This window comes from Vipera berus (assembly GCF_964194415.1).
Source record: "Vipera berus genome assembly, chromosome: 5".
Lineage (NCBI taxonomy): Eukaryota > Metazoa > Chordata > Lepidosauria > Squamata > Viperidae > Vipera > Vipera berus.
This window is the reverse complement of record NC_138207.1, coordinates 97,432,454-97,572,444: the sequence shown is the minus strand read 5'-3', so window position 1 is coordinate 97,572,444 and position 139,991 is coordinate 97,432,454. Positions and strand designations below refer to the sequence as shown.

The 139,991-nt window shown below is 43.2% G+C and overlaps 3 protein-coding genes across 3 annotated transcripts in view; 1 reads left to right on the top strand and 2 right to left on the bottom strand.

Annotated features, from left to right (window-relative positions):
* The first annotated feature begins 18,392 nt into the window (after positions 1 to 18,392).
* MMRN2 (multimerin 2) lies at positions 18,393 to 49,680 on the top strand. The gene is made up of 7 exons (XM_081329729.1): positions 18,393 to 18,646; positions 36,920 to 37,042; positions 39,172 to 39,278; positions 40,165 to 40,230; positions 41,120 to 41,278; positions 42,121 to 43,950; positions 48,751 to 49,680. The coding sequence occupies exons 1-7, from the start codon at positions 18,414 to 18,416 to the stop codon at positions 49,131 to 49,133; spliced, it is 2,901 nt and encodes a 966-aa protein (XP_081185855.1). The 5' UTR covers positions 18,393 to 18,413; the 3' UTR covers positions 49,134 to 49,680.
* A 2,813-nt stretch (positions 49,681 to 52,493) lies between these two features.
* On the bottom strand, positions 52,494 to 122,078 carry BMPR1A (bone morphogenetic protein receptor type 1A). The gene is made up of 12 exons (XM_081329402.1): positions 121,941 to 122,078; positions 77,973 to 78,178; positions 69,768 to 69,930; positions 68,514 to 68,616; positions 66,880 to 66,976; positions 66,074 to 66,173; positions 64,568 to 64,712; positions 63,750 to 63,942; positions 61,921 to 62,218; positions 59,970 to 60,145; positions 58,905 to 59,035; positions 52,494 to 57,787 (listed from the first exon to the last, which is right to left on the bottom strand). The coding sequence occupies exons 2-12, from the start codon at positions 78,031 to 78,033 to the stop codon at positions 57,662 to 57,664; spliced, it is 1,593 nt and encodes a 530-aa protein (XP_081185528.1). The 5' UTR covers positions 78,034 to 78,178; positions 121,941 to 122,078; the 3' UTR covers positions 52,494 to 57,661.
* A 9,006-nt stretch (positions 122,079 to 131,084) lies between these two features.
* Positions 131,085 to 139,991, bottom strand: part of LOC308669312 (LIM domain-binding protein 3-like) — a gene marked incomplete at its 5' end in the record, with an annotated part of 21,530 nt that continues 12,623 nt past the window's right edge. The window contains 3 exons of the mRNA XM_081329948.1: positions 131,085 to 134,284; positions 135,594 to 135,709; positions 137,748 to 137,868. Of these exons, the coding sequence (XP_081186074.1) occupies positions 134,195 to 134,284; positions 135,594 to 135,709; positions 137,748 to 137,868 (327 nt within the window). The 3' untranslated portion in view covers positions 131,085 to 134,194. The remainder of the gene's footprint in view (positions 134,285 to 135,593; positions 135,710 to 137,747; positions 137,869 to 139,991) is intronic.

Genomic DNA, 139,991 nt, shown 5'->3' with positions numbered 1-139,991 from the left:
AAGGAGAAGAAGAAGAAGAAGAAGAAGAAGAAAAGAAGAAGAAGAAGAAGAAGAAGAAGAAGAAGAAGAAGAAACAAAAATATATAGGGCATATTTTTGCAGATATGTGTTCTATAACAAGCATCTCATTACAATCATCTATTGATAATCTATATTGATAAGTGAGAATTGGGCCTTTATCTCTATCTTTCTAACGCCACACTCTATGAACATTCATAATGTTAGTAGATGGATCGATTTTTGGAAAATAAGTGATTTCCCCTGTATTTATGCAAGCCATACATGGGTGTAGGAAGACAGGAGAGGATGTCACTCATTCAAAACAGAAAATCCAGAAGCAACTCCACCACACCAACTTTGGCGTAGTACTTACCGGATGTGACACTTTGCACCACCCCTTCTTTGGTTTTTGTGCCTGTAAAGAGAGGACGGAGGGAGAAGAGAGAGAAGAGGGAGGGTGGGAGAGAGAAAATAATTGATTAGTTTTGCTTTTTTTTAAAAAAACAAAACCATCCATTAAGATTTGCAGTGCTGGGACAGCTAATCAAGAAAGCGAGTCATCAAGATAAAAGCTCCTGAGTTTCCTGCTCTCAAGATGAACGTAGCACTTCAGACAAGTGGCAGGATTGAGTAGGCATTCAAATACAAAACCCTCAAACAAACCAGGTTTCAGATTTCAGCTCTTTTTTTAAAAAAAAATTTGCTGGAGAAGGAGCAAAAGCTAGCAAGATGGCCAACGTTACACAACAGCTCTCAGTTTGAAGCTGTGTTAGCGGACAATGTTTTTTTTCCCCTCCTGCTTAAAGGGTTATTCTTCCAAATTTGATTTAAAGTAAATAATCCTAAGGCGGGTAAGAGCAACGATCTTGGACCGCCAGCGGACAGGAGCAAGCAAACACATCTCCATCTTCCTCTACTTGTGCCGTTTCACTTCTGCTGAGGTTGAAAACCCCGTTTTCCTAACTCATCCCTGTAAAGCTTTTCTCATGTCGAGTCAGTCTGTGGTGCGTGGCCTGTGAAATATTCACGGTCATCTGACGGAACATATCTAAAGCGGTAGAGGTTCCCAGTGGAGCCAGCGATTCTGCTTCTAGCATCTCTGCCTCCGTTCACATGGTTGTGAAGACAGCACAGTTCCCATTTTGCTTTTTTCACAGTTGTTCGGGAAAGACGCCACCGAGATGAGGAAGGCAAAGGAAGGAGAATGTCAGAACAGCGCCCTTGGAAGCCTGAGCTGCACTGCAGTTAAATTCTTGCCGGTCACGCAAATAAAAATAAAAAAACTGTGAGAGGGATCTCGGAGTCCTAGTAGACAATCACTTCAATATGAGCCAGCAGTGTGCTGCAGCTGCCAAAAAAGCCAACACAGTGCTAGGCTGCATTAACAGAGGGATAGAATCAAGATCAAGTGAAGTACTAATACCACTTTACAATGCTTTGGTAAGGCCACACCTGGAATACTGCATCCAGTTTTGGTCACCACGATGTAAAAAAGATGTCGAGACTCTAGAAAGGGTACAGAGAAGAGCAACCAAGATGATTAGGGGGCTGGAGGCTAAAACATATAGGGAACGGCTGCTGGAATTGGGTATGTGTAGTTTAATGAAGAGAAGGGTGAGGGGTGACATGATAGCAGTGTTCCAATATCTCAGGGGCTGCCCCAAAGAAGAGGCAATCAAGCTATTCTCCAAAGCACCTGAAAGCAGGACAAGAAGCAATGGATGGAAACTACTCAAGGAGAGAAGCAACCTAGAACTAAGGAGAAACTTCCTGACAGTTAGAACAATTAACCAGTGGAACAACCTGCCTCCAGAGGTGGTGAATGCTCCAACACTGGAGGTTTTTAAGAAGAGACTGGACAGCCATTTGCCTGAAATGGTATAGGGTTTCCTGCCTGAGCAGGGGGTTGGACTAGATGACCTCCAAGGTCCCTTCCAACTTTATATTATTATTATTATTATTATAGAATCTGGCTTAGTTTAGTTGGAGAGGTGCTGCACCCGCCCTTGACCTCAGTTTTTGGCTCAGACAACTGCATCATCATCAAGGTGAATCTCTAAAAAGCAAGCAGAAGAGGGCTGCTGATTCCCCCTGGATTGATTGGCGTGCACAAAATCCCTTTTTATTCTGTAGAACTCTTAGGCCTGAGAATGTGGCCAGGACCCTCAATTCTAAATTCCTGTTTCTTGAATCTGTCTCTGGGTTAGTGATTCTTTTAGTTCTAAGAGAAGCAAACAAGGCTGAAGTCCTTGGCGAGCACAATCTGTTTGATCTGGCCTCTGTTCTCTCTCCTTGCAATGACTCGACATTACTGAGGCTTGTTTATAGTCAACAGGGAGGCTGCAGAGGCAGGAGAAAATCTCATAAAGGCAGCAGGCAGATCTCTCCTGCTAATGAACTGCAAAAACACAGTGCCAAATTTGAGACGTGGTGCCAGGCCAAAGACTCGAATTGCTAAATTCTCAATCTGGAAAAAAAGGACTCACAACTAATGTTAATCAGGCTGCAATCACTCTGCCTTTATTTATCCTTTGATAACAGTTTCTGTACAAATTTATTGGGCTCTGAAACCTTATTCCATAGTAATAGCAAAGGAACATGTATTTAATTAAAAAAACAAAAAACTACAGTCCTGATTTCAACCCAGATTTTAAACCGAAATGGATTTGTGTTGCCAGCCAGCGCTGCAATATGGTTAGATAGAACCGTCTAATTATATTTATGCATTGACTCATGTATTTATTATGCAAATATATATATATATCTGCCCCTCCTACTCAAACAACTCTGGGTAAGTAGCACAACAAAAGCACAAAAAACATGCATGTAAAAATTAGAAACGTTTAAATGTGCCAGCTAGAAATAACCAACTTCAACCCGGGGGGGGGGGAAATACACAAATTGGATTCTATTTTCCCTAAATCCTCAGGTTTTTAGGCCTTCTGAATAGCCACAGCTCTTCAGCCCGCCAAATCGTTATCAACTCTCGGCTCAGTAACCTTGAGTTCCCACGGCTTAGTTTCTTGTTGTTATGACTTAACTGGACTCTCATCCAGACATCTCCTCCCAGCATCAATCAGCTCTAAAAGTGGAAGAGAAAAGATGGCTACATTTCCATCTGTTGTCAAAGCAAGAACACCCAATGTTAGCAGCATTGACAGTTCTACTGTCAGTCCTCTGGTTGTGTCTTGGATCGGGGAGGGTTCTGTAAGGTGAGCATTTCACAAGATGGACCTTCATTACATGTCCTACCACATCAGGAGAGAGAGCAGGTGTGTCTCCTCTACTCTTATCTCTTGACCTTGTCAGAAGGTACCTTGCAACCTCTGCACTTACCCAACAGACAGTGTCAGCCTGTGCTCCCAGCAGCTGAGTCTTAGGAATCTGAGGAGGAGGAGGAGGAGGAGGAGGGTTTTGGAGAGCCTTTGGTGTCGGAGGGAGGCTCTGATGCACTGCAGGACTCTCAGCCTGGCCCCTCCAGTCGTGTTCCTCATGAGGCTCAGCTGTGTGAGTATGAGGTGTTGGACTCAGAAGAGTCACAGCTGAATCTGTTCAGAGATGCTAGAAGCAGAAGGCAATCCAGCAGAGCAGAGCAGAGCAGAGAAAATCAGTGAGGCAACTCAGTGAGAGGAGGAGAAGGCATTGAGAAGCCACGCCTTGGGATTGATAATAAAAGAGGAAGGTGTGGGCGGTGCTGGTTGCTGAAGGCAACTGTTCGGAGACATTCAAAGAGAATCCTGGTCTGTTCTTGCTAATCTGTTTGACTCTTGTTTGACTCTTGTTGGATGTTTTGAATCATGTATTTTTGGTTGAAGAAAATATTCTGCTGTTTTTTTGTTTGAAAGACTTTATTATTTGGAATTGTAAATAAACTTGGGTTGGGTTTTTTTCCAGCCTATTGATTGTTAAAAGGAAAAAGGGGTTGTCCCTGACACACAAACAGGGCTGGTCATAGCCTGGAAGTGAACAACGTGGCAGGAGGAACATAGAAGACTCAGAGAAGAAGAACTAAGGTACTGCTCTGCTCTCCTTGGTCAGGGTGCACATGCTGGCCAGACCTACATATATTCCTGGAATAGCGCACAGTTTCTGGATCCAGCCACTACTAAAAAGGTAAAGGTAAAGGTTCCCCCGCACATGCGTGCTAGTCGTTTCCAACTCTAGGGGCCAGTGCTCATCTCCATTTCAAAGCCAAAGAGCCAGCGCTTGTCCGAGGATGTCTCTGTGGTCATGTGGCCGGCATGACTAGACACCAAAGGCGCACGGAACGCTGTTACCTTCCCACCGTAGTGGTCCCTATTTTTCTACTTGCATTTTTACGTGCTTTTAAACTGCTAGGTTGGCAGAAGCTGGAACGAGTAACAGGCGCTCACTCTGCTACGCAGCACTCGGGATTCAACCCACCAAACTGCTGACCTTCTGATCGACAAGCTCAGCATCCTAACCCACTGAGCCACCGCGTCCCTCCAGCCACTACTACACTAAGCCAAATGCAGTCTCTTTGGTTAGGCTTAGTACCATAGGCAGACACAGTGGTTTATCCAACCCACCAGGATTAAGCACACGGAGCCCTAGCACGCCGACACAGCTGTTGAAAGGCTGCCTGATGTTCCGAGAAGATGACACCAGCTTAAATGCAGGAGTCGGGTGTGGTTTCCAAACAAGCAGCAGAACTGGGAAGAAGAATGCTTGTCCTGTGGGTTAGGATTGCTGAATGCACAAGCCCTCACAATGCCTTGGCCCTCCTGAAGCACGTAGCGATGTGAGGGAAGACACTTCTTATATAGGACTGAGATGGGCTGTAAAATAACACCAAAGTCTCCTGGGGTTGGCTCAGATCCTCCTGTCCAACAATATGGAAGTGGTTAACTTTATCCTTTACGACCGAGAAAAAAGATATAAGAACATCATGACATCCTAACACAGGGCTTTTCAACTTTTTCACCCATTGCACCACTTTTAGGATATGGCAACATCCGAGTACCACCAGTCGCCTAGCAAGGTGTCAAAAACTGGGGATGCTGCAACATTCCAGCTGATCGGTGCTTCTTCTGGGCTCAGCAGAAGCGCCAGGATCAGTGCCAAGCTCCAACAGGAGCCTGGCGCTGATCCTGGTGCTTCCACCAAGCTCTGACAGCCCTGAAGAAGCACTGATCCTGGCACTTCCGCTGAGCCCTGACAGACCTGCAGCTCCAGCCATCTCTCGCTCAGGCTTGTGCAGTGCTGCCACCGGTTCAGCTCATTCCCCTCCCCCATTACCACTATTCTAGGATGGTCGCGTACCACCTGCCAGGTGCCAATGTACCACAGGTGGTACCCATACCACTGGTTGAAAAGCCCTGTCTTAACAGGACCAACTCGGTCCAAAAGCTCCATCTGCAAACTTCAGCAAGTAGATACCTACATATCTATGCATACAATAGCACGCACAGCAACAATAGCACTTAGACTTGTAAACCGCTTCACCGGGCTTTACAGCCCTCTCTAAGCGGCTTACAGAGTCAGCCTGTGGCCCCCAACAATCCGGGTCCTCATTTTACCAACCTCGGAAGGCTGAGTCAATCTTGAACCGGTCGGAATCGAACTCCTGGAGTTAACCTGAAGTGCTGCATTCTAATCACTGCACCACCACAGTGTACAATCTACACAGATGTGGCCCAGTAATTCAATATTCCCAGACAGCCTTTGTTTGCCTAAAGAATTTTCTGCCTCCAATATGGCTGACGGCAAAATATCAAACTGCTGTATCAGGAGAGTCCTTTGGAATGTACAGTTATTAACAGTAAGCAATTTAACACCCAGGGACAGTTCAAAACCAATTTTGTTTTTAAAACTTTCCCATCTCCAGCACACTCCAGCCCCGGGGGTGTCCAGCTCTTCTCCCTTTCAAATATTAACTGGTATGGCCCTGCTTTGATTTTTTTTGTCTGTGTGAGATCAGCCAAAATTGGCTACAAAACTAACCGCAAGCCAGGAAACGTTCTACCTGCTAAAAACCCCTTCTTTTCTACTGTAATTTAAAAAAAAATAGAAAACGTACGTCTCTCAGCTGTGATTAACGGAGACAAATTAACCATAATGAAACGTGATTCCAGTGAATTGAAATCAAAGAAAGCCCAATATGGACCAAAGTAAACTCTCCTCCGGGTTGGCCTGAAGATGCCACAGTGGGGACAGGGCCTATCTCCAAGACTCAAAATAGTCTTGGGATGCGGAAGATCACACGTGAAGCTCCAAGGAAGCTGATTTATTACTACTCATGCCTATGGACAGAAATCTGCTCAACTAACGGTTAGCACTATTTTGGCCCTAGATATGGGTCAACGGAATTCAAGAGGGATTGGATTTAGTCCATTTGTGGCTATGTAGCAACTCCAGGCTGATTCCTCTTTTGACTCCACCTTCAGGTTATACCACCCTACACTTTCCTAGCTGGGTTTTACTCAGGATGTCCTAATTTAAGCTATAGGTTCAGATTCTCCCTGTTGAAACAGGAAGTTTGATGCAATCTGCAAAAGCAGAGACGGTGAGCTGAAGAAACTCCTGCTCAATTGACTAGTCCTGTTTTATTCTGCTTTGGATTTTTGATGCTGGTTTTTGTACCGGAATGAAATCTTCCTCCTGTCTATCATGCCGAGCTTCTTTTGACATTTGCTGCAGAGGCTGTGTGGATAGCTTCGGTGGACAATTTGGGAAAGGATTTCAGGAATAGTGGAGGGAGAGAAAGAGAGAGAGAGAGAGAGAGAGAGAGAGAGGAGAGAGAGAGAGCGTGGCATAAAAAGAGAAGGGTGGAGTTGCTTATTTATTTGGAAACCGTGACGTTTGTTTTCAGGCGAAGGGTGATGGGTTGGGATGTAATCATGCTTTAAAAGGGGAAGCAAAGAGATGGCGTTATCCCTAGTTCATACTTTTGTCCTGCTCTCTTTTCTTTGTCTTTTTCAAAAGTTTGTCCATTGCAGGTCAAACTTTCAAAGCCGAGTCTGCAGTCTTGGGAGAAAGTGAATTTCGAGGATTATCTGTACGAACATTCAAGCGTTTCTCCTGATATTTCCCTGCAAGCTCAATTCCCAGGCTAACGTGTGAGTTTTGTAAGATTGGGGAAAAAAAAGCTTATTCGGAATTATACATGCTGGGATGAAATGGGAAGGTCACGAGACAGAGAGGGGAGAAATTTCTGCATTTATGAACGGGGAAACCTTGGTCAAAATATTATACTCGGCACCCCAGGAGATGAAGGAAAAGGGAAGACAAATGCAGGGGGAAAAAAAAGGAGTGAGTTTATCCAGCAATTAAAGAAAAAGACATTTTCATCGGCAGATACAGGATTGCAAATGTTTCTGAGCTTGACATGAATGAAAATTTGCGCATTAGAGAAACAGAGGACTTGAGATTCGAAAGTGATGCTACTCATTATTAATTATTATGATTATTATTATTATTATTATTATTATTATTATTATTATTATTATTATTATTATTATTATTATTATTATTTTCAAATAACTGTTTGATGGATGTTTCCAAGCTAAAGTGATGGCTTTAAATATTTATTTATTAGACGAAGGAACGTTGGTAGTTCCTTCGTAGTGGAATTAAGGCCGAGGAGAGTTTTCTGCCTCCGTGAACTGCGGTTTAATGATTCTGGCACGTTTGCCGGATGCAGGATTTGTTCTGGCTCCCTCTGTGTCAAAAATTTGATCCCTGAATTAATTACTGGAATGACTTGCCTTCCGAAGTTGTGGGTGCTCCATTATTGGAGGTTTTTAAGAATTGACTAGATTGCTATTTGTCTGAAAAGGTAAAGGGGTCCCCTGCTTGAGCACGGGGCTCGACTGGAAGACCTCCAAGGTCCCTTACAAGTCTGTTTTGTATATATATTTTTATTTTTGGTAACCGTTTCTGTTAAGGTCCAGAAATCAAAGGACACTGCAGTGCTAATGGATCACTCAAGCGTACAAGTATGATTAACTTTCATCCTGACCGGCTCAAGGTTGACTCAGCCCTTTCATCTTTCCGAGGTTGGTAAAATGAGGAGCCAGATTGTTGGGGGCAAATATGCTGACTCTGCAAACCGCTTAGAGGGGGCTGTACAGCGCTGTGAAGCGGTCTCTAAGTCTAAGTGCTATTGCTATTTCTATTAGGGACTCTCCCAACGCCAGGGAATTCGGAGCAAAATGACAAGAGGGAAGAATTGCACGGTGAAGTAGTCAGGAAGAAAAGAAGGCTAGGTAAAGAAAAAAAAAGTCATATATATTTTTTTAGATGCAGACAATGGCAAGGATCCAAACAGTTTCTCGTTTTCGTTCCCAGTTGCAGGGAATGAAGAGTAGTGAGCCTTTTGCCTTTGCAGAGCCTGGAGATATATATATGCCTCCCAGGAACTGAATGGCATTATCAGTTAGAAGCTGCACCATATATCAGCTCTTAACTGATAATGCCATTTTGTTCCTGGGAAGCAGCCAAAAGAGATTTTACCTTTCTGAGAATCTGTCTCTGGCCCATTTTTTCTTCCGTGCAGCTGCAAAGAGACTGCACGCAACAAGAAGGGAAGGCCGAGGGATTGTAGAGAGAAATCCTTGGTTTCTTGATTCACCCCTTTGGTGGTTTATTCTCAGAAAAAGTCTTTGGGGAAGGGGAAAGTTATCAGACGTGACCCAGGCCCAAGACACCCCAGCGTTTACCAGCTGCCTACCATAGTCCCATGGTGAGATAGGCAGCAAGTAAATTTAAAAATAATAGATAAATAAGTTGACAGCCAAACTTTTATTTGCCTCCTGCGTTTCTTCCCCAAAACAATTCTCCAACGAAGGCAGAAAAGATTTGTCTCACATAGTCCCTTCCTTCCTCCCTCCCTCCTTCCTTCCTTCTTTCCTCCCTCCCTCCCTCCCTCCCTCCTTCCTTCCTTCCTTCCTCCCTCCCTCCCTCCCTCCCTCCCTCCCTCCCTCCCTCCCTCCCTTCCTTCCTTCCTCCCTCCCTCCTTCCCTCCCTCCCGCCTTCCTTCTTTCCTTCCTCCCTCCCTCCTTTACTCCTTCCTTTCTTCCTCTCTCCCTCTCTCCTTCCTTCTTTCTTTCCTTCCTCCCTTCCTCCCTCCCTCCCTCCTTCCTTCCTTCCTTCCTTCCTCCCTCCCTCCCTCCCTCCCTCCTTTCTTTCTTTCCTTCCTTCCTTCCTTCCTTCCTTCCTTCCTCCTTCCTTCTTTCCTTCCTCCCTCCCTCCTTTGCTCCTTCCTTCCTTCCTCTCTCCCTCCCTCCCTCCTTCCTTCTTTCTTTCCTCCCTCCCCTTCCTCCTTCCTTCCTTCCTTCCTTCCTTCCTTCCTTCCTTCCTTCCTTCCTTCCTTCCTTCCTTCCTTCCTTCCTTCCCCTGCTCTGACCTCAAGAGCCTCGCTCTGCAAGGTCACACAAATACACACACCTGTGTTCAGTGCCAGGGACTGCAGAGCTGTCTGCCTGCTAGGAAGGCAGACCGTCCAACCTACCTACGTACATCACCCCTTCTTTGGTCTTCTCGGCTGCTTCGGTGACTCCCTGCTTGGTCTTCTCGGCGGCGGCCACCACTCCCTCCTTCGCGATGGAGAAGCCCTTTTTAAAGACATCCATGGTGCCCGACGGGCTGGTTGGCCTTGGCGATAAGGGTTGCCGAGGATGGGGATTTTCTGCCTGCTCTGTGCAGCCTCCCCTCCTGCAGACACTCCTGACTCCTTACTTCTCTGCCAGATGCCAGCAGCAGGCTGGGTGACTGGCTCATCCTTCCTGGCTCTTATTGAGGGAACACATCAGAGGGCAGCCAATGCCTGCAAGAGATGCATGCTGAAATATTAATGGCCTGGATTTGCCTGTGAGCTTTTAGAGAGAGAAGCAGCGGCAGAGAAAAGGGGGGGGGGAGTTGGAGGGAAGAGGAGGAGGCGGAGGGTACCAAGGTAAGTGAGAGACTTGGTTTGGAAAAGCTCCAGAAGATGTTCAGATGCCCTTTCGAGAGCTGCTGCAATGCTTGCTCAAGGTCACATACTTCTACAAACCTTTGCAGCGGGAGAGGAAGCTTTTAGCTGCCCAAAGCTTTTCGTTTCTCCCCTTTTTTTAAAGCAAATTTTATTATGGATTTATTTTATTTATTTATGGGATTTGTATGCCGCCCTATCTCCCAAAGGACTCAGGGCGGCTAACAACGATTAAAAACACAGAATACAGACATGAAAAGGTATTAAATCAAATTATCCCATAAATAGTCCAATTAAAAACACAATAAAACAAAATTAAGAAAACCTCCCTTCCATCAATCCAGGTCGGCCCGTTGAAAAAGCCATGTTTTAAGGTCGCGACAAAAGGAACGGAGATCCGGGGCCATCCGGAGCTCCAAGGGGAGTTGATTCCAAAGGGCAGGTGCCCCCACAGAGAAGGCCCTCCCCCTGGGGGTCGCCAGTCGACATTGTCTGGCCGACGGCACCCTGAGGAGGCCCTCCCTGTGTGAGCGGCAAGCGCACAGGGCGATGGGCAGTCGTTCCTGGCAGCAGACGGTCCTGCAAATATCCCGGACCTAAGCCATGTAGGGCTTTATAGGTAAGAACCAGCACCTTAAATCAGCATCTCCTAGGAAGGCCAAAAGGAGAATCAAAGGGGGATGGGGGTAGAGAGAGAAGACTGGAAGCCACCCAACCATCACACCTAACAATGAGGGTTTAATCTAGCCAGCCTTTTGCTGCAAGGTGCCTCTTTGTAAACCTCAAACAAATCAGTTATCAGAAATAACTTTGTGCAAGTGCTTGCGTGTGTATGCACGTACGTACCTACCTACGTATGTACAGTATGTAAAGGTAAAGGTTCCCCCGCACATGTGTGCTAGTTGTTTCCAACTCTAGGGGCCGGTGCTCATCTCTGTTTCAAAGCCAAAGAGCCAGCGCTTGTCCGAGGACGTCTCCGTGGTCATGTGGCCGGCATTACTAGACGCCAAAGGCGCACGGAACGCTGTTACCTTCCCACCGTAGTGGTCCCTATTTTTCTACTTGCATTTTTAGGTGCTTTCGAACTGCTAGGTGGGCAGAAGCTGGGACGAGTAACAGGCGCTCACTCTGTTACGCGGCACTCGGGATTTGACCCGCCAAACTGCCGACCTTCTGATCGACAAGCTCAGCGTCCTAACCCATTGAGCCACCACGTCCCTTGCACGTATGTATGTATGGAGAACAAATTACTATGTAAAGAAAAGGAATATGAAATTGTCTTTTTTTGTTTTGCTTAAAGAAAAAAAACACCCTATATTAAAAATATGCCTTTCTTTACCTTTACAGAGTTACTTATCATTTTGTCTAAAAAAAAAATCAGCTCTCCCATGAAAATTTGAGTGTAGCTTCACTCAAATAAACCTCTTACCTTATTACTGGAGCAGACCATATCTAGGGCAAGTAGCCATCCAGCATGACCGCAAAGCCATTTGGAAACAATCGTCCTGGTCTAGAATTTTGCAGAAAAGATTATTGAGGCAGAGAGAGAGAGACAGACAGAGAGAGAGAGAGAGAGAGAGATGAGAAAGAAAAGGCTTTTGTGTTAAATTCGTTAAGTAAAGGATGGCTTACTGTTTATTTCCATTTTAGATGAAAGATCAAACAATTCAGTACAAACGACAAGGAGGGACAGGTTTTCTGCAAAAAAAACAAACCCCCAGGTGTGATTTTTTATTTTATTTTATTTTAATTCCATTTATATCCCGCCCTTCTCCGAAGACTCAGGGCGGTTTACAAGCTTAGCAGTAGCCTTCATTCTATGTATATGCCTGCTTATTAGGGCTTTCACACACACCCCAAGCGGCATTATTACAAAGTCAGCTTAATTGCCCCCAACAATCTGGGTCCTCATTTTACCTACCTCGGAAGGATGGAAGGCTGAGTCAACCTTGAGCCTGGTGGGACTCGAACCTGCACTAATTGCAGGCAGCTGGTGTTACTTAAGGAGGCATTAGCCCACTGCTCCACCAAGGCTCAGAGAAAGAATTACAATCCTTACGCAAGCAAGTGCCTCCCAGTAAAATTAGGTGATCAATTGATGGATTTTTATGCCATCAAGTCAGGGTTGACTCTTTAGTGATCGGATAGATTTTTTCCAGGAAGATACAGGTAAGGCAAATACTGTGCTAAAACTTGTATACGATTGTACGAAGAGGCCTTTGCATTATTGAGATGGAACTGGAACTGGACTTGCGCCATTAGAGCAGAGAGAAACAATGGAGGAAAAACGGACGCGAGAGAGAAACACTCTTCTGACGATAGAGAAATACAGCCAAACCACTTTTTTTTTTTAAAAAAAAAATGCAGATTGGGAAAAAGAACTGCCTCCCCCCGCCAAAAAAAAAAGCTTACAAGGGGTAAAAATCAGATCAACTATTTCCCTCCTTTCAATTATAACATCTCCTGAAGTCCCTGGAGAAAGAGGAGGGGCTTAGAGGCACCCACTTGAATTCCCACTCATTGTTCATCTTCATGTTTGCCCTTGAAAAGGCAGGTTGTTTGTTGGCAGAAGGAAAAAGGAACGAAGGCAAGAAAAAAGGCAACCCTTTCATCATCATTGAGACCTGGCCAACAGCAATAAATCAATTACTGCAAGGCAGCGTAAGTCAATATTTTATTTAGTCATTGCAGGGATGATCAGTGTGGATTCCCTGCCTGGAATCCAGGGGGGGGGGAGAAACACAATTTAAGAACACGCATCGGGGCTACATTGCAAACTGATCTGTGAAGGGAAATAAATAAAGGTTGCTTAAGGTAGCCTTAGGGACGCGGTGGCTCAGTGGGTTAGGACGCTGAGCTTGTCGATCAGAAGGTCAGTAGTTTGGCGGGTCGAATCCCGAGTGCCGCGTAACAGAGTTGAGCGCCTGTTACTCGTCCCAGCTTCTGCCAACCTAGCAGTTCGAAAGCACGTAAAAAATGCAAGTAGAAAAACAGGGACCACCGCGGTGGGAAGGTAACAGCGTTCTGTGCGCCTTTGGCGTCTAGTCATGCCGGCCACATGACCACGGAGACGTCCTTGGACAAGCGCTGGCTCTTCGGCTTTGAAACGGAGATGAGCACCGGCCCCTAGAGTCGGAAACGACTAGCACGCATGTGCGGGGGAACCTTTACCTTTACCTTTAAGGTAGCCTTCTCCCAACCAGCTTAGACATTGGATGAAGGCGCTGAAGCCCAAGGACCTCTTCGAGCTGAACGTGACTCATGGTTGACTTCAGGGGCGGGATGTTTTTGTAAAAGGCAACTGGATTTCCTTGCTTTTTCTTCTTTCTTTGAGCACGGCCGGTCGAAAGTTGTTTTCTGAAAGCGTTCCCCATGGCTGCCTTGCAGTCTAGCCTTGAGTCCCCACATTAACAAGTATTAAGTGGCTCTATCTCATTAAAAATAATAATAATCTGGGTAAGATTCAGATTATTAGGGAACCCTGTTCTAACATCGTCCTGCTTCCCGAATGGAGGACCTCAAGAAGGAAGTGAAGACCTTTTTGAAGTTCACATCTCAGAGGCTTCTGGAGATGGTTGATCTATTTTGGAGTAAGTCTATGCGCGCATATAAGAAGAGGATGTTTACTTCCTAAAGCAACTTACATTGGATTTTCTATAAAACCTAATTATAGAAATTATATTTTGTTTTCCTTCCACTGGAGGAAAAGAGCTAAGAGTTTGTTGAGCTAAGAAAACAACATTTGAGGATGTGGAAACGCAATGCACCTGACGAAATGCCCGCCTTCCTGAGTTAAAGTCATATCTGAGCACTTAAAGGAAATAAACCTATGCTTTAGCATCTATTTAAAGAGGGATGTGTTAAAAAACACACACACACCCTAATATGCAATAAGATTGTCCGAAATGTTTGCACAATTGTTGTACTGATTGGCCCCTTTTACTGCCACAATGGTCTTATTTTGCAGAAATTACTCTTCACCATTATCTTTTTTTGGGTGTAGTTTATTTGACTTCAGATGTTGCTGAAGCACTTGAACGGAGAATCTCAGTCAATGGAAACGTTGCTTATTGACGGGTTAAAGTATTTTTTTTCTGTATGAACATAATCAACATGGATATCATGTTAGGCGCAGTATTACTGCTACATCAACTAAACATAGAATTTTACCCTTTTGTTATTAACAAGGAAAGCCAAGATTCAAAAAAGGATCTAATATAAAGATCTGTGATATTTTTGACTTATCCTTTCAATGGCCTTTTGCTTCCTTCCTTTTTTCCTTCATCCCTCCCTCCCTCCCTTCCCCTTCCCTTCCCTATTCCTTTTTGCCTATCCCTGTGGTACCTTCAACTATTCCAATACTACTACGAATGTTGTTTTGTTTTCTTTTGTTTTCTGAAAATGCTATGAAAACCTTTGGGGATTCTCAGGATCCATTTTACCTGGAGTGGAAGCTGATGATAAAAGGAAACTTGAGAACATGCTGGATACATTGAGCAGGAGTTGTCTAGTCTACAACAGACTCAAAGCACACTCTTATTAAAAAAAAACCCACAAATATTTAGATCTTGCTGGCTAGGAGAGAGGACCTTTACTGGCCCTGATAACAGGTCTTCTTTAAAATATATTTATCAATACTAAATGAGTGGTGAAGTGGTGAATGCTCCAACACTGGATGTTTTTAAGAGGAGACTGGACAGCCATTTGCCTGAAATGGTATAGGGTTTCCTGCCTGAGCAGGGGGTTGGACTAGATGACCTCCAAGATCCTCCTCCTCCTCCTCCTCCTCCTCCTCCTCCTCCTCCTCCTCCTCTTCTTCTTCTTCTTCTTCTTCTTCTTCTTCTTCTTCTTCTTCTTCTTCTTCTTCTTCTTCTTCTTCTTCTTCTTCTTCTTCTTCTTCTTCTTCTTCTTCTTCTTCTTCTTCTTCTTCTTTCATTATATTTTAAAGTAACATTTAATTGTATTTAGGGTACCCAAAGATGCTCTTTCAAGGAGGCAACTGGACGTCCCTTTTTTTTCTTTGAAGACCTCTTGCTTCTCATCCAAGAAGCTTCTTCAGCTCTGACCGGATGGTGGGGGAATGGAAGGATTTATACTCCTTGCAGACAGCTGGTCATTTGCCTTCTTTTAGAGCAGACATGTCAAACACAAGGCCCGGGGGCCAGATCCGGCCCGCAAAGTGGTTTCATGCGGCCCGCAAAGCCATCCTGGAAACAGTGAGGGAACGGCCCCCTCTGCCTTGGTCCTGGCCCAGAGACCCTCCTTCTGCCAGAGACCCTCAGATCTGTCCCACTCCTGCCCAGGCCCCCATAGGCACCCTTGATGCCAACGATGTAGAGCTGGCCACGCCCACCCAGTACGCCATATGCACTCTAGCCACGCCCACCCAGGCCATACCCACTTGGCCCCCTGAGGGCAACCGCAATGCTGATGCAGCCCTCAATGAAATTGAGTTTGACAGCCCTGTTTTAGAGAGTCATTGAGGCCATTGCAGACCTCAGGAACCATTTGCACTTCAGTTTGAGATTCAGACAACACAGACTCGTCCCCAACAGCCTGTGCCTGTCTTCAACGGCGAAGAGACAAAGGGCAGAAAACATCCTGCAGCCAAGAAGACTCCACACATATTTGCACCGCTCAGATGACCCTGAGGACACAGGTAAACCTCCCAGGGGCCTTTTTTTAAAAAATTGTTCTCAGGGTTTTATTTAATCTTTTTAAATTTGTTTTAACGTTTGTATTGACTCTCTTTTAAATGCCCTGTAAACCGCCCTGAGTCCTTCGGGAAAGGGCGGTATATAAATCTAACTAACTAACTAAATAAATAAATAAATGACTCTCTAAAAGAATGCAAACGGCCAGCTGTCTGCGAGGAGTATAAATCCTTCCGTTCCCCACCATCCAGTCAGAGCTGAAGAAGCTTCTTGGATAGGAAGCGAAACATCTTCAAAGAAAAACAAAGGAAGTCCAGTTGCCTCCTGAGAAAGCACCTTTGGGACAACCATGATTTGGAGGACTGAGAATCTCCATAAAACATGTATTCAGGGTCGCTTTCATTGTATTGAGGATATTACAAACTTGGTGTTGTAATGGCTGATAACTATCGGAAGTCTTTTGTGTATTCAGTGAGACTACCAATGAAACGAACAGAAAAGTACAGATATATGCAGTGCTTTTTTTTGTCATAGAATGCACCGGAATGGAGTTCCGGCACCTTTTTCCGATAGATTTTCCAAGTTTTAAAAGTAACTTTTGAAAATTTGATGTTTGGTCCACGTGGACTTGAATTGTCCGGTCGAGCGTAGCAGGTTGGTGGCAAAATCATTAAAATGATGCACGTGGGCTGCTTGTGTGTCGAGTCCGATGCACCCGTACTTTGTCTGCGCTGGTTGTGATGGCGCTGCTCGGCTTGTGGCACTGCTTGGCTAGTGAACGGGTTGTGTGGTCGCACGCTGAGTGCTTACTGCGGGTGACAACCATTATGTTTGGTTACACAACTGACGTGTGTGGGTGTGTGTACAGGGATTGACTACGTGCGAAAGGTAAATAATTTCTTTATTTTAAAAAATCGTTGGTGAATTGAACATCTTTTTTTTAAATTTTTAGTGTAAAAGTGTGATTCCAAATTTAAAAATGAAAAAAAAAATACTAATTACTTCTCAACCACTGGTCCTGCTAAGAACTGAATATATAATTTTTTTAAAATAAAAGATTTACAAGATGTGAGTTCCGGCACCTTTTTTTCTTACAAGAAAAGCACTGGATACATACACTGAGTAGTATGGTTTCAGAATTAATAATCAGAACTTTAATTATGAAAGAGAAAAAGAGGGGCTTGGATACTGTGTTATAAGCAGAACAACTCTGCCCCCCCCAAATTTGAACTTCTTACTCCTTGCCCCTTGCCAAAAAAAGAAATCTAACTGCAAGTAATCCTCAACTTACAACATTTCATTTAGTGACCATTCAGAGTTACAACGGCACTAAAAAAAAGCGACTTATGGCTATTTTTCACACTTACGACTATTGCAGCATCTCCGTGATCATGTGATTAAAATTCAGACGCTTGAAAACCGACACAGATTTATCACAGGTTTCCCGGGATCACGAGATCCCCTCCTACGACCTTTTGACAAGCAAAATCAAAGTGGAAGCCAGTTTCACTTAACAGCCCTGTGACGAATTGTGCAGCGATTCACTTAACAACTGTGGCAAGGAAGGTGGTAACATGGAGCAACGCTCACTTTACAATGGTCTCGCTTAGCAATGCAAATTTTGGGTAGGCGAGGACCACCTTCGCCTCAAATATTGACCAACAATTTAACAATACACTGGAGTCAATCAAGTGCAGAATCCTCCTCCAGCGTGAAACCCTAGGAAGCAATGCTCTGTAGTTTAGCTCCCTGTTTGTTTATGTATATTATTATTTCCCTTTCTGCTTCTATAACCAGCTTGCAATTAGATAAAACCCAGTCTCCAGCTTTTGTGGTGTGAGGCATCTGACCCCTTGGGTTTAGAATTAAGAGCAACAACAGCAGAGTTGGCCGGGAGGTCTTCTAGTCCAACCCCCTGCTCAGGCAGGAAACCCTATTCCATTGCAGACAAATGGTTGTCCAATCTCTTCTTAAAAACCTCCAGTGTTGGAGCATCCACAACTTCTGGAGGCAGGTTGTTCCACCGGTTCATTGTTCTAACTGTCAGGAAGTTTCTCCTTAGCTCTAGGTTGCTTCTCTCCTTGAGTAGTTTCCATCCGTTGCTTCTTGTCCTGCCTTCAGGCGCTTTGGAGAATAGATTGACTCCCTCTTCTTTGGGGCAGCCCCTGAGATATTGGAAGAGTGCTGTCATGTCAGCCCGTAGCCCTTCTCTTCATTAAACTAGACATACCCAGTTCCAGCAATTGTTCTTCATATGTTTTAGCCTCCAGTCCCCTAATCATCTTTGTTGCTACTCTCTGCAGCCTTTCTAGAGTCTCTCAACCTCTTCACTCATCTTGGAGAGGTAGACTTGCCTTGTAAGTCCCAGTTGCCAAGTGCCAGGATATTTTACGACATTCATCTTGGGAATCTGCTCCAGCCCTCAATATTTACTTTTCCTTGCCCACTAGTTTAAGTTAACATCCTTTTCCTGTATCCCAGCACGAAGGCAGCTGATAAAAAAAAGGCTGTGCTGTTCTGCGTTTGCTGATAAGTTGAAAGAAAAATCAAAAGTAAGATTTGCCCCCTTGAATCAACCGTGGCTCCTTCCCTATAATTCATGTACATACATCGCCCACACGGAGGTCCTCTGTGCTCTTTCACATTGTCATCTGACCTCTGACATTTCCACCAGAGCTGGGAGGACCAACATTATACGTTTCCGCCCTTTGTTAGCAGTACCATTCCTTGTTCCGAGGTTCAGTTAAAGGAAAGAGGCCAGGCACGTTGTAGGAGCAAAGCGATTTGAAGGCCAGTCAGCTTCTCAAGACATTTGAGAGGAACTGAAGATGCTAACTACCATCTTACTGCTTTGTGGGACTGTTGGGCTGCTGAAATCAGACCCACATTCAAGGTATCCTGGTCATCACCATCAGAGGCAAAGGCCAGAGTTTCCTCAGATGCCTGCACCTCCACAACCATCTTCTCCAGCTGAAGAATTCTGGAGAAGAGAGTCCACCCAAGACGAAACTGAGCCAGAGGTGGAGGAGTCTTACCCTGCAAGTCAGGAATCCAGAAATGAGTAAGTATTTTCCAAAAAAAGAATCTGTATTGTACAAATCTGCAGTTATTGCAATAGTAATGGTATAGGCTCTCTGTTTAAGCAGGGGGGTGTCCAAAAGACCTCCAAGGTCCCTTCCAGCTTCTATTCTATTCTATTCTATTCTATTCTATTCTATTCTATTCTATTCTATTCTATTCTATTCTATTCTATTCTATTCTATTCTATTCTATTCTATTCTATTCTATTCTATTCTATTCTATTCCATATTCCATATTCCATATTCCATATTCCATTCTATTCTATTCTATTCTATTCTATTCTATTCTATTCTATTCTATTCTATTCTATTCTATTCTATTCTATTCTATTCTATTCTATTCTATTCTATTCTATTCTATTCTATTCTATTCTATCCAACTCTTCATTCTGGAATTACAAAGAGAATAACAGAGTGGAACGGACCTTGGAGGTTTTCTAGTCCAACCCCCTGCTCAGGCAGGAAACCCTATACCATTCCAGGCAAGTGGCAGTCTAGTCACTTCTGAAAAACCTCCAGCGTTGGAGCACCCACAACTGGGTGGACTTAAATACCTTTTTTTTGGGGGGTGGAAGGGATGCTATTACTTCCAGAATTTTGACTGCATTTCACTTCCATAGAGCAAGTACAAATCTATTGTAGTGTGTCCTTCTTTTCATCTTGTAACCCTACTCAAATCCTCAAACAAGAAGACAGGGACCCGGATCTGATTCTCAGACTTCTTTGTGCTGGATATTCTTAGTGGAGGCACCAAATTACTGAAGAGCATCGCCATCTGTCCCACAACCAAAGCACACACTTTGTTCTTGTTGTAATAGGCCCAGAACACTATGCCTTCCCTGACTTAGTGCCATCTAGGTATGAAAACGATGGCATCCGTCATCCTTGATCAGTGCAGTCAGATAAAGGCATTTAAGTCTACTTAAGTGCGGATATCGTGGAGAAAGCCCATTGCTGCCTTCAAATCAACGAAGCCGAGCTTAGATTTATTGGTTTGTGACAAATCGCTTTTCATTTCATTCAGTTTGTGGACTTGCGTACAAAATACGGGAAGAAATTTTTAAAGAAGGGTTTTGTTGTTGTTTAAGAGCCAATTAAAAAAAATGGAAGAGAGAGTTTTGTTTTTTTTTAAATCCAGGAGTAGATCCAGGAGTAGTGTCAACGCTGCTAACGTCGGATGTTCTTGCTTTGACAACATACGGAGATGCAGTCTTTTTCTTTAACTTGTGTGTTACTCTTAGATTTAGAATTAGATGATAGTGGGGGGGGGGAGGAGGAGGAAGAATGTGCATGGGTATTAGTTAGACATAACAATATCGTAGTAGTGTGTGTTTCAAGGTTGTTTGAAATAAGAGATGATAAGAAATGGCGGGTTGGAGAACAGGAGAGAAAGCCCGCATTTCAAACTAATTGGAGAATGTGATTTATGACTGTAAATTGGAGGATGGAATTGTGCTTTGATACTATGTGTTCAGGGGAGGGGAATTCAGATTTTGGCTTCGACCATGTACGTGCCGATGCTATGCTTCTCGAATAAAGATTCTTTAAGGTAAACAATGCCTCAAAGTTCTTTGAAGAGTTTCATCTGTCGGAACCTTGACAAGTAGATTATTTTTCTTGCTGGATCAGAATTTGGCTTCTGGTCGTAAAGATAGCAAAGCAGAATTTGGCCACTGCCGGAGATTGAATCGATCTGCCAGAGGTAGCTGAATGTAAAAAAAAGATTCATTGTGAGAAATCCACTAAAAAGGGAGGCAATATTCCCATTCCTAATATCCCTGTAGAAGAGGCAGTATAATAAAACATGGTTTAAGGATTCCACTGTGTTCCATCCACAAGGATATAACGTGTTATTATAAGGGTCTCTTTTAACTAGCCTTCCAAGTCAGCAGGAGGCACCGCATGGCAGCAGGACAGGCTGAGCAAACTTCCAAATTTAGAAATCGTTTTATACAGGCAGTCCTTTACTTATGACCACAACTGACCCCAAAATGTATGTTGCTAAGTGAAACAGTTGATAAGTGAGTTTTGCCCCATGTTGCCATCTTCCTTGCCACAGTTCTTAAGCGAATCATTGCAGTTGCTCAGTGAGTTAACTTAACCATGTTAGGTTAACACAGGTGTTGACCTTGCTTGTCAGAACGTCACAAAAGGGGATTACGTGACAGGCCCGGGACGCTGCAACCGTCATAAATGGGAGTCAGTTGCCAAGATTCTCAATTTTGATCACGGGGATGCTCCAATGGTCGTAAGTGTGAAAAAAGTGTCACAAGTCACTTTTTTCACCGCCATTGTAACTTTGAATGGTCACTCAATGTCAGGTAGCTCCTGGCTTCCATGCAGAGGTGAAGTTGCTTAAGAGAAGATCTTTAGGTAAGGATGCTAAACCTAGTTGGCTAATCTACAGTATATCCAAGGTACATTTCATTATCAATTTTTCCTATCTGTTCATTCCATTTTTCATCCATGCAAATCTCATGTTAGCTGCTATTTGCAACATTCAGTGAACATGTGTTCACCTCTTGCCTTGAAATTCAAGGCAGCTCGCAGTGAAAAAGAAATGCAGGAAGAATGACAGGTCCGGCAAATGACAGCAGCGTGCAAAAGGTATATAAAAAAGAATTAACTGAGTTAAAATACGTGGGAAATCTGAAGTCAGAAAAATCAAGGGCTTCTATGTCTCTCTGATTTGGAGATTGAAAGGCATATTGTTTTTTTGTCGATATCGGTGGGATTTCACACTGCTAAATTGTGGGTTTGCAGAGTTGGTGAGCCAAATCGTGATTGTCATGTGTTGCTCAGTCCTTGTCCCAGATGCCTCTGATAGGAATGCAAACAGGTTTCTTAGAATAGAATACCTTTATTGCCATTGCGTAACTCACAACAAAATTAAGTCAGGTTCTTTAGAGTCTTCAAAGAATACATGGGCTTTGTGTACTTTTTCTACACTGGTTGTTTCTACCACTTTACAGTGGAATGGAGAACCTGGGTCTATGCACTGCATTAGCTCTGGCTCCATGTTTGGAGAACTTCAGCCATAATGTTTGTGGTGGCCATCTCTTTTTCCATAGTACCAGTACTTGATACTGCTTGTCCTCTGGGCTGAATCTCCAGAGCAAGACACAGGAAGGGTGTTCTGTTCCAGCCTACGACCGGCCCTGTTTGTGTGTCAGGGACAACCCCTTCTTCCTTTAAACAATCAATAGACTGGAAAAAAACCTACCCAATTTTATTTACAGTTCAAACAAAAAGGCAACACAATATTTCCTTCAATAAATGAATCAAAATATCAAACAAGAGGCAACAAACAAGAGTTAAACAGAAGTATCAAGAACAGACCAGGATTCTCTTAGAATGTCTCCAAACGGTTGCCTTCAGCAAGCAGCCCCGCCCATACCTTCCCCTTTTATTATCAGTCCCAAGGCGTGGCTTCTCACTGCCTTCTCCTCCTCTCACTGAGTTGCCTCACTGATTTGCTCTGCTCTGCTCTGCTGGATTGCCTTCTGCTTCTAGCGTCTCTGAACAGATTCAGCTGTGACTCTTTGGAGTCCGACACCTCGTACTCACACAGCTGAGCCTCATGAGGAACATGACTGGAGGGGCCAGGCTGAGAGTCCTGCAGTGCATCAGAGCCTCCCTCTGACACTGAAGGCTCTCCAAACCCCTCCTCCTCCTCCTCCGATTCATTGGACTTAGCTGCTGGGAGCACAAGCCGACACTGAATCACAACAAAGGATCAGACAAGTCACAGCACTTGCTTCATTCTGATTAACTCCCAACAATTCTTGGTGCACTCTTCTTGGCCAAAAGATTGGGGCAGGTTAGAGAAATGACTAGGAGGCTACAGATCTTGGTGGTAAGCAACAAATCTCCTGGAGAGTGGATCTTAGCAGGCATTTAATGGCTGAAAAAAATGATAGGAGCTATGGAACATCTTCCTCATTTCCTAGGACACTAGGAATCTATAATTCTGCATTTCCAGAACAAAAGGGTAGAGAAGGAAAGTTGTGCAGAGTTATCTTCAAGGCTCCTAAAAATTACACCTTGGAGACGGATTCTGAGCATCCATTGGTTCCTACCTGATGAAACATAAAAAAATCTTGAGGAAAGATGGATGAATGTTTTATAACACATTTCATTATCAGGCTGCTCTTGGGAAACAACCTACTTCTTTGTATTTATGGTCCCTGCTGCTGAAGCTTTCGTGACTTCGCTTTCAGAAGCGTGAAATCTCGTAACCAAATTCTTGATGGATATAATGGGCAAAACCAGGGACAGATTATTTGCTTTTTAATGGTCTTTTTTTAAAAAACAACATCAACAACAACAAACCACTCTTCCTTAAAGTTACAATTTTCCTATGGCAAATTTTCTCAGCCCAATGTTTTGCAGTAGCACTACAAAGCTTGCTATGACCCTGCCACGCCCGTTTCCTGAGTTGCAGGGCTGGTCCATAACCTTTGTAATTGGTTGTAATTCATGGGTTTTGTCATCCTCTATAAAACCCTACATGGGTAGGTCCCAGTTGCTTGAGGGACCATATATTTCCTCTGGTTGCTGCCCAGCCTAAGTGATCCAACAGAGTGATCAACTTTTTGTATTGATATTTCTTTTAAACACCCTGTAAACCGCCCTGAGTCCTTCGGGAAAGGGCGGTATATAAATAAATAAATAAATAAATAAATAAATAAATAAATAAATAAATAAATAAATAAATAAATAAATAAATAAATAAACAAACAAACAAACTGGGTCATCTGATGGGATCCCAAAAGTTTGTCTCTAGAACAGCACCACCGCCCTTCAAGATCCGAATAAGGCCTACTCTGTTCTACTTCAAGAAAGTCTTGTGGGTACTTCTTCCATTCAACGGCTGATATCACTCACCCTTCTCCCTTGGGCAAGGGTGAATGATGTCAGCCTTTCAGTGTCGGCCAGGCCAGGAAATAGACACCACACGTGTCTATATTATACAGGCTACAATAACAGTATCTCAAAAGCTTGACACACTTTCTCCTTTTTTTGTTCTATCCAAGAGAGTCAGGGTGGGGCAATCTCGAGGGGTTTTTCCCCCCTACATGTCTATGGAGATTCTCAGCCATCCAAGTCATGGTTGTCTCAAAGGTGCTTTTCAAAAGGAAACTGGACTTCCTCGGGTTTTTCTTGAAAACATTTCTCTTCTCCTCTAAGAGGTTTCTTCACTTCTGGTTTCTTTCTCACACTTTTTTGTTGTTGTTGTTCTCCTGAATGATGGTTGTGTTGTCCTGACAGTCGCTGCAGGTTTTCTTTGATGTCATCTGTGTACTGTCCCGGGACCACAATGATTCCGTGGGATCGTTTCTTTCTCCTCTTGCAAACCTAACCATTTCCTTTTAGGTATCTGCAAAAATCAAAATTCCTTCCTGATATCTCATTTTGTCTGATCTCTTAAATCAGGGGTGTCAAACTCAATTTCATTGAGGGCTGCATCACCATTGCGGTTGCCCTCAGGGGGCCGGGTGGGTATGGCCAGGGTGGGCGTGGCCTACTGGATGGGCGTGGCTAGAGTGCGTATGGCCAGCTCTATATCATAGGGTGGGCCTGGCCAGCTCTATATCATTGGCATCAAGGGTGCCTATGGGGGCCTGGGCAGGAGTGGGACAGATCTGAGGGTCTCTGGCAGAAGGAGGGTCTCTGGGCCAGGGCCAAGGAGTGGGGGCCGTTCCCTCACTGTTTCCAGGATGGCTTCGCAGGCCGCATGAAACCACTTCGCGGGCCGGATCTGGCCCCCGGGCCTTGTGTTTGACATGTCTGTCTTAAATTATTATTTGGTATAATTGTTCCCCTTGACATTAACCTGTGTGGTTCTTTACAGATTTTTTTTGCAATTTGCAGCATTAAAAAAACAGCTCGAGGTTTTTTTTATTATTATTATTTATTCATTTCTGATGACAAAAGTTGCCTTTCTCTGCACAGTAATCAAAGAAGCTATAATTGATGGTATCAACTGGGTGTGAGGTTCTTTACAAGTTTTCATGATTAAACGGTCCCATGGAGACATTTTATTCATGAAACTTCTTATTCCAAATGCCTGCCGTTCTGCATAAATAAAATCTAAGCAGGCCCTAAACAATCAACACATGAGCAATGACAGTAACATTAGCCATCCATGCCATCTTCTGAAGCATCTTTTCCACAGTCTATCTCCTTCCAAATTATGGTTCTCATCAGCTCCAGCCCACAGGGTTAGCAAGCATGGAAACTGGAATCCAAAGTAACAGGGGTGCCATCTTGAGGAAGACTAATGGAAACTGTCTTGCTTGCATTTAACCATGTGGTCTCTTGTCCCGAAGGTGCTTTTTTCACGGCTTTGGATTTTCTTTCTTTTTTCTCATTGAAGATGCTTTGCTTCTCATCCAAGAAGCTTCTTCAGCTCTGACTGGATGGTGGGGAACCCTTGGATGAAAAGCGAAATGTCTTCAAAAAGAAAAGAAAAGAAAGAAAGACCAGTTGCTTCGTGAAAGAGCACCGTTGGGACAACCATGACCTGGATCAAGGCTTTTCAACCAGTGGTACGGGTACCACCCGTGGTACATTGGCACCTGGCAGGTGGTACGCGACCATCCTAGAAAAGTGGTAGCCGGGGAGGGGAATGAGCTGAACTGGTGGCAGCACCGCACAAGCCTGAGTGAGAGATGACTGGAGCTGCAGGGCTGTCAGGGCTCAGCGGAAGCGCCAGGATAATCACGGCTTTCCAGCTGATTGGCGCTTCTTCAGGGCTGTCAGGGCTCACCGGAAGCGCCAGGATCAGCGCCAGGCTCCAGCTGGAGCTCAGCGCTGGTCCTGGTGCTTCTGAGCCCAGAAGAAGCGCCGATCAGCTGGAATGTTGCAGCATCTCCAGGGTCTTGTGATTTACATTCAGATGCTTGGCAACTGATTCATATTTATGACGGTCACAGTGTCCCAGGGTCATGTGAAGTGACCAAAACGCAGCAGAGGGGGGGAAAAATAAGAACCAAACACTTCCAAACACTTCCCCCCACACACTCCTGCTGCCAATCCTCAACAGAAATGCTCACAACAATGAAAACCTCGGACAGGAGGAAGAGCGCTGCCGGGGGGACAGGCAGGTGTCTTGCTTGGCTGTGGTTTGGGGGGGCACTTTTTTCAGGGCCATTGTAACTTGGAACAGTCACTAAGCGAACTGTTGTAAGTCGAGGACTACCTGTACTTCATCACTTTTTTGGGGGGGAGCATCAAGTTTTTGACTCCTTGCTAGGCGACTGGTGGTCCTCGGATGTTGCCATATCCTAAAAGTGGTACAATGGGTGAAAAGGTTGAAAAGCCCTGACCTGGATGACTGAGAATCTCCCCAGAGATGTGGTCTCTTATTGCTTTAAAGGAATATGCTCAGATCCAGCGAGGTGATGAAAGATAAAAGTAGCCTTCTGATGGATGACTTTGCCCTTTAGGATGTTTCTGTAGGCCAGGCTGGCAAGCAGCTTAGACAGAAATTCGTAATTGCAAATACGTAGGTGCTTGCAATTAATTCTGGGTGAGAGGCAGAAGCTCCAGCCTTTCTGTCTATGGGACTCTTCAAAATCCTTTTTTTTTTTTGATTGGAGTCATCACCTGAGATAAATGCAAAGATCTAAATGTGCCTTTCGTATACGAACATGGTGCCTGGGCTGAAATGGCCTCTCAAGTGTAGGCGTGAGAATGTAATCAGAGGAAACAATTCAATGGCCAGATGGAGCCATCAGCCAGCCGTATATAAATAAATCCAGCTGAAACCCACATTTTCCCATACAAGGTCATATATATAGCATTATCCTCCTGACTGTAATCTCACCACAGGTGGCTGAACGTATATTTGCAGGAGAAGGGATGTCTATTTATTTCTATCCATTTCATCTTGGTTTCACGATCACTGACGGACTATCCGGGTCATGTAAAAAAAAAAAAGCAACTTTGTGATGTGACCGGATATCAGTAAGTTCTATTGCAGCAGGAAATCTTTGAAGCTGCCCCCCACTTCTACCGCCAGAGTCTGCTTTAAACAGAGGTGCAAGAAAGGAATGTTAGACAGTGAGGCTTTCCATCCAAAAAAAAAAGTCTTCTCATTTCACATCGAAAGCAACAGAGCTCCTAGCGGTTCCCACTTCCAGTTATGAAATGTCTGTGGAGATTCTCAATCACCCAGAACACATTTGTCTCAAAGGTGCTTTTCCAAAAAGGCCACTGGATTTTGTCCCCCCCCCCCTCTGAAAACATTCTCTTCGGTTCTGAAGAACTGAACTGAACTGAAGAAGCTTCTTGGATGGGAAGCAAAACGTTTTCAAGGGGGGAAAAAAAACCAAGAAAAATCCAGTTGCCTTCCGGTTATCAAAGTTACCAGAATGCTATGAGAAGCTCAGTGCTTTGAGCTTGTAGCCCTTGGGAAGAGTCAACAATCAGTTGGATTGCCAGATGATTGAAAGAGCTTGGCCAATTGGTCACGGGGATCCAAATGAAACTTGGCCCGGCTTGTGAACTGGAGTGAATGGTAAGAAGGCCAGTCACAAGCCAAGATCAAAAGGCAGTCATAAACTATTGGGGGTGTCAATTTACTCTAAGGGCAGATCTGAATCTGCTCTAGGAACAAGAGACCAATAAATGGTCTTATGACCCACAATCCTTTTTAGGTGGCTCTCATAATAGCTAGCTGATGTTCAATCCATTAAGTAGACCAGACCATGAAATCAACTCCACAGGATGTCTACTACTACTACTTTTACTGGCTACTTTTATTTCTGAGATGCCTTTGAATATTAGTAGCTCAGGTTGGTAGTTGGGCTGTTGGGTTGATCTCCGAGTTTGGCGATTTGGTTGCAAATTTTTCATCTCCATTCAGAGGGACATCTTCAGTGCGCTTTGAATTGTGCTCGTCTGTCAGAGCACTGGCCTTTAAATACCTTTTTATGTCATGTAAATTGGTGTGGATGTAATTAGTCTGGATTTTCTGAGTCATGGTCTGGTTTCAGGCTGTTTGATTGGCTGGTTTTACTTTTACTTCTTGAGATTAGCTACAATAACAAAAATTTCCAAGTCTGATTTTGCTGAACCTCCATCTTATAGTTCAAAAAATTAGGGAGGTGTCTGATTGAACTGCCTCCAAATGTTACCTGGTCATCCTGGGCTTAAAAAAATATTTTAGCCCTTGTTGCTTTGGCAACAGAGTTTGCCTATTTCTGTCAAAGTCATTTTCCTTCCACTCCACACTACAAAATGTGGTAACAGAATTCTGAAATGTTCTCTCTTTCTAAGCAAGGCATGGTCTTCTCCTCAAATATCTACTCCTTTGTGTAAAACTTGACTTTTATCTGTAATGCCATCACTGGTAATAGAAGCAATTTTGCCTGGGAATCTTAAAATGATCCCAGCATAGTCAAATAACTTAAAATGTGAGGCTGAAATGGGCGAGAAGATTTCATTATTTACAAATGGTCACCAACTCCTCTTTCTGGCATGGAGCAAAGAGTTGGACTTGATGGCCCAAACTCTAGCAGTCTATGAGACATTCGATGGGCTGACAGACAGACATCCTGAGCTGGGTTCAACCTTTAATCTTAACAACGTTGGAGCCTACCTCTAGCCCCAAAAGACATTTTGGAACCTGATGGTGGCCTAGCAGCCTTCTTCTAATCAAATCCATTCCGCAGTAATGAATCTTGACTTACCAGCTACAAGTCAACATTCTCCAGCTCTTCAAAAGGAGGGAATAATTCAGCAGCAACAGTTCCAGGTTTCTCATCCTGTGTTGTAGAACAGAACAGAACAGAACAGAACAGAACAGAACAGAATAGGAGCTGGAAGGGACCCTGGAGGTCTTATAGTCCAGCCCCCTCCTCAAGCAGGAGAACCTATACCGTTTCAGACAAGTGACTATCTAGTCTCTTCTTAAAAACCTCCAGTGATGGAGCACCCACAATGTCTTTAGTCAAGCTGTTCCACTGGTTAATTGTCCTCACTGTCAGGAAGTTTCTCCTTAATTCCAGGTTGCTTATCTCTTTGATCAGTTTCCAACCGTTGTTTCCTGTCCTGCCCTCTGGTGCTTTGGAGAATAATTTGACCCCCTCTTCTTTGTGGCAGCCTCTCAAATACTGGAATACTTCTATCATGTCTCCCCTATTTCTTCTTTTCTTTAGACTAGCCAAACCCAAGTCCTGCAGCCGTTCTTCACGTGTTTTGGTCTCCAGGCCTTGGATCATCTTAGTTGCTCTTCTCTGAATTTTTTCCAGACTCTCAACATCTTTTTTTTGTGATATGGTGACCAAAATTGGCTGCAGTATTGCAGGTGTGGTCTTACTAGGGTTTTATAAAGCGGTACTAATACCTCATGTGATCTTGATGCTATGCCTCTGTTTATACAACTCAGGATTGTATTAGTATTTTTGGCTGCTGCTGCACACGGCTGGCTCATATTCAAGTGATCATCCACTAGGTCCAGGATTCCGAGGTCCCTCTCACGGTTGCTGTTTTTGAGTCAGGTCTTACCTAATCTGTACTCGTACCTTTGATTTTTCCAGCCTAAATGTAAGTTTCACTTTTAAATGGTTTTTCTTTCAATCTCAATCACTCCAAAATGTGATCTTCCCGGGAAATTGTTTTGCTAAATGGCATTGTTTTCTATCTACTCCTTTAAATCCGATCCAGGATCTAGGATCGGGTTTAGAACTGTAAGCTATATTCAACCCGAATGGTTCCAGGATTCTTCCCTGTTGGTGTGATAATGTGGATAAAGGAGGAACTAAGGCAAGTTTTAGTAAAGAGAAAATACTGAATTATTCTAGTGTGAGGACAGTCTTGGGCTTCTTGTCAGAAATCAAAATTTTATGTTAAAATTTGTCTTTCCTGGCCAGCTTCCTATTAAAGTTTTGAACTGGCTGATTTTGACTATGGTCTTCCCCCCCCCAAAAAAATCCCTTAATAAATACAGTCCCTGCTCAAGTTGAGCTCTCCTACATGGACAGCAAAATTTCAGATAACCACTAGGTGATAAAAGGTAAAGGTAAAGGTTCCCCCGCACATGCGTGCTAGTCGTTTCTGACTCTAGGGGCCAGTGCTCATCTCTGTTTCAAAGCCGAAGAGCCAGCGCTTGTCCGAGGACGTCTCCGTGGTCATGTGGCCGGCATGACTAGACGCCAAAGGCACACGGAACGCTGTTACCTTCCTACCAGAGTGGTCCCTATTTTTCTAGTTGCATTTTTACGTGCTTTCGAACTGCTAGGTTGGCAGAAGCTGGGACGGGTAACAGGCGCTCACTCTGCTATGCGGCACTCGTGATTCGACCCGCCAAACTGCCGACCTTCTGATCGACAAGCTCAGCGTCCAACTTATGTTCCTGAAGATCTGATAGCCTTTGTGAGAAGCTGCACACTCTGGATATACAGCAGGTATAAGGGAATTGATGATTCCTAGCTAAAAAGATCTGAAATGTTATTTCTGCTCCTCCACTGATCACAGAAACCTGAAGTGGGTTAGTGCATTAATACGATCTTAGGCATTATTGTGATTCTAAGCAAGAACTCTCTTCTTCATAGGGCACCAATCTACGTCTGTAGTTCAGAAAGAGGAGAGAAATTAGCGATTGCAGAGCAATAGCCATCCCTAGTCTATCATTTATTCAATAAAATCCAATGTAGTGAATGATGGCCACTTTGCTTTCTTCCAAGAAGCTGTTGAATGAAAAAAAAATCTTCATCAGGGGCCAGTCCAAGCCGGGAATAAACAAAATGGAGACCGCTTTAGAAAGAAGGTTGTAGTTTATTGAACAGCAGAACCACAAGGCAGGAGGCTCTGGAGCAGCTGACCCCACGTTCGTTGGGAGTGGTTGGTTTTTATACCTTCTTGGGCTTTTGTGTTTGGAGCTCCTGTTCCTGTGGCATGAACTTTGACCTGAGGTTTTGAGTGTGGCCTTTTTGGTATGGGTGGGTTAATCCTATTATGTCCCAAAGGTCATATCCTGCTTCTCTGGGGCTGTGGCTGATGGCTCACTTCCTGTGTTGGATTTCTTGGGCGAGGGGTTGCTGGTCCTAATTCTATCCCTCTGCTATCGTTAGCTGTCAGTTTTGCTGCAAGGGATTTCAAAAGATCCTGTCTCGAACAGGCTTCTGCCTGGTGGTATTTGCTCATGAACAGGGCTGAATGGGATTATCAAATCTGCATTTCTAAAAGTTGGTTTGCGTGAACTTCTACTTTGGGGGGGGCTGCTTCTCTGCCTTTAAGATCCTTTGGGGAAATATAATATTCTGCCTTTTTAATATTCCCCCAAATATTTCTTTCTCGGGGTGGGGGTGGGGGCTGACTTCCCACAAAGCGTAAGCCGCCGTGTGTGGACCTTCAGCCACCTTACCTTCACAACTTCCCTGAGAGACACCTGAAGTTGAAAGAACAAGCACATCCAAAGTCAGGCAAAATGAATGGGAATAGAACCACAGAGTTTGAAGGGACTTTGCTGCTCAAGCAGGAGACCTATCATTTCGGATGCTGAGCTTGTCGATCAGAAGGTCGGCAGTTGGGCGGGTCGAATCCCGAGTGCCGCGTAGCAGAGTGAGCGCCTGTTACTCGTCCCAGCTTTTGCCAACCTAGCAGTTCGAAAGCACGTAAAAATGCAAGTAGAAAAATAGGGACCTCTACGGTGGGAAGGTAACAGCGTTCCCTGCGCCTTTGGCGTCTAGTCATGCCAGCCACATGACCACGGAGACGTCCTCGGACAAGCGCTGGCTCTTCGGCTTTGAAACGGAGATGAGCACCGGCCACTAGAGTCGGAAATGACTAGCACACACGTGCGAGGGAACCTTTACCTTTACTTTACTTTTAGATGAATAAGGTATTACTGATAAGGTCATCTTTATTGTCATTTTTTACTGGGGGCACAACGGCACACATCGAAAATGAGATTTAGTTGCCCGCTCTCAAAGTGAAACACATACATGACACAAACCTAAAACATATTATATACATGTATGTATAGACCCACCTTCTGCCAACCTAGCAGTTCGAAAGCACGTAAAAATGCAAGTAGAAAAATAGGAACCACTACGGTGGGAAGGTAACAGCGTTCCGTGCGCCTTTGGCATCTAGTCATGATGGCCACATGACCACGGAGACGTCCTTGGACAAGCGCTGGCTCTTCGGCTTTGAAACGGAGATGAGCACCGGCCCCTAGAGTCGGAAACGACTAGCACGCATGTGCGGGGGAACCTTTACCTTTACCTTTTACAATTCTTAAACATCTTCAGTGATGGAACAAACCAAGGTGTCCCCAGTTTAGTTCCCCACTCAAAGCCCTAAACCAGGCTCTCCAAACCTGGCAACTTTAAGACTTCTGGACTTCAACTCCCAGAATGCCTCTGCCAGGGGAATTCTGGAGTTGAAGTCCATAAGACTGAAAAGTCGCCACATTTGGAGACCTCCCCCCCTGCCCTTAAATGATGGGTTAATTTGCTTCTCACTTGGCTTGAGAGATGACAGTCTTGGTGTATTTGATCTGGGATTTTTACTTTTGATCTCGGGTAAAGGAAAGCAAGCAAGATGCTGACTCAGATAGTTAAGAGCCGGTTTGGGTTGGGGACAACCAAACAATTACAGGAAGCGAGGGCTGTCTCAAAGGAGTTGTCCTTTCCTGAAAGCCAAGCCTGTGCTTGTAGCTGGCAGGCTTCCCAAAACACGATGCCTGTTTCAGAACAAAATTATGCCAGCCAAGTTGGCAGCGTCTGTGTTTCCATTTGCACCAGAAAGTAGATGAGGGGATCAAACCAGGTGGGGAGAACTTAATGAGCTCGGAAACGTTTTCAAAGCCTGGCAAAGCACACAAGTGCAACTGTGGGGTGTGTGTGTGTGTCTCCCATTTAGATCAGAACTTCTTTTCTAAGAATATTGAATTTCTGATCAAGCCCCAAGTGGTGTCATAAGCCAAGAGTCCTTCCTTTATGCTGGTGTTGAGAGAAAGAGAGGGTGGTTGATAGATACAGGCTGGTGGGGATCAATGGACTTTGCATTTTACTTCAGTTTTAATCAGCATAAGGAACCAGACGGAATTGGCAAGAGGGCACCGCATGAGATTTCAGGCTATAATTGATTTTCAGTCTTAAATTCAGATCCATCTCAAATTTAGATCATTTTGCTTTCACCTTAACAAGATAGATAGATAGATAGATAGATAGAGAGAGAAAGGGAGAAAAAGAGAAAGAGAGAAAGGGAGAAAAAGAGAGAGAGAGAGAGAGAGAGAGAGAGAGAGAGAGAGAGAGGAAGGAAGGAAGGAATGGAGGGAGGGAGGGAAAGGAAAGAGAGAAAAAGAAGGAAGGAAGGAAGGAAGAGAAAGAAAGAAAGAAAGAAAGAAAAATAAATAAATAAATAAATAAATAAATAAAGAAAGAAAGAAAGAAAGAAAGAAAGAAAGAAAGAAAGAAAGAAAGAAAGAAAGAAAGAAAGAGAAAGAAAAGGGGGTTGGACTAGAAGACCTCCAAGGTCCCTTCTGTTAAACTCTGTTATTCTGTTAAAAGAACATTTCTCTTGCATCAAACTGAATTCTGGATGAGTACATGGACACGTCCATGCAATTACTGGGCAACTATGTGCTCGTGAAGTTCTTGGTGCTCTCTGAGCAAGGTTGTTGACCTGCAGACGTTTCATGACCCAACTAGGTAATATCTTCAGTGCTGTCGGGAGTGAGGTTTTCTCTTTGTTTTATATACTACTGGCTTCCTCTGTCGGTGTTGGTGGGAGTTTTTGGTGGTTACTTGACTAGGCTGTTGTTTACTTAGGATCTGAATGGGTTTACCGCCATTTACTGATGTTTACTATTTGGTGCTAATCTCTATTTATAAGGGTGTTGACTGTTGGTCAGGTTACGTTGTGGTCTTTTAGCTTAATCAAGGAACAGCCAAGAACACTCCTACCGACACTGCTTGGGATATATCAACAGAGAGCAAACTCCATTCCCTTCTAGTAGTGAAGATTTTACCTCGTTGGGTCATGCAAGAAACCCACCAAGTTCAGAGAACACCAAGGACCCCACAGTTCAACAATGGCCGACAAATCACCTCTCTTGCTGGTAGATGCACATGTTGTGCCGTTGCCTTGTTCTGCAACAGTTTCTAAACTTCTCAGTCCAGCTAACACCCCTGGTTGACCTTCCATGCCAGGGGTGTCAAACTCAATTTCATTGAGGGCCACATCAGCATTGCGGTTGCCCTCAGGGGGCCGGGTGGGTGTGGCCAGGGTGGGCGTGGCCTACTGGGTGGGCGTGGCCAGCTCTACATCGTTCGCATCAAGGGTGCCTATGGGGGCCTGGGTAGGAGTGGGACAGATCTGAGGGTCTCTGGCGGAAGGAGGGTCTCTGGGCCAGGGCCAAGGCAGTGGGGGCCGTTCCCTCACTGTTTCCAGGATGGCTTCGCAGGCCGCATGAAACCACTTCGCAGGCCGGATCTGGCCCCCGGGCCTTATGTTTGACATGTCTGTTCCATCCAAATATTAACCAAGTTTCAATTTGCTTAGCTTTTTCAGGATCAGTTCCACGGTACCGTATGCCTACGTCTCTCGTGTATATGGATTCAAACATCCAGTATAAATAGAAATTTCAGGGACAGAATTCATGGCAAAAGCCACACAAGCTTATGTCTTGGTTTGGGGTTAGTTTGCTGCCTGTTTACCCCTTTCAGTTGCAAAGCTCCAGTCTCTACACAAATACACCTCTGCCCCGCCTCTGGTGTGATGTCCACTTCCCCTCAGGGGCCTTGCATGCTTCCCGTCGTTTTGTCCACTCCACCTCCAAAGCAGAAGTTTTCCCATGTAAGGAGGTTATCGGTTGTGGAGTTCCTCAACTCCCACACCATGTGAGTAAACTCCACCAGCCATTCTCCACAGGGTGAAGTTCTTTCTATTTTTAGGAGGCCCACACCCAACGTCCATGTGAACCCTCTGATACAGCCATGGCTGAAGGGCTCTTGACCTTTCCAAGTTCCTCTCTGGAGGCTTGTGGAATTGAATGAGGGTTTCTGTTTTCATTCGCTCACCTGCCCTTTTCGGAGGAGAGAGAGAGAGAAAAAAAGAGTATTTATATCAGCACAATGGGAAGAGAACAAAATGCCCCTGCTTTCTTGGCATCTTGGCCACATCAGTTACTGATCCAGGACAATGCTGGGTGGAACTGGCTTCTCATGTGTTCCAAAAACACCAACGCTTTGGGTGAACAGAGGTCCTAACACAATCTCTTTGTAGATTGAGCCACTCCATGTGGGATCAGCTGAGGTGGAGGTGGAGGTAGCACGGAGATCAGAAAGTTGGGAGATAAAAGAGCCAGTTTGAGTAGTGGGGCAGGTACCAGGCTAGAAACGATCCCCAACCTTTTGAGCACCAGGGACCGGTTCCGTGGAGAAGGTTTTTCCACGGACCGGAGAGTGTGTGCTTTTGTGTGCTGCCTGCATCCCACGGATGGGTCTTAGCTTCTTTGTGCAGACTGGTTCCTGGCATACTGTGGCCCGGTACCGGTCCATGGACTGGGGGGTTGTGGACCCCTGGTCTAAGGCATGAAGCCAACTGGTTGACCTTGGGCCAATTACTCTGTTTCATCCCTAGGAAGAAGCAGGCAAGGGCAAACCACTTCTGAAAATCATGCCAAGAAAGCTGCAGATACTACTTTAGGCAGTCACCTGGAGTCACGTTTTACTCAAAAACCCACCATCACCACTACCATCCAAAAATGGTTCAATGCAGAAAGTCTCATTTTTGCATACAAGCTCAGCCTTTGGCATCTCAAGTTAGGCATTGCTTCTCTGAAATTTTGTTTGGTTGTTGACAGAACATCTAAGAGAAAAAAACAAGAGTTGGAAGGGACCTTGGAGGTTTTCTAGTGCAACCACCTGTTTAAGCAGGAGACCCTAGACCAGTGATGGCGAACCTTTTAGAGACCGATTGCCCAAACTGCAACCCCAAACTCACTTATGTATCATCAGGTGCTGGGTGGGCGTGGCCCATTGGGTGGGCGTGGCTGCAGTGGTAATGGCAGACTGGGTGGGACTAAAAAGTTCAATCAATCAATTCCAACTTTGCAAGATCTTTACTTTTCCCGAGAGAAATTGAAATTGATTGATTGATTGAACTATTTTGTTTTTGCCCACGGTGGGAGAGGCCTAAAGCGAAAAGATTTTATAAAACCCAGCTGAAGGCCTAGGACTGGGGCAACGGCACATGTGCCCACAGAGAGGGCTCTGCATGCCACCTTTGGCACCCGTGCCATAGGTTTGCCACCATGGCCCTAGACCACAGGTCTGCAACCCGCGGCTCCGTAGCCTCATGCGGCTCTTTCAGCCATCTCCTGCGGCTCCCAGTCCTCTGCCGTGTGCAGTCCAAAAAAAAAAAAAGTGGGACTAAAAAAGTTCAACCAATCAATTCAAATATGCAGGGTAGGCGCATATCTCGCCTTGGCTCCACTCTTCAGTCAAACCCTGTTCTGCGCATGCGTGCATGTATGCGCATGTGCACACATTTTTTTGCGGCTCCCAGTTTTTCCTTTTGTGAGGGAACCGGTTCCGAGTGGCTCTTTCACTGTTTCAGGTTGCTGACCCCTGCCCTAGACCATTCCAGACAAAGGGTTGCCCAACCTCCTTAAAAATCTCCAGTGATGGAGCATCCACAACTTCTGAAATCTTTTCCCATCTTGAAGGACTTGAGATATTTTGGCTGGTGTACAAAGTCCTACTCTGGTTGACCCAGTGCTTGTAGACCTTGGTTTCTACTGGGTTTGTACCACTGCAGAGAAGAAGGCTCTTGAATGGTCGTGCAAAGCAGAGATACGACAACCCCCCCCCCTTAATGACAGATAATGTCATTAATTCTGTTTCTGGGCTGCCACAAAGGAGGGGTGGTGGTGGTCAACCTATTCTTCAAAGCACCTGAAGGCAGGAGAAGAAGCAACAAATGGAAACTGATCAAAAAGAGAAGCAATCTAGATCTAAGGAGAAATTTCCTGACAGTTAGAACAATTGATCAGTGGAATGACTTGTCTTCAGAAGTTGGGGTGCTCCAACATTGGAAGTTTGTTTTTTTTTAAAGAAGAGATTGGACAGCCATTTGTCTGAAATGGCATAGGGTTTCTTGCTTGAACGTGGGGTTGGACTGGAAGACCCCCAAGGTCCCTTCCAACTCTGTTATTCTGTTAATGTGCTTGGATGAATGACTTGCCTGTTGAGATCTGTCTTAGCAAATTCAATCTGTTCTCTCTTTCCCCTTAGGAACTGGTGCTCCTCTGTTCAATATCGGACCGCCACTTACATTGCGGTTTGCAGGACAGAGAAATACATCGTCAGGTCCCAACAACCATGTCCGAATGGAACTCCAGACTGCCAGAAGATCATGTACGTAGCACCATCCTTTTTTTCTCAAGGGGGACTCAACCCGGCATTTAAAGTAGCCCTGCCTGTTGCCTGTCGAGATCCAGTGTCATCAAGTGTTTGCTTTTGACATGGAGGGGAGCTTCCTTCTTTTCCTCAAAAAAGACTATCCAATGCAGCTGGAAGCTTTCCCAGGAGTGAGGAAATATCTGACCTAGCGTAGAGAAACTTCCCTTCTTTGGGAATCTCACCTCACCGGATTAGCCCGGCTGTAGAACCCAGATCAATCTGAATAGGAATGCATGAGACACAGCCGAGAAAGCCAAATTTGACAGGTTCAGGACTGAAAACTTTTGCCATGCAAATGATCCCAATTCGATCCAGTAGCGTGTAGCCCGAAACAGACGCTCAAGCCACGCTGAGATTGACACGCAGCAGCAGTTCCCATGCTATAAAATGAGATTCATTGGCAAATGAGGACCCAGATTGTTGGGGGCAATAAGCTGACTTTGTAAAAATGCCGCTGGGCCCCCCCGAAAGCCCTAATAAGCAGGCATATACATAGAATGAAGGCTATTGCTAAGCACATTTGATTTGTGCTTTAGATTGTAAGCCACCCTGAGTCTTCGGAGAAGGGCGGGATATAAATGGGATTAAAAAAAAATGTTCAGGGAAGAATTTTAGAGGAGCTGTTTCAAATGGACGAGACCAGATGAAACAGAACTCTTGAGGCTAGAGGTTTTCTCAAAGAACATGCCTGTTGGGTGCAAAGCATCGGCATGATCAAAAGTGAAACCACTTAGGGCATTTGGATCCCCAAAAGTTGTCTAACATGTATCCTAACCTACAGTCTAAATGCTGGAGATGTGGTAGTTTAGATGCCACCTATTTTCATATGTGGTGGACTTGTAGAAATATAAAAGCTTTTTGGATTAAAATTTGGTGGAACATTCAAAAGATTTTTAAGAGAAAGATAAAGTTCTCTCCGCAATTGTTTTTATTGGGTATTGTTGTAGATTGTGATGTTAAAGAAACCAATTTGATGTTGAATATGATAACAGCAGCACGGTTACTGGTGGGACAATATTGGAAGAAGGATAGTTTGCCTACAATAGAAGAATGGGTACTTAAAGTATCGAATCTTGCAGAAATGTCTAAGATTTCTGCTTATTTGAAGGATCATTCACAAGAAAGATATATTTCAGTTTGGAGAAGATGGATAGATTATATTCAGAATAAATATGGGACTAAAAAGTTCCACTTAGCTTATGAGTAGATTGTAGAGGGATATTGTTATTAATTTTAGTATTAGTATTGATTATATTTTTGCTTAAGTTATTATTATTATGTTTTTAATAATTTGAATGTATCTAAGTTAAAGGGGAGTGAAAGCACATTATGAATTTGGTTAATTTTATAATGGATAATTTTAGTTAGAATATGATTATTATATCTATAACCCTGTATTCAGCTCTGGGAAGTGGGGGGGGCAAGGGGTGGTGGTTTGGGGTGGGTGGGTTTTGGGGATATGTATTGTAAAATTTTTTTTAAAACTCTTTAGTAAAAAAAAAAGTGAAACCACTTAGGGCAGGGGTCCCCAAACCCTGGCCCGTGGACCAGTACCGGTCCGTGTCATGCCAGAAGCCGGTCCATGCAAACAAGCAAAGCCTCATTCGCTGGAGGCAGGCAGCAGACAAAACCACATTGCCTCTGGTCCGCGGAAAAACCTTTCTCCACGGAACTGGTCCCTGGTGCCCAAAAGGATGGGGGCCTCTGCTTTAGGGCATATTTAAGCTTCAAGTGGATAACTTTGCAGAGAAAGGAAAAGATGGCGCCCCTACAGGCTGGCAGTCTCAGCCCTCCGAGCAGAGCATGGCCTTCTGCAGAACCAGATCTATGGTTACAAGAAACCTGCATCTTTTAGCAACCAGGCAGGCAGACAAAAAGCAAGTGAAGCCTACGGATGAAGGCTAGATAGCAGCAAAGAGGTAGACGGCCACCTGGATTTCTGCGGATAGATTTTGCCTAACCCCAAACTTCTGACAGGTCCCTAATCGCCATGTTGTCATGGTCCTTTATCAAGACCTTCAAGGGATGAGATGAGGCTTACTTCTAATCTATCGCTCTTTCCTTTCTTCTTCTTCTTCTTCTAGCTACAGAACAGCCTTGAAGCCAGTCTACAAGATCAAAGAGAAAGTTGTCAGCTTTTTAGACTGGAAATGCTGCCCAGGTTATGTAGGCAAGGATTGTGAACAATATGGTAAGAATACCACAAGTATCCGTCTGTAGTTGGGTGCACTCTGCGTGTCAGCTAATCAACCAGATTGGCTGAAGTCAGGTGCAAGTATCTGGGGGGTTGGGAAGCCTAAAGGGACTCTTGACTTTTGAGAAAGTTCTCTGCTGGATCCTAAGTAGCAGAAGAGCAGAGAAGATTGCAAAGCCACAAAGGACCTTTCTTCCCATCTTCTCAGAATCTGAGTTTTTATCTCAGACTCCAAGACTGTCTTGTCTCCTACAATATGAAGATTATTTTGACCTTCCTAATAAGGGACGTGGTGGCTCAGTGGGTTAGGACGCTGAGCTTGTCGATCAGAAGGTCGGCAGTTTGGCGGGTCGAATCCTGAGTGCCGCGTAGCAGAGTGAGCGCCTGTTACTCATCCCAGCTTCTGCCAACCTAGCAGTTCGAAAGCACGTAAAAAATGCAAGTAGAAAAATAGGGACCACTATGGTGGGAAGGTAACAGCGTTCCCTGCACCTTTGGCGTCAAGTCATGCCGGCCACATGACCACGGAGACGTCCTCGGACAAGCGCTGGCTCTTCGGCTTTGAAACGGAGATGAGCACCGGCCCCTAGAGTCGGAAATGACTAGCACACATATGCGGGGGAACCTTTACCTTTACCTTTTTAATAAGTAAGGATGATCAAAAATACAAGAGACCTATTTTGAAGGAAAACCCGTCTGAACTGTAACTAGGTGTTCTCTTAACACTGTTACATCAGTCCATAGGAAACAGGTTGATCTCTGGCATGACACACAAATGAAAAATGTCCTTTAAAATTTTAAATAATTGTGGTTTTTTTCTCTCTCTGATAAACTGGGGGGGGGGGAGAAAGGGAAATAAATGTCTTATGGAATTGATTTTTAGATCCAGCTCGGTTTCCAGTGAGTACCAGTCAGCCTGAACACTGGGAAGAAGCATTCTCAAACCACAGTAGGTTTCAACTCATCCTTTATTTCCACAACTGGAAGGATGTATTTGTGAAACTGCTAGGGATTAAGTCCGTAGTTGTACTTCCCATCCTCATAGTATGCATGATGGATATTTCTGCAGCTTCTTCACTCATACCACTTGCTGTTTTTCAGATGTGTTAGACCAGGGGTAGGCAACTTTGGCTCTTTTAGGACTCGTGGACTTCGACTCCCAGAATTCTGGGAGTTGAAGTCCATGGGTCATAAAAGAACCAAGCTTGCCTATCCTTGTGTTAGACTATAACAGTCTTCTTCTACTACTACATCCTTCTTTCTTTTCTCAGCTGGGGGTTGCTTAAACCAACATTAGCAGTGTCTAAAGAGTCCCTAATTACTCATTAAAACCATGCCTGAAAATTACAGCCCATGTGTCTCTCTTTTAACTGCTCGTCTCTGGGCATTAGCAAAATATGAACAACAGGAGAGAAAGGCAGTAAGAAAAATATAAATAAGATAGAGATGAAAGCGTTCCATGTGCCAGTAATTTTTTTTAAAAAAATAAAATATAAAATAAATGATGTGTTTTGGAATGTATGCTTTTGTTCAAGGGTATTGTACACACAGATGATATAAACAAGGACTTTAAAGTGATCCGCAACCTACATAGACTATACTGCTGATCTGCGTTTCTTAAATGTGTTCCATATTGATTGACAAAAGCTCAGCTCCATTCCTTGCTCTTTTGAAATTCTATTTACTGCACGAAAGACCAGCATGCTTCTTCCCTTCTTCCTATTAGCAACATGACTGCATGGCTTTTATATCTGTAGGCTCGCCTGCCATGCTAAAATATATTTAGATGTGTTTTTGGTCTGGTCTTGCTTCTTTGCAAATAATGTCGTGTTTGCCAGACTCGGGAAATGTTGTAGAAGCCCATCAGAGTCATGAAGCACTGCTAGAAGACCTGCAAAATGACATTCACCAGACAGCAAACAGTTTGGGAATCTTACAGGAAGTCCTTCATCACAACAGCACCAACAGAAACGGAAGGATGGACCCACACCATTCAGGTAAGAGAGGCATTTCTCAACAACGGTATCGAAAAAGGAGAATATTTGTAGTTCAGCATTGAACTGTGGGGTCTTTGATGCTCTCTGGCCTTGATTGTTTACTTGCAGATATTTCGTTACCCAAATTAGGTAACATTATCATTGCTAGCAGGGAGTGGAGTTTGCAGAGAGGAAGGAGGATTGTGGGGTCCTTGGTGCTCTCTGAGCTTGAGTGTTTTCTTGCAGACATTTCATGACCTAAACTAGGTAACAATATCAGTGCTAGTCCTAATGATGTTACCTAGTTTGGGTCATGAAACATCTGGAAGGAAACACCCAAGCTCAGAGAGCACTAAGGACACCACAATCCTCCTCCTCCTCATTTCTCAACAGTCTGAGGCCGTGGTGGTGAACCTATGGCACGGGTGCCACAGGTGGCACACAGAGCCCTCTCTTTGGGCACGTGCGCCGTCGCCCCAGTCCTGAGCCTTCAGCTGGGTTTTATAAAACCTTTTCGCTTTAGGCCTCCGCCGCCCTGTGCAAAAAAAAAGAAAAAAGAAAAAAGGTTCAACCAATCAATCAATTTCAATGTCTCGCGGGGAAAAAAAAAGATCTCGCAAAGTTGGAATTGATCGATTGAACTTTTTAGTCCCACCCAGTCTGCCGTTACCACCGCAGCCATGCCCACCCAATAGACCACGCCCACCCAAATGCCCACCCCCACCCAGTACCCGATGATACATAAGTGGGTTTTGGGTTGCGGTTTGGGCACTCGGTCTCGAAAAGGTTCGCCATCGCTGGAGGCAACCAATCAAATGAAGAAGCAAAGGCTAATGTATTTTTTGGTTTGTGACCTATTTCAGAAGTCCAGCAGATGCTCTTTCTCCACATCAACGGTTTCTTGAAGGAGCATTTTAATCCTGTCTGGGCGAGCTTCAATAAAAGTCTACAGGACCTGTCCATTGCTGTCCAGAACCTTTCGCAGAGTGTTGAAGCTAATCGGAAGAGCATAGAGCAGTTCCAAGAAAGTGCTGTGCCCAGAAAAGATTTCCAAGAACTAGGGACAAAATTTGAATCCAAAGTCCAAGCAAATGTTCTGAGGGCTGACCAGATGAAGCGAGAAATGGATCGTCATAACTACCTCCAGCAAGCGGCCATCAACTACAATCTTACGATGATCAAAGCAGATACGGACCTGAAGCTCAAGAGACACCACAAGCTGCAGCAGTCTTTTCTATTAGCATTAAACAACAGTTTGGCCGACATGAGACAAGAGCAAAATAAGCTTCACGGTGAGCTTGAGGTCCTAAACAGAAATGTTGCAATGTTCCCAAGGAGATTGGGCAATCGGAATGAGATGTTTGCAGATGTTGACATGCAGAGCCTCAATCAGACCTTGGAAAAACATGCTCGGGAGCTAAAGACACTTTATGAGGAGTCTGAAAAAGACTATGAAGAGCTAACCGATTCCATCACAAGGTTAAAAGACAGCGCAAAACATGATTTAGAGGACTTCCGAATACGATTAATAGAAGGGAGTCTCATGGTTGATGAATACAGAGAAGATGTAGAAAGGAGGATTTTCGCTCTTAATAATAGTCTGGCAGATATTCAGGAAAACTACTGGAGTCTACAAAAGTCCATGAAGACATGCTGTTGTGAAGACCAGCCTTCAAGTACTGATGTAGAAGGCTTAAAGAACACCACTCAGATGCATGGAGAACATCTAAAGCATCTGGAGGCACGTTTAAAAGATCTCGCTGCTGCTTTCCCGCTTATCCATCAGTCTCTGGATTTCCAACAAGAACAAAGTTGGAAGCTACAAGATGGCCTCTCTCTCTTAAAAAACCATTCTGACGTTTTGTCTGAGGAGGTTGATATGCTAGAAAAAGCCGATGAGAAGATGCATGATCACATCAAGTATCTGAACAGTTCTTTCAATTCGTTGCTGGGGGATGCATTGAGACATGAGTCGGCCCTTGAGATCCTGCTTGGAGAGGAAATTTTGGAACGCCTGTCTGAAGAAGAGATAATTCTATCCACAGATCAACTTCCCGAGATGAACATCAAATTAATGTCAGACTATCTCAAGAAGCAAAGTAGGTCACTAGAGTCTCTTAAGAAGAGAATAGACTCTTTGGAGGCAGATCATGAGAATAATCCACATGATCACAAATCTTTGAAGGATCCTGATACTGAGAAACAGGTAGACCTCAATCCCCAACATGGTAGAATAGATTACATGGAGCCAAACCATGAAGCTATCATGGAGGATGCCTTAGACAATCCAGCATACCATGATATTATGACCCTCAAAAGAGAGATTGGACATCTTACCAAAGAGATGAAAAAATTTGAATTGCAGTGGGATCATGTTCATTCCTGCTGCAATCAAACTAAGGCCAACCTCGGTGTTTCAGTGAAGGAGGTGAAGGAAGATCTTGTGTCAGCCCAAAAAAACTTTGAGGAACATCTAGCGATCTTTCAGAAACTGTTTGGAAATAGTAAGGAGTTGGCTGCCTCAAATGTAAGCCTGGATGTGGCAAAGCTTCAGTTGATGATGAGCAGAAAAACGAGGAAGCAGCTTAAAGAGCAAGAACAGCAAAACATGAGGGACAAGAAAGAGGTCCATGGCCACAGAGAAGCTCCTTTGAATGGAAGAAACACGATAAATGCAGAGACACCGGAGGAAGGTAAGCTTCTTCCAACTTTTTAGAATTTTCTCATCATGGTTTCTAAAGTTCTTATCCCTTGTTCCCACCGCAATGTCTTCAGCAGACTCGATGTTATTTTATTCTTGCAATTAATAATTGCTCTTACACACACACACACACACACACACACACACACACACACCACAGTTGTGTATCATCCGGACTGTCATATAACATATAAGGAGCCTTGGTGGAGCAGTGGGCTAATGCCTCCTTAAGTAACACCAGCTGCCTGCAATTAGTGCAGGTTCGAGTCCCACCAGGCTCAAGGTTGACTCAGCCTTCCATCCTTCCGAGGTAGGTAAAAGGAGGACCCAGATTGTTGGGGGCAATAAAGCTGACTTTGTAATAATGCCGCTTGGGGGGGCCCAAAAGCCCTAATAAGCAGGCATATACATAGAATGAAGGCTACTGCTAAGCTTGTAAGCCGCCCTGAGTCTTCGGAGAAGGGCGGGATATAAATGGGATTAAATAACAGGTTGGCATCCCAACTAGGTAAAATCATCAGTGCTAGAAGGGAGTGGGGTTTCCAGAGAGGAGGAGAAGGACTTTGGTGGGGTCCTTGGTGCTCTCTGAGCTTGCTTGTTTTCTTGCAGATGTTTCATTATGGAGAGGAGGAGGAGGAGGAGGAGAAAAGGACTATGGGTCCTTGGTGCTCTTTGAGCTTGCTTGTTTTCTTGCAGACGTTTCATTACCCTAACTAGGTAACATCATCAGGGCTAGAAGGGAGAGAGGTTTGTGGAGAGGAGGAGGAGGAGGAGGAGGAGGAGGAGGAGGAGGAGGAGGAGGAGGAGGAGGAGGAGAAAAGGACTGTGGGTCCTTGGTGCTCTCTGAGCTTGCTTGTTTTCTTGCAGATGTTTCATTATGGAGAGGAGGAGGAGGAGGAGAAAAGGACTATGGGTCCTTGGTGCTCTTTGAGCTTGCTTGTTTTCTTGCAGACGTTTCATTACCCTAACTAGGTAACATCATCAGGGCTAGAAGGGAGAGAGGTTTGTGGAGAGGAGGAGGAGGAGGAGGAGGAGGAGGAGGAGGAGGAGGAGGAGGAGGAGGAGGAGGAGGAGGAGGAGAAAAGGACTGTGGGTCCTTGGTGCTCTCTGAGCTTGCTTGTTTTCTTGCAGATGTTTCATTATGGAGAGGAGGAGGAGGAGGAGAAAAGGACTATGGGTCCTTGGTGCTCTTTGAGCTTGCTTGTTTTCTTGCAGATGTTTCATTACCCTGACTAGGTAACATCATCAGGGCTAGAAGGGAGAGAGGTTTGTGGAGAGGAGGAGGAGGAGGAGGAGGAGGAGGAGGAGGAGGAGGAGGAGGAGAAAAGGACTGTGGGTCCTTGGTGCTCTCTGAGCTTGCTTGTTTTCTTGCAGATGTTTCATTACCCTGACTAGGTAACATCATCAGGGCTAGAAGGGAGAGAGGTTTGTGGAGAGGAGGAGGAGGAGGAGGAGGAGGAGGAGGAGGAGGAGGAGGAGGAGAAAAGGACTATGGGTCCTTGGTGCTCTTTGAGCTTGCTTGTTTTCTTGCAGACGTTTCATTACCCTAACTAGGTAACATCATCAGGGCTGGAAGGGAGTGGGGTTTCCACAGAGGAGGAGAAGGACTTTGGTGGGGTCCTTGGTGCTCTCTGAGGTTAGTTGTTTTCTTGCAGACGTTTCATTACTGAACTAGGTAACATCACCAGGGCTAGAAGGGAGAGAGGTTTGTGGAGAGGAGGAGGAGGAGGAGGAGGAGGAGGAGGCGGAGGAGAAGGACTGTGGGGTCCTTGGTGCTTTCTGAGCTTAGTTGTTTTCTTGCAGACGTTTCATTACCCAAACTAGGTAACATCATCAGGGCTAGAAGGGAGAGAGATTTGTGGAGAGGAGGAGGAGGAGGAGGAGAAAAGGACTGTGGGTCCTTGGTGCTTTCTCTGAGCTTAGTTGTTTTCTTGCAGACGTTTCATTACCCAAACTAGGTAATATATCATCTATGCATTCAAAAAGCTAAGTCAGTGGGGGAAACCAGAATCCGGTTAACGATCCGCGATTTATTTAACGACCAGTGTTTTTCTGGGGGGGAAAAAAAAGGTTGCAAAATCAGACAGAGCTCACTTAGTGACTTGCTCAGTGAGGGAAGTTCCAGCCCCAGTTCTGATTGTAAGTTGTGGACTAACTGTAGCGCATCTAAGAAAGGAAATGCCGAGGAAGTGATTCAGTTAAAAAAAAGGGAAATTTTGCGAAGGGCCTGGATCTATTTTCCACTAATACACATTTACACTTTCAGGGGTCAGTTTGGGGAAGCAGAATTAGAACGATGAAGTTACTACGTATAGAATCAAATACAAAGAGAAGATGTTGAGGCTTTGAATCTAATCTACAAATGCCCTTTGCTCGGCTGGGATGGAAAAAAAAAGCCTTACTATATATAAAAGCATGTTGTACCAGAGATTCAGGGTGAAAAATGTACCCTTTGCCTTTCCTTGATTAGCTTTCAGTATCTCTCTGTTAAAGATGGAGAGGTAACGACCCAGTTTTTTTTTTTTAAAAAAAAAGCTTATGAAAATAACCCACCGGCTTTATTGAAAAAGCTGGAGCTTGTCAACCAGAAGAGGCAAAGCGTTTTCAAAGGGACCTTCAGGAAGACGCCGGATTAAAGCTCGAGTCCCAAGTACTTGTCTCTTCTCCTGAAATTATTTTGCTTTGGAGCAGCGACATCTCCTGGCCGTCTCCTTTTCCCAAGCTGAACTGCTTCCCAGATGGCACTGCGGGCAGGGCCTTTTGTTGCAGTGCACAGCAGGTGCCACCTTCTGGTGTCCACCCCTTCACTGAGACAATTTTGCGTGGGAGATTTCCAGGATTCCTCGTGCTTCGCTTTGGTAGTTGAGTTGTGTGTCTCATCCCAGACGTAGACTGTCTTCTTCTTCTTCTTCTTCTTCTTCTTCTTCTTCTTCTTCTTCTTCTTCTTCTTCTTCTTCTTCTTCTTCTTCTTCTTCTTCTTCTTTCTTCTTCTTCTTCTCCTTCTCCTCCTCCTCCTCCTCCTTTTTCTTCTCCTCCTCCTCCTCTTCTCCTTCTCCTCCTCCTCCCTATTATTATTATTATTATTATTATTATTATTATTATTATTATTATTATTATTATTATTATTATTATTATATTTTCCCCCACTCAATAATTGGTGAACAGCGTGTTTTCTGGGTTACATTTATAAAAGAACCATTAACAATTAATTTCTATAACCCACATGCCACATATTAATTTTAGTTGATTTCCTCCTTCCCCAGAATAACCTCTTTTGCAAGCACTGGGTTAATACGATTCTTATTATTTTGATAAATAACAATTAAAATATATGATTCCCCCCCAATATTCCTAAAAATAATAATCACATTAGTATAATGTTTCATTTCTATTCAGCCGTTCTGATTGCCTCATCATAAATCCTGTTACAATCCTTATTTCAGTTTATTTCTCCCACCAAATTCTAGATATTCTGGTCTGTTTCCTAGAGGCCTTTGTTTTTCCACCTTTTGGACAAAGGAAAAAAAAAACCTCTTTGTACATGGTTGATCTTATGGATAACTCCACCTCTACACAGCCAGAGAAAGTGCTGTGAGTTGTGTTTATCCAATACACTGAGCACCCAGGGCTTTTTTTCTCATAGAACGCTCAGAACGGAGTTCCGGCACCTTGTTTGGATGGAACCTTGTAGGGTAGGCAAGGCGGGTTGTATGACATGCGTGAGTTCCGGCACCTTTTTCTTTTACAAAAAAAGCACTGTGAGCACCAATAGTTGTTCTTTGCGTATCGTATTGTCCAGATTCTCAAACCACAGTAGGTTTCAACTCATCCTTTATTTCCACAACTGGAAGGATGTATTTGTGAAACTGCTAGGGATTAAGTCCGTAGTTGTACTTCCCATCCTCATAGTATGCATGATGGATATTTCTGCAGCTTCTTCACTCATACCACTTGCTGTTTTTCAGATGTGTTAGACCAGGGGTAGGCAACTTTGGCTCTTTTAGGACTCGTGGACTTCGACTCCCAGAATTCTGGGAGTTGAAGTCCATGGATCATAGAAGAACCAGGCTTGCCTACCCTTGTGTTAGACTATAACAGTCTTCTTCTACTACTACATCCTTCTTTCTTTTCTCAGCTGGGGGTTGCTTAAACCAACACACTGTGAGCACCAATAGTTGTGCTTTGCGTATCGTATTGTCCAGACAAACTACTTTAACTACAAACTGGCTTGTATTGTTGGAGAGACACATTGTCTAAACTGGAGAGGAGCGTCAGTCTTCGCTCGTATCCATTTCAAGCCACGTTGATAGCTCAAGCCTACAGAGTCCTTATTTCTCATCTCTGTATAGGGGGCTATTTATAGCAAACAGACAAAAGATGGAAGAATGATTGTATTAATCGGGAATGGAAACTGTCCCAAGAGCAGAATCGCCCGAAGAAACTTCAGTTGATGAAGTTGTGGGGCCTACTGATGGTAGGGTTTGATGTTACAACTCCTTGTGACAGTGGAGTTGTTGACATCATCATTAAGTTAAGATACAGAATACATTTGAGGAGGGAGCAAGGATGGGAGATGGAGGCAGTCTTAGATGACTGGGGAAAACTAGGAATCAAATCTGGATCAGAGAAAAACTTGGGGAGTAGGATTGATCTTGAACGTTGGCCTCTGCCACAAGTCTTAATATTCCATTTCCCAGCTGGAAGAATATTCGTCTACGGTTCCTTCAAAAATTGCTAGAGTTATGTGGAATTCTGTTCGCATCCCCTAATGTTTCCTTTATCTTACCTCCAGGCACAGCGGTGGCTTTTTACGTGCAATATGCCGAAGATAAAGAGGAACCCTCCATCTTGAACCGCACCTACCTTAACTACGGAGGAGGTTACTCTCATGAACACGGCTACTTCAAGGCATCTCACAACGGGGTTTATATGGTGGCGGTCAGTGCCGAGTTCCCCCCAGGGCCTGCCTTGGGACAACTAGCGTTCAGCAATGGCCACAGGATGACTCTAATAAACAACAAGAAGAGGAAATCCAGCGGTGGTTATACAACTCTCTTCGCCCTGGTGGAACTGGAGAGGGGAGACTTGATGTGGTTTGAGCTGGTCCAAGGGGCCGCAGTCAGACAAAACACACTTGGATTGAGCATGGCTGGATTCTTGCTATTGAAAACCTGAGAAGGAACACCTTGGTCATGTCAGGAGCCCTCCTGTGAGCAAATGATGTTTGAATGAGCGGCCTTGTTTTGCCTGCAGTAGGACATTATCTCTGCAATGCTTCCTAGAAGGACTTCGGTAGGCTAGGAGACAGGTGCTTGTGACATTTTTTTGTTTTTCCCAGTTGTTGTCCTCAACGTTTTTGTGTGGTCAGCCACCTCAGAGGTGTTGGATACGAGAGGGGCGGCAAATAAACTTTATAAATAAAATTTCAAGTCTGATTCCCCACACCCACATTTGCAGGGCCCGACTGTGAGTCGGAAGAGAGAGAGAGAGCAAAGCTTCTAAGAACCCATCGGTGGAAAAACCCAGCTTTGTGCATCACATTATCCAAACAAACTACTTTGTTTACTGGGGGTGGCTTGCTTCTTCCTGCACCATCTCTAGTCTGACTGGAGAATGAGAAACCACCAAGGCAATTGTCCCATTCTCATGAACGATCTGCAGGTAGTTACTGGCGCTCAACCCAAAGAGCCAGTCTTAAAAAGTGTTGTTTAAGGATGACCATTGTCAGAAATATATCATTTCATTTTACTTCCTTGAGCCAGAATTTTCTTTGCCTCCTGAACTAAACATACCTGGAGCGATTATTCCCCAAATTCATGTGCTGAAAACGGTGGGCTCAAACTCGCCCGATGAATGGAATTTTTCCCCCCAAATAATAATAATAATAATAATTCCTTTTCAGGGCATGCTCTCAAATTTATTTCTAGTAATACTAGCAAGGATGGGTAAAACCAGGGCTTTCGCATATATACGTTAAGCCCTTTGGCGCAATTAATTTGCCTTTGGCCAAGAACAGAAGCCATGCAAAACTGAATCTAGTTGGTGTTTATATCAAGCACCTTCAGATGACACCAAACAATAATTAGGGTGGGCTTTTTTTGAAGGCAGTTGCCAAAAAAACCCCCTACAGATAAGTCCTCAACTTAAAACAGCTTGTTTAGTGACCGTTCAAAGTTAGAACGGCACAGTTTTTCACATTTACAACTGTTGGCAGTATACCTATGGATCACAGGATCAAAATTCAGACACTGGGCAACTGACTCGTATTTATGATGGCTGCAGTGCCATGGATTAATGTGACCCCTTTTTGTGACCTCCGGACAAACAAAATCCGCGGAGAAGCCAGATTCAAAATAACCTTGTTACTAACTTAACAATTGCGGCAATCCACTTAATAGGTGTGGCAAGGTCGCAAAATGGGGCAAAACTCCTTGAACAACTGTCTTGCTTAACAGCAGAAATTTTTGCGCTCAATCGTAGCCTTAAGTCGAGGATTATCTGCACGCAGATAATACACTTCTCTATATACAGTAGTATATAGAATAGTGTATTTGCTATTCTATAAACCTTTGGCCACTACTGTATAAAGGTAAAGGTAAAGGTTCCCCCGCACATGCGTGCTAGTCGTTTCCGACTCTAGGGCTGGTGCTCATCTCCGTTTCAAAGCCGAAGAGCCAGCGCTTGTCCGAGGACGTCTCCGTGGTCATGTGGCTGGCATGACTAGACACCAAAGGCGCACGGAACGCTGTTACCTTCCTACCAGAGTGGTCCCTATTTTTCTACTTGCATTTTTACGTGCTTTCGAACTGCTAGGTTGGCAGAAGCTGGGGCGAGTAACAGGCGCTCACTCTGTTACGCGGCACTCGGGATTCGACCCGCCAAACTGCTGACCTTCTGATCGACAAGCTCAGTGTCCTAACCCACTGAGCCACCGCGTCCCTATATACTACTGTATATAGAATAGCTAATACACTATTCTATATACAGAATAGCATATAGAATAGCAAATACACTAGCTAACCCACCATTGAGAATCACAGCTATTAAACAAATGACATTCTTTGGCTGGAAGCTGTATCGGCAACCCCACAGATGTGTAATACGTTCAGTCACCAGGGGGACACATAAGAACGAGGATAAAATTTTATCCTCGTGTCCCTTTGTAATGTTATTGCACTATTTCTTGATAATGTCCAAAGCTCCCCCCATATTGAGTCATCATAAATGTGATTACTATACCAGCTAAGAATAATCTTTTATTACACATGCCAAATTTCACTGCGTGATGCAGCGCTCAACAACTCCTAGAGGGGAATCTGAATTTAAAAACATGGGCAGCAACTTACCAAATAGTATGAGCAGCTGAGTGTGAATCAGGCACACAATTTTAGCAGGTTCTATGTAAAATACATGACCAGGATCCAACTACTCTCTTACCAATTTCCCTCTGCTGCAATAGATATCTAGCAACTTAAAAACAAAGAAATTCAATGATTTTCACTGCACAAAATTGAGTAAATGACAACTCCAAATTAGCCATGCCCAGTTAATAGCACTCATGTTTAAATCCCATTGAAAGCAAGGACTGGGTCTACGACTCAAGCATTTAAGGATCATACCCAGCCAAAAACGTCATGTTTAATTTTTGTAGTGAGCGCGGTCTATTTAAATCACGTGATTTGGTGTCTGAGGGATCCTCGATGCTCTGAACTTTGTGTTCTTACAGACCTTTCATGATCCAAACTAGGTAGCGTCATCAGTAACTGATGAGGTCATGAAACGCCTGCAAGAAAACATCAAACTTAAAGAGCAACAAGGATTCCTTGTTTCAACCCTGAGTTACAAATATTCTCCATTAATTTAGTGTGTGACCTGTACTTCTTTTTGGCACAAGATACAATTGGAGAATAGCAACAATTGCCGACAGAAAATTTAGCATTTATGGTTCATTATGTAAGATCCCCAACTTTCAAGCTACCGCAACAGCATTAAATTGAAACATCCCAGTAATTATCTTTTGTTATATTCTTACCCACCTTGATGGTGTTAGGTTGTGGCATCGGAACTGTGGCTTTTAAACAAGCTGACATGCTTGACATCGTGTTACAAATGGCGCATCGGAGAGGTTAGCCTCTTTATAGCCTGAGCCTCTGCCAAAAGGATTCAGTGTTACCTGGAAACTCATTCTGCAAAACACGAGATTCTTGTGCTGACCACACACGAGGCTCTTAGAAATTCCAAAGTTTTTATAAGGATCCCAAAAGAAATTGGGAGCAAACATAAAAAGGGTTTTTGGTAAAAGGGGGATAAAGAATAAGACTGAAGGGGGTTAAAAAAAAAAGAGAGAGAAAATGGCCAATTGGGTTGGGGAATGAGCTTCCAATGAAATTGCCAGAGTAAACTCCTACTTGCAGCCTCAACTCTTTTGGTAAATAGATTGTGGGAATACCAACTGTGGCATCTGTCCTGAGATCATCCATCCACCCACTCATCTATTCATCCAAACATCCACCTGCCCATCCATCCACCCACCTATTCACGCAAACATCCACCCACCCACCCACTCATCCAAACATCCATTCATCCAAACATCCGTCTGTCCATTCATCCACCTGCCCGTCCATCCACCCACCCACCTATTCATCAAAACATCCATCCATCCACCCACCCACCCATCCCATCCTCCATGCATCTTCACCATTTTTTTTTAACTTAGCTGAAACAGCTGTGCTATTTTTCTGAGCAGATGTGCTTTCTTGTACTCGAGCACACATTTTTTCCCAGGCTCAGTTTTAAAAGCAAGAGAGATCGCCGTAGATCTGGAATTCTGCAGGTCACCCAAGATTAAAAGTGCTCGGGAACAAATATATTACTAACGTTTACTAAAATAAGGTTATTTACTCAAAAAAAGAAAAAAAAAGAAAAAAAAGAAGATACAGTGACATAAACTTGTGTACAGAACAAAGCAATTCATGGTAAACATAAGGCACCTTTTAAAACGGATGTGATACAAAAAGGAAAAAAAAACATTTCGCCCGGTACATTTGAAAAACATTCTACAATGTCTGGCATCTGTAACAAAAAAGGAATATAATAATCAAGCTGCTATTTTCACCCTTTTCTTCTTTATTTACATGGTCTCTTAAAGTCAGCTACATTATTCTTTCTGTATACAATATAATACATTTTTATATAAGGCAGGAAGAAGCCAGAGCTCGTAAGAGTAAATGAAGTGAACTTGTATACTGCATTTAAGGTCATTTACAGGAGAAGGCAAATCTATGAGATGACTTGAGCTTGGACAAAAAGCATTGTTCGTTCCACATTTATTACACCAGTAAGAGGTCTTTAACTGAAGAACCCACCCGTTAAAAATTTTTTTTTTGAGGCAATAGAGAGTTGCTTTTTAAATAAAACGTCGCAACATCCATTTCAGCTCAGGAAGATGATCTGCCTGCCTCATAAACCAGCACAATGGACTGTGAGAAGACTCACAAGCACTGAAAGTTTGGTAAAAAAATATATAAAAAAATAAGGGTAACTTTAAATTTAACCGCTGTTCCCCAGACCAGAATATGGATCAAATCCGAGACAGCTTTGCCAAAGACCAGTCGATTTTAAATCCTCCCGTGCACCGCCAAGTGGCATTTTGGCACTTTCTCAATTTAGGATCCGTCGACTTTTATCGCAAGTTGATTTTTTGTGTGCGTGCGCTTTCTCTCTTTGACCGCCAGATTCCTAGCCCTTGTGAGAGCTAGAGAGGATTTTTTTTTCTACCCTCTGGGCTTTGGGTAAACAGAACCAACTGGATCCACTGAGGAATGATCTTAGAATAGAAAGAAACCCAAGAAAGCGAGAAGCGTTGAGGAAATAGGAGAAATTACAAGGTCTTACTGAGCCGAGCAAAAGGACTCTGATGAATTCACGAAAGCAGAAGGTTCTTCTTGAAACGTGGAAGGCCGATTGACACCAGCCCTTCAGGACAGGCAGATGTTTGACATGAAGCTTCTGGACTCTTTTAACAGCACCAATAAAATTCGTTCTCTTTGCAAAGGGGATTTTTGTCTCTGAAACTATGGCAACATTTGGCGGTATTACGCTACTGCAGAGATAAACCTTCCACTTACTGCTACGTAATTAATCTATCTCTCGTTTGATGGGAGTGAAAGTAGACAACTTCAAGGAGGAGAAGGGTCAGGGAGCAGACTGCAACAGGAGGAACATTTTAGAGTAAGGAAGGTGAATGTTGCGTGGGGTTATGCAAACGGTTACTCACTGCCAAACCCGCATAACGAAGCGGCACCTGTCTGGTGCTTTTAAGACCGTTCGTTCCCCAACAAGGAGCAAAACACAGGGAAATCTTCCCCTCCAATCAGGGAATTTTTTTTCTTCTTCTTCTGAAGGATTGCATACTAATCTCAAGGCTTCCATTCGCAAATACTTGTGCAGGTGGACGGTTTTCTTGAAATCGCAGTTCAAAGGCATACCCGGTCAGGCACCGATCTGCACAGCACATAGTAGAAGGCGTTACAAAGCATTTTTGAACAACAGGTACACGCTCCCTAATGGCAATTGCGTTGAAAAGGACAGTGTACCACCAACAAAACTCTCCAGCTTGGGGAGGGTGGTAAAAATAAGGCCGTTAGGTTAAGACGTGTCATTAGGTTAAACCAGGGGTCTCCAACCTTGGCAACTTGTAAGATTGGTGGACTTCTTGCTGTAATGAGTATCCCATTTCTTTATTTGCTTGCATTTGCAGCTGAAATGCCTCTAACGCCGCCTTCCCTTACACCGCTGCAAACGTCCCCCATTAAAATCCAATGGCGGCAGAAACAAGCACACAGCAGAATTTTGTGTAGCCCTATCGTGTCCCAAAAAGAGTTTTATCCCACAGGAGATGGGAGACGTGGTGTGTTCAGTCTGTTCTGCACGCCCAAAAGTAAGAGATTCTGTGCTATCCATCCTCTTAGAACAACCATCCAGGTCGCAAGTTCGACCAGTGGCACCTGATCATTATTTTGCTCAGGCCCACCAAGTGACCTGTGATAAACGTGTGCTTCCAAAAAGGCAACATGGGTTGGAAGATGTTATCAATAAACCTGAGGCGCTAGAAGAGACCTGTTGACTGACATACTAAATGACTAACAGGGGAATGAATATTAAGAAGCAGCTGTGCTTCTTTTTCTGTTAAACAATCAAGGCCGCGAGACAGGTTCCAGACAAACGTAGGTTGAAATTTACTGCCATGTACTGTGACTGATTGCGACAACCGAGCAACACAAGCTAGCTAAAGGAGCAAGGTAAGAGTAAGGTAGAGAGTTAATAGCAAAGGGCATCACTTTCTGGAGCAGATCAATCTCAGGAGTTCTGGCTGGGAATTATTCGCCTATCGCTAAATTGCAGAGAGAGGGAAAAATCGGTGCTTTTCACACAGAAGTTAAGTTGCTTTGATTATGCCAAGGTGGGCGATTTTGAAATGAAGGGAACTCACTGTGTTACTCAGCTATAATGTAGCTGTAATCCCTAACCTACTGGAGATCGCCAGACCAGAAAAGCTGATCTATACTAAGGGAAGTTAAGAAAATGTAAAAGATACTTAACAATTCTTAGATATAACAACAAATTAGGCCTACCAGATCCAAAGAGCAATGGATCTGACTCAGTATGACATCAACTAGATGGTTTTTTAATTCTAAAGCTTTTTAAAAAATGCAAATATTAATGGTCAGCACTTAAAACGCTACTAAATGTTACCCATCCTACATGGCACTTAAAATACATTGGCCTAATAAACTGACATACTCCTCACCAACATTTCCAAGATCCGTGATAATTTTTGTTTGTAAACAAATCTTTGCTTAAACGGGGGTTTCCTGTCTGTATTGTCAAGAATGCCGAGATCCCTTCAGAAGATCACTACAAGAAGACCACAGTTGCTCACCGCTTCAGAGGTCGCTCCAAAATTAAAGAGAAAAATCTGAAAGTTGGGTGTGGGGACCTCTAGAATGTCACTGGGTTGTGAGCCACAATGGTGTGGCACCGTGGCGAATGAGCGCTCCTTAATGGACACAGTGGTATGGAAAAAGCTTGGAAAGCACAAACAGCGAAAAACAGCTGGTCTACACGAATAATTTGGTTTATCCCAAGTAATCTTTCAACTGATTGTGCAAAACGAGACATGAGGTAAGTTTCCGAGCCTTACATTACCTTCTTTGCAACGGACAGAAGAATGTGTCTTTCACTAAGGACCAATGGCAAAATGTTGTCCGTCGTTTGCTGCCTTCCCAATAAATTAATCCATAGCTTATGTACCTATTATCCGTTTGGAGGAATATGCACTAATACTTAAAAGGCATTGCTGAATGAGCAAATGACTTACAAGAAATGTTAAATAAAATTTGTACACCAAGTTATAAATTAAACAAATACTGCTATGTATTGCCTGATTCCCAAATCCCTCCACATGCCATTGTCGTTTGAATTCACACTCAAATTGCATTAAAGCAGGGGTATCCGACTGTGGCAACTTTAAGTCCCATGGACTTCAGTTCCCAGAATTCCCCAGCCTTCTGGGAGTCGAAGTCAACGAATCTTAAAAGTTGCTAAGGTTGAACACCCCTGCCTTGAATTTTCTACTGAATGTTACTCAAAGGAAGATTTAAATGCTTCTGTAATATCCGTGCATCTAATTCCAACACACTATTCAACATGTCACATTCAGCAGGTGTGTTTCTAATGGAACCTAATGACTTTTCAAATTATTTTCGGATCTCTGCATGGCACGTTTAAACATATACAAAGAGCAAGAAATGAAAGCACACTGCGAACTGCATAAATAATTTCCCTTTTCAAAAAAAAAAAAAAAAAAAAAACCCAGCTAGGGCATGGTTTACAGTACAAGATTACAGGCACTTAAATTATCAAAGTGATTCTGCGGTTCAATGTGGCGGACTCGGTCTTCAGGAATAGCTTTGGGTATTGATTTTGATCTTTCCCATTAAACTTGAAAGAAGCGGCACAAATTTAGAAGGGCTGTTTGATGTTGGGTCATCCTTGGTGCAGCCCAAAAGGAAGGTAGAAGTAATTCTTCTTCGCCTCTCGAATCCACGTCGTGTTTTAAGACAAAAAGCAGTGCGAAAAAACGAAACGGTAGCTTTGCACAAAATTGAATGGCTTCTTAAGTACTCCAAACGCGGGGGAAAAAGTCCTGGCACAAACATTGTAGAAGACTTAAGGAACTGTCCAATTGCTTAAACTGTCCCAGACACACAGGCTATCCTGCCAAGTCCTGGTTAGGTAACATCAGGTAGGAGACAAAAAGCTTGATTTTGTTTTTCCCCCCAGCATTGGCATTGCGTTCATTTAACTTAAGGCTTTCACAGAAAGCGCGATCGGTCTGAATATTCAATTCAGCGCTAAAGAAACCGATGGGAATTTAAAACCGTGATGAAAATCTTAATGCAGCTCAAAATAATAACAATAATAATAAAAAAAAAAACCACAAGGCCATCCGCGCACGTGTCGTATTGGGTGCGTGGATCCCATGTCCTATTAAAATGTAATATTTATTAGCAGCCTGTAGAATTAACGAGGAAGTGTGGGCTGAAAGTCAGATGTCCCCTCCTGTTCCCATCACACCTGCACTGGGGCTTGAGTCAGGAGCTCTAAGAGTCACGAATTCACTCTTCTGCGACGTTTCTTTGTCAAATTTTAACGTCTTGCGATTCCACCATCTTGCCAAGGGTTTTCTTAATCCTCAAGGCGGTCAGTCTAGAAGCCGGGTTGTGGGCCCAGCATTCGCACATTAATTTCAGTATTGCTCTTAAACACTGCAAAGAGAACAGAAGAGAAAATCTCATAGAAACGGATACGGCTGAAATAATGTTAACCAACGGTGTAACATACGCTAGCCCTGTTATGCCCAATTTAAAACTGGCCCCAGAAAGAAAAATAACAGGTCAAGCACGGAAAAACTCTGAAGTAGATGAATTGACCAGGAGTTCCATAACCATTAATGAGTGGGGGAGGAGTAAAGGATAAATTAAAAAAGAGAGGCAATAATGATACAAAGAGGCAAAATACAAAAAAAAAACTAATTAAAGAAGGTATCTTTTCAAAAGTGAGTCTAGTAATTGGATATGCGTACCTAAACCAAGAAACCAGATTTTAGGAAAACAAAAACATTTTAAATATCTACTCTTAGTATTTTGAGAGAAAACAGTGCTTTTACACGTATGAGTAATCTACTGGCAAAAAACATTAGCAAAGTAAAAGGTAAAGGTTCCCCCACACATGCGTGCTAGTCGTTTCCAACTCTAGGGGCCGGTGCTCATCTCCGTTTCAAAGCCGAAGAGCCAGCGTTTATCCGAGGACTTCTCCGTGGTCATGTGGCCGGCATGACTAGACGCCAAAGGCGCATGGAACGCTGTTACCTTCCCACCGTAGTGGTCCCTATTTTTCTACTTGCATTTTTACGTGCTTTCGAACTGCTAGGTTGGCAGAAGCTGGGACGAGTAACAGGCGCTCACTCTGTTACGCGGCACTCGGGATTCGACCCGCCAAACTGCCGACCTTCTGATCGACATGCTCAGCGTCCTAACCCACTGAGCCACCGCGTCCCTTACATTAGCAAAGTATCCAACTTTAAATGTGTCCTTTGAATATTATTGTGTTCAGAGCTCTTTCAAGTTGCATTAATTGTTCAGCAAAGCAATTTGTCACAATGCATGATGCGACTGAATTCTCCAGCACGGTGGTTAGCATTGTTTCGTTTTGTTCTAAACTGAAAGAAAACCTTTTGTGTGCGTATTCCAATCTCGTAGTCCTGGTGGATTAAGAAGATCCCAGTCGGAAGCCTGCCAGAAGTTATGGATTCTTTTTGTAAGGTAGACAGATAAAATCTGAAATCCCCCCCCCCGCCAGATTTCATTTCTTTGTGGTGCTTACCTCATCGCTATTCCACCGATTTGACACCACCGGGCGCAAGTGCTTCACGCAAACCACCTCTCTCATATCCTCGAACGAAGGATCGTTTGGGACCATATCATAATAGGGCAGTTGGTATTCTTCAACAATACCTGCAAGAAATTCACAGCTGCTATAAACGTCGGAACGAGTTGCACTCTGCAGCCAATAGAAAATGTGTCTTTCATTCAAGCTGCAGTTAAACTCGCACAACGCTCGCGTTTTCCCGGTTTGGGGAATACCGCGAACAAAAGGAGAGCCCTTTGTGGCTTTCTCATTTTCTGGAGCAAAGCCAATCGGTCCCAAAGAACGTCAAGAGACTATGCGAATTATAATTCAAGATACGTGAACAGCGTTAGACAGCCCGCCTGCGGTCTGTTCTATTTGCCTCCTATTTCTGGTGCAGAGGATTTGGCAAAACACAGCTATGGTTAAGAGAGAGAAGCACTACATAAAAGGACTTCAAGAATGAGAAATTCCCCATTATCCCAGGTTGTTCAGATGCCACTTTTAGCATTTAACTGAGTAACAGAGTTGGAAGGGACCTCGGAGGTCTTCCAGTCCAACCCCCTGCTCGGGCAGGAAACCCGATACCATTTCAGACAAATGGCTGTCCAGTCTCTTCTTAAAAATTTCCAGTGTTAGAACATTCACAACTTCTGGAGGCAGGTTGCTCCACTGATTTAACTGTTCTCACTGTCAGGAAATCCCTCCTTAGTTCTAGGTTGCTTCTCTCCTTGATGAGTTTCCATCCGTTGCTTCTTGTCCTGCCTTCGGGCGCTTTGGAGAATAGCTTGACTCCCTCTTCTTTGGGGCAGCCCCTGAGATATTGGAACATTGCTATCATGTCCCCCCCTTGTCCTTCTCTTCATTAAAACTAGCCATACCCAATTCCTGCAACCGTTCTTTGCATGCTTTAAGTCTTCAGACCCTTAATCCTCTTATTTGCTCTATAATTTTAGTGCAAAAGGATTCAGACAAAGCGGAAGACGTAAGACGTTGCAAGAGGGTTTGGGAGGCGATTTTTATTTTTTATTTTTATTTTACCTCCTGTGATGCATCGCCGAGCCATTTCCCAAATGATCAAGCCGAAGCTGTAGATGTCGGCCATGATGTATGGCTGGAAGTGATTCTTATTCAAAGTTTCATCCAGGACTTCAGGGGCCATGTACCGTTTGGTGCCCACCCTCGTATTTATAGGAACATCGACCTCATTCGTATCACTAACAGGCGGCAAAAAGATATGAAACGAGGTCAGACAGGAAAGGGAACGATGCAATTATGGTAATTGCAATACAGAACACTTACGATTCCAAACGCACTAAGATTAAACTAATTTACCAATGAAGAACATTTTCAACCGCCTGCTTCTAAGACCCAAGTTATACTAATAAAAGAGCCTTGGTGGAGCAGTGGGCTAATGCCTCCTTAAGCAACACCAGCTGCCTGCAATTAGTGCAGGTTCGAGTCCCACCAGGCTCAAGGTTGACTCAGCCTTCCATCCTTCCGAGGTAGGTAAAATGAGGACCCAGACTGTTGGGGGCAATTAAGCTGACTTTGTAATAATGCCGCTTGGGGTGTGTGTGAAAGCCCTAATAAGCAGGCATATACATAGAATGAAGGCTATTGCTAAGCACATTGATTTGTGCTTTAGATTGTAAGCCGCCATGAGTCTTTGGAGAAGGGCGGGATATAAATGGAATTAAAAATAATAAAAAATAATAATACGGTTACTCCTCAAGCGTTAATACAAACGATATTACTGAAGCCTGAGCTTTGAAAGGATTTGCTCATTGTAATGGAGATCCCTGAAGCTGCCAAGGAAGACTAGAATCAACACTGAAATATGCCTTTTGATTTGAAGCCAGAGATACTTTTAAGTAGGTGGCGTTTTTTAGAACTTCAGTCTAGAGATGTTTTGACACTAATGTTCCATCTCAGCTATTCCTTTCCGTGTTGGTTTCGCAAAGAAAATACTGAATTCTCTTTCGTTGCTTTCAAATCCTGAGAGTCGGTTCTTCTGATACAAGTCATCCGTGGGAAAACCACCCGTGGTATGAATCGTATCAGCTGCTCTACCAAATGACTCAGGTGGTGGTGGTGATGCTCTCCTTGGCTGGAGATACAGAACATGAGAAGACTCTACTGTATGGATTCCTGCGCTGGTCAAGGTGTTGACCTACATGATCTAACAGTAACAGTATACAGACCCTATACCAGGGGTAGGCAACCTCGGCTCTTTTATGACTCATGGACTTTTATGGCTCAGGAATTCTGGGAGTTGAAGTCCATGAGTCATAAAAGAGCCAAGGTTGCCTACCCCTGCCCTATACCATTCTGGACAAACGGTTGTCCAACCTCCACTGATGGAGCACCCACAACTTCTGAAGGCAAGGTCTTCTACTGATTAGTTGTTCTAAACTGTCAAGAAATTTCTCCTTAGTTCTAGGTTGCTTCTCTCTTTGACAAGCTTCCATCCTTGGCTTCTTGTCCTGCCTTCAGGTGCTTCTGAGAATAGGCTGACCCCACTTCTCTTTGTGGCAGCCCCCCAAATATTGGAAGACTGCTGTCAGGTCACCCCTTAGTCCTTCTCTTCTTTAGATTAGACATACCCACATGTTTTATCCTACAGTCCCCCTAATCATCTTTGCTGCTCTTCTCTGCACTCTTTCTAGACTCTCAACGCATTTTTGTACTGCGGTGACCAGGACTGGATGCAGTATTCCAAGTGTGGCCTCACCAGTGCAGTATAAAGTGGTACTAACACTTCATGTGACCTTGATGCTATCCGTATGTTGGTGCATCTCCAGACTTCCTTGCGTACGAATACTGAATTTTGTTTTTATCAATGCGTCTCCGCCTCAGCAGCTTTCAGCCGCGTGGACTTCCACTCCCAGAGATGCCCAGCCACTTTGCTTGGCTGGGGAATTCTGGGCCTGGAAAGCTGCTGAGGTTGAGAAGCAGCGTTCTCTATGAAAGCAGGACTTGGATCATCTACCTGTTAAATTTGACAGCAAGGCCCAAATCTGCAATGCAGCAGGCCCCGTTCCTCTTGATCAAAATATTTTTGCTCTTCAGGTCTCTGTGTGCAATAGCAGGCTTGCCTTGGGTCCCATAGATTTCGGTGTGCAGATGGCAGAGACCGCAGGCGGCGGAATATGCCAGCTTCAACAAAGCTCTGTTGTCCAGCGTGGTGTACTGCAGGAAATCGTACAGGGACCCCTTTTCGTGGTAATCGGTGATTAGGTAGAGGTGAGTCCAGGAGCCTGTGCCTTTAATATCTGCAGCTATGAACCCTGCAGGATTTGGAAGAGAATGGGGGTTAAGTGCTTTCCATGACTCATCCAGCGAAAAGCAAATTTAGAGATTAATAATGAATACATTAAAAAAAAGCATTTTAGAGACACGAGGCAGGCCTCCTTCACTCAGGTAACTGTCACCCAAATCCAGTTATTCAGCTTTTAGGATTTATTTTTTTAAAAAAAGCGCCAAATGGTGCCTGTAGCAACGATTCATTTTAAGACAGCTCGTCTCCCCCATTTGGAGTTTCTGGTTTATGTTTTTCGTTGCGGTGGTTCAAGATTGGCTCATGCTAACTGGTGAAAAAGCAAAATATGAAGGGTTCCCCCCCACACACACCTTTCCGACCTATCAAAATTTCATTGAAACCCTCTGTAAGGGTAACGCGACTGCCCGCAGGAGGTGTGAAAAATTGACACTGCGACCATTGATTCCACCGAAAATTAACAGATTTTCCACAGATCTTTCTGTGGAAAAAGTTAAGTACACTTTTTGGCTCTAATTCCTGGTCTCATGGCAGAAACAACACCAAGTAAGCATTCCTCCTTACTGTCTACCAATCTCTGAAATTGACTAAGAGGTTTTTTTTCCCCAGCTATGCAACGTTTGAGAGATTTATTTCTTGCATGCACAGCCAGTTTTAAATCACCTCGCAGCATCTTTTTGGGATTTAAACCTGGACTTTGACTTGGCCACTGGATTGATCGATTCCTTCCTTCCTTCCTTCCTTCCTTCCTTCCTTCCTTCCTTCCTTCCTTCCTTCCTTCCTTCCTTCCTTCCTTCCTTCCTTCCCTCCCTCCCTCCCTTCCTTCCCTTTTATTAAAATGTTTAGTGTCCTTCTCTTGTTGCAAGGTCCACTTTCAATTTAGCTTCAATCCTCTTCCAGACGGTCTCCCATTATCCTTAGGCCTCCTGTGATACAATGAGGAATTCACTCATGCTTGCAGCGGATCTGGTGGACCTGATTTTAATTTTAAGTATTTGAGCTAGTGATAAAATGTAGGCGCGTGCTTATTTTTTCCCCACGGGTTAAAATTTGCAGTTACGTTTATGTAAATTACAGAACGGAACGCAAATTGTAAACGCTGCATGACCTTTTGTGAAATTGTGTCCCCTTTATCAGTATGATTGAAATGGAAGACCAAAAATCTGTATGCTGAAACATGTTGAAAAGCTTAAAAAAAATGTAAACGGGATGCATTTGCTTTTCTTTTCTTTTTTTTTAAAAAAGAAACAAGATTGTATAGAAATTACACGCGCTACTACCTGCAAATCCAATGGAATAAATTGGCTCACTCTGGATTTTAGGAATATAAGCAAGGCGATCCAAGTTTCACTTTACTGGAAAAAAAATGTTTCAAGCTAACTTGAAACATTTGCTAACGGTGCAAATGAAATTCAGTAAAAAAAGAAAAACGCCTCAGTGAAAACTCTTTGTCATCTTTTCACATTCTGCTAGAAGTGCTGAATTAGGTATGAAACCCTTTCAAATGACAAAGCAGTCACAGCATGAGCTTCTTTACTTACCGAGTATATTTTCATGGCGCATAAGAACCGTCTGGTATATCTCGGTTTCCCGAAACCAGCTGGCTTCTTCGGGGGTGGAAAACACTTTCACGGCCACCTTTTCCCCTCTCCATTTACCCATCCAAACTTCACCGTATCTCCCTTTCCCAACCTGCTGGATCATCTGAATCTGTTTCGCGATCGTCCGTTGCACCTTGGACAAAAGGGGAAAAAAAAGGAAAAAAAAGAAAAACGACAGGTGAAATGTTTGAACGTCTTTATTTAAAAAAAGAAAGAAAGAAAGAAAGAAAGAAAGAAAGAAAGAAAGAAAGAAAGAAAGAGAATTAAAAAGATCGTGACCTGTTTGAGCATTTCGTAGATCAGGTACTTAAAATGGTTCGTTCAAAAACAGCTCTCTTTTAAAATGAAAGCGTGGGATAGCCGAAAAGTACGGGACTGAATAATCCGGTAGCAACCCAAATTCTTGCACTGAATTAATTTTGCTGGCTTTTCTTCGAGAACGCCTTACCGCTGTAGGAGAAGTAATGGCAAGAGCCCGGGGTTGAAGGGAAAAGAGGCATCAGCCTAGAATCCCTACATAGCCACAAACAAAGCCCAACCCCTTTGAGAGCTGTTGAATCGTACCTAGTTCTAACCAGGTGCTGATTGTTAATGGAGGAGATTCCTGTAGATGGGTTATCAACAACAACAACAACAAAAAAAAAATCAGCTAAGTTGATAAAATCAGTTAAACTGAACCTTCACGGGTGGACCTCATGCTGACAGAAAACTTGTCAGGCCTGCTGTAAATCACAGAACTCTTAAAATCACGGGCTTACCAACAGAGGCAGTCCCGAACCACTGCCAGAGCTGATCGACTGGTCAATGAGATCCTTTAAGGATTCCCCAGCTGGGATAAAGGCCTCATCCTGCTCCAAATCACGATTGTAACGCCGTCTCTTTGCTACCCCTTTGCAGTAATGCCTGGAGGGGAAAAAGCAGATTCAAACTCATGCATCTTGATTTCACTCAAAATTCTAGTTTGCCCAAAAAAGTAATTCCAAAATTATAGGCCGCAGAGTCCCGCCATTTTTACACTAAGCAGCGAACATTTTCGCCGGCACGGTGTCACGCGCTTCCATCGGCCGTCCTCTACGGCAAGTATAAAAAGGTACCATTGATTGAGCGGCTCTGCTCCTGTGGCTCAGGAGAGGTGGAGACTGTTGGGACACATACTCCTTCGATGCACTTTCTATAGAGGTGTTCCCCCAAAAAACATATCCGCCCAACAATTGATGGGTATCCCGGCCGTTCCGACACTGCTCATCTCCAGCGGCTGCTTAAGGATGAACAGACTGTGATTACAATGCAGGTGGCTAGATTCTGCGCAGCCGCACTGGGAATTCGTCGGAAACATGTGCTTAATCCACCATAGCAATTTTACACGACTGATGTAGCAGACTCTTTTGCATTACTTTTGTTTTTGCATTTTAGTGTTCATTGACTATGGGCCCCACAGTTGAAGGACTGATATGTGTTTAGTTAGGCCACGTATAACTGACAGACTGGATGCCAAATTGTGATTTTAATATAGATTTTGCCTATTATTTATTATTTCACTCCAGAATTTTAACTGGATATTCATTGTTTTTATTTGTTCTCGTCCCTGGTCTTTGACTGTAGTAATAAACCTGAACTGAATATTAATAAGTAATGTTCGAATTGTTCATTTTACACGACTGTTACCTACTTGATACAGAAATGAATACCTGAAAAGAGAATCTGTGTCTCACCTTGAATGCGGGGTTTATGTATAAGTGATAAGTGAGCTCAACATTCAGTTACTAATTTTTATCTCTTGACAACAATGTAATATAACATGTCTTTTCTTCGACTTACTACGAAGCTATTTAACTTAAATCAAGCTAAATAATTAAAGCTCAATTAGATGAATATAAATCATACTAGTTTTTTTCTGAAAATATCCTCAGGATCCCACATAAGATTATATGATGTAAAGGAATATATTAACCATAAACATTAAATGTGCAGAAAGGCAAATACAGGTCCCAAATTATTAAAAATATTTTATATCCAGCACATATAAGATCATGAATCCTGAAAGTTTCTTCCACTGCAGACTGTGTAGTGTGCATGTGTGTCAGTGTGTGTGTGTGTGTGTGTGTTCCTGAGCATTATTCCACTTTATACAATTTTCTACACATTTAACAACCAAAAGTGATGCAAATAAAATTGGTTTCCAACTCTAAATTGCTTTTAAAACTTCCAGTCTATCCTGTTTTAATACAACACATTAAAGCTGTAAATATCCAACAAGGGTTTACCTGTAGCAGAAACAGCCAAAGAGGGCAATCATGGCTATTATGCAGACTGCCATGCAAATAAGCACAGCTATCCAACGTATGCTGCCGTCAAACAGGTTATCTAAACAAACAAACAATAAGTGAACATTTAGAGGGTTTCTCAACCTTGGCCAACTTTAAGACGTGTGGGCGTTAACTCCCAGAATTCCTCAGCATAGCTGACTGTGGAATTCTGGGAGTTGAAGTCCACCCATTTTAAACTCTCTCCCGGAAATTATCAAAACAAGGTTTAGACAAATCTTATTGCAATCTACCTTCAGAAATGCAGTTCTGTAATAGTTGTTATGTACAAACTGTATGCGGAATGTTGGCATCTGTGGCTCTATTATTATACAACGGGCATCTTGCTCCCCAGAGATCGCAATTAATAAGGTAAAGTTCTCCAATTTGAAATGGTTTGAAAACAGGGCAATCCGCCTAGCACAGGGGTCTGCAGTCTTGACACCTTGAAGACTTAAGACATAGCTGGCTGAGGAATTCTGGGAGCTGAAATCTACAAGTCTTACAAGTTGTCAAGGTTGCAGACCCTTGGCCTAGCACCTGATTTGATGTCTATGCAATCAATACATTATTCCCCCAGAGTTTTATAATTGCATTTTAAGATGCTCAGGACTAATTGATGTTCACATTGCTAACTAAGTCTTCTGTTGCTTGGATTCAGCTACTGGAGCGATAGACCAAGGTTGAAAAATAGATGGCTAGAATCTCCACGCAAACGCCCACCACCCCCATAGGTCACACCCACTGAATATCAGCGAGCATTGTACCTTTAGGAGCAGGAGATAGAGTGGGCTGCAAATCTTGATTGCAGAAGTCGGTCCGGCAACATTCAATGGTACGCCGTCGTAGAACGACTCGGGAATCCTACAGGAGAAATTGTACACTGAAGCAGTGCAGAAGCACATACATACCGGTATATGCACGCATACACACATTAGTTATTTTTTAGCATATGATGAGGACATGATGGAATTGATATCAACATATATACACAGTCTACGTGGCTTCATAACTGGATGTCCAATTCAGCTTTTCAGGTGATGGCCTTTGGCTTTGCTTCGTGCAGATCTTTTAAGGAACCAGACAAGGCACTTTGTGGGCAGTTCTGCACAATAGTTTGGATCTCAGCACCACAATCGCAACAAGGGGAATCTTTCCACCCCGGCTGATGCAGGACAGAGACCATTCTTCCAGTACCACACCTAATTTTGTGCAATTTTAACCAGACAAATCCAGTAGCTTGGTAGAGGGATCACTAATGGTCTGGCCACAAGAAAGTACCTTGAACTATTAGTTAGCCCTACGTATTTTCACCACGCATAAGACGTTCCAAAATCTACAACAAAGAATCGGAAAACAGGCATTTGTGTATGTTGTTGCTTTCCATACCATGTTTCAAGTAGAGAAAGGAGATCTGCCACAAAAGACTGGGATGTGACGGTCAGGCAGCCATAGCCCCATTCTGTTTTACACTTTTTTTTAAAAAAAAATTTCTATTTATTCCTCCAGCCTTTGGCATTTTCTGCTTAGTGAGCAAACCAAACTCTCTGTGGGACCTCTTGAGAGCCACCCGTTAAGTCCTGCCTGCCCGTTTGCATACACAATAAACTTGTTTCCTTTGAATTAAGCAAAACCGCTGACGACTCCATGCAGCTATCACTAGGGTCTTCTCGGCCACCGCATGGAAGGGGCTTGACATCTCCTTGTTCTAGATTTTTTTCCCCCCAACTTCTCAAGCTAGTCTGCAGCTCTGGTATTCCTTGAGGGTCTCCCATACTCACCGACTGACTGCAATTGGGACCAGCAACCGCTAAGTGACGTGGTCCATAAATGAAACGTCATGTGACCAGGCAGGACTTACAACATCAGCTCTGCTGTGGTCATTAAGTGAACCACCCTGGGTTCTTAAGCGTGACATCACGTGACTGGGCCTTCCACCCAACAGTGACTCAACTTCCAGACAATTCTACCTGCATGACTGAAGACTCTTCATCGGTATTACCGCTCACTTTGGGAAAGAAACTCTTGAGGTTAGTGCAAGGAAGACCCTTTTATTAATATTAAATGTATTAATAAAAAATTTTTTAGGAGCTGGCACATTCCAACGACCGTTTGCGTACTCAAGATTCCCCTAACCTTCTTGCTCAGACTGAAGGAGCTGCTTCGATGGGCAGAGAAACATCTCGAACCAACAAGAAAATAAATCCGGTTGCCACGACTCAACTTCCAGACTATTTCTGATAAAGCGACAACCTGTTTAAGCTTTTTTGGAAAAAAAAACACAATACGCTGCCCTTGGCCTACAGCAAGCAGGTAACCGATAAGCAAGGTTTGGGGAAAGCTAATAGTGATGTTTCCTCCTTATTTCTGAAAAACACGTAGAGAATCAGGCACAGGGTACCTTGCACTGGAAGTCCGAGCCTTCGTATTTCATGCAGCCGGAAGATAAGGTTTTTTCTCCGTTTTCGTCTTCCTCAATGATGGCGAAACAATGTCCGTTAGTTCTAAAAAAAAAAAAAAACAGAGGAATTCGCTTCAGTTCTCCGAAAACTGCATTCAAGCCGGTCTGTTCAATAAACAAAGTTATTTTTCTCCTTCTGACATTACGGGCGCGTGCTACTCTGACGGGAAATGAAACCAGCTGCAAACAGAAATCGCTGAACAGAGCGACAACTAGGAATAAATTTGTTGCTCCGTTTTATTTACACACACACACACACACAAACTGGTCCTACGGGCGCAAAAATAACTAGGCTGGCAGTCAATTACGTGGCATAATAGATTTTTCTTTTTCTTTTCTTTTTTAAAGAACGGTCCGTAGTTACAGAATACAAAACATACATACATACACACACACACACACACACACACATATATATAAAAGGTAAAGGTAAAGGTTCCCCCGCACATGCGTGCTAGTCGTTTCCGACTCTAGGGGCCGGTGCTCATCTCCGTTTCAAAGCCGAAGAGCCAGCGCTTGTCCGAGGACGTCTCCGTGGTCATGTGGCTGGCATGACTAGACGCCAAAGGCGCACGGAACGCTGTTACCTTCCCACCGTAGTGGTCCCTATTTTTCTACTTGCATTTTTTACGTGCTTTCGAACTGCTAGGTGGGCAGAAGCTGGGACGAGTAACAGGCGCTCACTCTGCTACGCGGCACTCGGGATTCGACCCGCCAAACTGCCGACCTTCTGATCGACAAGCTCAGCGTCCTAACCCACTGAGCCACCGCGTCCCTTCCATATATATATATATATATATATATATATATATATATATATATATATATATATATATATATGAGCAAACCACTTTGTATGCCTCCAGAATTACGATGCTGTTTTCCCCATTTGGGATGCCCGTTTAATACCGGAATACCAGCAGAGTTGATATAAATGTGATCACTAGAGGGCGATAAAACACAGCAAGTCTAAAAGGGCCAAATCACATCTTTTTCTTTTTACTTTTATGAACTGCGCTGTTCAAAAGGTCCTAATGTATTAAAATGTTATTATCTTGAAATTTCGGAAATATTCCGAAATAGGAAAGCAATCAATTTAATCAACAACATATAAAGAATTAAGAAACTAGGGAAGGTAAGTGATTTTGAAGCCTCCCATCTCACCAAGGTCTTCCTTGAATCTGCAGTACTTACTTGCATGTGTTATTAACGGCATTTTCTGGGCAGTGACCTGAACAGTAGCACTGTAAAAAAGGCATTATGTCCTCCGGGGCTACAGTCACACCATCTTCCTGTTTCTGCTGGTCAGGATCTGTCTTTATTCCTGCCGCGTGGATCATGCTGTCTCGGCTCCAGCCTGTAGGATGCATAAAGGGAATTCGTCTATTTTGCTGCAAGTCCGTATGAAGTCAAGGTTTAAACATTTAGATCACATTACAGCCACTAGATCCTTTCGGCTTATCGTTTCCAAAAACCCCAATCTGAGAAATATACACTCTAACCCCTGTAAGCAGGCAACGCTGAATCACAACGGAGCTGAATTCCAAGCGTATTTTGAGGATAGTCAGAACAACAGATTGAACATCAATGTAACAGAAAAACAAAGAGTTGGAAGGCACCTTGGAGGTCCTAGTCCAACCCCCTGCTCAAGCAGGAGTCGCTATACCTGTGGTGGCGAACCTACGGCACGCTTGCCACAGGTGGCACGCAGAGCCCTCTCTGTGGGCACGCGCGCCGTCGCCCCAGTCCTAGGCCTTCAGCTGGGTTTTATAAAACCTTTTCGCCTTAGGCCTCGGCCGCCATGTGCAAAAAAAAAAAGTTCAATCAATCAATTTCAACTTCTCGCGGGAAAAAAAAAAAGATCTCGCAAAGTTGGAATTGAGTGAACTTTTTTAGTCCCACCCAGTCTGCCGTTACCACCACAGCCACGCCCACCCAATGGGCCACACCCACCCAATGGGCCACACCCACCCAATGGGCCACGCCCACCCGGCACCCGATGATACCTAAGTGGGTTCTGGGTTGCGGTTTGGGCACTCGGTCTCCCAAAGGTTCGCCAACACTGCCCTACACCATTCTCTACAAATGGTTGTCCAGTCTCTTCTTAAAAACCTCCAGTGATGGAGCACCCAGAACTTCTGGTAGCAAGCCGTTCCGCTGGTTAATTGTTCTAACTGTCAGGAAACTTCTCCCTTATGTCTTAGGTTGCTTCTCTTGATTAGAGAAATTATAGAAATTAAATTAAATTAAATTGATTAATTAATTAATTAATTTTCATCCATTGCTTTTTGTCTTGCCTTCTGGTGCTTTGGAAAATAGGTTGACCCCTCCCTTTCTTTGTGGCAGCCCCTCAACTATCGAAACACCTCTATCACGTCAGCACTAATCCTTCTTTTCATTAAACCAGACATAATTCCTGTGACTCTTCATATGTTTTAGCCTTCAGTCCCCTAAACATCTTTGTTACTCTTCTCTGCGCTCTTTCCAGAGTCTCAACATCTTTTTTTTTTTATATTGTGGTATTCCAAGTGTGGTCTCACTGAGGCTTTATATAGAGCGGTACTAATACTTCACGTGATCTTGACTCTTCTACCCCTCTGTTAATGCAACTGAGGATTTCAATAGATCTCTATCCAATCTATGGAAATGATCTCAAGCAAAAAGGAAAAAAAAAGATGCTGAACACTTTTATTATTTATTTTATTTTATTTTATTTTATTATTTTATTATTTTATTTTATTTTATTTTATTAGATTTATATACCGCCCTTTCCCGAAGGACTCAGGGCGGTTTACAGGGTATTTAAAACAAGAAATACAAAAGTTAAAAACAATTTAAAAAAAATTACATCAATCCCTGAAAAAAAGGTAAAAACCCCAATTAAAATTAAAATTAAAATTCTCAGCCTGGGCCATCAGCTGTGTCGTAGATGGGCTTTGCATAGTACTCGGTGCTAATGATAGATTATGATCAGGGACGTACGTCTAAGTAATACACGTGTGACTTGGATATTCCTTGAGACGAACTAGTAACCATGGGCAGTGCAGAATGAGAAGCACCTGCAATCTGTTCTGTAGCTAATTTTATAAGGTACGGAACAAGACTATTTTGAAAAACGTACGGCGCGAGCAAAGGACTCTTTTGTCCAGTAATTTCATTTCTCTTTCCTAAAAACGTCTCAAGCTGCATCCCAAGAGCAAGAAGCCCAGAACACACACACACAAAAAAAATCTCAATGTCTGTACAAATATTAAATAGGCAAAGTCTAGTTTCGTAGCCAAAGTTCAATCAAAGGACACTTTCTCCATAGGTCAGACAAACAAGCGCATGTTGAGTTTCCCATATAAAACGAAGTAAAGATAAACGCCTTCGCTGTTTTTCAGCGCTTGGAATAAAACAAGGGTTTCTCAACCTGGGCAACTTCAAGACGGGGTGGACTTCAACTCCCAGAATCCCCCAGCCAGAATGCTGGGAGTTGAAGTCTGACCGTTTTGAAGTTGCCCAAGTTGAGAAACACTGGAATAAAGCACATTTTAAAGAAACTGGAGTTCTTCGCTCTAAATTATTAGAAGTGTAGCCACTATTTCTATAAACTGATAAACCTATGGTATAAAACATGTCCTCCTCTCCTTTATAGCACTATAAAGGTTTTCCTTTTGAGTCAAAGCAGGCATTCAATGACTTTGTCACTCTAAAAGGACCTACAGCTAGTCCTTGACATACAACAGTTCATTCAGGGACTGTTCAAAGTTACAATGGCACGGATAGAAGTGACTTATGACCGTTTTTCACACTTATGACCGCTGCAGCATCCCCAAGGTCACGTAGTCAAAATTCAGACGCTTGGCACTTGACTCATATTTACGACGGTTGCAGTGTCCCGGGGTCAAGGGATCCCCTTTTATGAATTTCTGACAAGCAAAATCAATGGGGGAGTCGGATTCATTTAACAATTGTGTGACTCACTTAACAACTGTGGCAAGAAAGGTCGTAAAACAAGGCAAAAGTCTCTTTAAGTTTTAGTGGTGGTTGCAAGTCGAATAAAATTCCAAGAAGTACCTATCCAAAATTTGCCTAGAAGTCTACTCTTAAAAGATTAAGGAGAAAGACAAAAAGACATTTTCCATTTTAGCTTTAGCAGGGCAGCGGAGGTTTACAACTTACGCGCATTTTCATTTTCCTCTTTCAAGAAAATCAGCTGCAATAATTTAGTACTTCAAATGGATTTGGAATCAATAGGGCTGATAGCTTCTAAACACTGTTCTTTATTTCCCAATAACTGCAGCGACTGAAAACCAGGGAAATCATTAAATCCCATCGACTGAAAACAAAATAACGGGAACTGCGAAAGAGCCACTTAAAACGGACTGACACAAACCCGTAAAACGTCACACAGGCAGACATGCGCGCACCTGTGAGAAACGGCCAGGAATGGAATTAGAAATTAATATTTCGCAAATAAATTTGGTACGCCTGTTTACAAAAAGTCGCCCAAACTGCGTTAGAAACCAAACGAAGATAAGTGCTTTATTTAAGTAGGTAGGGCAGCTCCAATCAATCTGGAAATCTACTACAAGACAGCTGTGTGAGAATTGACGAGAAGGAGCTTCGAAGAGAGATCAGCTATGCGATTAAGAACATCCACGGCATCAGGCATGTATTTTTTACGCTCTCCTAGCTTCTTCTCAGCATACCTCTAAGAATTCACAAGGCCAGAAGACTTCAGAGGTATGGTAGGTTGGTCCAAACATCTGCCCAGACCATTGATTTTGAAATAGTTGGGTAGGTTCTGCTATTACTTATGTTCTTTCTCCTGAGAAAAAGTCTCCTCTCTGTGTTGGGAAGATTAAGTTGTCTCAAAAAGGACAAGGAGGTGGGGAAGTTAGGACCAAGTAGAGTTTTAAGGTTGCTTTTCTGAATAGTGGCCAGAGCTGACCTTCACAATCCATTAGTGATGGTGTATGTATGAAGGATAGGGACGCGGTGGCTCAGTGGGTTAGGATGCTGAGCTTGTCGATCAGAAGGTCGGCAGTTTGGAGGGTCGAATCCCGAGTGCCGTGTAGCAGAGTGAGCGCCTGTTACTCGTCCCAGCTTCTGCCAACCTAGCAGTTCAAAAGCACGTAAAAATGCAAGTAGAAAAATAGGGACCACTACGGTGGGAAGGGAACAGCGCTCCGTGCGCCTTTGGTGTCCAGTCATGCCGGCCACATGACCACGGAGACGTCCTCGGACAAGCGCTGGCTCTTCGGCTTGGAAACGGAGATGAGCACCGGCCCCTAGAGTTGGAAACGACTAGCACACATGTGCGGGGGAACCTTTACCTTTACCTTTAAATATTGACAAATGAGAAGATCCCAGACTGCAGTTTTGCAAAACACCGCACGCCTTCTGGGATGGAGTGAACTGTCTGAAGAAGTAACATGGGCTTCGGAAGTGCTCCTTAATGCTGTTTACTCGCTTTATTTGGCTACTGAGCAAGTGATCTCGCCTGGACCTAGAGGGATCTTCAATTTTGCTACCTCCAGACAAAAACCCAGTCCATAAAGCATGTTTGGAACCTTCAACTATGCCAGAATTTCATTCCTTACAGTTTTAACTAATCCGAACTGACTCATCTTTCCTAAAAGTCCGAGGAACGTGTTTCAGGACTCGGGCAAGTCTAAATATTTAAGAAAAAGAAGAACTGGGAGTGACACGATAAGGAGTCACAGTATCTACATCACTTCCAACATCTAACGGGGCTGTTGCAAAGAAGAGGGGGGGGGGCTTGACCTATTCTCCAAACAAAGCGCCCGAAGGCGGGACAAGAAGCAACGGATGGAAACTAATCAAGGAGAGAAGCAACCTGGAACTCAGGAGAAATTTGCTGACATCAGCAGCATGGTTTGTCTTCAGAAGTTGTGGGTGCTCCATCACTGGAGGCTTCTAAGAAGAGATTGGACAACCGTTTGCCTGAAATGGTACAGGGTCTCCCGCTTGAGCAGAGGGTTGGACTAGAAGACCTCCAAGGTCCCTTCCAACTCTAAGTTATTCTGTTATCGTCTACCCATATGCTGGTATTTATGATTTATTTCCCCACTATACATGCCGACGCTTACAGTTAAGGCCTTAAAAATGCTTCTCTATAGTATTCTCTAGGGACGCGGTGGCTCAGTGGGTTAGGACACTGAGCTTGTCGATCAGAAGGTCGGCAGTTTGGCGGGTCGAATCCCGAGTGCCGCGTAGAAGAGTGAGCGCCTGTTACTCGTCCCAGCTTCTGCCAACCTAGCAGTTCGAAAGCACGTAAAAATGCAAGTAGAAAAATAGGGACCACTGCGGTGGGAAGGTAACAGCGTTCCGTGCGCCTTTGGCGTCTAGTCACGCCGGCCACATGACCACGGAGACGTCCTCGGACAAGCGCTGGCTCTTCGGCTTGGAAACGGAGATGAGCACCGGCCCCTAGAGTCGGAAACGACTAGCACGCATGTGCGGGGGAACCTTTACCTTTACCTTTAAATATTGATAAATGAGAAGATCCCAGACTGCAGTTTTGCAAAACACAGCACACCTTCTGGGATGGAGTGAACCGTCTGAAGAAGTAACATGGGATTCGGAAGTGCTCCTTAATGCTGTTTACTCGCTTTATTTGGCTACTGAGCAAGTGATCTCGCCTGGACCTAGAGGGATCTTCAATTTTGCTACCTCCAGACCAAAACCCAGTCCATAAAGCATGTTTGGAACCTTCAACTATGCCAGAATTTCATTCCTTACAGTTTTAACTAATCCAAACTGACTCATCTTTCCTAAAAGTCCGAGGAACGGGTTTCAGGACTCGGGCATGTCTAAATATTTAAGAAAAAGAAGAACTAGGAGTGACACGATAGGAGTCGCAGTATCTACAAGAGTTCCAACATCTAACGGGGCTGCTGCAAAGAAGAAGGGGGGGGGGGGTTTCGACCTATTCTCCAAACAGAAGCGCCCGAAGGCGGGACAAGAAGCAACAGATGGAAACTAATCAAGGAGAGAAGCAACCTGGAACTCAGGAGAAATTTGCTAACTGTGAGAAAAATTAATCAGCGGCATGGTTTGTCTTCAGAAGTTGTGGGTGCTCCATCACTGGAGGCTTCTAAGAAGAGATTGGACAACCGTTTGCCTGAAATGGTACAGGGCCTCCCGCTTGAGTAGAGGGTTGGACTGGAAGACCTCCAAGGTCCCTTCAGTTATTCTGTTATCGTCTACCCATATGCAGGTATTTATGATTTATTTCCCCACTATACATGCCGACGCTTACAGTTAAGGCCTTAAAAATGCTTCTCTATACTATTCTCTAGGGACGCGGTGGCTCAGTGGGTTAGGACACTGAGCTTGTCGATCAGAAGGTCGGCAGTTTGGCGGGTCGAATCCCGAGTGCCGCGTAGAAGAGTGAGCGCCTGTTACTCGTCCCAGCTTCTGCCAACCTAGCAGTTCGAAAGCACGTAAAAATGCAAGTAGAAGAATAGGGACCACTACGGTGGGAAGGTAACAGCGTTCTGTGCGCCTTTGGCGTCTAGTCATGCCGGCCACATGACCACAGAGACGTCCTCGGACAAGCGCTGGCTCTTCGGCTTTGAAACGGAGATGAGCACCAGCCCCTAAGAGTCGGAAACGACTAGCACGCATGTGCGGAGGAACCTTTACCTTTACCTTTATAGTATTCTCTAACCCGTGAAGCCCCTTTCTCACAGATTCATAGGGAATGGACCCTCCTAGTGCTAGGATGGCAATGAAAATTTAATTTGACCGAGAGTGTGTGTGACAAGCCTCACACAGCTGGGCAGGATCAGAGCAGAAAGAACCAGATGGACCTCCGTAAGGGATCTTTCACGCCACTCCTGAAGTAAGGTAAATACAACTTACGTGGCCCTCAACGTACGACCACAACAGAGCCCAAAATTTAATGTCGCTAAGGAAGACATTTGTTGAGTGGATTTTGCTCCATCTGATGGCCTTCCTTGCCACAGTTATAATGCGAATCACTTCCCCCTCCCCATTGCAAAAGGTGATCACGTGATCCCGGGACACGGAACTGTCATAAATATGAATAGTTGCCAAGCGCCTCAGTTTTGATCCCGTGACCGTGGGGATGCCGTACTGGTTGTAAGCGTAGGAAAATGGTCATAACTCACCTTTTCCCGTGCCGTTGTAACTTTGAACGGCCACTAAACTGTTGTACATTGAGGGCTACCTGAGCAGAATCTTGGAAACGGCAGTGGCAACAGTCAACCCCCATTTATAGTGACTTCGACGTAATATGAAGGGTTTTCCCCCCAGATTTCTGGGGGAACCGCTATTTATCAAATGTACTGAACCGCTATTTATCAAATGAATTTGTCAGTAGCCTTCCTTGCTAGCTCTTGAATGCCTCGGTTTAGCCTCCCAGTCTTTTCTCAGACTCTTCACAACTTCCCAAAAGTTAGATCTTATCACTGGGAGACACTTGTGCTTATGTAATTTTGGTAATTTAAGATAGGATGATGGAAGTATTTATTTATTTTTATTTTAATCCCATTTATATCCCGCCCTTCTCCGAAGACTCAGGGCGGCTTACAAGCTTAGCAGTAGCCTTCATTCTATGTATATGCCTGCTTATTAGGGCTTTCACACACACCCCCAAGCGGCATTATTACAAAGTCAGCTTAATTGCCCCCAACAATCTGGGTCCTCATTTTACCTACCTCAGAAGGATGGAAGGCTGAGTCAACCTTGAGCCTGGTGGGACTCGAACCTGCACTAATTGCAGGCAGCTGGTGTTACTTAGGGAGGCATTAGCCCACTGCTCCACCAAGGCTCAATTCTGTGCTTTATTCTAAATTTCATACTCTACATTGCCAGAAGTTCATTGGGAGCCTGGATGTAACTTTTTATTTGCACACGTATTTAAAAGCAAGACAAACAAATTACTATTTTGAAAAAAAAAATTCTCCATAAATGTGAAGAAAATCCGGCAGTAATTATGTTTTAAATAACAAAAAAAAATTCCTCACTTCTGTTTTCTTATTCAGTTAATCACCCATTTTCACAAATTCTACTTCATTTCTCCTGTATTTATGGCAACCAAAATTCCTAATTTTATATTCAATTAAAGAAGCACATGCCAATTGAAGTAATTTTTATCTCAAATCTCCACCTAAACAATGTAAAAGCATTCATAAAAATATTTTTTTAACCACAGACCAGCAGTTAGTAACCCTCATGCCAGATTCCTTGTATTATTTAATAGCTTTTAGTTTTCAAAAGACATTAAAAGTTTGGAAGCTTGCAGGAGCTTATCACTGAATTTCAAACTGCAAACCAAACATAATAGTGTCTCTATTGTGCATAAACATTTTTGGGCATCAAGACCATTTCTTAAAATCTGACATTTTAAAAGCGCGACTTTACCTTGAAAAATGAGGAACGCGCAGAACCACAGCAATCTGATGAAAATTTTTGAACAGATCATGGCTCGCAATTAAAGGCTTTCTGGTCACTGTTAGATTTGGCAAGTTGTTCTGCTCTTGACAAACTTTTTAAGCTGGACTCTTCAGAGAAATCTGAGCAGTTTGGCAGTCAGCTGAATCAAAACTTTAATTCTTCCAGTTTTTCTTCTGAAAAAGAAATGAAGAGAGATTTTTGAGTAGATAATAAAACTCCTTCAACTAGAACAAATCTGGAAAGGAAAAAAAAAGTTTCACACAGTTAATGCATAACAAGGTCTTAAAATAAGTATATGTAGACAAGGCAAAATAAAATAGCCCTTGTATTTTATGACTACTTATTTACTGATTGAATTTATACCAGCTGCAATGGCCAGAAATGAATTTACTAGCTTCTATGTCAGACATGTCAAACTTGTGACGTCACGTGACGTCGCGCAACATATTGGGACGGTTTTGCCATTGCTGGCAATGGGGTAGGCGCAGCTTCCGGGTGATGCGTCCGGCCTGCGAGCCGGCAGTTTGACACCCCTGTTCTATGTACACAATCAATTCACCTCAAACAGGTAAGTATTTCTCTACCTGAGTAAAAAGAAGGATTTTCAGTGGTCCATTACCATCTTATTCTAAGATGTTGAGATCTTAGAAAAAGTTCAGAGAAGAGCAACTATGATGATACAAGGCCTGGAGACTAAAACATATGAAGAATGGCTGCAGAAGATGGGTTTGGCTAGTCTAACGAAAAGAAGAAATAGAAGTGACATGATAGCAGTAGTCCAGTATTTGAGGGGCTGCCACAAAGAAGATCGGCAGTTTGGCGGGTCAAATCCCGAGTGCCGCGTAACAGAGTGAGCACCTGTTACTCGTCCCAGCTTCTGCCAACCTAGCAGTTCGAAAGCACGTAAAAAATGCAAGTAGAAAAATAGGGACCACTACAGTGGGAAGGTAACAGCGTTCCGTGCGCCTTTGGCATCTAGTCATGCCGGCCACATGACCACGGAGACATCCTCGGACAAGCGCTGGCTCTTCGGCTTTGAAACGGAGATGAGCACCGGCCCCTAGAGTCGGAAACGACTAGCACGCATGTGCGGGGGAACCTTTACCTTTACACAAATAAGAGGGGGTCAAATTATTCTCCAAAGCACCAGAGGGCAAGACAAGAAACAACAGTTGGAAATTGACCAAAGAGAGAAGCAACCTGGAATTAAGGAGAAACTTCCTAACAGTGAGGACAGTTAACCAGTGGAACAGAAGTTGCCTCCAGAAATCTTGGGCACTCCATCGCTGGAGATTTTTAAAAAGCAGCTAGACAGTCACTTGTCGGAGATGTTATAGGTTCTCCTGCTTGAGTGTGGGGCTGGACTAGAAGACCTCCAAGGTCCCTTCCAGCTCTATTCTATTCTAAGAGGCTAACGAACTGTATTACTCAAAACTGAATGAAGAATAATTTCATTAAAGAAACGTCTTTTGCAAAAACGACTGAAAATAAGCCGTTTTATGTTATCTCATGCTAACCCATGTTCAAAATAAAAATGCATGGATTAAAAAATGTTTTTAAAACTATGATTAGGTGGGGGGGAGAAATTAAGTCGCTCTTCTGCTTCAAATTGTCCTATTGGACTAAATAAGGCAAAAACGTTCCTATTAAAAAGCTGCAGCTGATCCGTACGAGTTCCTTCAATGATTTTAACAGGGACAAACGCGGGACACAAACAAGGAATAAACGGCAACTTGAATACCTAAAGAATGAATGCAGTCAATACAAATTCTCTGTTCAGATGAACTGAATATGGATTTTGCCTATTTTTTTTTTCGCCTCTTGTCTTGAGTGAGTCTGACCCCCCTGACCCCTGTCAGCCTGGCCCTACTCTTGAAACAAAAATCGGTACTTGTGCAAGGATGTGCTGTAATTACTATTGATAGTTGCTTCTGCCATAAATAATTCAATCTCTTATTTGGCAGGATACAAGGACTTTGGCGTTTAATGACTGCTTCGTAGCCATTTAACATGGCAGCCATTTAACATGGCAGCAAACTGCCGGGAATGCTCAGCGGCGTCTGCACGCCTAATTTGCACATGCAAGGGGCACATGGCCTTCAACCTATGGCCTACTTTTCACACATCCCTGACTTTAGTAATCGAGAAACAAAATACCTTCCTGACACAAGGAATAAGCCAATTTATCTGATGATTGCTGGATCCAACTTAGCAACCAATGCCCAAATCTGTGCCTCTTCAGTGCTAGCTAAGGCACAAAAACTCAAGTGTCGAACTTGAACGTAAAAAGCCTGAACAACTTGTACAATTAAGATCACATTTAGAACATAGAAATAATAAAGAGTTGGAAATGACCTTGGAGGTCTTCTGTTCCAACCCCTTGCTTGAGCAACCGAGATCCTATACCAGGGGCAGGCAACCTTGGCTCTTTTAGGACGTGTGGACTTCAACTCCCAGAATTCCTGAGCCAGCCATGCTGAGGGGAAAGGGAGAGGTTTCCAAGCTGAGCCATGGTGGCTCAGGAATTCTGGGAGTTGAAGTCCACCAGTCATAAAGCGGCCTAGGCCTAGGCCAGGGGTAGGCAACCTTGGCTCTTTTGTGACTCGTGGACTTCAACTCCCAGGATTCCTGAGCCTGCCATGCTGAGGGGAAAGGGAGAGGTTTCCAAGCTGAGCCATGGTGGCTCAGGAATTCTGGGAGTTGAAGCCCACCAGTCATAAAGCGGCCTAGGCCTAGGCCAGGGGTAGGCAACCTTGGCTCTTTTATGACGCGTGGACTTCAACTCCCAGAATTCCTGAGCCAGTCATGCTGAGGGCAAATGGGAGAGGTTTCTATACTGAGCTATGCTGGCTCAGGAATTCTGGGAGTTGGAGTCCACGAGTCATAAAAGAGCCAAGGGTTGCCTACCCCCTGCCCTATGCCATTTCAGACAAATGGTTGTCCAGTCTCTTTTTGAAAGCCTCCAGTGATGGAGCACCCAGGTCAAGCTGATCCACTGGTTGATTGCTCCCACTGTTTTCTCAGTTCTAGGCTGCTTCTCCCCTTGGTTGATTTCCATCCATTGTTTCTCGTCTTGCCTTCTGGTGTTTGGAAAATAGTTTGATCCCCTCCTCTTTGTAGGAGCCCCTCAAATATTGGAACGCTGCCATCATGTCCCCCTTAGCCCTTCTTTTCATTAGGCTAAAAGGTAAAGGTAAAGGTTCCCCCCGCACATGCGTGCTAGTCGTTTCCGACTCTAGGGGCCAGTGCTCATCTCCGTTTTAAAGCCGAAGAGCCAGCGCTTGTCCGAGGACGTCTCCGTGGTCATGTGGCCGGCATGACTAGACGCCAAAGGCGCACGGAACGCTGTTACCTTCCCACCGGAGTGGTCCCTATTTTTCTACTTGCGTTTTTACGTGCTTTCGAACTGCTAGGTTGGTAGAAGCTGGGACGAGTAACAGGCGCTCACTCTTGTTACGCGGCACTCGGGATTCGACCCGCCAAACTGCCGACCTTCTGTTCGACAAGCTCAGCGTCCTAACCCACTGAGCCACCGCGTCCCTTATTAGACTAGATATACCCAATTCCTGTAACTGTTCTTTGAATGTTTTGGCCTCCAGCCCCCCCAACCCAATCATTCAAGTTGCTCTTCACTGCACTCTTTCCAGAGTCTCAACATCAGTTCATATCTGAACCATGGTTCCATTGTCATTCTAACAGTGCTTCTTCAAGGGTGTTCTCTCCAGATAACACAAATGCTGATGTTTATTAGATTTAGATGCATATTCACATTCGTACATGTAACTATTTGCCAGGATTTGGTGTCTGGGCACATATTTTCCTGTTTTGCTTTCCAGGTTTTGTTTGTCCAATAAAAAAAAGCAAAAGACAAATTAAAAAGAAACTTTAAGTCCCACCCCACTATTTGGAAAACAACTGCAAAAATATTCAGTAGCAAAGTATTGTACTTTTACTCCAAAACTAAGAGATATAAGCCATTTTTGTACAAAAACTGTTATATTTGAAAAAAAACATGCCTAGCAGCGTTTGTGTGTATTCCAATTGATAAGCAGCCAAAGTTTAGCATATACAAAAAAGGATATTGGAACATACCAACCCTTATCGGAAGGTTAAAAAAAAATATTGAAAATTAGGAATAAAGCCCCCAAAATAAAAATAAAAACTGAGCTGATTAAATGCAAACAGTTCCATAAGTGTTTATTTTTATTCGTTTTAGCAAAGAGCGATTTAATAAGCATGCTTTCAATATTTTTGCTTCTTCTTTTGAACAGCCAACCATTCCTACACTACAAAATCATGGCTTTCATGACCTGGGCATGATGGATGATTATGGATGATAACTAGCATGTGTCACACAAAATGAGGACCCAGATTGTTGGGGGCAATTAAGCTGACTTTGTAATAATGCTGCTTGGGGTGTGTGTGAAAGCCCTAATAAGCAGGCATATACATAGAATGAAGGCTACTGCTAAGCTTGTAAGCCGCCCTGAGTCTTCGGAGAAGGGCGGGATATAAATGGAATTAAAATAAATAAATAAATAAAATCTGTACACTGCTTACTTCTGTAAGCATCTGGGATTTAGCTAATTGACCTTATCTTTCCAGATTGGTGGGCTGTGCTCACTTATTTTCCCTGTATGTTGAGTGCTAACATACTTGATTTATAACCCTTGCTTATCTCCTGGCCATTAAAGGCTTGGCCTAATACAAAAGTTTTACATCACCTTCGAAAGATGGTGAAAAACGGCTGCTATACTATACAACTCGGGAGAAAAAGAAAAAGAAAAAGAAATGTTTGCAAAACCCAGAAAAATATTTCTCTATGTACTGTTAAGCACTGCCTCATTTCAGGAGATGATTTTGTATTTTGAGATCCCAGCGGACAAAGAAACAAGATATTCAGAACTTCAGCAAGGAGACGCATTTGAACTTTTTTATGCCTTTCCATCTTCTAACTTCTGCAGTTTAAAAAAAATCTTCTATCTTCCCTTCGATGCTGAGCACACACAGTTCCCTTAAAAGGATGTGTTTAACCTCTATAAAACGGAACACCACACCAACACCATTTGTGATTTTCAGCGGTAAAACCACCGATGGATGGTGGAAGTGTTAGCACCCAAAAATTATGGTTTGAGCATTTAGCCAAGCGTATCAAAAGTTCTGTAATATATATATATATTTTGAAGCTCCCTGGAATCCAATGGAGATCCTGACAAATAGCATACTGGGTATGTCTAGTTTAATGGAAAGAAGAAATGGGAGTGACAGGATAGCAGTCTTCCAATATCTCAGGGGCTGCCCCAAAGAAGAGGGAGTCAAGCTATTCTCCAAAGCGCCCAAAGGCAGGACGAGAAGCAACGGATGGAAACTCGTCAAGGAGAGAAGCAACCTAGAACTAAGGAGGGATTTCCTGAGAGTTAGAACTATTAATCAGTGGAAGGGCTCGCCTTCAGAAGTTGTGGGTCCTCCATTGGTGGAGATTTTAAAGAAGAGTCTGGACAGCCATTTGTCCAGAGTGGTATAGCGCTCTCCTGCTTGTCTAGGGGGTTGGATTAGAAGACCTCCAAGGTCCCTCCCAACTCTGTTACTACCTCGTTTTGCTGGTAGTATTTGAGAGGACCGGGAAAAAAGATGAAAGCTGCTATGTACGCAGACCTATTCTCCTGGTGTAAGGGGAGACTTGCTTCACGACTTGAGGAGCTGAAGAAACAGCAGAGTCTAAGTGGGACACCCTCAGTGGTGACCACTGTTTTAAGCCAACTTTTCAAGGTTGGACTTAGGATGGACTTATCCATTCCTGGGGGAAGAATGAAGTTCTATGCGGCAACTCGTCGACCATCGTCTCCAACACGTGGGCACCTGGTCCTCTGAAGTCATAGGAGACAATCCTTTCTTTCCCTCTAGGAAAATGGTGCTCAGCTAAGGAGGTGCCTGAGGTGATGGGAGGAAGGTTAGGAAGCCTGGCTCGGTGGCGGCTCCAATCCCAGGGGGAGCAGCCCCAATTGCTGAGGATTTTTGTTGTTGTTGTTGTTGTTAATTTGCAGAAATCCTGCAAATAACGGCCGGGGTGTTAATTAGTATCAGCAATCCATTAGCAGCAGACTTAATTAGTGACACACTTATCACAGATGGTGAGACAAAAGAACTGAGTGAGTGGTTCTCTAATTTGCGGATTTCAGAAGATCCATTTTTGGGGGGGGGGGTGTCGGTCTGCTACAATCAGAAGAAACCAACTAAAAAAAAACTTCAGTTATAGCAGGAAAGTGAAGCGTTTTATTAACTCTGTCAAACTTTGTATTCCACTATAGGGTGGAATTTATCTTATTCATAAAGAGGAACACAAGAGAATCCTTGACTTTTCCATATTTAGGGTAAAAAAACCTCCCACCCATCTGTCAGCTGGCGCAGTTTGTATCTGCAATGCATTTTCCCAAAATACCACATTGACTTTTGTATTAGCTCTTAGAATTAATATTTTTTTGCTCTTATTAGCAGAAAACATACTGCTACTTTTTGCTAATTAAACGTGTTAAGAATTTCAGTAATGGATTTTGCATAAGAAGAGGCTAAAAGTCTCCTCAAATGAATGAACAGATATGAAATATGCATATTTCACTTGCCAGTAGGGGACTTTGAACATCACCATCTAATACCCATTTGGAGATAAAAAACACTTTATTTGCATGCTGCTTTTTTTTAAGAGTTAAACTTCAGGGAATGTAGAAAAACTGAGCAAGAGAAAAAACTCAGTAATTAAATATCTTTCTGCGCATTTCAAGATTCAAGCACCAACAGATTTCTACTGATATGGAAATGATGGCTTAAAAATACGGTTACTCATTCGAAGAATATGAATACTCAGCTTCTTCCGCAGTTAATAAAAAGTCTGACAATTTACTTTATGGAGGACTGACATCACATATCACCGTTTTTATTTGATACAAATGAACATCTAAATGAACATCAAGCAAAATCCAGCAACTGCCAAGAAATCTTGTCTACATCAGGCAATGTTATAAAATTAGCAACTCTTTTATGTTAGCAAACAGTGAAAAAAAGCGTAGCTATTTTCTAAAACAATTTAGCTTATTGTCAGCGGAGCAACTGAATTCACGCTTGGAGATATAATCTTGTATAGAATAAAATAACTTCTGCGGTGGTCGTTAGTTGACTTGTGCCCCGCGTTTTATTTCAATTCACTGATAAGATTCGCACAGGACACAGCCTCCTCTGCATCCAAGATTGATGGCTTGTGCCAGTAAAAATCAAAGAGGGAAGCCTTGGTGGTTGTTGGTTTTTTTAAAAAAAAAATCATGTCCTTCCATTTTCTTTCCTTGCAATATTAACACTTCTACCAACTCTGACAGGGCATGCTAGCAAACCTTATTCCCTTCAAGCACTGATGCTGTTACCTAGTTGGGTCATGAAACGCCTGCAAGGAAACAACCAAGCATCAAGGACTCCACGTTAATGTTTTTGTTCTCGCTGGCTGCATCTCTAAGTTGGGTGCACTGATTGGATGAGCCACCGGAGAAATAAAGAGGCTTTAGCTCCTATTAAAAAAATCTGTTGTCACAGATTTTATTCTTCCTTTTCCTCTCTTTAATTCACCTGTCATTCCTAAACACATCTGCGGATTAACAACTATATCTAGTGGGCAACCTCGCTTGCATTTAAGTTCTACTTCAACAGCGGCCACAGAAGGGACCCAAAGGAGAATTAAGACTCCTGGAATTAAGGGGAAAAAAAATTCCCAAGTGTGAGAGCAATTAACCAGTGGAACGGCTTTTGCCTCTAGAAGTTGCGGGCGCTCCGCCATTGGGAGGCTTTCCAGAAGAGATTGGACAGCCATTTCTACAGAATGGTACGGGGTCTCCTGCTTGAGCTGGGGGTGGGACTAGATGATCTCCAAGGTCCCCTTCCAACTCTGTTGTTTTGTTATCCACACAAAGCATTTCTCTTCCCCTTCTCTTTTCCCAGTTTTTGCCAAAAAAAAAAAAATGAAATTTCTACTCCTGGCAACTTTTGTAAAAAAAAAAAAAAAGAAAGAAAGAAAGAGAGAGCGCAAAATATTAATGCCACTGAAATGGAACAACTTCTGACCACATAATTTTTTTCCCCCTTGGAAAAGACCTCCCGTAGCGTCCAGTGGCCCACCCCCCCCAAAAAAATAGTTCACCAATCTTCTCCCCCCCCTTAAGACTGCTCCCTGAAGCCATCGCTTAAAATGATCTGGATGCTGGTTCTTATTTGAGGCCTGCTTATGATATTCAGCAATAATTTTTTATTTTATTTATTTTAATTCCATTTATATCCCGCCCTTCTCCGAAGACTCAGGGCGGCTTACAAGCTTAGCAGTAGCCTTCATTCTATGTATATGCCTGCTTATTAGGGCTTTCACACACACCCCAAGCGGCATTATTACAAAGTCAGCTTAATTGCCCCCAACAATCTGGGTCCTCATTTTACCTACCTCGGAAGGACGGAAGGCTGAGTCAACCTTGAGCCTGGTGGGACTCGAACCTGCACTAATTGCAGGCAGCTGGTGTTACTTAAGGAGGCATTAGCCCACTGCTCCACCAAGGCTCCACCAAGGCCAAGTTACTCAGAGGCTAGGCTACCGAGAGGAACAATCCTCTTGGCTTTCAAATCCGATTTACGTGAGTCGTCTGGCTTTTGAATAAAATGCCTAATTCCTTTTGCGAGAAGCGCGCCCTCTGCGTGCAATGCTAGCGTTCTCAAAAACACGAATCACCAGCTAATCAGCCGAAGTAGCGGAAGGTAACCTTCACTGCTCCAGCAATAGGGAACTCTTAAAACACACACACACACACACACACACAAACACACCCGGTTGATGGGACACATCTGGATGACATTCCTTAAACGGACTGCAACCAGTCCGTTGCTCCTGCGCATGGGGTGTTTCGCTTAGATTTCTTGCGTGTTAAGGTGACCGTCTGAAGCCGACTCCAGCGCAAGAGCGATCCTTGGCGTCTCGGAAGACGCGCGAAGTTGGGATCGATGGGCTTTGGGCTCTGATTTAATTTCAGCTCAAGAGTCAAGACAAGTCACGCCAGGAACTGCGAGGAGGAGGAGGAGGAGGAGGAGGAGGAGGAGGAGGAGGGGAATGTGGCTCCCTTCTCCGGTCCCCCATTTGATGGTTCCTGGGCTCTGGTTCTCCTCCAGTTCCATAAAATAACTTGGAGGGAGTGCTCCCCCCCCTGCTCCTCTAGGGACCCCTCCCCTTCACCAGCCTTTGGCGCCCTGCCTCTTGTGCTTTCCAAGGCGGGCTAGACTCTGCAGCAGACTTTCTGGCTCCAGTTCCATTGTGTGCAAGGGCTGCATTGCTGCTTATCCAGGGCCCAGATTAGCATAAGAATACTTGTCTTCTCTCTCCGAGCAGGCTCCCAGTGCCTTCCTTCAGGGTCCCTTCCTCCACGGGCAAACCTTGAATAGCTTTACAGAGAGAAGCTTGGAAGTTGTTCAAGGACCCCGGGTTTCGTAAAATATTAATTCCAAAGAAATCGGGTGGAGAAATCCCGGCGTTAGCATTTTGAGGGTTAGGGTATTGTATGGCAAGGGAGGCTGCAGACAAGCAGGAATCAAAGACTTCCATAATGGAAACTCAATTAGCTGGAGCTGGGGAAGGGGGAGGGGGAGGGGAAGGGGAGGGAGGAGGAGGAGGAGAGAGACTGAACAGAGGGAAGAAGGGGAGAGAAGGTGGGGAGCAGAGAAATCAACAGGCCACCATGCCAACCCAACTTTTAAGAGCGGCTAAGGTTAGATGATGCAAGGTGTGAGATCATCTGATTTAGAGTAGTGTTGTTGTTTTTTTTAAAAAAAAATAAAAAATAAAAATAAACTAGCCTCTTAAAAAGCGTTTCAGGAAGGGGACGCAGGAGTTGTACAGACTCAATTTTAAAAAAGCCTTTTCCAGCTTTGTCCATCGGTCAAGATGCTCGGAAAAACAAACGCACCGTGTGAGTTACGAAACCAGGATGACAAAAGCGTTTGCTTTATTCAAGAGACTTGGCCTGGCTGCGCAGGTTTTTTTTTTTAAAAAAAGGCGCTGCGTAACACGTGTGTGTGTGTGTGTGTGTGTGTGTGTGTGTGAGTCAAAGTCTTTTTGAATGGTTAAAAACCAGTCCTGGCACTTTCAGGTACTGCTCCCAGCTGTCACTCAAAGCACATGGCACAGAGTGGTCAGAATCAGTACTAGAAACAGCCACCTGAGCCTCACAAATTGCTCAGCATCTTGGATGGCCGCCCCCCCCCCTCACCCCCCCAAAAAACTCCAGGAGTTTTGTAAGCTTATTTTAATGATTCTATGCAGTTCTAATATTTACTCTCAGGGTACAGTGGGGAAAAAAAATCCGCTCATTTATCAAAGATAAGCTAACAGAAAAAGTCAAATTAACATAATGAGGCTGCATTTCTCTCTTATGCCTTGTTTCAAGAGCCAACAGTTAAGTAATTGCCGAGAATTTCTGGGGGGGGGGGAAGGAGAGAGGGGGAGAAACCTGGGCTTTAACGCATTTCATCTTTACTCTTTACGCTTTTTCACCTTGCTTGATGTTGGTAAGTTTAGAAATGCACCCACATTTTATGGAGTACGGTAAGAGTGAAGTAGTATACGCTGAAGTTAAACTCTTTCTAGTATCGCCTTCTTCTGAGAGTATGTCTAGGTAAAAAAAAAAGATGGAATAAAAGGTTTGTCTTTAACACACCTTCTGCATACAAAGGAATATCTCTGGCCTACCGATTATCAACACTGATTCTGGTTGAATCTTGCTGGTGTGACCCAGGGTAGATGTTTTATTGGAAATTCCTAGATTGGATGGACAGGATTCGGATAGAGTAGAAGTGTGTGGGGGGGTTAATTTCAGAACAGGAAATCCACAACCGATCAGTGCCTGAGCTTAAATCATCTAGCAATGAAATATCTACGAGGATAAGGAGCTTGCATGGGTTTCTTGATCATTTTTAGACTCAACGTTGAAGGGGAGTTTGGGACGGAGGACTGTAAATGACCAACACAGAACAGCATCTTATGGCATTGAACACTCTTGTGTGTTTGTTTACAATGATGGTAGGAAGCAGCCACTCTTTGTTCCAATTCAATATTATTGTGATAAGAATAATTTATTTTATTTTATTTTATTTTAATCCCATTTATATCCCGCCCTTCTCCGAAGACTCAGGGTGGCTTACAATCTAAAGCACAATGTGCTTAGCAATAGCCTTCATTCTTTGTATATGCCTGCTTATTAGGGCTTTCGCCCCCCCCCCCAAGCAGCATTATTACAAAGTCATTGCCCCCCAACAATCTGGGTCCTCATTTTACCTACCTCGGAAGGATGGAAGGCTGAGTCAACCTTGAGCCTGGTGTGATGCGAAACTGCACTAATTGCAGGCAGCTGGTGTTACTTAAGGAGGCATTAGCCCACTGCTCCACCAAGGTGAGCAGAAAGAACAGAGCCAATGTTTCCAGCTTCTTTTGAGAGTTTAGGGCAGGGGTGGGCAACCTTGGCTCTTTTATGGCTCGTGGACTTCAACTCCCAGAATTCCTGAGCCAGCACAAGTCCTATTAAGAACCAAGGTTGCCTACCCCTGGGTTAGGGAGCAAGAGGGGGAATCTTGATAGCATGATATTAATTAAGGTGGGAGGGAGACATTGCATGCAGACCCCCCCCCCCCGATCGACCACTTCTGCCCAAAGAAGTTGAGATGCCCATGCGCACTCCGGCCAGCCACTCACACGGCCAATTCCAAATAGCCTGGTGGTTGAAGACCCGTGTTCTAGTCCAACCCCCTGCTCAAGCAGGAGAGCCTATACCATTTCAGACAAAGAATTGTCCAGTCTCTTTTTGAAAGCTTCCAGGGTTGGAGCACCCACAACTTCTAAAGCAAGCTGTTCCGCTGGTGAATTGTTCTAGCTGTCAGGAAATTTCTCCTTAGTTCAAGGTTGCTTCTCTCCTTGGTTAGTTTCCATCCATTGTTTCTCGTCTTACCTTTTGGCGTTTTGGGAAATAGTCTGACCTCCTCGTCTTTGTAGGAGCCCCTGAAATACTGGAACAATGCTATAGGTTTATGATTCTGGCTTCTTCCAAGGGAACAACATTTTAATTAATGGCAGGTAGTTCTTTCTGGACATGACAAGTAGCCCTTAATTAGCCTGCCTCTGCTTCTTCACACAGTGTGAAACAGGGGATGAGAAATCTGCCGCTTGTTTGCCCACTTGGCAATACGAGAACATGTCATCTTTGAAAAAAACAAATGGGTGGTAAGGTGGAGGTAAAGGTGAAGGTAAAAGTTCCCCCGCACCATGTGTGCTAGTCGTTTCCAACTCTAGGGGCCGGTGCTCATCCCCGTTTCAAAGCCGAAGAGCCAGCGCTTGTCTGAGGACAAGTCCGTGGTCACGTGGCCGGCATGCCTAGACGCCAAAGGCGCACGGAACGCTGTTAACTTCCCACCGGAGTGGTCCCTATTTTTCTACTTGCATTTTTACGTGCTTTCGAACTGCTAGGTTGGCAGAAGCTGGGACGAGTAACAGGCGCTCACTCTGTTATGCGGCACTCGGGATTCGACCCGCCCAACTGCCGACCTTCTGATCGACAAGCTCAGCGTCCTAACCCACTGAGCCACCGTGTCCCTTAAGATGGAAGGATTACCTAAATACACAATGGCTGACAAGGCTGGCAGAGCCAGTTGCAAAACACCCACCTGTCAAAAAACTTAAGTGAAACTGATTTATGCCATCCAGTCTAGACTTCCTTATCTCAACTTACCCCAAACCATGGTCAACTCAATGGGACTTTGACCTATTTCAATATAGAGGAAAAGTGAGGTTTTACAATTAGATAAGGAAAACCAAATGGACAAGATGCAGGTGAGGTGAAGCTTGACTCAAAAAAGCCAACCCAGTCCTAGGTTGCATTAACAGAGGGATAGAATCCAGATCACATGGAAGTGTTCGTGCTGCTTTATGAGGCCTTGGGTAAGACCATGGTTAGAATACTGCATCCAGTTTTGCCATCACAATATAAAAATGATGTTGAGACTCTGGGAAGAGTGCAGAGCAGAGCAACAAAGAGGATTAGGGGCCTGGACGCTGAAAGATAGAAAGAACGACTGCAGGAATTGGGTTTGTCTAGTCTAGGGGGAAAAAAGGACGAGGGGGGACAGGATAGCAGTCTTCCAATATCTGAGGGGTTGTCATTAAGAAGAAGGAGTCAACCTATTCTCCAAAGCACCATAAGGCAAGACAAAAAGCAATGGATGGAAACAGAGAAGCAACCTAGAAGTAAGGAGATCTTTCCTGACCGTGAGAACAACCAACCATTGGAACGGCTTGCCTCCAGAAGTTGTGGGTGCTTCATCACTGGAGGGTTTTTTTAAAAAAAAAGACTGGACAGGCACTTGTCTGGAATGGTATAGGGCAGGGGTAGGCAACCTTGGCTCTGTTATGACGCGTGGACTTCAACTCCCAGAATTCCTGAGCCAGCAGGGCTGGCTCAGGAATTCTGGGATTTGAAGTCCAAGCGTCATAAAAGAGCCAAGGTTGCCTACCCCTGGTATAGGGTCTCCTGCTTGAGCAGAGGATCGGACTAGAAGACCTCCAAGGTCCCTTCCAACTCCGTTATTCTGACTTGCAACCATCTGTTCACTGACCAATTTAAAATGGCACTGAAAAAAGTGGCTGATGACCCATTTTTCCCCACACTTGTGACCTTTACAGAATTCCTCTGGTCACGTCATCAAAGTTCCCGGGGTCGTGCGATCCCCCTTTTGCAACCTCCTGAGTAGCAAAGTCAATGGGGAAGCCAGATCCACTTAACGACCGTGTCACTGACTCAACAGCGGCAGTGATTCACTCAGCAACCGTATCCAGTTAAGGTCATAAAAGGGAGCCAAACTCACTTCACAACTGTCTTGCCTAGTGAGAGACGCGCTGGGCTCAACCGTGGTCGCAAATCAAGGACTACCTGTATGGCTAACACGGGACATGCTGTAGAAACGTCAATGTGGAAAGCGCACGGATGTTTATGATAGTAACGGAGAAGATAAAGGACACGGATGTTCAGTTAATACAGATCGTGCCTTCCCTTCTAAGATGACAGCTAAACTCCGTGAGGTGAAGAAAGGCTGAAACAGGTTTTGCAATTCTGAATCTAGCCAGGAGAAGGACGAATCTGACTTTCTGTGAGTAGCTACACAGCCTTGACTGCTTCTCCAGGCTGTTATTTACCCTAAACACCCACACTGCCACCTCTGTCCCCGTCAGCCGCAAACTGAATATTTGCAATTAAACAGGTATTACACAAACACGGTTAAGCCCCTTACAAGAAAATAACCCCTCTATGATTACGCTTGGGATGGCCTAGTTCTTGTGGGGGGGGGGAAAGGGGCCACAGTATAGTAAGAGCGAGTTCGTAAATAACAAAATTCTGGCAGCAAAATACTTCAAATGTTAACAGCAAGGTTCTCCTCTAGGAATAAAAAGGTAAAGGTAAAGGTTCCCCTGCACATGCGTGCTAGTCGTTTCCGACTCTAGGGGCTGGTGCTCATCTCCGTTTCAAAGCCGAAGAGCCAGCGCTTGTCTGAGTCATGTGGCCGGCATGACTAGACGCCAAAGGCACACGGAACGCTGTTACCTTCCCACCGGAGTGGTCCCTATTTTTCTACTCGCATTTTTACGTGCTTTTGAACTGCTAGGTTGGCAGAAGCTGGGACGAGTAACAGGCGCTCACTCTGTTACGCGGCACTCGAGATTCGACCCGCCAAACTGCCGACCTTCTGATCGACAAGCTCAGTGTCCTAACCCACTGAGCCACCGTATCCTCTAGGAACGGTCAGGCATAAATCAGCTTTCATCCAAACTCAGGTAACCCCAGTGTCTCTGAAAGTCATTCAAGATGAAGACTGGAAAAGCCGACATCTTTCTTTCACGGTAAACACCCTTTCAACTTTTAAGACATTAACGATAAGGCTACTGCCTATGTGTACGATTTTAAGCAGCTGGCAAAAAAATAAAAATAAAATTAAAAACGCTGTTGCTCGGAATCCTAAAGGGACATCTTCCAAGTGATTCCAAAGGGTGCTGACTGAATTAAATCTAGATGTCACGGTTGCGACAAACGCAGTACTTTAAAGAACTTCAAGGCATTGTTTACCTTAAAGAATCTTTTACTATAACTGCATAGCTTCGGCAGGTATGTATTGGAAGCCCGAAATCTGAATTCTCCTCCCCTGAACACATCGTATCAAACACAATTCCCTCCTTTAATTTAAACGTCATAAATCACATTCTCCAATTAGTTTAAAATGCAAAACTGTCCCTCCGGCTTAACAACCTGCCAAATTCTTCTCTTCTCTTATTACAAACAGTCTTGAGATACATTCTCCCTAGTCCCCCCCCCCCCAGCGTCCACTAATTCTAGCTCTAAAAGTAATATACGAGTTAAAGGAAGGCTACATCTCCCTATGTTGTCAAGCAAGAACATCCGATGTTAGCAGCACTGACACTAGAAATAATCAAAAGACACCTAGGTATCAATGTTTGCAAAAAAATAATAATAAAAAAATCCCACTAAAATTCAGTTTTCTGTTCAAAAGGCTAAGGTTAGAACTATATAGTATTCCTTGATTGACAAACATTCATTTAGTGACCGCGCCGAAAAATGTGACTTCTGACCGTTTTTCACACATCCAGACCAATGCAGCGTCCCCGTGGTTACGTGATCCAAATCGACTTATATTTATGACAGTTGCAGGGTCCCAGGGTGACCTTTTACAACCTTGTGACAAGCAAGGACAATGGGTAAGCCAGGTTCACTTAAGAACCGTGTTACTAGCTTCACAACTGTGGTGGTTCACTTAACAAATGTGGCCAAAAAAAAGAGAAAAGGTTGTAAAATGAGGCAAAATTCACTTAGCAGCAGAAATTTTTGGCTCAGTTGTGGCCGTAAGTTAAGGACTACTTGTAAATAATAAAGACTAGAATTCAGGGGTAGGCAACCTTGGCTCTTTTATGACTCGTGGATTTCAACTCCCAGAATTCCTGAGCCAGCATGGGGGAACTATGGCCCCTTAATGACTCGTGGACTTCAACTCCCAGAATTCCTGAGCCAGCATGGGGGAACTATGGCCCCTTAATGACTCGTGGACTTCAACTCCCAGAATTCCTGAGCCAGCATGGGGGAACTATGGCCCCTTAATGACTCGTGGACTTCAACTCCCAGAATTCCTGAGCCAGCATGGGGGAACTATGGCCCCTTAATGACTCGTGGACTTCAACTCCCAGAATTCCTGAGCCAGCATGGGGGAACTATGGCCCCTTAATGACTCGTGGACTTCAACTCCCAGAATTCCTGAGCCAGCATGGGGGAACTATGGCCCCTTAATGACTCGTGGACTTCAACTCCCAGAATTCCTGAGCCAGCATGGGGGAACTATGGCCCCTTCATGACTCGCGGACTTCAACTCCCAGAATTCCTCAGCCAGTGTGGCTCAGCATGGAAACCTCTCCCTTTCCCCTCAGCATGGCTGGCTCAGGAATTCTGGGAGTTGAAGTCCACGCATCATAAAAGAGCCAAGGTTGCCTACCCCTTAGATAAGAGTCAAAATATTTACCTGAATTCAGAAGAATAGAGTACTTAACAACAACAGCTTTTCCCCTTTACTACCATTTCTCCAGAGTTGGAAGTGAGAGATCTTTTTTTCATCTCTCCTGAAAAAAAATATCTCCCAAAGTCTCAAACTGAGGCCTTTTTTGGCTCCTACTGTAACTTTTGTCCCTTTAAAGACCAAGTGATTTAAAACTGCATTAACATATTCAAACAATTCATGTCTGTCTGGGTATCACACATTCCTCTGTTTGTTTGCTATCCTTACGGCAACTTTTCCAACACGAAGCTGTATATTTTCAAGGCAAAATCAGGAGTGTGGTAAATTATGACGGGAGCAAGCTTTTCCTGATTTATCCATTTTTTCCCCCAAGAACAGGAGTTCTTTGCATGGGAAGATAAAACGTGTGCCTGTGTAAAAGTGATAGACCTATCTCTAATGCTGCCTATATTTTTTTTGCCAGATAATACGTATCTCCCTGAGAAAAGTCCTGTTACTTCCTTTCTAACTGTAAATACAGCATTTACTTCACTGTGTACTTGAATCATGAAGGCGATAATATTTGCAGCTGCTTAAAGAACACAATTGCAAGTTGTTATATAGATAGTCCCTGACTTACAACAGTTCAAAGTTACAACAGCGTTGGGAGGAAAAAAAGACTTATGACCACTTTTCACACTTACGACTGTTAAAAATTCAGACACCTGGCACCTGACTCACATTTATGATGGTTGCAGTGTCCCGGGATCACGTGAACACCTTTTGCAACCTTCTGCGAAGCAAAATGAATCTGGAAAGCCAGATTTTACTAAACAACCGTGCTATTAACACACACGGTATTTCTTTCACTTATACAACTGTGGCAAGAAAGGTCACAAAATGGGGCTAAACTCACTGAGCAGTGGTCTCCCTTAGCAACAGAAACTTTGGGCTCAAATGCGGTCATAGGTTGAGGACTACCTAGTTTAATAATAATAATTAGTATAATAGAGTTGGAAGGGACCTTGGAGGTCTTCTAGTCCAACCCCCCCTGCTCAGGCAGGAAACCCTATACCATTTCAGACAAATGGCTGTCCAGTCTCTTCTTAAAAACTTCCAGTGTTGGAGCATTCACCGCTTCTGGAGGCAGGTAGTTCCACTGGTTAACTGTTCTAACTGTCAGGAAATTTCTCCTTAGTTTTAGGTTAGTTTCCATCCGTTGCTTCTTGTCCTGCCTTCAAGTGCTTTGGAGAAAGGTAAAAACCTCACAGCTTCTGGAGGCAGGTTGTTCCACTGGTTAATTGTTCTAGCTGTCAGGAAATTTTCTAGGGAAACTTCTCCTTAGTTTTAGGATCTAGGTTCTACCTGTATCTCCTTCCTAAAAAAAAAAGAAAACAAAAAACAAGGGGGTTGCTTCTAAGTTTTGCTCAAATCAAGAAGGAGAAGGAGAAGGAGAAGGAGAAGGAGGAGGGGGAGGAGGAGGAGGAGAAGGAGGAGGAGGAGGAGGAGAAGAAGAAGAAGAAGAAGAAGAAGAAGAAGAAGAAGAAGAAGAGGAAGAAGAAGAAGTTGTTGTTGTTGTTGTTATTATTATTATTATTATTATTCAGGTGCAAGCGAATCTAAAACTGGGCCGAAGATATAATAAACTGCGCTTCAAATGCCACCGGGGAAGAAGAAGAAGAAGAAGAAGAAGAAGAAGAAGAAGAAGAAGAAGAAGAAGAAGAAGAAGAAGAAGAAGAAGAAGAAGAAGAAGAAGAAGAAGAAGAAGAAGAAGAAGAAGAAGAAGAAGAAGAAGAAGAAGAAGAAGGTGGTTTTCCCTTTGCAAGGCCCCCTTTGGAAAGAAAAAAAAATCTCTTTTCGTCTATCCTGAGTGGGGAACAGGGCTAAAAGAGGATTGGATTGGCAAGTGCTTCTCCTAGCCAGCTTGTCTCCAGGCTTCAAGGGCAGTGGTAGTCTCTGGAATGCAGAATGGGTAACATGATCCTTTTCCCTTCCCTTCGCCTTCACGGCAACATTTGGAAAGTAATTTAAATGGCATCTCGGGGCGCTGGTTCTGAGCTACTCTGCCGAAATCAAGAAAACAAAAAGGCAGTTTTAAACGTATTCCTCCACTCTTCCTTCCTCTCTAAACAAACCTTAGCTTCAGGTCTACATCCGTAAAACGCCTTTCTCTCTTTTGCGTTCTGCGTTCCTGCTTTTAAGGAAGCAAAATGCCTTCCTTTCACAATAAACTGATTTGAAACAGAATTCCCACCTAATGTGCCCAAGATTTGCAGTTTTGATATCCACACAATGTCTCCCTTTTCCCCCTCCGGGGTCAAATACTTTCTTCAGCTAAGAAGGCCAAATAAAACCCAGTGTACAATAGACAAAATATTTCATTCTGGCAACGCACAAAAAAAAGGCCAACGTCCCTAAGGCAGGAAGGATTAAAAATACTAAGGGGAGCTATCCCTATCTTGTTCTTTTCATTTTAAATGTGAATAGCTACGAATGAAGTGCTGAGAATCTGTTCCTTAAAATTCAGGAGAGATTGTTTCTTTGCCCCGTTATGGAAAACATTTAAAGGTGCTTTTGGATCAAATGTGAAATCTAGAACTCAAGAAATGCTACGGTAATAAAGCTACGTTTTTGAAGGTTTTGCTGAACATCCGGCATAAACGCAGAACACTAAACACAGTAAGAAACAGCGTGTCCAAAAATTCCACGACACGCTAGAATTATTTGGCATTCCCAGTAAGACTATTGGTCCGAGCATACTGCGGTATAAAAATAAATCCTGTTTCCATCTCATGCTTAGTTTACCTTTAAGGGAATGCAACATACTTTTAAGTGTTTCCATAAGGTGGCCTTTTTATTAGGGAAAACTGTCTCTAAGCACTCCTTCGGCATCTTTGCAAATAAATTAAGAGAAAACAGATGCATTGGCAGAGATGCATGGAAAACACTCAAACCATGTCAGGGATCCATTCTGCTATAAATACGCCTTGCAAACATAAGGAGCTTCTTCTATTGAGACACGTGTCTTTTCCATAAGAGCAGCAGGCAAGCGTGGATTGAAAACGTTATTAAAAAAAATGCCCCTAGTTACTTCTGGAACAGAGATCTGTGCCAACAAATTTAACTGTTGAAAATTCCCAACTATACAGAATAATCAGTTTTGGAGCAGAGTAATAAAAATCTGTTAGACAGGCCATTTGTTCTTTAATACACCAAGGCACATGAAAACCCAGAGCATAAACTAGCAAATGTTCCATTTCTTTAAGTTCTATCGAATTAAATGAGAATTTGGCCTAGGGCTGCAGCCGGAGATAAAGTCTCATTTAACTGCATTTGCATCCGCATTTATTCCTAAATTGACATGAGTATTGACTAGAGACTTTTGTGAATTCGCTGTTACAATACTTAGATTTGCCTAAAATCTACGTTTGTGGTGCAAATACGTCTTTTCCGGAGGGATTTCAGGCAGATGGGACACATACGGAAATATTTTTTTTCAAAGATAATATATTATACTTTCTCTTGGTGAATAACAACCCACTGCCAGGTTTTCCAAAGATCTAAAACTGAAATAACAACAACAAGAGTTGGAAGGGAACTTGGAGGTCATCTAATCCAACCCCCTGCTCAGGCAGGAAACCCTATACCATTTCAAACAAATGGCTGGCCAGTCGCTTCTTAAAAACATCCAGTGTTGGAACATTCACAACTTCTGGAGGCAGGTTGTTTCACTGGTTAATTGTTCTCACTGTCAGGAAGTTTCTCCTTAGTTCTAGGTTGCTTCTCTCCTTGGCTAGTTTCCATCCGTTGCTTCTTGTCCTGCTTTCAGGCGCTTTGGAAAATAGCTTGACTCCCTCTTCTTTGGGGCAGCCCCTGAGATACTGGAACACTGCTATCATGTCACCCCTCGTCCTTCTCTTCATTAAACTAGACATACCCAATTCCAGCAGCTGTTCCTTATATGTTTTAGCCTCCAGTCCCCTAATCATCTTTGTTGCTCTTCTCTGTACTCTTTCTAGAGTCTCAACATCTTTTTTACATCGTGGTGACCAAAACTGGATGCAGTATTCCACGTGTGGCCTTACCAAAGCATTGTAAAGTGGTATTAACACTTCATGTGATCTTGATTCTATCCCTCTCTTAATGCAGCCTAGCACTGTGTTGGCTTTTTTATGATGCTGCTAATCTACGCTATCTTTCTTTTTAGGAAGGTTTATATCAGTGGCCTTTCTACATTGATAGGGCCAAGATAGTTGACTTCCTCCCCAACCAGGCACTGAAATAGGAGAATAATAAGGTATCTGTGATGCTCAGTAAGAGAGGTCAGTCTGAGAACTTACCTAGAACAAATCAAAGAACCTCTGTCACTAAAATAGGTGCTGATGAGAAATTTAGTAGAGCAATTGTAAGACTTGCTCTATTTAAACATGGCTACTTTAATTTCCTTTTTGTTGGTTATGCAAAGCGTTTCATTACACTGTTGCTTTATTTCTTTATTTTCTGATACAGATGTATATCTTCCAATTGCCCAGGAATGTCAATCTTATACCAATAATAAACTGAATAAGGTTGACCTATAAAAAGGAGATCCAGAATGGTAGAGTTTACGTAAAACTAATGACAATTCTTTTTTATTCCATTCCAGCTTTGTACAGTATGAGTATCCACATTTCTATTAATATCTAAAATTATTTTTTCTTGGAAACTCTTATGCTCATGGAATACATCTCTCTTGGAACAAAAAGCAAAAAAAAAAAGATACATGTCAAACCTCATGAAGTATGGTAACATTTTCTACTACTTCTTGATTCATCTTTTTCTCTGGACAGTGTCAAATATGAAATTGCAAAAGGTACAAAGAAATGTAGCATTCATTGGTTTTTTTTTGTAATTCAAGTCTGAAATGCCAAGTTTATCATTATATTATTAAAAATGAAGCAATAAATCACTGGCTTGGAACAGTAGCACAAAAGACTGATTGTTAGTTTCTTCTGCTATGTTAATTGTCGTCAAGAAAAGATTGATGGGATCCATCACAAGCACAATTTTTCTTTCAAGCAACGCAAAATATGCCTTGCGAGCAGCAGCACGTGAAAAAATATTTTTGGATGCCCACTCTTATCAAAACTGCAAACAGCAACCAATATCTCATTCACCCTTTCCTTGATGATGTATTACGAAATGCATGCATAAAGACTGTCAAGATTTTGAGGGATGAACTCTTCAAAGAACTCTGAGGCATTGTTTACCTTAAAAGTCTTTATTAGAGCAACATAACATCGGCAATGCTTGGTTAAAGCCGAAATCTGGATTCCCCTGCCCCGAGCATGATAATATGAAAGCATAGTTCCCTCCTTTAGTTAACCGTCATAAATCACATTCTCCAATTAGTTTGCAAGGTAAGTTTTCCCTCCTTAGCTTAACCCACCAGTTCTTATGCCTCTTATTACATACAACCTTCAAATTGTTCTGCTGCTATGTTCTTACGCCTAACTAATCCCCCATGCATATTCTTCCTCCCCCCTCCCATCTTCATCTAACTTTTAACTCTAAAAGGGATACACAAGTAGAAATATAAAATAGCTGCTTCTTCATCTTTGGTCAAAGAACATCCGATGTCAGCAGCGTTGACAGACTCCTTATACCCATATGCCTATATAAACAGAAAGAAAGGAAAAAAAATTGCCCCATTGCAATTTGCTCGGGAAACGTTCACATTCCTCCGAGACTGAAATATATAAGCAGATAATAAGAGATAAAACAAGGCTGCAGAGTCTCTGTAGCTTTTCGGATCCTGTGTCCTGCCCACAAAACGGGAATAAACCACATTTATTTATTTATGTATTTAATTGGATTTGTATACCGCCCTTTCCCGAAGGACTCAGGGCGGTTCACAGGGTAATTAAAACAAGAAATACAAAAATTAAAAACAATTAAAAAGATGAAGTGATTGATGGCCCAACTCTGCAAATAAATCTAGGCAAGTAAGCTTGGGGTCATCTTCCAGCAACAGAGCTGGCCAATTCACCAAGTGGAGATACAAGACACACACACACCCGCCCCCACACACAATTATTTCCCACCAACAAAAACATATTCTCAACTCCACTGACTAATACGCATGCAGATATTATACAGGTTGTCCTTGACTTTTAGTGACCCAAGTTAGGCGCTGGGGAAAAAAAATCGACTTATGACTGTTTTTCACACTTGGGACTGTTGCGCCATCCCCATGCTCACGCGATCAAAATTCAAAACGATTGGCAACTGGCTCATTATTTATGACAGCTGCAATGTCCTGGGAGGGTAGGGGTCATGCAATCTCTTTTTATCAACCTTCTGAGAAACAAAGTCAATGGGGATTCATTTAACAACCTGTTGTGACTAACTTAACAACTGCAATGCTTCACTTGATTTAACTGTGGCATGGAAGGTCGTAACACGGAGCAAAAAAACTCACTTAACACAGAAATTTTGGGCTCAGTCGTGGTTGAGGGGGGGGGGATGAGCAGAAGACGTAGTTTTCCCAAAATGATGAGAAGCCAGAAGCTGTTGGGACTTAGAGCATAGAGCACGGAAGGGCTAGAAGGGACCTTGCAGGTCTTCTAGTCCAGAGGTCCCCCAACCTTTTGGGCACCAGCGACCGGTTCCGTGGAGAGAGATATTTTTCTGAGGACCGGGAGAATGGGTGGTTTTGCATACTGCCTGCATCCCGTGGATGGGGCTTTGCTTGTTTGTGTGGACCGGCTGCCGGCATGCTGCGGACCGGTACTGGTTCACAGTGCTGGGGTTAGGGACCTCTGTTCTACTTCGGTGTTTCTCAACCTTGGCGACTTGAGGATGGGTGGACTTCAATTTCTAAAATTCTGGCTGGGGGGATTCTGGGAGTTGAAGTCTACCTGTCTTCAAGTCGCCAAGGTTGAGAAACACTGGTTCTAGTCCAATGCCCTTGGCAACACGGCAAGAAGTGGACGCTCATGGATAAATAGGTTGCGCGAACAAAAAAAAAAGGATGGAAAATGAATAAACGGTGTTCCTGTATACTATATTTTAGAGCGGGGGTCTCTCAGAGTTGAAGCCCCCAAGTCTTGCAAGTTGCCCAGGTTGGTGGCCCCTCTTTTAGAGTTTCTTTCCCCCCCCTCTTTGTTTTTTTTTTTGACTACTTCCTACCCTTTTCCTACGCTCGGCATAATGTTGCTCACTCCAAAAGAGAACAAAACCATGGGCATATTTTCGTTCGTACACTGACCGTGTCTCACATCCTTCTCTCCTCCTGTCTCTTCCTAATGAGCTGGAGGAGGGGGAAAATACCCCAGGCACAACCAACCGCCAACTATCAAAATGCCACTTCCCAGTTGCTCTTTTCAGGGCCAGAAGTCATCAGGGCTGGGACGGTGCTATTTTTTTGAGAGGGAGCATTAAATCTCTCCTGGCTAATAAACCCGCCAAGCCAGCAGAGGAAATAAGGGGAAAAACAGACCCGTGTCTGAAAAGGCTGATACAGTAGAGGCAATGTAGTCAATGGCGCTAAATTCTGCAGGAGATTCCCGAATATGTGATAAGCCACAAGAAGTTAGTCCTCAACTCACAACTTTTTAGCCACCGTTTAAAGTTACAACAGCGCTGAAAAAAAAAGTGACTTATGACCTGTTTTTTTTACACTTATGACAGCTGCGGCATCCCCGTGGTCACAGGATCAAAATTTGGACGGCTTACCAACCGACTCGTGTTTATGACGGCGGCAGGGTCGCGGGGTGGTGGTGGTCACGCGATCCTTTTTTTTTTGCGGCTTTCCCACAAGCAAAGTCAATGGGGAAGTCAGATTCGCTTCGCAGCTGTGTTACTAACTTAACAACTGCAGTGATTCCCTTAACGACGGTGGCAAGGAAGGTCGCAAAACGGAGCAAAACTCACTTTAAAAAGATGTCTCGCTTAGCAACCGAAATTTTGGACTCAATGGTGAGGATCACCCGTATTGCAATGGGCGGGTATGGAACTCTGCACCCGTCTGGTAAAATACTGCAACTCTGCCACAGTGGAAACATGTTTGATTTTCCTTACTCATTTTGTTGCTGGGGTGAGCAGGTATTTTGACTTACAAAGAGAAACACACACACACACACACACGCCGTGCTAACTTCACAATTGCAGTGGCTCACTTAACACGGTGGCAAGACAGGCTGTAAAACCAGGCAAACCTCACTTAGCAACAGAAATTCTGAGCTCAATTTGTGACTGTGAGCCGAGGACCATCTCATCCGTACAATGCTAAAGTGATGATTCAGGATCTCTGTTTTGGGAAGTGAACAACTGCAGGCAGAGCCTCTGAAATTCCCATTAGAGGCCAGAAGGCAAATGGCATGCATCCAGGAGGTAGGAATTAAGATATTAGTTGGGAGGAGAAGGCCGTTTTGCAACCAAAGTCTGGGTAGGGAATGGGGTAAAGCCAAGCCATTTCATTTAGAAAAGAAGAAATTCACAGTGTGGCAAACAGCAGAGCTGTCTAGTTACAGACAGAAATTATTAGCTATTTTATCATATCCTTACACCCGTGTCATAACTACAGAAGGAGAATCAGTAAGAAGGGTATTTATACATACGCGAAGAATAAATAGGATGGATGGAGAAATAAACTGGAAAGAAAAAAGACGCAGGCCAGCTGAAATAAACTATAAATGATCAGAGTGAAATGTCTAACAAAATGGACTCCATGATGTGACGCGCTACATTTTCAAACTGCATGATTTCACAGCTGCAAAGCAGATGTTTAATTCCACTCCTAGATTCTCTTTTTAGTTTATTTTCACAGATCCGTCTCAGACTTCAAAGTTGACATCTGTTCTCTGACCTTCCACAACTTAAGTTTACGCTGTATGTTCATATTCATTACAGCCAAATATATCTCAATATAGTAAATATTTTTTTTCCACATTGAAAGGTATGAAGTAAAGTAGTAGTAACAAAGCATAAGCGCTTCAGAAACTCAAAGAGTAACTATGGTCAATGTTTGCTTAACGTTTACAGCAAAGCCTACCTATGTTTCCAATACATTTATATTTCTTAGCAAAACCCAAAACACATCTCTCAAATGTTTTAGCTCAGCTATTTTTTGTTTTTTAAATATGTTTTATTAATTTTTTAACATAATCACCTTAATATTTGGTAAACAGCGTGCTGTCTGGGTTTACGTTTAAGAAACATTCACTAACAGTTGATTTCTATAATCTATAATCCACACAATAACTTTACTTGATTTCCTCTTTTTCCCATAATGTTCTCTTTTACCAACCTTAAGTTAATACAATTCTTGTTATTTACCGAATGACGATTGAGTATAAAAGTTTTCTAATATTTCTACAGATAATAATCACATCAATATAATATTACTTTTCTACCTAGTCATTCCGGTTGTCTCATCATAGATCCCGTTTAAAGTTCTTGTTTACATTTGTTTTTCCCACAATATTCAAAACATTCTTACTGGTTAAGGTTTTCTCAAAGTTAACTACATTTAAATATTTAAGTCTATTTTTTCTCCTGTAAGCCAACCCAATACTTTTACCTTTCTTAAGGAATAAATAAGACTAAAAAAAAATAAGAATAAGAATAAAAAATAAATAAAAAGATAGTATGCTACTTAAAATCCCTATTTCCTATAAGCTAATACATATTTATTTCAAAAAAAAATTGTTCTTTTTTACCATAATTAAAATATATTTAATATTTAAATATTCCATTTAATAAATCTAGTCCTCCAGTCTTTTAACTCTTTCTCAAAACATTTTAATTGTAATTTTCTTAAAAGTCAATCACCTTTAAATATCTAAAACATTTCCTTTATATAAGCCATTCCTACTCTTTTATATTACTCATATCAAGAAATAAAATAAAAAAGAAGAAAAAGAACTATGTCACTTGAGGTGCTCTTCCCTCTTAAAATCAAATTCGTATCCAAATTTTTTCTATTTCTCTAACCATGTTTCAACAGGTGTTTCTTTTTAAAATATTCTCTGATAGGCCCCATTGTCTATTTTCGTATTTTTTTTTGCCCAGTATCTTCCTTAATCAATATATTCTGCTGAATCAAAGAATCTTTCCATTTTCTTGTAGGTGTTACGGTAGATATAAAAGTTAAGTCAAGTACAATCTCTTTCTGAGAGGCATTTGCTCATTCATTTTTGCTGAAAATCTTTTTCTTTTTTTCTTTTTCTCTTTGCTTCTTTCTCTGCAGAGAGAGAAGGAAATGGCTTGCATAGGTCAGCTGTTTTATGGCAGATCCAAGAAGACAGAGTGATGAAGAACATAGAATATCGTAGGCCTTGGAAGGGACCTCAGAGGTCTTCTAGTCCAGGAAGAAGGTTAGCTAGTGCAGATTCACACAATTCAACCCTCTGTTGTTAAGAGACTCCTCAGAAGTTAAAATTTAGATTCCCCTGTCTAGGTATGGGGACCATCATCCTACTGTTCATCTCTTGATCTTGGGTACGGTGACCACCTATTCTGATGACAGCCATCAGAATCGCAGCAATTCCCGTGGTCACGTGATCAAAATTCAGAGGCTTGGCAACTGACTTGTACTTATGATGTTCGCAGTGTCCCGGGGTCACATGACACCCCCCCTTTTTGTGAGCTTCTGGCAAGCAAAGTCAATGGGGAAGCCAGATTAACAACTGGGTTATTAACAATTGCACCGCTTCACTTAACTGTGGCATGAAAAGGTCGTAAAATGGGGCAAAACTCACTTAACTGTCTTGCTTAATAACAGAAATTTTGGGCTGAATTCTGGACATAAGTCGAGGAGTACCTGTAGAAGATACCCTAACTATGAATGTATTAATGAAGTTTCCATCACATAAACAAACATCTGCCTTTCAGTGAGATCATAGAGGTCCAATTTCTAACAACAGTAATTTCATTTAGCGAGTAGATCATTTAAATATGCAATTATTCTAAATTAAGTTTGAGAACTACGGGAGCAAATTTACATGATAAAACGATAAAAAAACAGTAAAGCAAAGATGAAAGAGACTGCAACAGCCACTGCATATTTTAAGCTTTTGGATTGAAGTTTGATTATTTGAAAAATAAAATACCCTATTTTAAGTGAAGTGAAAACACACTTCAGTAATCTTAACCATGCTTACGTAACTATGACTGCATATAAGCGAACTTTAAAAATTGAATTAACAATACACTGTCAAACCTATTGGCCCCATTTATTTATATGATCCAATCACACATAGTAAGTCAAAATAGCCAAGCCTTTTAGCTATGCATGCAATTTCCTAATTCTTCCTTTTGTGCAAACAAATGTAATTATTGAGTAATCATTTCTGCTTGGTCCCACAGCCTTGAAACTCCAGCTCAATCATCTAAATTTTCCTAATGAGTCAAAAGCCTTTTTCTATATAAAAGAGCAAAGCAAGAACACAAACACCTGGTTTGGAAGCCAAACAATAACAATGACATAGAGAATTATTTAATACATTTCTGTGTGGACCGTGAATATTTAAGAGACACAATATATAGTCACTAGGTTTTACTGACATATAAAATATATGGCTGCCTTTATATTAAAAGGCACAGATGCAGTTCCTCCCTTTTTTTAAAAAAAAATCCACTCAGTTAGCTTTCTTCTATTACTTCTTAGTCTGGACATTGAGTCCTAAAATACGTTTTCTTGAGTATTAAATCTTAAAGAAGAAGAAAATCCTTAATTTTAGGATGGTTTCTCCCTAGGCTAGGGAAACAACCCTAAAGAGATATGTATTGATTTAAAAAAAAACCACACAAATTGCTTGGCTTTCTTAATAAAAATAACATTAACTCCTTAGTTGCTTCTATTTGTAATGAAGTTATCAATACATGAGCTGACGGGGCCACCCAGCTGGCTTCTGAGCCTAAGGGAGCAGTAGACTAGGGGTCTCTAACCCCCGGACCATGGACCGGTACCGGGCCACGACATGCCAGCAACCAGTCCACACAAACAAGCAAAGCCACATCCGTGGGATGCAGGCAGCACACAAAACCACGCACTCTCCGGTCCGCGGAAAAACCTTTCTCCACGGAACCGGTCCCTGGTGCCCAAAAGGTTGGGGACCTCTGCAGTAGGGTCTCTCGGTCCAGCATTTCAGCCACCGCAATATGGCGGCTCTCGTAAGTAAAATTAGCCTACATAATGTAGTTACAGACGCGGGACGCGGTGGCTCAGTGGGTTAGGACGCTGAGCTTGTCGATCAGAAGGTCGGCAGTTTGGCGGGTCGAATCCTGAGTGCCGCGTAACAGAGTGAGCGCCTGTTACTCGTCCCAGCTTCTGCCAACCTAGCAGTTCGAAAGCACGTAAAAATGCAAGTAGAAAAATAGGGACCACTACGGTGGGAAGGTAACAGCGTTCCGTGCGCCTTTGGCGTCTAGTCGTGCCGGCCACATGACCACGGAGACGTTCTCGGACAAGCGCTGGCTCTTCGGCTTTGAAACGGAGATGAGCACCGGCCCCTAGAGTCGGAAACGACTAGCACGCATGTGCGGGGGAACCTTTACCTTTACCTTTAATGTAGTTACAAAATCACCGTGTTGGATGAAGGAAGAAGGGTGATTTCTTTGGGTTCTTCCACCCCACCCAATTCTTTTTGGATCCTTCTTCTCTAAAAAAAAAAACAGCTTTTCAGGGAGCAACTGCAAATAGCGAGGGAACATAAGCAAAACCTCTTTCTCCACTGAGATCAGAGCAGTGCAAAACGTCCCCAGGGTGGTTTTTCCAAAAGGCAAGTGGATTTTCTTGGGTTGTTTTTTTTTTGTCTTTGACAACATTTTGTTTCTCATCCAAGAATCTTCTTCAATTAGGACCAAGGAAATTCTATAATCCTTGTAGAAAGAAAGTCATACTTTCTTTCCAGTCAAGAACCAAGAAAGTCCAGTTGCCTTTTGGAAAAAGCACCTTTGGGACAACCATGACCTGGATGAATGAGGAACTCCATAGACCAGGGGTCTTCAAACTTGGCCCTTTTATGACTTGTGGACTTCAACTCCCAGAATTCCTCAGCCAGCAAAGCTGGCTGAGGTATTCTGGGAGTTGAAGTCCACAAGTCATAAAAGGGCCAAGTTTGAAGACCCCTGCCATAGACCCTGAGTAATACAAAAATTCTTCCAATCAATTGACAATCAACAAATCCATCAGTCTATTAATATGAAGGCGTGTTCCAAGTATTAAGGAGAAAACAGAAAACTTGCTTCAAATCAGCTTTTTCACCCCCTCTCTTGACTTTCACGGATGCCTCCACACTGGAGTGCGGAGACACAGATTCACAGTTATGGAACCGACAATCCTTGTAGGAAAGAACGCCACGCTTCTTTCTATCCAGTCAATTATGGTCTGGCTGCAAAAAGTCAGTTGGAACCTTCAAGATTACAAATCAAGAGTCTAGACTTCACGGGAGACATGCTGTTTTTATTATATGCCACACTAATGATTGCATGCATGTTAGCCAAAGTTACACAATTCTGCAGCTTTTCTGGGAATTCTTAAGTTCGTATTTCAACCTCAATAAAGTCAACTCTGCCTCAATACATTTTCAACCAACCAAGTCTACTGATAAAGACATTAGGACCGTGCCATGTTTCAGAGCAGAAATGCGGCGCCACAAAGCAACTATCTAAAAGCGCTGTGTCTCTGAGGTCACCGCCCTGAGTCCTTCGGGAGAAGGGCGGTATAGAAATATTAATAAAATAAAATAAATAAATGTGAACGGACTCCTGCATGCGCCAAAGCTTCCTTTGAAGATTGAGCTACCCAACCAGATTTATGCAGACATGCAACTATTTCTTTCTGAGGACTCAGTTTCCTCAGTGAAAAGATCCTGAACAAGGGTGTTTGAATGAGGGTAATGTGATAATGTAATGTGTAGGGACGCGGTGGCTCAGTGGGTTAGGACGCTGAGCTTGTCGATCAAAAGGTCGACAGTTTGGCAGGTCGAATCCCGAGTGCCGCGTAACAGAGTGAGCGCCTGTTACACGTCCCAGCTTCTGCCAACCTAGCAGTTCGAAAGCACGGAAAAATGCAAGTAGAAAAATAGGGACCACTCCGGTGGGAAGGTAACAGCGTTCCGTGCGCCTTTGGCGTCTAGTCATGCCGGCCACATGACCATGGAGACGTCCTCGGACAAGCGCTGGCTCTTCAGCTTTGAAACGGAGATGAGCACCGGCCCTTAGAGTCGGAAACGACTAGCACGCATGTGCGGGGGAACCTTTACCTTTTTAATGTGATAATGTACAAAAGCTCCACCCATTGCATATGCGCACTGGGATGTTGGAGAAACATGAAAGGGGCAGATGAGCCTACTTTTGTCCGTCTCTGGCTCTGAAAAATATTCAGGTTGGGAAATCTCCTTGGAAATTGTACTCTTCTAGCAGAATCACCTTAAAACTTTACTTAACACTGTCCCTATGGGTATCCCTTTACATACACTTGATAAGGCTGAGCTATTCATTGTGAACATTTCTTAGATCACAGAACAAGATGAGGTTTTCTATCAGGAACGGCTGGTGAAAACCAGCCCTATCTTTATATATAACAAAGGTTCTTTTCAAGCTTAAAGACATACATTAAATATTTTATCACAGTCCCAGTTCAGCTTATCATCAAAGCATCTGGTGATATTTTAAGACATTTCTGAGCTTGCTTGACAATACAGTGAAATCACAATTCTGGTGGGACCCGAATGAAATTAGAAACGTACAAAACGTGCAGAAATACACATCCACTGCGTCCCTTTGTAGAAAGCCGTTACTCAAGTGACAACAATGTATGTTATTTTTATATTATCTGCAGCAATTTCTCTGGCTTGCTGGGAGTATCTGGGATGTAGCAGACCTGGCTGTGATTTGGGGGAGGCGGGAATGTCAAGGTGGAAATCATGATTCATTGCTTGGCTGCATCTAACTTCTGGATCCACTATTTATTTATTTATTTTTGGGACTTATATGCCGCCGTATCTCCCGAAGGACTCAGGGTGGCTAACAACAATAAAATACAACTATATTTGGTTGCTTGGGACCCTTTGCTTATACTACGTATGATTTTCTACAATATACTTGGCAAATTTTATTATATTTCTTCTGTATTTTAACTGAACACCTTCTAAATCAGAGATTCAACCCTGGCAACTTGAAGGCCTGTGGACTTTTAATTCCCAGAATTCCCCAGCCAGTCTTAAAAGTTGTCAAGGCTGGACATCCCCGATTTAAATCAATGTTTGACTGTTTTGGAAACCTGCTCTTAAAATTGTTTCTAAATTCTGGGAAAAGGCTATAAATCGAAGCTTGGGCTCTAATCAAGGAGAGGAGCAAACCTAGAACCAAGAAGAAATTTCCTGACAATGAGAACAATTAATCGGTGGAACAACTTGCCTCCAGAAGTGGTGAATGCTCCAACAATGGAAATTTTTAAGAGGAGACTGGACAACCCAATGGTATAGGGTTTCCGGCCTGAGCAGGGGGTTGCACTAGAAGACCTTCAAGGTCCCTTCCAACTCTCTTATTCTGCAGTCATGATTGCCCTCTTTTTCCTTTTGCTTTTAATAATTTTTATTTATATCGTTCAGGCAGCAAGATAGCTTTTTATCTATTTAATTTCATACTTTCCGTATGCATCAGTATGCATAGCACAGGCCAAGGAGGCATCAATCTGGAAGAACAGGTTTTCATTTTTTTTATTACTTTCTTTGCTGCAGAATTGGCTGCATCTGCAATTTTTGTTTACTGGAGATGGCTTTGGCATATCTTTTCTTGCCATTTCCTTCTCTTGATAATCTTAATTGTCTTTCACATTCCATCCTCCTTCCCATTCAACTGTTTTAATTTCTCTACCATCATCTTACAGAATACCCGAGTGGGAAGGGACCTTGGAGGTCTTCTAGTCCAACCCCCTGCTCAACCAGGAGACCCTATGCCATTTCTGACAAGTGGCTTTCCAGTCTCTTCTTGAAAGCTTCCGGCGATGCGAACACCCACAACTTCTGAAGGCAACTTCTGTTCCACTGGTTGATTGTTCTCACCGTCAGGAAATTTTCTCCTTATTTCTAGGTTGAATCTCTCCTTGATCAGTTTCCGTCCATTGTTCCTTGTATGGCCTTCGAGTACTCTGGAAAATAGGTTGACCCCCCCCCACCCCTCTCTTTGACAGCCCCTCAAATATTGGAAGACTGCTATCATGTCTCTCTGGTCCTCCTCTTCACTAGACTAGCCATGCCCAGTTCCTATATCTGTTCTTCATGTTTTAGCCTCCAGTCCCCTAATCTTCTTTGTTGCTCTTCTCTGGATTCTTTCTAGAGTAGACATGTCAAACACAAGGCCCGGGGGCCGGATGCGGCCCGCGAAGTGGTTTCATGCGGCCCGTGAAGCCAACCTGGAAACAGTGAAGGAACGGCCCCCACTGCCTTGGCCCTGGCCCAGAGACCCTCCTTCTGCCAGAGACCCTCAGATCTGTCCCACTCCTGCCCAGGCCCCCATAGGCACCCTTGATGCCAATGATGTAGAGCTGGCCACGCCCACCCAGTAGGCCATACGCACTCTAGCCACGCCCACCCAGTAGGCCACACCCACACAGGCCACACCCACCCGGCCCCCTGAGGGTAACTACAATGCTGATGCGGCCCTCAATGAAATTGAGTTTGACACCCCTGGTCTAGAGTCTCAACATCTTTTTTACAGTATAGTAGATGCAGTATTCTAGGTGAGGCCTTACTAAGGCTTTATAAAGCGGTATTAGTACCTCACGTGATGCTGATTCAATCCCTCTCTTAATGCAGTTTAGGATTACATTGGCTTTTTTGACTGCTGCTGCACACTGCCGGCTCATATTTAATGGATTGTCCACTAGGACTCCAAGATCCCTTTCAATGACTGCTATTAAACCAGGTTACACCTAATCTGCATGTGTACTTTTGGTTTTTCTTGCCTAAGTATAAGACTTTTTTTCTCTACATTGAATTTCATTTTGTCTGGGGTCAACTCTTTTTGATCAATTCTTAATTAACCAGCAGAAACCAATATTATCACTGAAGGCAGATAATGGAACAGTTTCTATACTATCTGGTTGTTGTTGTTTTTTTGGGGTGGGGTGGGGAGAAATCAGATTTAATTGAGGGAAATGAGATTTAAAGCTAGGAATAAAAGTGAGATATTTGGGGCTTGGCTTGTGTCCCGATTTTCTGTACCTAGCATAATGAATCTGGGGAAACCTTCTCCACGGGAAATTTAAATTTAGCTCCAAATTTGGTGTGAATGAAGAACGACCTTGACAAACAGCTCAGAATTTCTCTGAGAATTTTAAGTAATTTTATTTTAAGTAAATATTTATTTGCCGCATACTTGGCAAAGCTATTCTTCAAGAATCTCACTCGATACACTACAATTATCTGCTGAGAAAATTGTTTTTAATTCTTCACATATTGTTATCATTTGGGTTTCAGAATTCAGACATTGGGGGTGCTTAAATTATTTGCCTTCAGTCACAGGTTTGGCAGATACTGAGATACTTATTTACTGATTCTTGGATAATGTGGCAATTATATAAAAGAGATATATTAGGATGATGGGATATCTTGTTATCCTTTCACCCATGAAAATCTTCTGCTTTGCAAAAATTCTGAGTTCTGAATAGCTGCTAAATTGCTTTTAGCTGGTAAACCTCCCACAATACAGGGCTGAATTTCCTTAGAGTGGCTCTTGAGATTGTATTCTATTCAACTTAACAATTTTTTTATTTTAACACTGTTGTGATGCCAAAGCTCCCTTAAAAGCCTGTTTCCGAACAGAAGAAATAACTGGGGTTACCACCAATCCAACAGCTCATGAAGAAACTGCAAAAAGTAAACTGAATTTCTCTCTTCAATCTATGCAATAACAAAATACAATAAATACAACAAAAGCAGCTGTGAGTGGGTGGAACACCTCAGAAAGTATTTAATATCACCGCTTTGCTGCTGTGATGTGTAATTCAGATCTTTTGGGGTCTCATTCTGCTGCGACAATATTTGGGGTTAAAATTCATAGCATTTTTAAAATTTTACAGCAGCACAAAAGCAACATTTTGGACTCTTGTGTCTGAAATCAATTATTATATATATACATATACATATACATACATACATATATATGTATGTATGTATGCTAAGCTTATAAGCCGCCCTGAGTCTTCGGAGAAGGGCGGGATATAAATGGAATTAAAATAAAAATTAAAAGAAAATGCACACAAACACACACACACGTGTGTGTGTGTGTGTGTGTATATATATATATGTATACATGTGTGTGTATATATATGTATATATGTATATATGTATATATGTATATATGTATATATATATATATATATATATATATATATATATATATGTATATATGTATATATATATATATATATATATATATATACATATATACATATATACATATATATATATATATATATATATATATATATATATATATGGATCTTTGGTTATTCGGGTTTTCCCCCGCATAGAACTAAAGGTGTAGGGGCGACCTTTAGTTCTACGCGGGGAAAAACCCGAATAACCAAAGATCCACATACGAACACCCGCGAAAACCTCAGAAAACAAATATATATATATGTATATATAAATAAAGGGATGCGATGGCTCAGTGGGTTAGGATCCTGAGCTTGTCGATCAGAAGGTCGACAGTTTGGCGGGTCGAATCCTGAGTGCCGCGTAACAGAGTGAGCGCCTGTTACTCGTCCCAGCTTCTGCTAACCTAGCAGTTCGAAAGCACGTAAAAATGCAAGTAGAAAAATAGGGACCACTACGGTGGGAAGGGAACAGCGTTCCGTGCGCCTTTGGCGTCTAGTCATGCCGGCCACATGACCACGGAGACGTCCTCGGACAAGCGCTGGCTCTTCGGCTTTGAAACGGAGATGAGCACCGGCCCCTAGAGTCGGAAACGACTAGCACGCATGTGCGGGGGAACCTTTACCATACACACACACACACACACACACACACACATATGAGGTAGGAAAGATAATTCTACATCTGACTTGCAGGTTGCCAACATCACCTTTCGGAGCCATCTCGTCAGTTTTTACTTAGTGTATGCCCACTTTCTTTTTTATATGACCCAAGCTGTTCATATTGTTCAAGGGCACTGTCCTTTTTTTAAAAAAAAAATTACCTACTTATCTCAAATCTCTGAAGTGCCATTTCTTACCTCATTTATTTCTGCACCTTTCCTCTGCTCCCTTCTTGTCATCTATGCATACCTAAAAGCTCTCTTTTCCTAGTTTGGCACAAGCCCAGCTATTTTTTTTTTCTCAATTCGCACCATCTTCTCTTTTCTTTATAGTCTTCTGTGAGTTCCATCTTTTCCAGCGGCCTCTCCTGCTTTTTTATTATTTTTTTCCCCCGTGTGTCTCCTTGCTTAGTTTGGCATCTTAGCTGGAGTCAACCATACCAGATGCTTTTGACTGCAAAAGGCTGGAAAAACAGCTGACGTCTCCACCACTTACCTCTGACTCTTAAAAAAAAGGGGGGGGGTTTATTGGATATAATGACGCACTATTTTCCCAAACTCCATACCACTTTTGAAATGCCGGAGTAAGATCTAAATGTTCCCGTAAAGATGTGAGAAAAAGGATATGGGGATTCCTTCTGGGAACGACGCCATGCTGGTCCCTTCAGAGGTGATTAATATAATGAAATATTAATTAAAATATCATTTTTTTTCATTTTTAAGTGATTCAAATTCCCTACTTTTTTTTTATCGTCAAGCCTCAAATTATCTCAAATGCAAGTTTGGTGAAATTAAAGCACTGGTGTCTGACATATATTCTCACCTTTTATAATTTCTATTTTATGTAATTTTTTTTTAAAAAATTGTGCAACAGACTTCTTAGCGTACTCAAGAGACTTACATTTGGGCATCCTGTTTAACTCCATTCAAATTCTACCCAGGTGGATTCCGGGCACCGATATATCAGACGCACTTCTGAGATCAAAGGGCTTCAGAAAAGTGCCGTTTTCTTTAAGAGCCGCCAATACACTTGATTAAATTATAAATGATATGCTAAATTCTCCTCTGTGCAGGGGAAGAACTGAGGAATCTTCTTGTCTAGGCAAATCCCAAGGCAAACAGCCAGAAGATTATTACCTTATCTTTGGCCCAGAGTGAAGACATTCCAATCTTGAAAAGAGCCAAGTAATATATATACCAACCCGGGGGTCTCCAAACTCAGCAACTTTTAAGACACCCCCCCCAGAATTCCCCAGCCAGCCATGCGGAGTCTTAACCGGGGAGTTTGGAGACCCTTGCACCAACCAACCATTCCCTTCAAGCATCCCACTGGCCCAAAATATCTGTTCCGGTGATTTATTTTTTTGGCAAGATGCACACAAATGGGCTAAAAAACAATGACCTTTCCTTAACAGGATGTGTTCATCCAGACCCCTGTGGCTCGTGATGATGCTTCAGTGCATCTTGTAAATCCGGTCTTGGGGTTTGTGTTTTAAAATAATTGTGACTTATCCAAGGATGGCTCAAGGTGGCTTGAGCCGGTGCTACTGCCTCAAATATTTCAGAGAAGAGAGAGACTTGAGTGGCAGAGAGAACCAGAGATTGGCTATGCCACAGGTCTGCAACCCGCGGCTCCGGAGCCGCATGCGGCTCTTTCAGCCATCTCCTGCGGCTCCCAGTCCTCTGCTATGTGCAGTCCAAAAAAAAAAAAAAAAGTGGGACTAAAAAAGTTCAACCAATCAATTCAAATATGCAGGGTAGATGCATATCTCGCCTTGGCTCCACTCTTCAGTCAAACCCTGTTCTGCGCATGCGCGCATGTATGCGCATGTGCACACATTTTTTGCGGCTCCCAGTTTTTCCTTTTGTGAGGGAACCGTTTCTGAGTGGCTCTTTCCCTGTTTCAGGTTGCTGACCCCTGGGCTATGCCAAAGAGAAAGAGGACACCAATCCAGCTGTTAACCACAGCTTCCCTTCCCACTCTGTCACTCACTCTATCAGTGCATGAAGATCCTTAATTTAGCCGGGCAACAGTTTTCTCCAATGAAATGAAACAAAACACGTTTTTGTGCATTTGGACCCTAGAGGTCGGGGGACCCCGAGAAGGAAAGTTAATAAGAAAAAAAAAAGGTTCGTCCGTAGCTCTTCCATCTATCCACGCGATCTAAACTCTTTGCCTTCCAGATGTCTTTAAAAGCTAAACTGCCTATAAACTAGTTGCTAACTGGGACAGCAAATCAAAGATATCGCAAAAGCTGAAGTGAGAGATGGGTGTGCCAATGAAACCGTTTACCTGTTTACCTGTTCCTACTTGCACTAGGGCGGCAGATACTAGGAAAATGCTAGGGTAGAAACACAGAACGCGGCTAGCGTGTGCCAATACACACAGTCCTCGACTCCCGACAACTGAGCCCAACCTTTCCGTTGCTAAGCGAGACATTTTTTTAAAAGCGAGTTTTGCCCCATTCCTTGCCACGGGTGGTGGGTGGTTCAGTGAAAGCGCTTGCAGTTGTTCACCTTAATGAACACAGTCGTCAAATGAATGTGGCTTCCCCAATGACTTGGCTTGTGGGAAGGTGAGCAGAAGGGGGAATCACGCGATCCCACAATGCTGCAACCGTCACAAAGGCGAATCCGTCGCCAAACTTTTGAATTCTGATCGCGTGACCGCTGGGACTTCCTGTAAACCTTCGGTTCATCGAGAGGCCAATTGCTGGCGCGAAGCGAGGGGAAAAAAAAGCGAGGCACCCCCCGTCCCCCCCAAAATGTCGCAGAAACGACGAGATCAACGTCTAATCGTAAAGCAGAGGTTTTCTAAAAAGAAAAGAAAAAAGACGCCCACCCCCAAGTTGGAATTCTTACTGGCTTCGTTGACCTTGCTAAGAGGTTCACTGAATATTATAACAGGCAAGGAAGGGATTTGCTACGAATTCTTTTATGGGATTTTTTTAAAAAATAAATGTAGTAATTTCTGATGGCCTTTTCTCTGTATTCTAAGCGGTATTGATGGAGTCCTTGGTCTGGGATTTTGGGTGCATTCTGTAAGTTAGTTCAGGGGGTCCCCAACGTTCGGTTTGTGGACCGGCGCTGGTCCCTGGCATGTCAGCAACGGGTCTGAGCAAACAAGCGAAGCCCCATCCACACTATGCAAAACCACCTTTCTCCGCGGAACCGGTCCCTGGTGCCCAAAAGGTTGGGGGGGGGGGCGACTGAGTTAGTGTACTTGAGGTGTGGTGGTTCAAAAATTGTAGCCATAATAAGCACCGTTTTGCCCAGTTAAACGATTACAGAATGAGAGCTTTTAGTGGCAGATGAAACACGTTTTATTAAATTTGCCCAATTCCATATTACTTCTCTTATCAGCCATGATAATCGTGATGTTTTTAAATAGGTTTAAGAATAAACTGATCATAAAATGAAAGACAGTTTAACTGGCCTAAAAGAATGGGAGCGTTGTTTTTAAAACTATTTTGTACGCATACAGGCATATTGCTCCTGGCATTTTGAATTGTTATTTAAGGGGGGAAAAATGAAAACGCAATCCTATCAATCTTTCAAATAATCATTATCACTTAATTACTGGAAGGCATGATCACCTTAAACCTGTAGCTATAGATTAAGATTACAAATTTAGGGGCTAAACTCTTATTGATCACAGTTGGATTAACTTTCAGGTTACAGCAAGCAAACATAGCAATCTACTTTAATGAAGAAGGCAATATTTCCCATGTGGCATTTATCCTTCATTTTAAGGATCAAAGTACGATTGTGAAATACTTCTAATAAGTGTGAGACTTCAAACACATTACAAATTCAGTTCTACCTTACCATCTGGCAGCGGTTTCTAAAATTTCACCAGGAAATTTATCCTACATTTATAAACATAGTACAAATTATGCATTTTTCTTCTACTTAAATATTGTTTTCCCATTTACATTATCTTGATGACGGCCTTCACAAAGTCATAGTAATTACTGATGTGTTGTAAATACTTTTAAGGTTGTTGTTTTGTTTTTTTTTAACAAAAATTATATTTTGGCCCTAGTCTTCTCCATTTCTGCTTCAAAATTCAAAGAGATGATAAATTAAAATATACTGGCAAGTGTCCAGTGGTACACAAACAGTGTTATCTTCACACGGGGAAAGGGGGGGGGCTCTCTTGCCACTTCTACATTCCCAAAATCTGCACCTGATAGACTTCTAACCCTCCAGAGCAGCAGAGGAAAGAATAATAAGGGAATCTTCCCAACTGCTGGTGATGAAATTCAAATATTTATACGGGCGTGCTAAAAGCCCATATGGTGATCCAATCTTAACTGGATGGCTTACATACCACCAGAAGAGGAAGAAGATGGAAGACTAAACATAATGTAATGTAATGTAATAAATGACACCCCAAAAGCCTTGGTGGAGCAGTGGGCTAATGCCTCCTTAAGTAACACCAGCTGCCTGCCATTAGTGCAGGTTCGAGTCCCACCAGGCTCAAGGTTGACTCAGCCTTCCATCCTTCCGAGGTAGGTAAAATGAGGACCCAGATTGTTGGGGGCAATAAGCTGACTTTATAATAATGCCGCTGGGGGGGGGGGGCGAAAGCCCTAATAAGCAGGCATATACACAGAATGAAGGCTATTGCTAAGCACACTGATTTGTGCTTTAGATTGTAAGCTGCCCTGAGTCTTCGGAGAAGGGCGGGATATAAATGGGATTAAAAAAAAAATAACGCAATCATCTTCTAGGACAAACTAAGATGATCTACACAGGGTTCTCAAAGAAATAGCCAGCTCAAAGGTGCTTTGAAAAACTTAGCAGGATTGTAGCCTGCCTGCACTTAAAAGCATCATTCCAAAGATGGGAGGTAATGACTGTACAGGCCCAACCTGGGCAAGTGACATTCCCTATAAGGGACAAGACGCAGAGGAAGCCTTCTCATTCGGATCCAAGAGTATTTCATTGTCAAGCCTACTAGCATCTTGTATCTGGATGGTACAAATGCAGGGTTTGTTTCTGAGCAGGCTTTCCAGTACTGCTATTATAAAAAAAAAAGTAAGTCAAAAAAGAAGGGGTTTTATAGTGAGATGTTTTTATACTATTTACTTTTATAATGTGGGAAACGTAAAAACAACAACATTGGGATGATTTAAAAGGTTATGAAATGTTTTGGATATTTAAACGTACCCAATTTCGAGGAAACGATAACCGACAAGAAATGTTTTGAACTAAGCTTAAATAAAGAGTTCTGAAAACAGGACTTGCAGCCATTTACCTAAGATGGCTTTCTGCAAATGCAGCTAGCTGTAAAATAAGCTGATGAGGGCTACATGTTGATGCTATTGTTAAATGCTAGAAAAACGCTTGCATTCAACTTCGTATGTATTGAAAGTACTGAGAACTATATCTGCTCAATGTCGGCAAAAGGGGAATACTATTGGAAGGAGAGAAGACCAAGGAACAGTATTTCTTGTTAGCACGTTGATTATGAAAGTGTAGAAATTAACTACTGATTGTTGTTATATATATATATGAACCCAGACAACTGTGCTGTTTACTAAGCACTAAAGGTTTGTTATTCTAAAAAAAATTAATCAATTATATTAAAAAAAGAGAAGTCAGCTACTGTACATCAGCTACTGAACTCAGAAACCTCACTTTCACTGATTCCCCGTTTCAGAAACCATCATATGGTTAACACAAGCAGTGTAACTACTGACATATCATATCAAGTTCCAAATGGAAACAAAACAGGCCTTGAACAAATGACATTCAGCATATTCCTAAAGATTAATACAAGAGCAAGCTGAAGACTTCAAACTGCTGTTTAACATCTTAACTTTCTTACTAAGAGGCAAATATCTTCCAATTTCCTGAGCATTGTAAGCAAGACCCATGACACAAGTCGAGATAAACAGCTTAACCAGAAGCGTGCATTCCATTCTCACTACAAATGCTATATATATATATATATATATATATATATATATATATATATATATATGTATATATATATATATATATATATATATATATATATATATATACACACACACACACACACACACACACATATATATAAAAAATGCACTATGTTGATTGGAGACTTGCTAGAGAATGCAGAACCTACTTTTAAAGAAAGACGTTTAATTCCAAATGGATTCTTAAACTGCATATAACAAGAACGAAAACAGGATTTTTGGTGTGGGGCAAGTACATATTTTCTAGATTACCATATAACCGCTTGCAATTCAAGTTGCCATGGATTTGCAGGAGAAAGATACACCTGTTGAAACATCTCATAAATGTTACCGGCAAACTTGGGAAAAGTGTTTTTCTCCAGAAGTGCTTTTTCAAGTGATAAATCTTGTGTGAAAGGAAAGCTAAACACAGTGGCAGACCATGAGAAGTATTTGGCCAACCCCCTCTGGAAAATTAAGTCACACGTCCTATTTGCTCTTTCCCAAATGGGGTATACACAACGCACAGAGGAAACAAAAGTACAAAGAAACATTAGACTAAGTTTAAGGATCCGTGTCTTAACAACTGATGTTTCTAGAGATTGGGCTACATCAAACTTATCCTTGCCCAATCTGGTGCTCTTTGGGAAAGTTGGACTACAAAACTAATTATCAATAGCAGCAAACATTTGGAAGGGGAGAAGTTTAAAGCCGGTGATCAAAGGCAACAGTTCTTTCCCCACTGAATACAACCCCCGGCAAGAACAGAATACGCATTTTCCAATCCCAAACTTTTATCACTTACTTTCTTTTTTTGTAGCCTTTTATGGCAATGACCCTCTCTACCCCCTCTGTCACCAAATGGCTTTACTGGATTTATTTTCTTTCCTTACACAATAAATGAATGAGGAACAATAGCATCTAACCAGGATTTGTAGCAAAAGAAAACAAGGGAGCGAATCAACAACAATCGAATGAGGAGGCTTTATGTTAGCCCTTCCCAAATGACTGGTGGCAATCCATCCCCAAATATTGATCTCTTTTTGGGGGGGGATGGGGGGAGGAGAGGAAATCCACCCATTTCTCCCTCCCACGCTCTCCAAACCTAGTGCAACCGGATTACCCACGACTCTAATTCGGGGTGTCCTGCAGATGAGCAGCGATGACTCTGGCTTGATTAAGGCTGCTAATTAGGTGCTCCTTTGATCCTCTTTGTTTACTTCCAGGGGTGCAGTCGAAGGGACAAGCAACCACCCCCTTAATTAAAAAGGAAGCAGGGAAGGAAGGGAGAGAGGGGGAGGAAGGAAGGAAGAAGGGGGAAGGAAGGAGAGAAGGGGAAGGAAGGAAGGAAGGAAGGAAGGAGGGGGAAGGAGAGAAGGGGAAGGAAGGAAGAAGGGGGAAGGAAGAAGGAAGGAAGGAAAGAGAGAAAGGAAGGAAGGGGAAGAAAGAAGGAAGGAAGGAAAGAGAGAAAGGAAGGAAGGGGAAGAAAGAAGGAAGGAAGAAGGGGGAAGGAAGGAGAGAACGGGAAGGAAGGAAGGAAGGAAGGAAGGAAGGAAGGAAGGAAGGAAAGAAAGAAAGAGAGAAGGGAAAGAAGAAGGGGAAGGAAGAAGGGGAAGGAAGAAGGAAGGAGAGAACGGGAAGGAAGGAAGAAGGGGGAAGGAAGGAAAGAGAGAAGGAAGAAGCGGAAGGAAGGAAGAAGGGGGAAAGAAGGGGAAGGAAGGAGGAAGGAAGGAAGGAAAGAAAGAAAGAGAGAAGGGAAAGAAGAAGGGGAAGGAAGAAGGAAGGAGAGAACGGGAAGGAAGGAAGAAGGGGGAAGGAAGGAAAGAGAGAAGGAAGAAGCGGAAGGAAGGAAGGAAGAAGGGGGAAAGAAGGGGAAGGAGAGAAGGGGAAGGAAGGAGGGGGAAGGAAGAAGGGGGGAGGAAGGAAGGAGAGAACGGGAAGGAAGGAAGAAGGGGGAAGGAAGGAAGGAAGAAGGGGAAGGAAGGGAAGAGAGAAGGGAAGGAAGAAGGGGGAAGGAAGGAATGGGAGGCGGAGGAGGAGGCAAGGGAAGAAAGGAAGGAAGGAGAGAAAAAGGAAGGAAACAAGAGGGGGGGAGGGCAGGAGGAGCAGCCCCTCCCTCCCGCCCCTCCCCTCAGCCCAGGGGAGACCCTAACCCTTTCAGCCTCCCCTGAGTCCCAGGCCGCCCCCGCAACCCTAACCCCTTCCCCTTCCCCACCCTCCCAAGGCGCCCTTCCACCGCCGGCCCAGCGCAAGGCCTCTCCGCCTCCTCCCGCCCCGCCAAGAGCCCCGGCCGGGAGGGAAAGGAAAAAAGGAAGGCCTCCCTCCTTCCCTCCCTCCTTCCCTCGCTCACCCGCGGGGCATGGTCCTCGGGGGCGCCCCCCGGGATCGCCTGGCTCCGAAGCGCTTCCCCCGGCCGAGGCAGCGACCAGCCCGCTTCGACGCCCGGCCCGACTGGAGCTGCCCTCGGTCCTCTCACGGCGGCTTGGGATGGCCCACGCGCATGCGCGGCAGAAGGAGCCCGTGGAGGGGGTGGGGGTGGGTGGGAAAAGAAGGACAGAGGCTCGGGCGCGGGTACGCGCGCGCGGGCGGAGGGAGGTGGCACGCTTCCAATCCCGGCTCGGGAAAGGAGGCGGTGGCCGCCCAGGGGCGTCGGGGCGTCCAATCAGAGGCGGCGGAAGGAGCTGCTGGCACCGCACTCCGCGCGAAGAGAAATAATAATAATAATGAAAAAAGAGTCCGGCCGTCGAGGGAGGGGGGGCGGAGCTTCTTCGCCTTCCCCGGCGGAGACTGCCGAGTTGGGTTCGGGAAGCTCGTTTCTTCTCTCGCTCTCTTTTTTTTAAACTCTGCGCCCGAACGCACCTTTCTAGGGGCGGGGCGTGTCCGTCCCAAGCCGAGCCCACGACGGAAATTGCCGAAGGTAGCGCTAGATGCGACCGAGCTGAATGTTTCTTCGCCACCGCCTGCCTGGCACATTGCGGAGAGGGGCGGCGGGCGGGGGGGGGGGAAAGGAACGCTCTTCTCACCTACTTGCGCGCATGCTCCGTAGCCTTTCGAGCCACCGGGGCCGAGAATAGAGGAAAAGACGCGGGGATGGAGGAGGAAAAACTCAGCGCTTTTCTTATAATAATAATAATAAAAAAAAGCTTGGCGGTGCTCTATCGTGCCTTTCAAAACTAAATTTACCGCATCGTATAAAATACATTACATACCAGTGTTTAATTAAACCACGATTTGGTAAATATTTCCTTGTCTCTCTTGCGTTTTGGTTCCCCGCCTGGGATAAAGAGGGCGGTTGAAATGTTTTAATAATAATAATAATAATAATAATAATAATAATAATAATAAGAAGAAGAAGAAGAAGAAGAAGAAGAAGAAGAAGAAGTTGCTGTTGTTGTTGGAAGGGACCTTGGAGGTCATCTAATCCAACCCCCTGCTCAGGCAGAGACCCTATATCATTTCAGACAAATGGCTGTTCAATCTTTAATAATAATAATAATAATAATAATAATAATAATAATAATAATAATAATAATAATAATAATAATAAGTTGGAAGGGACCTTGGAGGTCATCTAGTCCAACCCCCTGCTCAGGCAGGAAAGCCTATACCACTTCAGACAAGTGGCTGTCCAGTCTCTTCTTAAAAACTTCCAGTGTTGGAGCATTCAACGCTTCTGGAGGCAGGTTGTTCCACTGGTTAACTGTTCTAACTGTCAGGAAGTTTCTCCTTAGTTCTAGGTTGCTTCTCTCCTTGATTAGTTTCCATCCATTGCTTCTTGTCCTGCCTTCAGGTGCTTTGGAGAATAGCTTGACTCCCTCTTCTTTGGGGCAGCCCCTGAGATATTAGAAGACTGCTATCATGTCACCCCTCGTCCTCCTCTTCATTAAACGAGACATACCCAATTCCAGCAGCCATTCCTTATATGTTTTAGCCTCCAGTCCCCTAATCATCTTTGTTGCTCTTCTCTGTACTCTTTCTAGAGTCTTAACATCTTTTTTCGTATCCTGGTGACTAAAACTGGATGCAGTATTCCAAGTGTGGCCTTACCAAGGCCTTGTAAAGTGGTATTAACACTTCATGTGATCTTGATTCTATCCCTCTCTTAATGCAGCCTAGCACTGTGTTGGCTTTTTTATGATGCTGCTAATCTACGCTATCTTTCTTTTTAGGAAGGTTTATATCAGTGGCCTTTCTACATTTATAGGGCCAAGATAGTTGACTTCCTCCCCAACCAGGCACTGAAATAGGAGAATAATAAGGTATCTGTGATGCTCAGTAAATAAATAAAGTCCCTATATCTGACCTGAAATTTGTAGAATGGGGTGGCCTATGAATATTTTAAGGAAGTCAAAACAGAAAATAAATGAGCCATATATAGTCTCTGGAGTGGATTTGCATATTTTTTTTAATTTTTATTTTTTGATGAGAAAATTGTAAAAAAAAAGAGAGAGAAATGGAAGAAAAAAATTCCTGGGCTTTGTCTTGAATTGGGTTGCCCAATGCCCAGTTTGGTTGGAACTGATCAGCCCTTTATTTCTGTTGCTCCTTTCATTGAACGGAATATACAGAAGAAGCAATTGTGATTTTATTCTTTTGCACATGTGGTTTTAAATAAGGCAAACTGCCCTTTGTGTGTGTGTGTGTGTGTGTGTGTGTGTGTGTGTGTGTGTGAGAGAGAGAGAGAGAGAGAGAGAGAGAGAGAGAGAGAGAGAGAGAGAGAGAGAGAGAGAGAGAGAGAGAGAGAGAGAGAGAGAGAGAGAACAGGCTTGTGCCTACAATCTCTGCTTGTTTTGTGCGTGAATCGCAGGGTCACAATGTAAGTAATAACTTCTGCTGAATTAATTGAATTTTTGCAATCTAGGGGGGGCAATACATTGATAAGAGCCTTGGTGGAGCAGTGGGCTAATGCCTCCTTAAGTAACACCAGCTGCCTGCAATTAGTGCAGGTTCGCATCCCACCAGGCTCAAGGTTGACTCAGCCTTCCATCCTTCCGAGGTAGGTAAAATGAGGACCCAGATTGTTGGGGGCAATTAAGCTGACTTTGTAATAATGCCGCTTGGGGTGTGTGTGAAAGCCCTAACAAGCAGGCATATACATAGAATGAAGGCTACTGCTAAGCTTGTAAGCCGCCCTGAGTCTTCGGAGAAGGGCGGGATATAAATGGAATTAAAATAAATAAAATAAAAACATAAAAATAACCCCAACAATCTTTCAAGGTAGGGTTGGGCAACTGTGGCTTCTTTGTGCCCTGTGGACTTGAAGTCCACAGGTCGTATAAGGAGTCATCTCTTCCACAGATTCAAACTGCTTATTCCATGCCCCGCTCTGTTTTTCTACATCTCTTTTAGAACATCCTAACCTGTGTTTCTCTCTCTCTCTCTCTCTCTCTCTCTCTCTCTCTCTCTCTCTCTCTCTCTCTCTCTCTCTCTCTCTCTGTTTGTGTGAAATTCATAGTGTGGCCTAAGCTTTTTTTTATTTAAACATTTTGGTAGATTTAACTCCTGGCCCAAACAAATTTCATCCCCCCCTTCTCTTCTCAGCTGGTTTGTCCTAAATCCCACAGGATCTTAATGAAGGAAAATTGCAATTTGCAAAATCTTGCATTGCAAATCCTCCCATGGCTGGAATCCTCCCAGGACTCTGGAAATTAAGTATCCATCCCAAATATCCTAATTCCGAGTTTTATTTTCTATACTGGGAGATTCCACTTTTAAAGGAAAGTTTTATTGCATCGTCAGTATTCTGCCTGAAAACTTCAGCATATTTAAAACTGGTCGCCCTGTGTTATCCATGGGCAAAGTTGCTCAGTCGGTGGAATCTCTGATTGGCAGAAGGAAGAGCTCAAACAAATTTAGTTATAAATGAGGCTTTCTCACTGTGGGTGAATGTGTGCCTTTTTTCCAGTGGCTGCCACAGACGCCTACGCTGGTTTAATTCCAAATATCCTATTTTAGGTGAATACCTGCTTTGTTTAACAAGGGCTGCCAAAGGTGGGCTGCAACGATACAGGGGACCAACAGAGGGCAGCAAAATGACATTAAAAAAACCTGATTTATTCTGCCCTCTAATAGTGGTCCAGATTTTTGCAGCTTAGAACAGGTAACTCTAGTTTAACATAAAAATATGGCCAGTTTGACAAAACATTATAAAGCCTGACAGTGTAACAATTGTTTGTTATACAATTTGAAGCAATTTAACAACTGTTACCAAGAGTGATGAAGATGCCCAGCACATTATTATATAAGAACTCCGTTTTCTTTTTACTGAAAAAGGACATTTTAGCTAATCAAATGAATAAATGGTTGACTATGAAGGGATATGTAAGTATGCATTTAATGACATTGTAATAGGTTAATTCAAATCATTGGTGGAAGGCATACTCTGTTATGAAGATCAGGGTTGCAGATTTTTTTCCCCCCGGAATTGCAAACCCTTGACACCCAGCAAAGGAGAGAAAAGTTATTCACGTGAAGTATTAGTACAGTTTTATAAAACCTTAGTAATCAAATGAATAAATGGTTGACTATGAAGGGATATGTAAGTATGCATTTAATGACATTGTAATAGGTTAATTCAAATCATTGATGGAAGGCATACTCTGTTATGAAGATCAGGCTTGCAGATTTTTTTTTTTAGGAATTGCAAACCCTTGACGCCCAGCAAAGGAGAGAAAAGTTATTCACGTGAAGTATCAGTACAGCTTTATAAAACCTTAGTAAGAGCACACCTGGAATACTGCATCCAGTTTTGGTCACCACATTACAAAAATGATGTTGAGATTTTGAAAAAAAAAGTGCAGAGAAGAGCAATGAGGATAATTAAAGGCCTGGAGACTCATACATATGAAGAACGGGTGCAGGAACTGGGTATGGCTAGTCTAGAGAAACGAAGGACTGGGGTGACATGACAGCAGTATTCCAATATTTGAGGGGCTGCCACAAAGAAGAGCTGGTCAATTTATTTCCCAAAGCACCAGAAGGCAGGACAAGAAACAATGGATGGAAACTAATCAAGGAGAGAAGCCATCTGAAATTAAGGAGAAACGTCTTAGTGAGGACAATTAACCAGTGGAACAGCTTGGCACCAGATATCGTGGGCACTCCATCACTGGAGGTTTTTAAGAAGAGACTGGAAAACCATTTTTTTTCTGGAATGATATAGCGTCTCTTGCCTGAGTGGGGGGGATGGACTATATGACCTCCAAGGTCCCTTCCAGCTCTATTCTAAATGATTGATTGTTATTGGACAAAATTCCCTTTGAAGGAACATGAGAACAGGTGGAATTAATTGGAACGGGCACCCCAGATGTCTCATTGTCAAATTTGTGTTTGAAATCCAGCAGTAAGTAAAAACAGCAGTTTTAAGAATCACCACGATTTGTCTTGATGAGTACTGACTGAAGGTAACCTTGGTGTACATATAAATGTTAACTGTCAGTGCAGTAAAATGTCACTGTGGACGGCCTCTGTTCAGAAAAATAAACAGTTTTCTGTTCCCTCTTCAGGAGCCTGAAGGATTTCAAACCCTTGGAGTTCAGTTTCCCACCCAAATGTTTTTTTTTAATTTTTTTTTTTGAAATTATGTTTATATTTCTGCAAATCTTAAAAAGGTTCCCCCGCACATGAGTGCTAGTCGTTTCCGACTCTAGGGGCCGGTGCTCATCTCCGTTTCAAAGCCGAAGAGCCAGCGCTTGTCCGAGGACGTCTCCGTGGTCATGTGGCCGGCATGACTAGACGCCAAAGGCGCACGGAATCTCCAAAGTTTCCTGTGGTCTCCTGTTGGCCTCAGAAACTAACCTGTTGCCGTATTCAGACGCTCTGAATATCAGCATCCACGGATCAACTCAGCTCACATCTTATTCAGCACTTTTTGAGCTGGCCCAGGTTGTCCTCGACTTACGACTGCAAATGAGCCCCAAATTTCTGTTGCTAAGTGAGTCAGTTGTTCAGTGAGTTTTGCCCCGTTTTGCGACCTTTCTTCCCGCACTTGTTAATCGGATCGCTGCGGTTGTTAAGCTAGTGACACAGTTGTTCAGCGAATCTGCCTTCCTCCTTGACTTTGCTTGCCAGAACGTCACAGAAAAGTGATCACATGACCCTGTGACCGTCATAAATATGAGTCAGTGGTTAAGCGTCTGAATTTTGATGGCGTGACCATGGGGCTGCTGCAATGGTCTGCAAGTGTGAAAAGCAGTCATAAGTCATTTTTTTTCCAGTGCCATTGTAACCTTGAACAGTCACTAAATGAATTGTTGTAAATTGAGGACCACCCTTATAAGGTACACCTTTGGCAAAGCAATGTTAATTGCATGGAGAAGATGATCAGAAATCTTAGGGACATTTTATATCGTTTAACTGGATTTAGTGCAAAGCACAGTGGGTTCTGCCACGCTAACTAAAGATTTTTCCCTGGTTTCAGACTGTTAAATGAGCTGAGAAATAAGGGTGATAAAACCCCGAGAAACTAACCTTGGCAACGTCCGTAAAAAATAATAAAAATCAGCGCAACGGAGTTTCGGAAATCGCAAAGCAATTCAAAAGTTGAAACAATGGTTCCCGTTGCAGGCAAAGCCACAGGAAACCAGGCTGAGCTTCTCTCGCAATTAATTGCTTCCGCTGTATATAAAATTGAAAGTATTGGATATTTTGGTGCGGAAAAAGGATATCCTCAAATGTTATTCTCACTTCCTGACCAAACTCTATTGCAGAAACTTTCACCCTGAATACATTTATAATAAATTATCCGGTGATGACAAAGAAAGGCAGCTGAAGCAAAATCCAAGGCTTACTGGAGGTTGTGTTATTCTTTCTTATTGTGTGTGGATTGTTTACATATTTTGACATTGCTACTAGAAGATTCAAGGTTTAATTCTCTGTAGACTTCTGTACTGTCCTGGCAAACATGAATGTCTTGTAATACATAAAGCTACTGGAGATAGGAACTGCTGGGGCTAACAATCTGAAGAAATCACTTTATAAAAAGTAGACACATTGTAATTTGCCCCTGTTATAATCTGATTTTGCTTTCCTCAGTGCAAGCACAGGTAGATCTCAATTTACAACCAGTTCCTTAGCTTTCAAAGTTGGTGGTTCCTTGATTAGGGTGTTGTTTACTTTTTGATGGTTTGTCTGAGTTGGTGGTTCCTTGATTTGAGGTGTTGTTTACAGCTTGGTTCTAGGTCTAGTATGTTAATCTCTTCTTAGGAACCACCAAGAACCTTCCCACCAGCACTGGCAGGGCACGTTCTTGTATATAAACACAGAGCATTCACTCCCTTCTAGCACTGATGATGTTCTCTAGTTGGATCATGAAATGTCTGCAAGAAAACCACCAAGATTAGAGACTACCAAGGACCCCACAGTTCTCCTTCTCCTTCTCCTTCTCCTCCTCCTCCTCCTCCTCCTCCTCCTCCTCCTCCTCCTCCTCCTCCTCCTCCTCCTCCTCCTCCTCTCATCACCCCACTCCCTTTTAGCACTGAGGATAGAACAAGATCAGAGAGAAGACCTCGTTGAACGGAAAAACATCAGACAAGAAAGTGTTCTTTTGAGGCTTCAGATTCCAAAGAAGATGTTTATTTGACAAAAGTATTTCTGGCTGTTGAACATTCTTTCTTCACTCACATAAATTCAGGAGAGAAAGTTCATACTTTTAAAAAATAGTTTATTAGTGTCGGCACTGATAATCCATGCAAGATATATCAACTCACACTTCATGAATAAACACACTTTGTGCTGAGCAGCTGGGAAAAAAAACAACAAACCCTGGGTGAACTGCTTCAAACCTTATTTAAAAGTAAGGTCACTTGTGGTATCGTACCAATATTTCCGTACAGGTTAAAAAAAAAGAATCAAAGCGAAAGCTTAACAGGACTGCTCTAGAAAGCAAATCACTCAGTCGCAGAGGTTAATAAGTTTGTTTAAAAAAATAGCATCTATTATAGGGACGTCCTATCTCAGCCGAGTCCCCAAATCTTTTTTATTTTGTGTTTTAGCACTGAATACAAAGAAAGCTTTTAAATGGAGTATATCACTCAAGCTACTGACCCATGAAGGACCAAAGGAATTTCATGGATGGATAGAAGGATGATAGGTAGAAGATAGATAGATAGATAGATAGATAGATAGATAGATAGATAGATAATTTTTAGATTGCAGTGATTAATTGGTCGTGGTAGACTCCCTTTCAGAATTAGGATTTAATGCATTGTCCTAAAGCCAAATGGAAGATGGAAGGCCAGCCACAAATTAATCAGAGTTTTGTCACAAAATTCAATAGATTCTGGGTTAAGCCCCAGAAGTTTTAAACCGTTTTCTGCCCATTTTCAGCTAGAGTGAAAATATTAGCTACAATAAGTAGGATCGTGTTTCAGTGGATCTGTTAGAATAAACCTCTCTTGATTTCCATGAATATGCTTTCTTCTTAAGGTGATTAAAAATCTAATCACCATTAGAGCTGGATGTCACGGATATAATCTATCAGATCCTCTGAATAGGTTAATAGGCAAATGTTATTATTTGGTCATTCACAGGTTCAGTTTTAGGGAGAAAAAGGCAAAAGGTTGGGAAAAAAAAGTGGTAAAAAAGGATAACAAGTTTAGTTTAGCATAAACAATGGTAATTGCTATAGCTGTCATAAAGATAAATTTGGTATGTAGCCTTCCCCACCCAGTGTTTCTCCTGTTGTAAAACAATGAATTTACTATTTGTCTAAAACTCCTGTTCTATATAATTTTTTTAAAAAAAGTTTGTAAGGATAGATGTATGAGATTCTACTCAAAGGGTCTTGTCTGTGGGCGCCCCGGCTTTATGGAATCAGCTGCCGGTTGAGCTCCGGATGACACCTGACCTTCGCTCCTTCCGACACGGTCTGAAGACCTATCTATTTGAGCAAGCCGGCCTGGCCTGATGGGGGATGTGCTGGGGTTTTTATTGGGGATTTTAATATTAGTCTACTGTTTTTAGCTCGGGCTCTTATTTAATTCTTTTTTAATTTTTGTATTCTGTATTTTTTATGTGCCCTGTTCACCGCCCTGAGTCCTTCGGGAGAAGGGCGGTATATAAATATAATAAATGAAATGAAATGAAATGAAATAAAATTTGATCATAAGGAAATATACTAACTAAGCAGCCCAATGTCAAATATCAACAGACTTCCTGAATGGAATTAGAGACCTAATCTGGAGCAATTAATTTGCTCTAACAACTCTCATTTGAAGAATAAGAATGCAATTTTTTTTTGGTTCACATTCTGACAGGGAAACTATATCACATAAGATCTTTAAAGCGTGGGTTCCTTTCTTTAGAAGGGTGCTTAGAAACTCTTCAAGTTAAGAGAATACTGTTTTGGGGTGCTTGCCCCTTAAAGAGGGTTGTGTGGTTATACCAGGGGTAGGCAACCTCGGCTCTTTTATGACTCGTGGACTTCAACTCCCAGAATTCCTGAGCCAGCCTGGCTCAGGAATTCTGGGAGTTGAAGTCCACGAGTCATAAAAGAGCCGAGGTTGCCTACCCCTGGGTTATACAGTTCCCAATCTGCTTTCTCTTCTTGTAGGTTGAATGATCTACATATTAGCAACGGGCCTATCCCAGAGAAGATAATAACCATACCGTATCTACAGCATCAGAACAGTCCCTAAAATTTGTTGATGGATGGACCAATGCTGTGTTGTGCCATTGCTCTTTAACTACAGTTTGGTGAATACGTCAGAACGGAATAACCACAATGAGTAGGTTCCCACCACAAGGTGTATTAAATTAAAGCTGATCCCTTTTATGACTTCATGCCAGGCATGGATGTTTTCAATAAATAATGTTGTGCTACTTTCGTGCACGAAGCTCACCATCCACAGCTCAGTCTGACTATCCTTCTGCCGGATGCCTTAAATGGAATTGCCTCTTGGAGTTACTGGTGGACTTAACCAGCTGAAGATAATTTGAATTAGAATCCATCTCTGTACTTTGTTAACTCCTCAGATTATAGGGAGCTATGCTATTGCTGGCATGTTACACTAGGTTACTAGCTTGGAAGAGTTAAAAAAAAAGAGAAGAAAAATAAAAAGTTTGACCGAAATGCTGCAGATTCTTTTAGGAATAATTCTGAACGACATGTTTGTGCCTTCCTTGTTATACTGAGAAGATAAGCAAGAATTAAAGTGCTACAGATATGTATAAACAAGAGGTCAGATTTGCTTAACTATCCAAGGCAGGGACTGAAAAGAAATCTTATACTGTATGCAGAAAAATAAATATTGTACGGTGTGTTCCATTCTTTGCAAAAGACAAGCAGTGTGGGATTGAATTCAGTTCTGGTTAAGCATTTTAAAATCCAGTTAATGCCAGTTCATCGATAAAGCATATTTTGTTCTTCCACAGAATCCAAAAGGGATCTTGGAATAAAGCCTAGAATTTTGAGAAGAAGCCTTTATTTTAGCTTTTAGCCTGAGTTGAGGTGGGGATTCCAGGCAAACAGCAAACATTATGAAAATCAAATGCATTCTTCTTCCCTCTTGTTTTCCCCCCCCAAATGAATAATAAATATTGTACATTATTTTAAATAAGAAATAATAAGCTTCCATGCTGGAATATATTCTACGGGTTTAAACGGCTTCTTCTATATGACAGTGTCGTCCTTTCAAATGAGCGCTTAACACTGTTGACAGAATGCGAGTTCTTCTGTGTCTAAATTTAGGATGCTTATCTGAGCAGATATAAGCCAGTGGCTTCGCCATATAAACAATTACCTGATGTTAAAGGATTAAATATCCAAATACCCAAATGCTAGCCAGAATAAATACACGCTGCCCATCACAAGAGGACAAAAGCTTCAAAAAGTAAATACTTGCACAAATCCTAAATAGCATTTGTTCAAAAACTTTTTTTTAAAAGAAAGAAAGAAAAGAAAGAAAGAAAGAGAGAGAGAAAGAAAAGAAAGAAAGAAAGAAAGAAAGAAAGAAAGAAAGAAAGAAAGAAAGAAAGAAAGAGGAAAACTACTCAAGGTTTTGCAGCCTTCCTTTCCCTGTAGCAGCAAACACAACCACACTGTCTTTAAAGAATTGCAAGTCTCTCATTCAAGGTCTGTCCGGTGAATAGCACCAGCTTTAACCAGACAAAATGTTACTTTCTTGAAAGCAAGGATTTTTTTTAAAAAAAAATCTGGCTATCCCCTCCCCCCCTCTAAATTGGTCTCTTTATCTTTTTGCAGCTACAATTATAAGGTAGCTCTTCCTAACCACCGCCAAAAAGAGATTACCGCCTTCCCTATTACTGATATTACGAGTAAGAGCTTTCAAGCACTCAAAATAAGTGTTCGTGATGGATTATCCGGCTAAATCATCGTCCATCAGTTGGCAAAGAGTCAGAAATGGAAAGCAAAGACTTCCAGATATCCAAAGACTACAGCTTCTACTAGCAGCTGCGAGTAATCTCAACCAAATTGGAGGGCCTCATCCTTGGGGATATTCATTTACATGAGTGTTTCCCCCCTTTGTCAGTTGGCTTGATAATGGCACGGTGAACGTACAATTTGACATTTTCTCCTTCCTTCCACAATGGCAGATGAAGGACAACTGATACTCTTCCATGCAATCCTTCTCAACATTTTGCCCAACTCCCCTACCAACGATCAGAATCTCATGGTCCACACGCACATCCAGAGTCCTTTGAAAATCACTTTCTAACAGTTCTACTCTCAGGGGGATGTAGCCAATCTATGAATGAGTCTTAGGAACAGCCATTCACAACTGTCACAACTATGTCCTTGATGAGAAGATTCAGGATGGGGCTGATATTATCCCCAAAGTTTACCAGCTTGGAAAAAGCACATTTTTTTTAAACCCAGAAAAACCACACCTATATACAAGAAAAGCTGGTAATTAGGGACAATTACCAGGGGTTTGGGTTTTTTTTAGTTGTGTTTGGATTCAATCTTTGATCGGGTCAGTCCTTGGCATGTTTTTAGCTAATTCTATCTAGCCTATAATTTTTTTTAAACCTAAAAGTTATGCCACATCTAAGTAATGTGAAGAAGAGTCACAACATATAACAATGGAATATATTTCTCTTGGCTTGATGAGGAATACTTAACTGACTCATCACAATGGACTCTAAGTTACTTTGCATAATTTGGCACTTTTCAGCTGTGTTCTAATACCAAGAAAGGATTCTATTTTATTTTTTTAAAAACACTAACAGGTTCTCCTAGGCCAGAGATAGGCAACCTTGGCTCTTTTATGACTCATGGACTTCAACTCCCAGAATTCCTGTGCCAGGAATTCTGAGAGTTGAAGTCCATGAATCATAAAAGAGCCAAGGTTGCCTACCCCTGCCCTAGGCTGAGACTATCCTAGTCAATATGCTTATATAGAAACTGCCTCCTTATTTTGTTCATTTTGCTCAAGCATTTGCAGTCCAGGTTGGCTGTTAAGCTATGAATATTTGTGCCAGAAACAGATCTGCACGTACAAAAGCATAATTCAAAGTGTCCATAATTTTGTGACCTCCCCTTCTCCTTCCCTATCCTCAAAAATCCACGGTCATCTATACTTAATTTGTTGAATCAACCTCCACACTTTTTTTTTACTTCGTTATTCCCTTCCGCATCTTGCTTTAGACGTTGATGGCGTGGGCGTGCTTCTTGCACAGAGGTTTATCTTTCTTCGAATAAAATGGCTGGCCTTCCAAATTGACATGGCAGACCTGCAAACGAAAGATATACAGGAAGGTGGAATTGCGTCAAAGCAGGTGGGACGCTGAGTCCTACATTTCAGTCTGTTCTGCAGAATCAGCAAAGTTAGAGCTATCTAGCATAAGATGTGCTGAGCCCCCCCCCCATTACTGATTCAAGCAATGAGAGAAAGAGAGAGAGATGTGCACAAGGCCAATAAGATTCTTTCATTCAGTTTCTTTAGGAAATGATTGACTTTGTTATGTATGCAGGCACCTGCATAGCAACGGCCACCAGGGGGCGTTGGCCTGGACGGTTTTTGGCGGGAACCCAGTTTCGGCGGGAAACCTAGGGCCAACCCCATTGGCTGTCCGCTTACCTGGCTAGGTATTTAAGGAGGCCAGGTAGCCCTCATTCCCCAGTTCGCTTCCCCCTCCAATAAAGAGCTGAACTCACACACTGGCTGGCGTCTCTTCCTTGCGTCGGACCCACTACACAATAGACTTGCCTCAAGGAACATCCTTTAAGGTGTTGACATTAAACACACGAAACGAATTTGGGTTTCGATGCAGTCAGTCCAAAATGGTCTACCAAACTGAGATCTGAAGATGATTCAGGTCTACCTCCTGCGTGTTGTGATTCAGGGTCAGCCTGTGGGTTCGGCAGTTGGGTCGGATGACTCGGATGACTCAGATGAGGGGGAGGAGGGGGGTGTTGAAGAAGAACTTGCTGATGATGGCTTGGAGGCTCCGCAGAGCCCTCAGCCAGGCCCCTCTTACTTGGTGGAGACCCAGCTGCGTGAGCTCGACAGTGTGGATGAAGATGACCCACAGCTGGCCCTGTTCAAGGACGCCTGACGCAGGAGGCAGTCAAGTAGGAGCAAGCAGAGAAAGGCTGTGGGACTTCTCGGAAGGAGGCAAAGAGAGGCCACGCCCTGAACTCTTATAAAGGGAGTGTTTGGGGGAGGGCTGGTTTGCTGAAAGCAACCGCTCCGATAGAGGATCAAAGCTCCGGTATCTTGTTTCATGTTTTGTTTGTTTGTGTAATAAATTTGGCAGACATATTCCAGCCTCTGCCGTTTGTACAGGGGTTGCCTTTCTGCAAGGCCGGTAGTAGGCTGGTACAGAACACTGCGAGCTTCCAAGAAGAACCAGAACATGGTTCCTTCTTCATGGTTTGAAGAACACCTAATATGATCTCTTGTCCCTAACAGGTTGGCCATACCTACACAAGGTGTTTGTTTTAGTATAACACACTTAGAGGGCCCCTGGACCCTCTCTTGGGTATCTATGTTCGTGTTAGGTGTTGTGACCCACCCACCAGCCTTGGGAAGATACCTACAGCACAAATGAAGCATGTATCATGCCAGGTGTGACCAAGGGCTTCGATGAACTTGTCTCCAGCTTCAACGGGGAAGTCACATCCATGACATTTGGTACTGAACAAGGTAACATAGTCTAGAAGAATGCACACCAAAGAGAGAGAGAGAGAGAAAAAAACAGGTTTACAACACAAAGAGTACTAGGATAAATATATTAACTCCTCTCTTGACTTCCGGTGATGTCATAGACCAGGGGTCTTCAAACTCGGCCCTTTTATGACTCATGGACTTCAACTCCCAGAATTCCTCAGCCAGCATGCCTGGCTGAGAAATTCTGGGAGTTGAAGTCCATGAGTCATAAAAGGGCCGAGTTTGAAGACCTCTGTCATAGACACACACATTTAGTTTTGGGACAAAAAGACAACAGTGGATTTGTAATGCCTTCTTTGAGGCGATGCAAAATGGCGGGTTTATTTTTGGCTCGTCTTCCTCCTCAGCTTTGTGAAGACGGTGTTTGAAATGGGTTGACTTGCCTGGTGTGGCACAATATTTGGAGCATTAGACTAGGAGCAGGAAGAACTAGTTTCGAATCCTGATGTCTTACAGATGACAAGGGCATTTCACAACTATGAAAGTAAATAAGGCTGCATGGGGAATTCGTGGGAAGGAGGGCAAGACTAAACATGATCAGTGAGGCATTCTGACATGAAGCAATGCCAGAGCCCAAGCTGCAAATGCAACCATTTATAGAACGAATATTATGTGTTATAAGCTTCTTCCTCTGCACCAAATATTAGCGATGCTAGAGCAATAATGACCTTTTTTAAAAAATCTCCGGATTTGGGACACTTTGATTTTTTAACTGAAGGATCTTTTTTTTTACCCAAATATCCTTATTTCTTCTTCTTTTTATCTCTTTAGGAATGCTCAAGCCGATGGAAGCTAATCTGGCTGTTTGCAAAAAAACAAAAACAAAATAAATTTTAAAAAACCCAAACAAGATTGAGCCTTGGAGGAAATGTCAGGACTGAATCTGAAGAAGTTGGGGGGGGGGAAATTGCAGGAGTAAGAGAGTGGCATACTACCGTCAATCAAATAGTTTCTGGGAATCAAAAGTTTCCTCTACTTCACATTGTGCTCCTGGAAAGTACCGTATTTTCCGGCGTATAAGACGACTGGGTGTATAAGACGACCCCCTACATTTCCTGTTAAATTATAGGGTTTGGGCTATACTCGCTGTATAAGACTACCCCTCTTCCAACGCACACCAAATAAAAATTAAAAAAAAATCAGATTTGATTTTAATATGGTAATTTTAATTCAAATGCTTATGACATGCAGGTACTCAGTAGGAAAACTGTCACTTATAAACATAAGGCTGTTTTTGTCATCAAACATGTAAACATAAAACAGTGCAAGTGGATTAAACTTTTCCTAATTCACTCTAAAGCTTTCCCTGTGCAGACCAAATGGGAGATCCGCTCCAGGTTTTCCAGCCAGCCTGTCCAGTTCCTGAGTCAAATGTGTCCTTAGAGCTAAGCAGCTGCTCTGACTGCTGCATTCCCCACCTGCCTTTCAAGTTGGGATAGACTGCAGCTGCTCTTCAACTTTAGAAAGAAAGACGCCCAGACCCCAGCCTGTAAAAAAATCACAGACTGCGGCTTCTTCTCCAATTGGTCCCGCTTTCCCTGCGCAGACCAAATGGGAGATCTGCTCCAGGTTTTCCAGCCAGCCCTGTCCCTAAAAAAGTTTCAGCACCCGGCGTATAAGACAACCCTTGACTTTTGAGAAGATTTTCATGGGTTAAAAAGTTGTCTTATACGCCAGAAAATACGGTATCTATGTTAGGCCGGTGAACTCAAACCAGCAGTTGCTTTTCAAAGTCACTGCAAACCAAAGAGGACCAAAAAAAAAAAAAAAGCCCAAAGTCCTGCAAAAATTTGGGAAAGGGAAAGAGCAAAAGAAGAAGAGGAGGAGATGAAAGCATGATGCAGATTTGCATCAGAGTCATCCCTAACAGAACATGGCTGGACATGAAGACCGTCTGGCAAAGACTTTCCAAGAAGCAAGCATGAAGGAAAGTGGTAGAAAAAGGAGGGGAGCTTCCAAGCGGGGGGGGGGGCTTTCTTTGGAAAGATCCAAGGCGATCAACTGATCAAGGAACCTTGCAGCACCTTTCTCACAGTAGGGTTCTCCATCCTCCATGTGGAAGAGGCTGTTTCCAAACGGCTTCCGACAGGCTGCGCAGACGAAGCAAGTGGTGTGCCAGGTTTGCCTCAATGCATGCATCACTTCCTGGAAGAGAAAGGGATGAGGGTGATTTTGCCAAAAAAACGTCCTCCTTTTGAGGGGAAGGAACACGGGGAAGGCCAGCAGTTATCCCAACTAACTCGTTCAAGTGATCAACTATTACTTCCTCGTGTCAAATAAAAATAATATCTCGGCAACTCGTGTGGGATTCCTGTCCAGTCGGTTGTAGGGCACCACGAGATGTTCTTCAGATGTGGTGGACATTAACTTTTATCATGCCCAGTGAAGCAGCTGAGCTGTCTGCGGTTCACTGAGATTTCAGGTGGTCCCTTGTCTTACAACCACAACTGAGCCGAACATTTTGGTCGTGAAGCGAGATAATTGCTAAGCGAGATTTGTCCACTTTATGACCTTCCTTGCCACGGTTGTTAAGTGAATCACTGCATTTGTTAACAAGGCAAGACAAGAAGCAACGGAGGGAAACTAACCAAGGAGAGAAGCAACCTGGAACTAAGGAGAAAGTTCCTAAGGGTGAGGACAATTAACCAGTGGAACAGAAGTTGCCTTCAGAAGTTGTGGGTGCTCCATCACTGGAGGTTTTTAAGAAGAGACTAGACCAGGGGTAGGCAACCTTGACTCTTTTATGACTTGTGGACTTCAACTCCCAGAATTCTGAAGTCAGCATGGCTGGTTCAGGAATTCTGGGTATTGAAGCCCACAAGTCCTAAAAGAGCCAAGGCTCCCTACCCTGGACTAGACAGTCACTTGTCTGAGATGGTCTAGGTTCTCCTGCTTGAGCAGGAGGCTGGACTAGAAGACCTCCAAGGTCCCTTCCGGCTCTCTTCCGATCGATCGATTGAATTTGACTTCTCCGTTGACTTTGCTTGTCAGAAGGTCACAAAAGGTGAATCACCTTAGCCCGGGATGCTGCAACCGTCATAAATACGAGCCAGTTGCCAAGCATTCAAATTTTGATCACACGATCGTGGGAACACTGCAATGGTCGTAAGGGTGAAAAACGGTCATACGTCACTTTTTTTCCATTGCCATCGTAACTTTGAATGGCACTAAACAAATGGTGATAAGTGAAGGACTGCCTGTATAGTCTAGCACTTCAGGAAAGCATCAGGAGAAAGAGGAAGGTGATGTGACTTTAAAGAGTGTGCTTCTGCTGGATGTTCTTAATCTAAAGGATATCGGGGGCCGATATCCCCATGGGAGAAAATTTGAACTGGAAACCTAGTACTTTGTTAGGTATTTCCATGTCTGCTTAAAACACAGAAATGTCAATTGTGGAGATTTAAGTCATCTAATTCTAAACGCACCACATTGAAGTAAGGTAAAGGTAAAGGTTCCCCTGCACATGCGTGCTAGTCGTTTCTGACTCTAGGGGGCGGTGCTCATCTCCGTTTCAAAGCCGAAGAGCCAGCGCTTGTCCGAGGACGTCTCCGTGGTCATGTGGCCAGCATGACTAGACGCCAAAGGCGCACGGAGCGCTGTTACCTTCCCACCGTAGCGGTCCCTATTTTTCTACTTGCATTTTTACGTGCTTTCGAACTGCTAGGCTGATTCAAATGACCAGGGAAAAATCAGAACTGGGATAATTATGTGTAACAGGACTTTGCTGGCCACCTCTAGTTACCTATTGAGCAATTTGTTTATGAGGTCCCTTCTCTCTACATTTTTGAAATCCCTAGTTTCCAAAGTGTTACCTAATTTAACCTGACATTCCCTTTTTCCCCCCTCACATACGCTTGACAAAACCCTACGATCATTCCACATTAACGAGATGTCTCACTGGTGAGTCACCGTTAGTAAGTCTAATTAACTCAAAATGAGTGTTTGCATAGCAACCTAGATAATCAGTTTAGGTTAAATCTACAGGTCATCCTGCTTAGTTTATGGGAAGGTCGATAAAGGAAAAGGGACAGTCTGTGCTCAGCATCTCACAGCAGATGGAAGCCAAGATCTGCCGTGAAGCTCAATTGAGGAGCAGCAGATTATTTTTTCCATTTCTAAAAAAGGTAAAGTTTCCCTCACACATGCGTGCTAGTTGATTTCGACTCTAGGGGCCAGAGCTCATCTCCCTTTCAAACCCGAAGAGCTAGCGCTTGTCCGAGGACGTCTCCGTGGTCATGTGGCCGGCATGACTAGACACCAAAGGCGCA

Excerpts from the sequence above, each read along its gene's own strand:
- BMPR1A (XM_081329402.1), bottom strand. The coding sequence starts at position 78,033 with ATGATCTGTTCAAAAATTTTCATCAGATTGCTGTGGTTCTGCGCGTTC. Across the intron at positions 63,943-64,567 it reads GTTCGGGACTGCCTCTGTTG|GTGCAACGGACGATCGCGAA; the intron begins GTAAGCCCGTGA and ends CTTTTGTCCAAG. Across the intron at positions 57,788-58,904 it reads ATCGGTGGAATAGCGATGAG|TGTTTAAGAGCAATACTGAA; the intron begins GTAAGCACCACA and ends TTCTCTTTGCAG.
- MMRN2 (XM_081329729.1), top strand. The coding sequence starts at position 18,414 with ATGCTAACTACCATCTTACTGCTTTGTGGGACTGTTGGGCTGCTGAAA. Across the intron at positions 18,647-36,919 it reads AGTCAGGAATCCAGAAATGA|GAACTGGTGCTCCTCTGTTC; the intron begins GTAAGTATTTTC and ends CTTTCCCCTTAG. Across the intron at positions 37,043-39,171 it reads CCAGACTGCCAGAAGATCAT|CTACAGAACAGCCTTGAAGC; the intron begins GTACGTAGCACC and ends TTCTTCTTCTAG.